This window comes from Curcuma longa, chromosome 20 (genome assembly GCF_044706935.1).
Source record: "Curcuma longa cultivar G26 ecotype Majalengka, Jawa Barat chromosome 20, ITB_CL_G26_1.1, whole genome shotgun sequence".
Lineage (NCBI taxonomy): Eukaryota > Viridiplantae > Streptophyta > Magnoliopsida > Zingiberales > Zingiberaceae > Curcuma > Curcuma longa.
In genome coordinates this window covers 2,605,014-2,721,717 of record NC_133880.1, presented here as the reverse complement: position 1 = coordinate 2,721,717, position 116,704 = coordinate 2,605,014, and the positions used below count along the sequence as shown (strand labels likewise).

Sequence of the window (116,704 nt, the reverse complement as noted above, 5' to 3'; positions counted from 1 at the left end):
TTAATTGCTAAGTTATTGATTAATTAAGTAATTAATCAATTACTTAATCGATCAATTAATTATTATTGTTACGTGGCTGAAATTGAAATTGTACAAATTAAAAGTAATATTAATCAATTAATACTTTTCACCTTTTTTCATAAAAAGTGGAATCCATCATATTCATCGTCACAATAATTATCTCGGCTTCGTCAAAACTCTTGTCCTCTTCTAAAATTTACTCCGTTATAACCAACTCAACTAGTTTCATATTCATTGTCACAATAATACAAAAAACACTACTAGCAAAGCTCCTTAAAAAGTTTCAAAGTTTTTAAATTTAATTAGACTCAAAACTCGGAGTGTTACTATTTTAAATCTTAATCATTTTATTTTGAGAGGTGATTACCAATAAATTGTAAGGCACTCTATAATATCATAAGAAAGTCTAATCTTCGATCTGACCTTAAATTATTTATCCGATGGGATAAGATTATCAGAAACGGTGTTCAATATATCCGAGAAAATGTTCAACAACTAATGATATCAAATCGATGATCAAGAATGAATTCAGAAATTAAAAGTGTGCTAGATTGATCTCGAATTGGTTGAGTTTATCATAGGAGAGGTCTAAGTTCACTTCATGCGAGCATATTACCATCTCGTGTTTTCCTATATTTCACTAAATTTTAAATTATTATTGAATGATTTTTTGATTGTTTATGAAATTATTAAATTTATTTACCGATAATAACATCTCATTTGAAAATTTACTTATAAGGGCTCTGATAAAAACGAGTGTAGCATATTAAAATTACTATTTACTAACTAAAGGTATTTTAACATTGTTTGAAACTGATATCCTTATTTTATTCTAAATTATAAATTTAATTGCAGTGACTTTGGTTAAACTAATATCGGTTTAAACTATTCAAATATTAATTAAAAAAACTTTCAAAAGTAATATAATTTAATCAAAATCGATCAAATATTACAAACTTTATTTATTTTTTATATATCAAGATTACTATAATTTGTGCCATTTTAACCCAAAAATAGACGAAACAATTTTTAAAAAATTATTATAATACGTAATTATTGATCAAAATCATTTGAAGCAACTTCACTCTTCATGCAAAGTATTATAGTTAGAATACTTTTAGTTAAAATTAGTAATGGTAAATAAAGATATTTTAAATTTGTGGTACCCTTTTAATTATTTTAAAATGGAGCCCTTTAGACACCTTTTTTCATTTCCGCCCACAATATATTTTTTTATTTTATAAATTATTAATTCTACCATGATTACTGTGATATATTGCTACTTTATGAATATGCATATCACTTGACTTCGTATTAAATTATTAAGAAAAATAATTAAAACTGTACCAAAATAGAATCAGAAGATTAAAGTTAATAATTTAATAAATTCTATAAATAAATAAATAAATAAATTTAAACAGCAGCAGATATCAAAGCTGTGTGCAGTCCACGTCTCTCGGCCGCCTGCTGCATGCCCTGCCCTCTCATGCTAAACCCTAATGAGTTGCTCCAGATTTCGAAGCCATTCAAACTGCTCTGCTTGGATTGACAAACAGGTCAGCCACGTTCCTTGTGGGCCTTCTTCTTCTTTTTCTACCTGCTGGGACTAGAAACCCTAAATTGAATGTCTGACACAGAATCATTTCGAGCTATAAATCTGAAAGCGCCAAAATGGTGTCCCAAGCTTCCGGTCATATCGACGACGCAACGGAGTCGTGGAATTGAAGACGAAAAGACTCCACTACTGATCATGCTTCCCCATTGACCAAACTGCTCCACAAAGACCCACAAACAAATTCACTACCTTGACCGTACAGTGCTGCCACTCCCCAGTGGCACAGAGGAGGCGAGGAAGACGACGACTGCACACCGGGAAGGAATTGCGTGGAAAAAGGTTGGCCTCGCTGCTGTTCGTGCGGGCGTAGTCAGCTCTTTTCATGGCGCCATTAATGGCGTTCTATTCTGGGCACTACTGCGTACCTTCACCATGTGACCTGAGCTGGACAGAGTGGACCACGGAGCGAGAGGTCGAGCCAATCCTCGCTTCTCCTGTACTCTGTTACTTAATGCCATGAATCCGTTCATTACAGATCGAGTTACCTTCACAGTAATCCCTCTGGCCTTCTCCGTCCTATACGTCGACCAGTAGGCGACCGGAGAGTAGGCCTGTTCGCCAAGAAGAAGGTGGGCGTCGGTGACGCCGGGGTGGCCGGGGAGGTTGGTTGCACCACCCTCTCGCGGCCGGTGGGCGGTGAAGTGCAACGACGCGGGCCTGCATTTGGTGGAGGACGAGTGGCTCGCCGCCTCGGCCGCCCTACTGCGTGTAGCTCACGGTGTTCGAGCTGAGCTCCGCCCACATCCGCCTGGTGCGCGCTTGGTCCGATGCCCACCGCTGCGCCGGCATCGTCGTCCTCGCCTCCCGCCCTCCTGCACGTCCCCGCACTCAATAACCGCGACTCCATCAATTCCCTCCTCGCTACGGAGTAAACACGGCGAAGCAGATGGAGAGAGGGGTTGCGGATGAGTCTACCGTCTCGATCGTACTTTATGCAGCCGCCCGTACGATGGATGCCCGATACCGGCCTTGGGCAAACAGCAATTAATTATGGGGACGCTGCTCCGCTTCGTGCCACGCCATGCGCGGCAGTCTATGCGTCTGCACCGATCCGTTTTTAAACACACATTTTTAATTGATTATTAATAAAAATATATATATGAAAAGCACACGTTTTAATTTTTATATAATCTTTCAAAATTAATACTATTTTATACGAAATTATTTTAAGTTTTAATTCGATGACGTTATGTTGTATAAAATAATTTAGATAAAATTTATAAATGAGGAGTTGTTGTTTTAATAACTTTTGAAAGAGGTGCACTTTTTGATGATAGGGATAAATAAAAAGCTTCCTTTGATTTTTCAATCTATTTTTATTATCACCACAATGAAATAAATATTAAAAGTATGTTTATCTCTTTTTTTATCATAAAATATTGTTATTCTAGCACTTTTGTATAAATAAAATCTATGCAAACATATTTTTGCAAATACTAATTAGACAGGGGCTCTTTGAGAAATATGTCATCCATTTTATCGGTGCGCGCGGGAGTGGCATTTTAGTGAAATGCGTAAACAAGCGGGGGCATGAGTGGGAATTCGTGGGTGGGTGTTAATTAATAATTAGTGGGAGCGGAGAGGTGACGTGGCACGATGGGGTAAGCAGCGGCGCCGGGATAAAAGAAACCCCCTACGAAGAGGAGGCGCCGCGGCCGAACCCCATCCACCACTCCCTCCCTCCTGCTCCTTCGTCCCCCCACCCGTGCGTCTCTTCTCCGCCGCCTCCCCTCTTTTCTCTGCTTTCTCGCCCTTTTTTACTCATTCGGGTGGCGGATTCCATCTAGATCGGCACCCTCGTCGTCGCGGTGGCGTCCGGAGAGGCCGGATCACGCGGACGCGGAGCGATGAGCGCGGCGGAGAACGCCATGCCGCTGGAGAAGCCGCTCGCCGAGCTCACCGAGGAGGACATCGCGCAGCTCACACGAGAGGATTGCCGCCGCTACCTCAAGGCCAAAGGTCCGTTCGCTTTAGCCTTTCTCTTGGACTGGATGCTTTGGATGTTTTTTTTTAAGGGTTGGTGGTGTGGGGGAATGGGTTTGGGAGCTGATTGTGAGCGCGGTTAGGGATGCGGCGGCCGTCGTGGAACAAATCGCAGGCGATCCAGCAGGTTATCTCGCTCAAGGCGCTTCTCGAGGGGCGCCCGGGCTGCAATGATTGTCCCGCCGGTGGCGAAATCGTCCGGAAGTATGTCCCTCCTCGTACCCCGCCGCTCCAGGCGTCGTCTCCCCAGGTGGAACTGCGTTCTCGTTTCTTTTGGGTAGACTTGAGGTAGGGGCTTCTTGTGATCCTTCGCTGTTACAGGATTCTCTCTCGCCTAGGGAAGTGGGAAGATTGCTGTCGCCGTCGAAGGAGCCTTCCCCGTACCGGAGAAGAGACCAGATCCCGGCGCTGCAACAATCTGCCGGATCTCCGACTTCTCGGACGTCTACCGCCGTAGTAGATCACGTGGATACGACCTTTCCGGAGAACAGATTCCTCTCTTCCAGGTTCGTCACCCTTCTCCGATAACCTTTACCTTGCGCTACGGTGCGCCGTGCAGCGGTCCCCAACGGGTCCTTTCGTCGCCCTAAAAAGCTACCCCTGTCCCATCCGACGGCTAAGATCGTCCGTCTCCGTACGAACCCACCTCCTAGTGGAGTAAAGGAGCTCGTCGGTGCGCGTACGTTCCACAGGTGGACCAGCGCTCGATCCGTGGACTAAGAATCCATCGTTCGGGGAGGGTAGCATTCCAACAGGGCGAGACTGAACGGCCTGATCCAATACTCTCATTAACGCTGACGCATTGGTTTCTACTGCTCCGTTGTCAGGACGACGGCGGAGCTACCGGCCGCGGGTCAGATGCCTATATTCTACGACGGGTTGGTCAATGTCTACGATGGCGTGGCCTGCGATCAGGTTAGTCGAAATTTGCCCTCCAGCCCCTTTCTGTCACCTATAACAAACGCTGCTTGTATGCTGACACAGCGGAGTCCCCCGGCCTCACAGGCGAAGGCCGTATTAGATCTGGCAGCCAGCACGTCCTGCTTCGACGCCTTCCCCTCGCCGGGTGTGGCTCCCCGGTTCCCTGGGCCTCTCTCCACGGCGGCGACTGGTATGGCGGTAACCAGCTTCTCCTGAGATTGTTTGGTTAATCCCATGTAAATTGATCTTAATCGGACGGCTGCGATCGTGCTCAGGCAGGGCGGGCCACCACGCGGCGGACGGTGCGGTGGACGCTAGAGCACCGCGGGAAACAGAGCCTGGTAAGAGAGCGGAGCCGTTTTAGCGGGTAAATTTGCGACTTTTTATTGTGTTCTGGTTCCCGTCGTCACTGATTGCGACGGAAATTTTGGGCCCCTTCCAGTGGTACCATTTATGTGAGACGCTGCCTTATGGTGGGGCCTCCCTTGCCGTAGTGGTTGGTTGTGTCCCGTCCAAAATTTAACGTCACTGTGGCGTATTAATTCGTTTAATGCAGAGATGGGAAGGGCAACCATGGTAGCAAATAATAATAATAATGATGATAAGGGAGGGTGTTTTTTTTTTTAATTTTCTTCTATTTATGTGAAATCAGATTTCATTGAATTTTGGTATCCATAATCTCTTTTTCTTACAATCCCAAATATATTCTTTTCGGCAAGTTCTCGTTTAAATTCGTGATCCTAATTCCGCATTGCATTTAAGGGTGTCAATTCATGTTATATGGCATTATTGTGTCATAAGTAAATTGTGCTATTTGGTTTAATATAAAACTATATAAAATAACATGAAATTAATTTAATTAGTTTATATGCATAAGAAGTTCTTTAATAATTTACTTTCATAAACGAGTCAATTTATGTCACATATTAAATCAGTGTTTTATCTCTGTTAATTGTGTGAATCAATTGTCTTTGATACTATGTTTTTTTTGGTGAAAGCAATAAATTTTTTAAGGAGTACATATGAAAGGCATAACTAAATCATCAATAATATTAATGAAGATTCTTTTGTTGTACTTGTTCTTATGATTAAAAAATATCCAGAGTTTAAAATGTTATGGTGTTCATCAAAGTAATATAATGTGCTTCCTATTTTAACATATATGGTTTCAGTTGAATATATTTTTTTGATCACTGGTCACCAAATAAATGCCTAGGACAAACTTTTTCAACTGCCATGTTCCCTTGCACATCTGTTGATCACAATGCGCATCTTCCTTACCTTAACAAGAAGGTTAGCTATATACCATCTTGTCAGATTAAGAAATGTTTGGTTGCATAAGTTCAGCATTTACTCATTACTTGTCTAACAATGCTTAACAGTTCCAAGTATTTATTAAACAATCACTCCTGTCTACCCTAAACTAGAAAACAATCATTTTTATATGGGGGCTCCATCACAACAGCTTTAATTCAACCTCTAAGGTTTGAGCTATGCATCTGTCTCTGCTTGTCTTTGTTAAAGAAATTACCAGTGCTTTGTGAAGCTGATATGTAAAACTCTTGCTCATCTGTCTCGTTCTGGTATGTTAAAGAAATTCATTTTCATCCTCTATTAGCCAGTTAATTTTATTTGCAAACTTCTATTCTTCTCCACTCCAAAATTTTTCCCATGAATGTTTGATAAGATGGTGAAAATTTGAAATTGGCTTATGCATATTCTTCAAAAATGCACTGGGTTATTGAAGGTGAAAGGAAACAGTTTAGGATGCTCCTTGTGTTATACTAGAAGTCTAGTCTTTTCACATAGTGCAGAAAAATGTGATCCTGATTGCGTGGGCTGATCATGGTTGTTGAGAATGTTCATTGTGAATTTTGATGATCATTTTTTTCTTCTTTTTAATAGCTCCATGTTGTCAACATGATTGTTACAACAGATTGTGTTATCGTCTTCCATTTCATTTTAATACAACAGATTGTGGAACCAGCAGAAAAGCCTCATTGAAGAGATACTTGGAGAAAAGAAAAGATAGGTATGAACTTCTTCCACTAGAGAGACAATTACACTTGGCAATAACACAATTTTCTGGGGCTAAGGAACAGTTTCCTCAAATTTCTTATTTTTGGAAGGTTTAAGGGCAAGAAAATTATTGGAGGGCCATCTTACTCATGTACAGAAAAAATTTACCTCGGTGAGAACTTTAGATGCCCAAATCCAATTGATTTTACCGACTTGAATATGACAAGCCTCCCGTCAACGGTACAACATCAACCACCTCAATCTCCAGCTAGCTGCCCAGAAAACCAAGTTCAAAAAGACAAATTTCTCATAGATCTCAATGTTGACGGTGAGTAAGAATTTGCATACTTATGTTTGTAAATTCATATGGAAAAACACTGGTTGACATTGGATTCAAAAACAATTCTTCATATTGCTCTTGCATGATATTCTACTCTCTATTGAAGAATCCTCTAACTATGAGTTTTGTTGGGCATTGAGCATGCCATGTGATTATCTCATATTAATTTTCTTTGTTATGGATTATCTTTTATGCTGAAATCGATTGAGAGACAAGAATACACTTCCAATGATTATGAGATGTTGATGATAGATATCTTACACTATTTTCCGGAAATGAAGAAAATTCATAGCCATACTAAATTTTGAGAGAATATACACGTACCAATTATATGGTTTGTTCATATCAGTAAATTTTAATGACTCAATATTTCCAGTTGATTTGGATTGATTATCTTATCTTGTTTGTATAAGTGAGTGACTTCATCCTATACTTGCGACATTTAGATTATCCATCCTCTTGTTATCTGTAATCATTGGTAAGAATTTGATGTCAAATTTCAAGCTCTTTGCTGGCTAGTCTGTGTGTCCATATTGTCAATTGAGTTATGCTGTATACAATGCATGATAATTCTTTTTCTAATGACAAAAAAGGAGCAGATATAGTAAAAATATGCAGTATCAGGGCTGAGCTTAGAATGCATACCAGAACAAAGAAAAAAAAAGTGGAAATGTCATGACAATGTTAAGTTCTTGTCCTTCTTCGTCGATAAGCCATTTGAATGCAGCATTAACTTGTTAATCTGATTCAAGTCCAAGATTGATATTGCGGAGTTTGCATTTTGCCAACTTTGGTCCTTAGCTGATAGAACTTTCATCAAGGTTGGGCACTAGAAGCCATTTGAATAGATAGATGCCTTTACACTAAGATCTTATGATTGTATACACGTGTGGGCTGCAGTGGATAGAACTTTCTTTGAAGGTTAACTGGAGAGAAGCCATTTGAATACCTGCCTTTTTTTAACTGAGGTATTGCATTAACATCTAACCTTTCATTCTAGCAAATTTAGCCTGTTAGTTTTTATCCCTTTTTTCCCTTTTTGTAACATATCGCCGGTGGATATAATATTATCTTTCCAATGATTTTTCTTTATGATTTCCTACTGCAAATCTGATAGTGATCATCACAATTTGCATCAGGTGATGAGGATTGCTGAACCTGCCTAGCATTTTGCTGAGCAACCAAGGCACCTGTAATTTTGCTATTCCGATTAGAGGAGAGGAAAACTACACGCTCCAAGTTGCAGAGGTCTCATTTGACATTTTTGTGGAACTAGTAGTATATGCTATAACCTATCGTGCTTTATTCCTGCTTTGGATTTCACTTATCCAATGGTCTTCTATTGATGTATCTGTGGGATCATGATTATTTCCGATGGATGCCGATATCAGAAACAAAAGTGGTCCACTGTAGTTGAGTGAAATAGAACAAGATGATGGATGCTGCTAACCCAAGACTTACTGTTACTGTTTAGTTACTTCCTACCTGCGCATGGCGGCAGCATGCTCTCATATGGAGTTACCATCGACCATCGCGACGACCAGGTCAACACAACTGGGCTTGTGTCTTGTGTGGTAAAATTTCATTTGAGCTAGTATTTCTTTGTATGAGATGCTCACGGAAGTAGTTTCTTTAGCATATTAACAGAATGAGTTACATGCTATCGTGTTCACAGCTGACATTATTTGAGCTCATATCTCTTTGTATGAAATTAAGGGTGCAAAATAGAATCGCTTGGAATAGTATAACAATATTAATATTCATATTCAATTTTGAAAAATGTGATATTAGAATTCAATTCGAAGTTTAAAAATATGAATGCTTTTAGTTTGAGTTCAGTTCAAAATGAAATTTGAACTTGAGTTTGGTCAAGTTGTTTGAACCTTGATTGGAGTGGAATTGAAATCAATTGATTGTGTAAGTCCATGAAACAAGGTCTAAGTGTCATCCTTGATGATGATGAGCAAGGATTGAAGAGGAGAGCAGAAACAACTGATGCATCGAGTTTAGTGACCGGGTCCAGGTGACCTCACTACCTCCTATTGAAGAGTTCAAAATCATCATATCCTTTATGCTGACCAACTACTTAATGTTTGGTAACATCTGGCTTGCTAACCAACTAAAAGACTACTTTAGTTGCTACTGCTATTTGTTTCCAAATATAGAGTTGCTATGTCATGTTATCGTACTGTGTGCAAAGAATGATAATGAAAGAGAGGTAGTTGAAACCATTTTACCAGCAACAAAGCTACCCTGGTTGGTCACAGAGCATTTCTTCTTAAAAAATCATGTCAATTTCTGAAAAGAAAAACATTTCCAAAACATAGCAGGGAAAAAGCAAAATAGCAACACAATTTGATAACCAATCAAAAACAAATCCAAAGTTGATAACCAATCAAGATCTATGATAGCAATTCTCCATGGCAATGAAACACAAGAACTGAAGCTGATCATAATAGAACATTATCCTGATAGGTTATAGATAACATGAGAAAATTAAGATCAATCTGGTTTCAGGGTACCAAAACACATCCGGAACACGATAAAGCTGAACAGAGACCCCCAATCTCAGCTGAAAATTCAAGGCACTTGAGTATAAAACCTCATGATATTTAAGCATGCTTACGATGTCATTTGGTAATAAAAAGAAAGAGATTAATAACGATCATGACATTTATGCTACAAACTTATACACTAGTCAAGTGTTAACAAAAGGAAAAAATTGGAAATTTCAAGAAACTACCACAATCATACAAAATTCAACATGATTAAGGGCCAGAAACTACAAATAATCTGAAAACCAAAGTATAAGCACAATTGGACCCATCTCTACAGCTGGGCATTATATCACTTTTCACTATACCTTGGAATAATTTGTAATATAACTTACAAAACAATTTGAATTGCACTTTATTTTCTTATGCATAGTTGTTGACTAGATTGTTGCAACAGTTTGATACAACTTTACTGATGCATGACATTTGATAATATTTTACAAAAACAACATGCTTTCTGGCTCAACCTTCCTAATTTCAAGTATAGTATGAAAAAAGGGGATCAGATACATGCTGCAGTACAAAAACAACATGAGAAAAGTATCATACTACAACAACCTTAGCTGTAGAAACCTCAGAAACATGTTAAATATTTCAACAAATAAAGAACGAAGATAAATATGGGATGGACTAAATGTTTTGATGAATAAAGAAAGAAAATGAATATTCACTGGACCATTGCGTAATTGAAGGAATGAGTTTGAGCATCCAAAAATGAATTGTTCACAAATAAACTGGTGTACATACCTTGAATTTGAAAGATAAGCTTATCAGTCGGCAACTATGACCTGAGACTATACAAGCAATCAGATTAGAACTTACAAGACAATATTGATGCATTATGGAATTCAAGTATCCAAGGTTCGAAAAAAAGGGAGGAAAATCCTCAGAGAACTGTGCACAAACAAACTCGTTTGAAACATGAGTTACACTATAAATAAGTCCATTCATCACGCTTTCGTGTATTTATTAAGCGCATGAATTCAATATATTGATGGTGCCAACCTACAAACAAGGCTTCATCATTAAAGACACAATAAGAAACAATAAAACACCCTCGTGGAAATGTGGAATTTTGCTATATTTGCTCCCAGGCCAAGTTGCTAGCATCATAATCTGAAAGGTAGTAGTGACAAGTAGAGGATGTGAAACTTCATTCTTTTCCATCAGCTGCGCGAAGGGAACCAAGCTGCACAGGTGCTTGTGTTCCCACAACCTTTGATGATCCATAAACAGACACGTCAAGACCCTTAGTTTTCTCCTTTTCAATCTGGTCCTTTATCCAAAAGTATGTAAACCTCAGGCCATCCTGTTGAAATGAAAGAAATGGTTATGCCATTGACTAAGAATTGCACATCATAAAAAGCGTCATGTACCTTGAGTTTCATGGTTGGAGCCCATCCAAGTTTCTCTTTGATCAGGGTGTTGTCAGAGTTGCGACCACGGACGCCCTCTGGACCAGGAATGTGATGGATCGGAAGGTTCTTGTTTTCAAAGCTGAGTACTATTTCAGCCATCTCGTTCATGCTCACCATTTCATCACTGCCAATGTTTAGTGGTTCACGGAAGTCTGATTTTGTCAATCTAAACCGACAAAAAGGAGGAGGTTAGATGTTCACAAATCTTATCGTGCATTGGAATTGTCCAGACCTGGACCTTGAATAAGGAGTTAAAACATGAAAGCTTTGGAGTTATTAGTGCAAAGACATGGCATTTGATATGTAGCTACCTTAAAACACCTTCAACACATTCATCAATAAAAGTGAAGGACCTAGTTTGCAGACCATCTCCCCACATCTCAAACTTATCAGTGGAAGTTAATGCCTTTCGGCAAAAAGCAGCAGGGGCTTTCTCTCTCCCACCTGTTTACAGATTTTTTTTATCAGTACAAAGATGATTCTGAGAGAGTTAGTTGAACGTATCAGAACACAGCCTACCTTTCCATGTTCCGAACGGGCCATAAATATTATGAAACCTCCCAATGCGACACTCAATGCCAAAGTCCTTGTTGTAGTGCTTGCACAACTCCTCTGTAGCAAGTTTTTCCAGACCATAGGCATCTTGAGGCTATAGTGATGAAAATTTAACCATTAGGAAGCGAGAACTAACATACTTAGTTATCTGCATGATACAATAGAAAAAGATAAACGTCAATGCATAATGTGTTTTCCGGAGCAAACCTCAGCTGGCCAAGCATCAGATTCCTTCAAGCTCACATTAGTCTCCAACTGTTTGAACTCTGGGTAGATGCAAGCGCTTGAGGCATAAAAGAACCTGCATTCATATTTTAGCACTAACAATCTCAGCTTGCTAAAAGTTTAAGAAAAAAAATTAAACAATAGTTTAAACTAACTTATGTACATTTAGCATGCCAAAGAAGCACAAGACAAAGAAGAGAGCCCAATCTCAATAAAATGAATTAAAAAGAGTTACTGAAGGATTCATCAATATAATTGCCATTTACCTGAAAGGCACTGACTAGCTTAAAGATTCAGCAACCACTGGGATACAGTGTCTAGGCAGATAAAAGGGGTTTATAAATGGCCAAATTGGTTATGTTTGCCAAGCTAGCAAGCGGCATACAGTTCAACAAACCCAAACTTCCCAAACTTGGTCGTTAACTAAGCCCAACACATACTTCTCAGCTTGGATTAGCTCAATAGCAAGATTCAGATGCTTCCTTCTTCGATTACAACAACAATAACACCACAAATATGAACATATCCATGATTACCAGCTCCTATGATCTGAATACACATCAATATTAAATACAACAGGTGGTATTTTCCAACTTTTATCTCACTATTTTTTCTTTGCCAAGTATTCTCTAGTGAAAAGCCAAATTATGATAACAGTTGTATCTTATGCTGCATAAAATTGGCAGTTCTATATATGTTGCATAACTCTGGGCTTTTATGTATCTAAACATTTAAAGTATATGATCTCCATAGCATAATCTAGTCTGACAATTCATAACATCATGACGTAAATGAATCAAACCGAGAAATCTGGAGTGAATACATTTAAATGTTATAGTTATTATCTTAAATATTCAAATAAGAGATTAGAGATAAAGGGATACGAGTACCTTTTCACACCATTAATCCTTGCAGCTTCAATCATGTTGAAACTGATCATAGTGTTATTGTACATAATGACTGAATGGTTGGACTGAATGAAGCCCATTCCTCCCATATCAGCAGCAAGATTGAATACATGGTCAGCACCACTAGTGACCTTCAAGCAATTATCCATGACCCTCAGGTCAACAAGATGGAACTCATGACAGAACATATCCTCAGTCATGTGCTCATTCTTCTTCCAATCAGAAGCAATGATGTAGTGACCTTCACTCTTCAAGCGCCTAGCAATATGTGATGCGATAAACCCTCCTGCTCCTGTGATAGAAATCCGCAACTTCTCTGAAGGCCAATATGGCTCCCTTTCCAAGTTTGCGTAAGTGTACTCGCCATAGTCGGTCGCCGCATTTCCGGTGCTACTCATTCTGAAACATATTTAAATTTGCAAATTTTTTTACCAAAAGTTGAAAGACTCATTTCATGACAATATAAGTACTTCTAAATAACTCTAAATACTGCACACCATATTGACAGTATCATAGGTTGCAAAATCAAACAAGATGATTCCAGACATTTCTGGAAGACCTAAAATTTCCATATGAAAAACCAGAAATGATGCGGTTACCAACATAACTTTCAAATGTAAGAAAAAAAAACAGTAATAAAACCCACACCGTCAAGTTCAAATAAACTAAACCACGCCCATATCTGACAGAGAAAAATGAATTTAAAAAAAAACACGCTGTTGGACTCGAGGGACTTCAGATGATAGCATAGTCGATCTGAAGCGGGATCTGAACACTACAGCAGCGACGACAGCCCGTGTTCGAGTTGGATCTGAATACAGCAGCAAGTGCGTGTATGCGAGTCGATTTGCTTGTTCATAGTAAGAAACCTAACAATCCAACAACAAACAGCAAAATAGCACACGCAACTAACAACGAACCCGGACAGAGATTTCTTTGAAAGACAACAAATCTATAGAAAGACGCGATTTGAGAATTGTTTTCGGTACCCAAAGAGGGATCCACCAAATGTCCAAAGACAAGAAATCCAAAAATATATATATAGTGGGTATTTAACGACAAAGAAGACGGCGAGAAATCCACAAGCAAAAAAACATGAAACAACGAACATGGATCATCGCCGTTTCGCTTTGATCTGGAAACAAGAAAGAGCATCAACAAACTCGAATCGCGTACCTCGTCGGACGGTGGGAAGGCGGCTGAGGAAGACGAAAGGGGGAAGAGAAGACCAGATCTGGGCGGCCACTCAAGGTCCACGCCGCCCGTTATATAGAGCAGAAGCTTGCGACTTCCTTCGCCTTCGAATTGGGCATCGGAAATTGAAATTTGGAATTTGGAAATTAATAATAATTTAGAAAAGAGTATTATTCCAACTCGTCATTTTCTTCTCCGGACAACGAAATTGGCATGCCAAAAATAAGATTGTCGATACCCGACGGGGCCCACATTCTTCGTCCAATGGAAAAGGATAGGGCCCTTGCGTTTAGGCAGGGCGACAGCACGTTTTTTTTCGATGTCGGTGGAAGTTGGCCAGAATCGAACGGCCAGGATGATGCCACGTTTTAGGTAGAAAATGATAAGTGGTGAGTCAAGGAGTGCACTGTGAATTCAACCAGAAACAAACAAAATGATTTAAATTTTAATTTTTATTCTGAGCATTAAAAATTTTTAAATATTAAATTATGAATATGATATTCTTTTAATAAATTTAAGATAGAAATATCCTTTTAATTAAAGTCGGCCTTTAATTTTTTTGATTTTAATTTTCTTTGACCTAAAATATTTAATAGTAATTTTATATTTTCAATTTTGGATCAAATTAGAGTGTGTCATATTATTAAATCGGATCGAGATTTAATAGATATTAGTTTTTTTCTACACATAAAACAAAATTAATAATTGAATCTTTGTTCAAAGAGAATAATAGATATTTTTTTTATTTTTTTCTAATTTATAGTACTTTTCATTTTGTAATAATTGGAAAAACAATTAACGACTCTTTTAGGATCCAGGATGATCTCTTTTTCTATAAAAGTGGAATTTGTGATCCCATCAATTTTATACAATCGATTCCATAACTATTTGTGAAGAGATAAATCAAAAAATTACAGTTGATCATGATATAAGAGGATTATTGCATAAGAAGATAAATCATGAAAAAATGATCCCACACATTGCATAAGAAGATAATTATTTTCATGAATAAAAATTGATTCCGAAATCTATTAAGACAAACACTGATATCAACCACCTCGATACGTTGGAGCCAATAATTAAAAGAACATGCATTTTGTACGGGTGTAATAATATAAGACAAATTAATATTAAATATTAAACTAGTTAAATATTTTAAATATTAAATGAAAATAAAATAAAAATATATGAATTATGAGAATATACTTTTACATTTATTATAGTCAAATGTCTCGTAACCGATAGACAATTTAAAGCGTTAAAATCTTGATATTATTTAAGTTTGAATAAAAAATTAAAGGGTGTCGGTTTCCTTCAAACGGCGCCTTTTAAAACTAAAATAATGCCCCCTTATGTTTTTTATAGTTATCGAGATGGATGGGAGCGACCCTTTATTAATTTTTTTAAAAAAATTATGCCTGCATAACGCCTTATGTTTTTTATAGTTATCGAGATGGATGGGAGCGACCCTTTATTAATTTTTTTAAAAAAATTATGATACATAATTAATAATTAAAAAAATATTAAAAGATCAGTTATATATTTAATAATTTAATTATTGTAAAAATATTTATATTTTTGTGTCTTCGCATAGTATAAAATTACTATTAATATAATAATAATAATCATTTTCAATCACAAGAATATTCTTTCCTTGATTCACAATATAGCTAAGTTAAAAGCCAATAAAGCAGCTGAGGAAAATAATTAATCATCTATTAAAACATTTGATTCTATAACACCAACTTCGAAAATAATTTTTTAAAAATTTATTAATTTCATAAAATACTTAACAATAGGTATTTAAAAACTCATCATTTTGGGGGGGGGGGAATTATAGAATATTATTGATAAAAATTAACTTAAAAATAACTAAATGGATGTTTGAATAGTTTTAGAACCCTAACCCTAATTTTGGAAAAAAAACAAAAATAATCTAGATTATAAAATATTTTAAAAGATAATAAAAAATATAAAAAATCTTCTAAGTCTACGAAAAGACTTTAAATTATGTTTTTAATATGAAATTAGGCAGTTATGTATTTCACCCGATAACTTATCGAATTGCAGATTTTTTAATATATTTTGATTTGATATATTATATGTCTCATGGTTTAACCCGAATAAAAAAATTATGATTTTTTAAAGTTTTTACCGATCTTGCTCTGATCCTATTGATCATGCTCCGATCCCATTGATCCTATTCTGATTCTATTATAAAAAAAATGATCTTGCACGATATAGGATCGATTTAGTATTTCGGATTATAGAATCATGTGATCCTATGATTCATGATTCCGATTTTGTAAACATGGGTTACAATATAATTAAAATTATTGTTTATTATCATATTAAAATATTATTTATTAACTTAATTAAAGTTATTAAAATTTATTAGAATCATTGTAATTTAATTAAAATTATTATAATAACTATTTTAATTTAATAATAAAAGAGCTTTGTTTTTTTTTTTCCAAAAACTCCTTGCAAATTATATTCAAATGCATTGATGTGGCAGAGACAATAAAAACCACATGGTAGGTCGGGACTTGATCAATGCATAGTCATGCCGGTTCGATCTGAGATTGAGTTCAAGTTAAACTGACGTACTTAAAGGTGAAGTCGTATAATTATGATTTGATCTTGTTAGAGGTCTTGGCTAGGTAAAAAACGCGAGTGAGAGGAGTGGTGAGGACATATTCTAAAGGCGGGTGTGAAATGATGTGCTGGAAGTGAATAGAGTGCATGGTAACTTCTCTTCTGCAAAATATGGAATCTGCTATCTTAGCGGCCTCACATGGTTGGCCTCACGACCATCTGTGAGGAGGTAAATCGAGAAACTGTAGTTGATTACGATGCATAATAAGGACTTCTCTGTTGATATAAAAGAGCGTTCTTATAAGTGGACACATCTAGGCAAAACGTTTTATACTAACTAGTATTTTAATTTAATTCTTCTTCGTCGTTTTTCTGTACTTGATTTGATTGTCAAAGAGGTTTTGTTAAGGACTGTTTTGACCTTCCTTGTAACACTGCTTAATGGTTGCATGGTCTCAACTCAGTACTGTGAGACAGATTCTGAAGTTTTTTATAAGTATGTTTCGTCGTATCCAACTCAGCTATGTTCCGATAGTAAAAAAGAACATCAGTCTATGAAGTAATAAAGGAGATTCTGAAGTCAATTCTAAGGGGAGGTCACTTCCATTGGTTTTGTAGAAGCCAAGTATACTCTTATTGATATATCTCTCCACCTTTGACAACAAATATTCTCTAGTTCTTGTTGTTCAACTTGAAGGTGGTCTAATCAAGGAGAGAGCCAAGTTTCTTTCTACTTTACGCCCAGGGGCCCAAGATTAAAAAGAAATTATTATTTAAATTTACTGTAGAAAAAATAAAAAATAGATGTAAAAGAGGATGGTAGCCCAGGGAATTTCGATTAGATCAGGATTAGTCCGGAAGCTATAAATTTTCTAACTCTGTCATTGGGTCTAATCACTTGCAGACTCAATCAATTATCGATCTAGTCAACTAAAACCACCTTATATACCGAGGTGACCAGACTTGTATCTGACCTACTGGCAATGACCTATTTTTAGTATTCAAGCCCTTCCTTTCACTCAACCGTATCAATAAATCATATAGATGACTGTGAACATTATAAATAAGTTATCTTCAATCGATGCATTCTTTTTATGGAAGAATGTTTTAATTTACAAGTGTAATTTATTATTATTATTATTAATTAAAAACTTAATTTGTCTTACTAACTTACCTATATTATTCAAAATAATCGTTAATGAAATTAAAAATACATCTATTTTATAATTTAATGCATGGTTTTTTATTAATATGGTTAAAGGACTAATGCATTTACTACATAGCTAGCGCACTTAGTGTCGTTCTTTTATTAAAGAATGCAATTTTAAAATTGATTTTGTATTATCGAGTTGTTTTGTCATTTAACAAGTGTCTTGATATTTATTACTGAAGTTGACTTTGTTTCATTTAATTATTTTTGTCATTCAAACTATCAATTTAGATAATAAAACATTGCTACTTGGTATTAGTTTTAATAGTATTATAAACCAAAAATTATTTTAAAATTGTCCTATTTAATTTATATTCTGTTTAGTTAATAGGTTCAAGTAGAACCAAGTTAAAATGAATTAAGAAGTTTTAGTTTGATTTCAAGTAAACTATTATGGTATTGGAAAAACAAAATAAAAAGTACTTTTTTATTGGAAACGTTAAAAGAGTGTTTTTTTATTTATTATAAAAAATATAATCTCATCCCATATCAATACATTTTATTTTTTAAAATATCTTTATTTTTGATATTGTTGTAATAACTACGAGTTCATAATTATTATAACATGGATATGATCAATTCTCATTAATACTAATATATTATGTTATAGATAGTTTATGGTTATCATCTCTGATTAATACTGATCAATATTACATTATACACTTCGATTTTGATCATTACTAATACCTTGTTTAGTTAATAAGTTCAAGTAGAACCAAGTTAAAATGAATTAAGAAGTTTTAGTTTGATTTCAAGTAAACTATTATGGTACAGTTCGTTGGAAAAATAAAATAAAAAGTACTTTTTTATTGGAAATGTTGAAAGAATATTTTTTTATTTATTATAAAAAATCTCATCCCATATCAATACGTTTTAATTTTTAAAATATCTTTATTTTTGATATTATTATAACAACTAAGAGTTCATAACTATTATAATATGAATACTTCAACTCTGATAAATACTAATATATTATGTTATAATAATTATAGTTTATAGTTATCATCTCTGATTAACACTGATCAATATTATATTATACACTTCGATTTTGATCATTACTAATATTTTGTGTTGTAATAATTTTATAGTTCAAAGTTATTATCTTTTGTCAATACAGATCAATATTATATTATAATAACATTTCGACTTTGATCGACGAAGTCGAAATAATGTCCTCCTCCATCGTGGTCAACTACAGCTTCTCGATTTACCTCTTCACATATAGTCATGGGGCAGACCGTCAGAGCGATCCTTGTTGTACAAGGGCCCTGGACAAAATTATAATTTTTGGGCCCTGACATAATAGCATATTTAATTTTTGTACAATGTCATATTGAAATTTTAACAACAGTTTAAAAATAAATAATTGTAAAAGGGCAAAAAGGATATTTAAGATTTCTTACTACAAGGGTTTCCTCGCAAAGCTTCAAACTGTCTTTTTAAAATCAAACAGGCAAGTGATAGTTGCCCCAAAGATTATCGATTTTTCAATTGAATAGGGTTCATCTTCAACCCAACTAGATATTTAACTATCAGATGGCCAAATTAATTGTACTTCTACTTTCTATTTAATTCATCAATCTGGTTTAATTTTCGAAATACTATTTCCAGCACCCAACGTTCCTACTCCACAGTGCATTTATAACATGAATTGCAATTGTCATTTCTCCTTGCATTTTGGTCTTACAAATTACAATATGGCAATGGTACTCCATCACTAACACTATCTCCCTCATATATGAGAGCATTGAAACATTTTTTATGATTTTGACATAAATTTTGAGATACATTTTTTTATTTTGATTGTCCAAGCTTTCGAATTATATATAATTATATATATACTGTGAGAACAAAAAAGTGTTTTTGGTACCCAAAGAAAATAACATATATGGGTGGTAAAGAAGGATAAAAAGAAAATGTTTAATTTAATAAACATATCATCAGTATCAAGCAATATCTGTCCTAACTATTTAGAGTTAACTACATAGATCTTGTCCCTCCGTTGAGCTTTGTAAATTGCTAATTCAAAATTTTCCAGTTTATTAACTTTTATGGTATCTAACTACTCTAGAATATCCTTTTTAGTAATCTCACATCTATCTTAGCATTCTCATCTCAAATCTCAACTATTTTTTTTTTCAGATTTTCTCAGTTTATTATCTTTTATATTATATCTAACTATTCTAAAATATCCTTTCTAATAATCTCACATCTGTCTTAGCAATCTCATCTCAAATCTGAACTACATCAGTATGTCTTTTTTTTTCACACATTGCTACCTAATAGACCAACACTCTGGTACATCAAGCATAGTGGATAAATATAGGTTCAGCAAAAGAATTTAGAAAGTTTTGAATAATGTAGTGAAAATATTCCAACTATTCTACAACTAGTAGCGATTGAGTGATCATGAACTATCAATAAAAAAAAAGAACAGGAATGCAAACCAACATAAATATATAGATCGAAGTTACAATTTGAGATAATTTAACCGTCACAATCTACTGTGGGTTGCTCTTCTTGCAAGAATGTCAACTCACTAATGCATGCATCAATCATAATCACACATATCTGTATGTTATAAATTCAAAATAAGTTAGTGAACATACGGATCGTTGACTAGCAGTTGCTCTGCTTGTCTCACGACATTCAGTACCAGTGGCTTTTTCTTCCTATCACATGAGAGGAAACACATAATAAATTCACTTAATCCTTAAAAAACAGGGATGTAAAGTTGTAACCAAATAATTTAACTTCTTATACTGATAGGCTCCGACTCCCAGATTTACCCTCACGGGACTTGGATCTTTATTGTATGCAACTGTCACCTATCAATTCATTACCGATTTTTTAACACCAAAGTATCTCAGTGATCTATTATTGAAAAATATCTGAAAACACGAAAGAAAAATAATAATAAAACTCTAATGAAAAAGTAAAGAAAAAAAAAGAAGAAGAGGGGAAGAGCCAACGCCTCCTGAGAACTCCTAGACAGTCGACACAGTAAAAGAATTAAAAAAAGAGAAGAAGAGGGTAACCATGCCACACTAATCAGTGGAGAAGAGCTAGCGACAAGCACAAGGCAGCCAGAGATTGCCTCCTCGCTAGCGGCGGTGCAGATGTACGATCGCTGACGACGGTGCAGATGTGCAGAAGGAGGGCGCGATCAATCGATGCTTTGGCGTCAACCCTAAACCCAACCTAGTTAACCAAAAAATTAGGCCCTACTAATTTATGGGCCCTGGGCGATCGCCCTGGTTGCCCTGGCCCAGGGCTAGCTCTCTTGACCATGTGAGGTCGCTGGGTGACATATTTTACCTTTTTGTAAAAGTATTTAAATTTTGATTAACACTAATATCTTGTGTTATAATAATTATAGTTCAAAGCTATTATCTCTGATAATAGTGATTAATAATATGTTATAGTAGTATTTCAATTCTGATAACACAAATAATTCTGTGTTATAGTAATAATAGTTTATAGTTGGTATAACATAAAAATTTCAACTCTAATCAATATTAAAAAATTATATTATAAAAATTATAATTGATAGGTTCTACATTATAAATATATACTTGATTTATGATTTATATTAATAATATTGATCAACACAAGTCAACATCATGTTATAACATTTACGAATCATAATTGATATAACACAAATAGTTTATTTATAATCAATACTAGTCGATAATATAGTGTAGTAATTACGAGATCATAACTATTATCATTATATTTTTATAGTAGTTATAAAATTGTAACTACTATAATTACTTAATAGCTAACATCTTATAGTTATAATTGCTTAATAGCTAAGATCTTGTACCTAATACAATAACATCAAAAATAAAAAAAAATTGGAAAGTAAAAATGTGCTGAGATGAAATGAAATATCATTTTAATAATAAATGAAAAAGAGTACTCATTTTAATAAAAAATATCTTTTTTATAATTTGACCATACAAAAAATACTTAGTTGAATATTATTATAATAGTTTTTAATTAATTAAAATTATTTTAATATATAATAAAATTATTATTAGTAGTTGATATTCATTTATGATATATTTTTTTCTAGTAGAATAAAAATTTAAGATATTGACTATTGAATTAGGAATTGCCCTTTACTTTAGAATTTATTTAATGGAGGAATGAAGAGGACTATCCATTTTCAAAATTAATATAAAGATTTAAATATCTGAATTAAAAAAATTTAATATAACAATGGTTATAAAAGATTAAAAAAATTCATACCATCCTAAAATTTCAAATATAATCATTTAGTACAATATAAGAATTAATATAATTATAAAATTAGTTTATATTGTTTAATTTTATTTTCAAAATTACTAAAATTATTAACGATCTAGACTTTTTTTTATCTTTAGACTTTATTTATTTATTAATAATCCCTGTGTGACTAAATTAATTTTAAAGGTACAAGACTTTTTTATTCACCTTTAGACTTTAAATTGGAAATATACTTAAGACGAATCCAATTTTTCATTTTAAAGCAAATATTAACTTAGCATTAATTTTCCTTTTCAAGTTATTTGAATCTAATTTTACATTTAAAACAAATTGACAAATACAAGATATACATTAATTTTCCCATTTCTAGACTTCTAATTTTAAATAATAATAATAATAATAATAATAATACGTCTCCAATCACTGGTGCTTTTGTTAGAGCTAGATCGGACGGCCAGGAGAGGCTCTGCTTTACCGGGTTTACGGATCGGAAGGCGCGATCCGATAAAATTCGGGAATTTGAAATGTGTTTCGAGCGGCAAAACCACACGTGGCTTCGCTGTGGACTAATCTCGCCCTTTTTGAGCGCTCCTCTCACTCCCTTTTCCGCACTGCTCGTCGCGATCGGGACTTGGGGGAAGGCAGCGGGTCGTCGTCGCCGTCTCCAGGCCGCGCCGCCGCCGCGTTCCGTCAAATCCACTCTCGATCTTGACTCTATTCCTCTCGGGGCGGCGGGGCGACCGGGCGTGGGCGGCGGCTGCACCGGCAAGTGCTCGAGAGTTTAGGTAGGGTTCTCACTTCGCCTTTCTGGATCTATTACATTGTTTTTTTTTTTTAACTTCATATGCACTGAAATTGGACTGTTTTTGGGTCTTCCGTGCGTTACATTTCCGGATCTAGGCTTTGGCTATTCTTGAATCGATCGTTTTTCATTTTATTTTTTGAACGAATCTCGAATGATGGGTCTTTGTTGGCTTCGATACTTTGGCCTAGGATCTGTTCGTTCATGTTTTACCATTTTTCTTTTTCTCCAAGAACAATTTCCTTCCTAAATACATGAGCCATCACATATGAGGCATTAGTCGGTGGGTAAAAAGGTTGTCTTACCAGATACATTGTTCCCGTGGTTCATTTTTCCCTTGTCAACTGTTTCTGTGAAATGCATTTACATGAATGCAGAAATATTTTGACATGCATGTTCTCTTTATCGTTGCTCTTTTGGTTGGTTTTCAATGAATCAAGGGAAACAATGAAATAAAAAGCACAACTTTGCTACCATGCAAGATTATTCTGAGTCTGGTGCTTTTACTTCAAAAAATTATGAAAGTTGCAATTTGTATATACACTGATAATGGTATTTTTTCATATATATCCTTTAATAGTGTCTGTATTAGCTATCCATTTTTCAGGATCTGGAAGAACTTTTATAATTGAGAAATGAAGAAGGATTTTTCAGAAATGAAGAAGGAAAATTGCTCAAGTTTTTCTCTTGATGCTCCATGTGGAAGACTTACAAGAGCACGTGCTGCTGCTTGCCGTGCAAACAGTGGATTACCCCCTTTGCCATCATCTGTCGCAAATCCCGGGAGGAAGCAGAAATCTTCAAAGAGAAGGGCTCATGATATAAACAGTCATATTGCTCCATGTCCAGTAGGTCCACCGTGCAAAAAACGTGCGGTTTTAAAGGATGTCACCAACACCTCTTCACAGAATACCTCTAGAAAATGGATACCATCAGGCAAAGTGCAGGTTTAGTAATGATGCACCTTTGGTTATGTTCAATAATTCCGTCTCTTATCTATGCACTAAACTTGGCTACTAAAGTTTTAGAAAGAAAACACACAACTTTATTTTGTTGAATTCCTTTCCATTATTCTCATAGATGTGAGTTTTTGACAAGGAGCTATTATTTGACTGTTCCGTATTCCAGCCTTCTGTTCAAAGACAAAGAACAGTTCCTTCAAAAACCAAAAGGTCTGCTGATTCTAAGGCTTCAAATTTGCCCGTAGATGGAAATGAATCAATCAATGATAATGCGGAAAATCTGTTGAATGAAGAAACACAAAAGATGGAGATGTTGGTACCAAAAGAATCTTCTTTGTTTGAAAAAATGGATTCTTTGGAATCAGACAACAAAGGGATGCCAATGGTAGGCAATGCCTTTTCTGATGACAATGAGGAAAATAAGATGTTTGAAGAAGAACATAAGATGAAGATCTCTGAGACAAAAAATTATTCTTCTTTGGGAAATGTGGAAGATAGCGTTGTAGTGTTCAAAGATATGGATACTACTAAGGATAGAGAGAGCAGGTGTGCATCATGTTTGGCTAGAGCACATAACTTTGAAGGCAACCTTGAATTCACAAAACAGACAAAGAATGGTTGGCTCTCACTCTGGCTCTTTTTCCCCTTATAATGATAAATTTAATATTAATCAATATGCTACCTAGAATTGCTCCATGCAAGATGTATGATTGCGATATCAAACTTGATCAAATTACCATGTCACATTGTTGCTATTTGGATCATATATTGACTTTTGGATGTTATCCATCCTGTGATTTCTTATTTTGTTGGATCAGTGTTGATTTTTCAAACGCATGGTTATGTTAATGATGTACTATCTTTATTGTAATTTAGGAAAATTTAGCATCTTGGAGTTCATAGACATTGATACAGACCATGGAAATCCTCAAATGTGCTGCACTTATGCCTCAGAGATATATACAACCCAATGTGTAACAGAGGTATTTTTTTTATGAGCTTCTTGTTGTAATATCTGGGTCCTTTTGAGTGTTGCTTTTCATTGAAAAATATATGCTTTGTGCAACCATCATGGCCTTGTTGAATTTTTTGTGATCATAACATTCCAAGTTTAATATTTGTCAGCTTGTTCGGAGACCAGTTGCTAACTACATGGAATCATTACAACGGGATATCTCTCAGAGTATGCGAGCCATTCTAATAGATTGGCTCGTGGAGGTTTGTCAGTTCTTATCCTTTTCATCATCTTCATACTTACCTGATCAATTTTGGTCAGAAGTTTTATTGATTTGATTTATTTTGGTTTGGTTGCTAGTTGAGTTTGACCTTACCTAGTGGAATAAAACTTGATTGTTGTTGTTAGTTGAGTTTGAGAGAGAAAAAAAATCAAGGACAACATCCATGGAATGATACTCTTGTGTTTTTTTTGGAGGGGGTGGGGGGTGGGGGGTGGGGGAGGGCAAGTGCCACTCCCACCCTCTTTGGTTTTGCTAGTGCATATTATGCTACTCATTTCCAGTTTTGGTTATTATGTTCAAATTTTTATATAACGTGTGCCTGTTCAAATAAACTAGTCAACTTTTAAAATTTTCAGTTTATTGATAGGAAAAAAAATGATAGTCTTGGAAACATTTATAAAATATTTGAGCTGCAGTTTGACTCGAGATAGTAAATTCATTGATAAGTCTAAACAAAAGCCTAAATGAAGTGCTTTATCTGATTTTAAATAAACCTAATTGTTTACTTAGTGAAATTTAAGCTTTATAAAATTAACCTACTTTGCTTTAATCGGCTTACTCTATTATTCTCTCCTTTCTTTAGCATGTTTCAAAAAATCATACAAATTACAACAACCTTTTGGTTCAAGTTGCCCAGATATTATCTGCTGAGGCTTGTAGCATTCATTGACTGCACCTTATCAACCTTTCTTCCTATAGCATTATTGTGTATGAAAGCTACCATATTCAGCATCAGAAACTGATCGGGTTCACAAGGCTACATTCATCATGTGTAGTATATCATGAAGATTACTTTTAATGATCAATTGTAAAAAATATGTTAAATGTTGGTTCTATGTGATTGGATTTTTGCATCATCCTTTAAAAGACCAACATTATTGCCCTCGTGTTTCTCTAAGATATATTGATGTAGTTGCAACTGTGTAATCACTTCTCTTTGAATAAAGACGTTGTTGCTCTCTTGAAGATTCTGCATATTGTCTTCTTCAGGTTTCTGAGGAATATAAGCTTGTCCCGGATACACTTTATCTTACTGTACATATAATTGACGAGTTTCTTTCACATAACTACATTGAAAGACAAAAGTTGCAGCTCCTTGGTATCACATGCATGCTAATCGCCTCGTAAGCTTTCTTTTCAACTTGTATGCTACCCTTTTTGTGCCTTGAGTATATTGTCTATAATCCTTGTACCATTAGATTACATTTTATCCTTTCTCCATTCCAGTGTGCGTGTGTATATATATTTGGTTGGAATGATTACCCTCTTCTCTTATGAATTATCTTGGAGTAATCATTTTTATATATGATTAAGAACAATGGATTTGAAATACTATTCTCATATTATTACCGCTGCTCGTGATACTTCTAAGGCATTCCTTTGACCACTTGAACAATTATTTATTCTTAGTCTGTATGGAAGGAATATATATTTTAAGCATACAGGATGTGTGGATTGAGAGAGCTCAAGGTATTAAATGAGTTAGGTAGGCTATGTGGTTTGGGAGGATTGTGTGAGTTGTACTAATTGTTGTGGGTTGGTGTGCATGAGGTGGGTAGGGGTAGTTAAGTTCACATCAGATAGCTCAAGTGAGTTGTATGGTTAGACAACTTGAGTGGTCCAAGCAAATTAGATGGTCCAAAAGAGCCATGAGGATTTTGTTGGTTGAGTGCATCTATCTAGCAAGGATTATTTAATGGGCTAACCAAGTGAATTATGTGGATTAGGCAGATTGAGGTTTAGGTAGATGCGCTCATAAGGTGAATTGGTGAATCGAGCATATGAAGTGGATTGAGAGAAATATCTTTAATTTTTTTTTATATTGTGGAGATTACTCCTTATCTTTTAATTATAACATTCTTAACAAAACTTAAGAATGAAAACGAACTACCTATTCCATTTTATGAATCATATTTATGAGTGCAATATCTTAATCTATTGCCATCCTATTCCAATTCCTACTATGGAGTAAGGAAAGATGTTAATAGGAAGGGGAAAAAAAAGTTAACCCTTGTTTATGTTTTCATAGAGGAATAGAAAGCATGGTTTCTTTTATTTTCATTTTCACGTTTTCTTTGGAGTGAAAGGTAGACAGAAGAATTCTGTTTTTTTTTTGAAATTGATTTATCAAAAACAAAAACAAAAAAAAAAATACAAAACAAATAAAGAACATTACTTTGCAACTTTTTCTTAGTCAATTAGCCACATTCTTCCCCAAAAGTGCCAATCCGGCAGTATCAATTTTGGTCAAAATTAAGAAATACGTTCCTTGACTATTCAATGCTTTGTTTATTTGAAGTGCTCCTGGACTACACTGAACTGACAAATGTAGACTAAGTAAGATCATGTTGGTAAGACAGTTACGTTCTCATATCTCCATTGTAAACCCTTGATGCTTCCATCTCTCAGAGTCGCCATAACAATAGATTGGCATCAATATGTCAATGCTGATTTCTTGAAAGCAAATTCAGATTCTTTTTTATCAGCTTCTTGTTCAAATGTACCTGTTTATATTATGGTCGAACAATTACAAGACAGATTATGCATGCTTATTTCTAATAACTAGTTCTGTATATAGAAAATATGAAGAAATATGCGCTCCACGTGTGGAAGAATTCTGTTTTATAACTGATAACACCTACACCAAGGCAGAGGTACTTTATTAGCTTAGAACATATAAATCTGTTCATGATTTATATAAATCTGTACAGTTAATCATTTGTAACGTTTATGTACCACTAGGTTTTGGAAATGGAGAGACAAGTGCTCAGCCATTTGAGTTTTAAGCTCTCATTACCTACAACCAAAACCTTCCTCAGGTAAAATAGAAACCTCTTATCTGATAGCACCTTTCAGTTTGATTCAAATCCACACCTACCTAAAAACATTTCCAATCATTTTCAGGAGATTTTTGCGTGCCGCAAATGCGTCGCATGAGGTATTCTATATCTAACCCATTTGATCACAAGAAAACATGCTTGTTATTTCTTTCATAATGACTCTTTATGATCTGCATTTTTCAGAATCAAACGTTGACCTTTGGGTACTTGGCCAATTATTTGGCAGAGTTGACCCTGGTGGAGTATAGTTTCTTGAAGTTTCTCCCTTCCATCATAGCTGCATCCGCTGTGTTCCTTGCTAGATGGACATTGGAGTCGAATCACACGAACCATCCATGGGTAGATATAAAGAATCACCTCGTCTCATTCCCAATCATCCGAGTGTATCATTCGAACCTGATCAATCTGTTTTTGACTTCAAATACAGAACTCCACTCTAGAACATTACACCTGCTACAAGGCCACCGCTCTGAAAGAGGCAGTCTTGGCGTTGCGCGAGTTGCAGACGAACAGCAAGAACTCCCCACTCAACGCTATACGCGAAAAGTATAGCCAACCGAAGGTAAGAACTTGTCCAAACAATGCACAGATTCTTCTACCTCCCAAACCGATATACAGAAATTGCAGCATTTTGTTTCGCAGTATGAGAGCGTAGCCATCCTGACGTCTCGATCGATCGAAGAGTCCCTCTTCTCGTAAGGAAGCTGTGTTCATCTCCGACATATGGATTGACTTGACTTCATTGAAAGGGTAATTAAGCTAACAGTGCATGCTTTGCCCCTTTAACTATGGCTGCTGCTGATTCGGTGGCTTTTTGTTTTTCCACTCCCTGTAAAACACTTGTTTCCTCTTGTTGTTCTCTTGTTGTGGGTTCACAAAGTTGATGTCTGTAACAAATCACGATAACTATTCATGATTATCTTCTACGTAGGGTATGTCTTATACCTGTGTGACTGCTGTATGAGATGTAAATAAAAGGATTTGGTCGTGAAAGATCCTTGTTTTACTTTTTCTTCTCTTTCATATTTTTTGTATGGAAAAAGTATCAAGGAAATAAATCTTCTTAATAAATTTAAAGTCTATAAATCATGGGCATAAGAACTAGCACACAAGTAGAAGGTCCATACCAAATCTCAACACGATTAAACAGCCACAACTAGAAGACACACAAATATGCTAACATTCTAATAGTACTCCACCATCACAAGTTTGGCAAGGGTCTTTTTTCCCCTGGAAAAAAGTTGTATTCTACAGCTTTATTGACAACCACAATTTGACCCTACTTTGCCTCTCAGAGACAGCAGCTTGAACAATGAGATAGTGTGAGGGATAAATAATATACCAAACCACCAGAGGAATCTAAAGGCTTCACAGATCAACAACTCTTCCATGTGTACCTTAAATCAGCAGATCATGGCGCGTTTGATACCCACAGAGCAGAAGAGCCATCTAGCATTGGGAAGTCGTGCTCTGGATGGCGGCATGCATCTGATCACAGAACCAATAAAATGAAGTAAAGATTGGAGTTACGAATCGACCGCCAGAATACACCAAGAAATATGCTATGTTGGTTGCTTAATGATAGAAGATGGGAGGACAGGTTTATTTTAAAAGAACACTGATATTTGAATCCCTATGGATGCACTCTTCACTCTAACTGAATGCATAAGCTTAATGTGGAGAGGTAAAACTAACAAATTTGAATTCTTCGAGTAAGCATTCAAGAATCCTTTCAAGAAGAAATGGAACCTAGATATCATTCCCATATGTTAAGCATCTTCTATACCAACGGTAATCTTCATCTCTCAAGAAGGAAATATGTGTTAAAGTCAATAAGTCCTTAACCTTAAATCGTCAATTACATAATAGCTTCTTTGGTTTTAGTCCTCCATGCAAAGATATATGTTGAAGAACTATGTAGGTCACTTGTAAAAATAAAACAAGGTGTCAAATTATGCAAGTGACTAAATAAAATGGTGACAATCAATTTTAATCTTTTCATCTAGCAGGAAGAAAGATTTTTAACAGGTATCAATTATAAAGAGTCATTTTCTTATTGACAAAAAACAAATGGATAAAGTCACACCTTAGCCCTTGAAGATCCTTTTCGAAGTCATAAGCTAGAGTTTGATACTGAAGGAAGAAGTCTAAAGTAGCTCATGACTTAAGATAGGTTGAAGAAAGAAACCCAACACGAGATGACCGCATGACTGCCAACTGAAACGGACAACAACAAGTAGCACTCATAGAAGGTATAAGTAAAAGAAGATTGTAATTTCAGCATCATATAAATACAGCATATGCTTACCCTATCTTACTCAAAATTTCTCCATAAAGCAACCATGTAAGCATAGAAATTTAAGTTTCTAAGTTGGCCTGACAAGTATTTCCTTCATTCCATGGAAATAAAAGCAAAGGAATAGAGTTAATAAATTATTATATAAGGTAGAAAAGCAAAATCCAATTATATTAAAATCACTAACTGCTATTGCCAACAGCTTAAGTAGGGTTGCACACTTGTTCCTAAAAAGTTAATGAAGTTGAAGGATATAGCCCTTAAACGTGCATCTTAAAATTTCGCAATATATTTAGAAAATAGAACCAACCTCCAACAGATTAGCAAATGATTTTTCTCAAGCAACTCCATAAATAAACATGTTTCCTGTATGTTAAACTTGAAGTAATCAATATTTACCTTAAAAATATAGTTTCCAATAGACAGGTTAAAAAACACAATTTGTCAACTAGCTCAATGAGAGAGATTAAATACCTTGACAAAGTACAAGACATAAATTTGAGGAAATAGGCACAAGGTCTTGAATCTTTTCACTTGTAAATATCGCTCCCACAGCTAGATGAATTTTAGACAAAAAATGTCACTTGAGTAATACATGAGAATTGTCAAAGACCTATAAAATCATTTCAACTAATTAAAGGCTTTGTTCATTCTACAGAAAAAGAAAGTTGATTTTCAGGGACCTGAAAGGACAGTAGATTTTTGCTTGCTCCCATCTTTATCAGTCTCATCATCAGCAATTTCAGCATCTACAATTGAGATCAAATGTATGGAATACTCTCCGTCTGATAGCCAAGCATATTGTATTTCTGCAGAGAACATAAATTGGAAAAAAATCAAACAAAATATACTAAACAGAGATGTATGGAACAAACTAGAACATACCTGAAGAAATATCAGGAAGAACAGCCAAAAAGTGCACTTCCATGACATTGTTTAGTTGGTATGCATGCGCATACTTGAAAGGCATAGATGACTGAGCATTCAGATCCAGTGCCATTCCACCACTTTCATTAAAATTCAAAAAGTGTAAACCACCAGCTGAATCCAAGATCAAATATTTCTTCTCCGACAGAACATGGATGCGAACTGCTTTTAATGATGAGAGAGTTGATTTACTGCCTTTACAACTTTGCAATTCAGCAGGTTTGATGAACACAAAAAATGAGTAGGGATCACTTGAGTCTTGCGTCACTCTGACAGTCTTAAGCTTATCTGCAAGCAAAGATGCCTATGGATAAGTTCTCAACTCAAATATCAACAATAAAATTTTTTAAAACATTGGTCATAGTTTTCACCATCAAAGATATATGCATTAAACAATAAAATGGTTAAACACCAATGACTTTGAAATGTGAATTAAAGTCAAACATATAACTCTGATTAAACTTGATGGGTTGCAGATTTCATATTAACAAACTTGCACAACTGACACTCATACCCTCTATCCTAATTGCTCTGCACATCAATCTTCTACCACAATTAATTTATTAGTTCTGTACTCCTATCCTCTACCCTAATAGGTTCTCAGTTATGATATCAGGATGATATTGACAGCCAAAATTTCTTTTTATCAAATATCTTAGAAAAGCTTCAGTTTTGTGTTACTCAATGTTCACAAAATTTCCAAATAGGAACTAGCGTGGTGAACGTTTTCAAGTATATACTCCACCAGAAAAGGAAAGGAATATTAATGGACTTCAAACTAAGAGGATGACGTCTAATGAACTCAGTTCTCTAAATGAAAGGATATTATTATGTTAAAATAAAAGTAGAGGTATCCAAGGGTCTTATCTCAGTATAATTCCATTATAGGCTGTTAACTATCTACTCAGCAACAAAGAGAAGGAAATATTGAAAGCTAAGAGACAGTTTATTATCATTATAGTTTTCAAACTAGCTCGATTTTCAGCAAAATTTATCATTTATGTGAACTTATAATTGACCAGAATCACCTGTAACAGACAAACTAATTACCTATGCTTCAAGCTCTAAAAAAAAGGCAGTTATGTTCCATAAACTTCAAGTTCTATTGAATCTGTCTACACCTTACACCTCTATTCTATGCAATTAAATTTGGTCTTCCTCGACACCTTACACCTCAACTCCAAGTTAAATTTTAAATTTGTCTACCTGTAGGATCTCTTTATTGTCTTTGAACATATTCATATCATCTTAGCTTTTATTCGGTCATTCTACATCTGTTGAAACAATGCAAAATGCTCCTAAATGGTAGACAATATCTTTTACTTTAGTATTTACGATAACCACCCCATAAAATTCATCTTCACATTCTCTCATCTATTATATTAACTTTTAGTATGTATCATTTTCAGATAGCTCAACTCTTTGATTAAGAAGTATGACTTGTCATGCTACAATCAAATAAACATTTTTCTGATGCCTTAGAGCTCCAAAAGTTGCTTTCCATTTAGCCACAACCTTTTATACTATAAATAGTCTCCATCAATGTCTCCATAGTGTTGAATAATCCATCCAACTACCCAAGGTGTCTAAAGCTTGATCACAAGAATTTCATACCCACTCATACAATGTATTCCCTCACTTCTTTTCCTATCATCAAAACTATTAAACACGTTGAATCTTAATTCCACTTAACTTTAAACCTTTAATTTATAAAGTTTCTCTCCACAACAATCTTCTTAGTTCTTAATTTTGTTGAATGACTTACTAAACCATATTATATTAACCTATCCAAACTTCAATAGAAATATCACACCTCTGATCATTCAATCATTCTTGAGGGGCACCTCATATGCACTCAAATGTTATATTGGCAATCATATTACAACCTAGATGAAACACCTTTTCCCTTTTATTGATTTACGTAATATGACCTATCGATTCAGAAATATAAATGTAATCATCAAAATCCAGAACTGTAAAACCCAGAAGAACGAACCAGACGCATGCCTTAGCTCAAATATCAATATCGGTGAGGAAGAAGAATGCAGTGTCACAGAGTCAGAGAGTAGACTCTTAACAACGAAAAAAGAGTAAATATTTGGAAGTTTATGGGGAGTAGCACATCTACCAGTATTTTCTTCGACTTCAGGAACCAATGAGCTCTTGATAAAATTCTTGGGAATCATCAATCCATTTGGCAAATTTTTCTTGCAGAGATCTCCAGTTGATGCAGTTGCCTTCTTGATGGTTGAAACGCGAGATTTCGATAGCTTGCCCTTGATCAGCGACCGCAGGGGAAATACCCGGACGCCATCCACCTCTCCCAGGAGCATAAATCCCATCGAAATCGTGATTGAGTAGATCGGAAGCGAGAGCTCTACCACTGCGCACTTCATGAGATGGACGGTGGCCTCCTCCCCCGCAGCCATCTTCGCGGCGAAAACCCAGATCTGATTAGCAGCGACCGAGTGGATAACAAACACGTTAACCGATCCAGCGAGCCGTACCGAGTGCCCGTGGCGGAGGCCGAGGGCGACAGAGAACCGGCCGCGGTCGTTTCTGAAGTCAAGGCGAGCGGGGCTGAAGGCGGCGGCGGCGGAGCCTCTGCGGGAGAGGAGGATCCAAACGCGGAGCTGGATGCTGGAGCCAGCGGCGAGGGGTGCAGCGGTGAGGAATAAGACGCGCGAGGAGGGAAGTAGGCGGACGAAGCAAGCGGCGGTGGAGGGCGGGGGAACAGCGGTGTGGTTGGGGGCGGGCAAACGCGTCGGGGAGAGGGAAGGATAGAGGAGCGCGGAGAAGTCGTCGAGCACGAGGGCGAGGGAGCGAGAGGAGTGCTCGTAGAGCAGGTAGGAGACGGCGGCGGCTGGTGAGGAGGTCGGGAGGGGGAGATCAAGCTTGGAGGCGTGGAGACGCATAACACCGCCTCGGAAGCGGCAGCGCGGTAGCACCGCCGTCGGGTTCTACCTAGCGCCGGAAGCCATGGCCCCGGCGGGCGGAGTCGGCGGCGATTCTGCCCTGGCAGCAAACCACGAACAAAGATACGATCCCTGCAAAATCGGCTTCCATGGATCGAGATAATGTGAAATATTAGGATTAGATCCCTGAATTGTTGTACTTCCTACATTGGCCCTTATTGTTTCCTCTTCTACCTTATTTCATGATAGTACAATTATTTAAAATTCTTGGTGATAAATGAGAAATTGACATGGACTTTGATTGGCCCAATTTGGACTAAATGGGCCTAATTGCCGGCCCGTAAAATATGAAGGAGAGGAAGAGGGATGGAATTGGATGAAGATAAAGCGCCGCCGCCGCAGCACCACCGTTCCTTTTCGGCTACTCCTCCCGGTGCTTGTCCATGGCCGTGCTCATTCGATGGGGGGCCTATTCTCTCTCCTCTCTTGTTTGCTTTCCTTCTACCAAAGCTAGCGCTCGCCTAAATCTGCCACGAGGATCCTTTTCCAGATTCGCCGGCGGTCGCCCCTTCGCGACTTCGCCGATCCATCAAGTTTCTCCTCTGGTAATGCTTTCCTTTTGATAAAATTATCCTCATACTTTCTGTTCGCTTATCGAGTATCTGGGTTTAGGCGATCCTGCGATCTCCAAAGTTATGTTGAAGGGGATGGATTTTGGAGAACTCGAAGTAAGCTTACTCTCACTTTGTTTTTGATGTTCATCATCATATGCTTTGCTGTGTGTAATATATGATTGTTTTTTTCACAAGGTTTCCAATTGTAGCTTTGACTTTTGAGATTATTATTTCGCATCAATTTGGTTAAAAAAACATACTTTTTTGAGCAGAACTGGGTTCAGTCTCAAGGGTTTAGGTCCGGGCAGGCATTGATGTTGTGGAAGTGCCTCTATGGAAACAACAGTTGGGTACAGAGCTGCGATGAATTGACAGGTCTTGTGCTAGACTTTTTCCGGCTTAGTTGTTCTCTGTTTCTAAAGTTATTTTCAAGATGATTTTGGTGGTGTTTGATTGCAAATAGGTGATGCATGATGCAAAAGCTAAACTGAGCTCTTATTCTCCCAATATTATAGAACACAATATAAACAGAATTGAATCAAGTCTTTAATAGCAATTGATGGAACAAGATAACATGAATTAACAAGCATTGGATATAATAAAAAGGTAGATATGAAAAAGAACAAACTTTTAGCACCCATTGTAGAGCTTCTCTCTCATACGCTCCATGAAGAGCTTCACACTTGCATGTTGTGTTTACTTCACACTCACATCCTGCTCAGACCCAACGTCTAACGCAGGCTAGTTGAATTATGCCATGTTGTCTTTTTCCAGAGGGAATCACTGACCATTTTTACTTATCTATCCTTCCTTAAAGGCTCTGAGTATCCCCTTGTAATAGTGCTCTTTATATGATAAAATCCTCAAATTCCATATTGATGTGGTAAGTCTTGTTTGGCCTGAGGTGGTGCGGTCGGTCAATAGATCGCCCAACCTGGCCGGCTTCGGGCCCCACGGTCAAGGTAGCCTAGCCCTGTCAAGCATGACCCCAAAAGTCAATAGATTAGCCGACGTGGCAGGTTCCAGGGCCCACGGTCAAATTATTGATACCCTCAGTCAAGGTGACAGGCTAGACCATCTTCCGGGAGCACGCCCAGCCGGTTCAGGCTGATCCGGCTGATATTCCGTGGCCCGGCCATCCCTATACGGAATGAGGTTCACCCGGCCATCCTCATCTATGGTGTCTCCTGGGTATCAGTTACACTGCCAGATCATCTCCCGGGAGATATCTTGCTAAACCCCCGTCTTATATCCCGGCCATCATCTCATATCACACAGACCACTCTCCTAACCTGGGGAATGATCATTCTCAAGCACCTCTTGCCTCCCAGGCTCACTTCCCGGGATATGCCTCGTGTAATTTGCTCGCTGTATCCATACTGCTTAGTTGTCCGGCCATCCCTCCGTGGCGCATGGCTTGCCCGGCTAATATTAAGCATGATCAGTCCCAAGCTTAACTTACTGCTCGAGTGCATTTCCCGGGACTCCCACCACTCAACCAACCTCGACTGGGTTTGCATGCTCATTGTAGTACGGCTTGGCACGTTGCCCGGCTACTCACCCACGGTGCATGGTTAGCCCGGGCAACACGCACCACAACTGGTCCCTTGTAAGCCCGATCGTTGCTAGTCTCGGGTATCTCCCCATTTCGACAGCAATCCTGGCTCAGGCCTGGTTAAGCTCAAGCCCGGTTAACCTTACTGACAAAGGAGCAGGCGAACTGGTGTGCAGGGAGAAGGTCACACTCATGTCTCCACGATCCTCCTCTCCGTGGCTGCCAGTTCCCCATTTTCGGCAAAACGACAAGAGTAAAGTACATTACCACGCTGGAAGATGATTGCAGACATGTCGCCTCTGTTCCTTTGATACCATCCTTCTGGCACGGTGGTCAGACAGCATCAGGTACTGTCCCCCCGGATACCACCAAAGCCTGCGTCGTGGGCAGATGGAAGGTTCCCTTCACAGGTATATCAGTTCTCACGCAGGTATGGCCAAGGTATCGAATCTCTTGCATACTCACTACTGTTCTCTTCATTTCACTACTACTACTTTCTCTGCCGGAAACCTAACTTGAGTGTCGGAGTGGCCTGCCGGGATCTCCTGGCGCCAGCTAATCCGTTCGTTCTTCAGTAATCTTGCAGGTCCCTTTCTTCTTCAGGCCCGCACAGGTTGAGGTGGCATATCCTTGACCGGAGGGTTGACTGTCGTCGGTTTTTGGCCGGAACACATATGATGATCAGTACAAGTTCCTTTTCTGTCCCATTGACAAGTGCTCTTCTTGGATGGTTGGATTGAAGCATGATATACTTGGATGTATCGAATCGATCATATTGAATTGAACCTGAGTGAGTCAAGTGCCGCCTTATTTCGATCCAGTTACCTCTCGTTATCAATCTACTTCCTCCCAGTTATTGTGCAAGTTGATCTTTTACAACTCAGTTTGCTTCCCAATTGTGTCACTTTACAAAGGGCTCCATAAAATAACACAATGGCTGTTTGATCTCTCCATGGTCGTCTCATTTTGGTAGCAAATCAAGGTCGAGTTCAACTTCAGGTCCCATCAATAACTTAGTTGTTTTTGAACACCCTGCTGTTTTCGTTCTTTTGTTAAGAATTTTTTATTTCACCATCTCGAAAAAACATGCATTATGTCAATTGCATCAGGTCTTCACATTGACATTTAATTTAGAACTCTACTTGCTGGTGTTGTATCCTTAATTATTGTTCTGTCATGTAGATCTTACTTTATAGTTTTGCAGGGTTAAATAAAGAATTTAGAAAAATGCTGACTGCAAATGTTTCTCTTACGGCATTGTCGCTGAAAGAAGTTCTAACAGCATCGGACGGAACTCGAAAGGTATGTTTGTCTTCATCTATTAATTCTGATGAGTAGTCTATGGACAGTTCAAGCTTTATGCTTTTGCTTTTAGAGCATTCAAAATTAATTTTGGATTTCACAGGAGCTTGCAGATTTTGTTCACGTTGGAAGAGGGATCAGTGATCGAAACAGTTGTCATCCCCTGCAAACAAGGGAGAACTACTGTATGTGTTTCTAGTCAAATTGGCTGTGCCATGAATTGTCAGTTCTGCTACACTGGGAGGCACGCCTATTTTCTGATTCATTTTTTTTTGTTTAATATCGTCTCTGGTTTGCTCATGCTGATGATATATTTTGTTTGGACACCTTGGTATGGACACAATTGGTATAATAGCTAAATCTAACTTGTATCTGAAATATCTCAGGATGGGCTTAAAGAGGCATTTGTCAACTGCAGAAATTGTTGAACAAGTTGTGTTTGCACGCAGGTTATTCACAAGCGAATTTGGATCCATCACAAATGTGGTATTCATGGTATGCACACAATCTTATCGACTAGAATATTTTGTAAAGTGATTATTAAAATCAGGCAGTAGAATTATTTATGTATCACTATGCATCTGCATCTCTTGTTGAAAGGTTAATCCGGAATGAACCATTATAACAAATATAGATGATATCCCAATGGCTTGAACAATTGGATAAAGAATGTAGAATAAAATAAATGAAGAAGCTAACCCGTTAAAATCGAGACACTATATAAGTTGAATTAGCACAGTCTTTTCTTATAGCTAGGAGTCAACTTGTACTATGGTGTTCGAAAAAGTTAATACTAAACAGTTAGCATTGCTTATCACATCATTTGGCCGAGATTTGGTGTTTTCACTCATTTGATGCGGCTTCTCCTGAAAACTTGATCATTTTATTTAGGGCATGGGCGAGCCATTGCACAACATAGACAATGTCATCAAAGCAGCTGCCATAATGGTTCATGACCAAGGCCTTCATTTTAGTCCAAGAAAAGTCACTGTTTCGACCAGTGGACTTGTTCCTCAGTTAAAACGGTTTCTCCGTGAATCGCCATGTGCATTGGCAGTTAGTCTAAATGCTACTACCGACGAGGTAACTCATAATGCTACTCTGAGTTGTAATCTTATTGAGGTGGGTTGTTCCGTATGCGTATCGACTATCAATCTAAGAATGTATGTGCAGGTGAGAAATTGGATTATGCCGATCAACAGGAAGCACAATCTGAGCCTCCTCCTCAACACATTAAAAGAAGAACTCTCATCTAAACACAAGTACAAAGTATTATTTGAATATGTGATGCTTGCTGGAGTGAATGACAGGTTTGAGTTGCTTCTATTCTTCTCTTTATCACAGGCATCAATCAACTTTCATCACCATTTTCATGATTCTAGTGTTCTAACGTTGGCAGCATAGAGGATTCCAAGAGGCTTATCGAACTTGTTCGAGGCATTCCTTGCAAGATCAATCTCATCTCCTTTAACCCTCATCGCGGAACTCTGTTCAAGCCGACTGCAAAGGATAAGATGATTGAGTTCCGCAACGTCCTCGCAGAAGCTGGCATTCCCGTGTTCTTGCGACTCAGCAGGGGGGACGATAAGATGGCAGCTTGCGGGCAGCTAGGAAAGCCTGGAGATGTGCAGGTGCCGTTGCTTCGTGTTCCTGAGAGATTTCAAATGGCTGTGTAACATACTTCAAGATGGAATTTGTCATCCTAACGGCTTCACACGATCGGTCTTACGATCATCTGTGAGGAAGTTGTGTAACATACAAGAATTGCTTTAGTAGGTTTAATCATTGTTTTGTTTTCATGGGATCTCATTTCATCATGCTTCAGGAACTAACCAAGAAATTAGAAAAATTCATGTTACTTCTCATTCTTCAATTTGTAATCTCAATCTTTTGATGTCTTTTTTATTTTTTTTTCTCTTTAATTTTATTATATTTTAGCCAAAATAAGAAATGTTTCTTGGAATGAAAATTTTGGAGAGGCCAAAACGGCAGGATAAATTAATTAATTTTAATTTTTAAAATTCAAAATTATTTTTTTAAGCAAAAAACCCCCCGACAAATGTTAAAATGGTGCTTTAACCCCTTGTTCGATCCATTAGGGGATAACGATAAGCTGAGCTCCAATTCGAAGCGAAGGCCATGGGGGCACCGGCCGCAACCCTTGCTTCGGTCCGCCTCTTCTCCTCCTTCCTGCCATCGACACCCTCCGCCCTCTTCCTGCCCGGCCCCCCCTTCGTCCGCTATGGCCGCGCCGCTAGGCTCACGGTCGTCGGCTACATGGAGAGGAAGCCCAACTCCATCTCCGGCTTCGCCAGCAAGTTGATCGGGTCGCTCCCAGTAGTGGGCCTCTTCGCCCGTATTCTGAGCGACGAGGGCGGCGTCGGCGAGGATCTGATCGACTTCGCCGAGTTCCGGCGACGAGTCGGGAAGAAATGCAGCATCACGGATTCCAGAGCCTTTTATGAGTTCCAAGACCGCCGTGGAAGAGTTCGTATCTAATCCTTCATAGATAAGCTCGTTTTTTTTTTTTTTTGCCCTTTCTTATTCTAATTGTTTCTTTTTTTACATAGGCAGGGGATCCGCTTTACGTTCTTATGTGTTGCTGGTTGGCTGCAATTGGTGCCGGACTCTTGAAGTCGGAAGAGATATTGGAAGGGGTAGCAAGGCTTCGCATTTCGAACGATATTGAATTTGCGGAAGAGACTTTCTTTGCTAAAATGACTGCTGCGAAGGAGGTCATTTTTCTAGCTTCACCCTCCTTCAGTTTGATATCTTCACTCTTGTCACTTTACTTTCAGCAAATGTGGGAACACCTCAGTAAATCTTATCAATTGATTTGAAATGTTAATGTAGACGCTTGCAAATATTTCTACTCTTATGCTTCTGTATGTTTTCGGCTGGAAGCAACTATCAATTCATATCTTTTCTTAGAATTGCTAGTTGAAGAACTTGCTGGATAGTTTCTAGCTGTGTATGGTTGGGTGGTTTGGAGAGGATAGTTCAACAGCTGTCCTTGTATTCACATAGCTGCAATGGGAAATTATCCTTTGTGAGTATTTTGAAAGGAAAACTCCTAAACGATGAGAACTAGGTAGATTTTTTGGTTTAATGCCAGGAAAAACAAATTATGGAATGTAGAAATTATTTAACTGGAGTGTAGTAAGAAAATCTATGAGCTTCAGCATAGCTAGGTATTATCCGTTCTAAACATTAGTTGATTAACAATCAAAGTTAACTCATTGTATGACATTGATTCTTGTTCTTGTTCTTGTTATTAGATATGAATATTTTAATTTTATTGCAGAATTAAGTGTCTTCTCACATAGCTCATGCAGTATTATACTTTGTCATCTCTGCTTATCCTTTAATAACACTTGCCTATTTATTTATTTGGATGGAAATATTTCTCTGATAATAATATTTATTTGGTTTCTTTTGTAACCATGCTTATGGTCCATCTTTCTTGCCTAGTTCTATACCGAGCAATAATCTTGGTCTTGAACTTCAGATTCTGTCAGCAGGTCTGATAAACCATATCGAACTGTGGATTTATTATAAAAAAAAAGTTTCCTGCACATCATTGGCTTATTGTCACACCAAGTCCCTTTTGCAGCTTTTAATTTCTTGTTGGATGTTTGCTGCTTGATAGCATTCTCACAAGTAGAGACTAAAAACACACTGTTAGAAAAATTTTTGAACAGCAGACTTCATGCAAATTCTGTAATATGTTTTGCCAATTCTATGTGCATAGGGAATGCTGCTCTTGAAGTGATGTCTTGCTTTGTTATATCAATTCTTCAGTGAGAATTCTTTCTCATATATACTATGCATGATGCCTGAAATTGGTTTCTACTTTGTCCAGAGGCGAGCCAAAATGAAGAGTGCCGTTCTTGAAACTCCAATGGAGATTAGAGTTGAAAAAGCTTTGGATGCAATTTATGTCTGCTGCTTTGGCAATGATACAATAGAAGAGGAGGATGAAAGATTACTCTGCAATATGCTAAATTCCATTTTCCCTTCTATTGGAAAACCAGAAATAGATAAAATAGTTAGTTCCATGGTAAAGGAAATAGCTACAGGTGTGAGAACTAATTATCCAGAGCCAAAATCTTTATCCAAAGAGGCCATAGAAAGGCAAAAGAAGGACCTTGAATTTCTGCAACAGAATAGAGAAAACTCCAGTTAACCTAGCTGTTGTATCCAAATTTCTTCAATTATTAATATAAATTTAGTTTGCATATACCAATCTGCCAGAGATTTTTTTTCATTGAAAACAAAGGTATACATTTCTAATTTGTGCAGAGTCCTGCTTTATATGTTATATCAATTTTGTGCAGAATTCAAATGTTTGCCTACTGCTGAGGTAATATGGTATTGATTACTCCAGCATAACTATGAACTTTTACTAGTAGCTTGATGTTTGAGTGGAGAATGTGCGAACTTTTAATATGAGCTTCAAGTTTGAGTTGGAGTATGTATTTCAGTTCTTATTGTATTGAAATGGTTATATAGTTTCTTCCAGTAAGATTGGATCTTCAATTTGCGATTTGTTACAAACTATTTGTACATGTCCAGAGAGTCTGATATATGTTCATTTACAAAGTTTTTCTTTCCTTTCCTATCGATCATACATTGCGGTGATTAATAAACATACACTATTGCTGCATATTTCAGAACTTTGGTTTTGACTTGCCATAATGCCACAACCTTGCTTACATTTGCAAATGCCTTGTTTTTATACCTTTGTTTCTGTAAGTTTTAAGTGTCTGGTTGGTATTATATTTATTAATTTAAATAATTATTTTATTAAAATAATTATTTTATTAAAAATATATAAATTTATTTTAAATTTTTAAAAAATTATAAATAAATTATATATATATTTTTGATATATTATCAATTTATTAGGATCATTAATATTATTAAATAATTTAATTTATTTAAATTAAAAGTAATATAATAAATATTAAATTGATTATGTTTTATTTTTTTAAATAAATAAGTTGATTATATTTTATATTCTATATCCTTTATCAAACACATACAATTTTTTTTAATGAACATAAAACAGGCCAGAAGAATAAGTTAGGTGAACAAGAAATACACAAGTAACCTGTTGAATCTGCTCAGCCGGTGAGCTAAACAATTGCTATATTAAAAGCCTAATAAATTAAAAGAATTTGATAAATTGATTGTTTCCCCATTATTCAAATTTAAATGTCTGATCCTTGATCATGGGGCCGGTCACAAATAATTGTAGGGTCGATCGTGTAAGGCTGTTAAGTAGGGATGACAATTAGACCCGGACCCGATGGGGAATCTGTTCCCCGATCTCATTTTGATCGAGGAATTTTTGAATCCGAGAAAGCGGGGATGATGATGGGGAATCCCAATCTCGGAAAGCGGGGATGGGTCAGGGATGGTATTTCAAAAATTCCCCGTCCCCATCCCCGAACCCAACTTTGATAATTTCATTCAGATTCATTAATAATTATATCCTTATATCAAATGAAAAAATAAGTCATATTGATAATTACTTGTTTGAATACTATAGTTTCATTATTTCTAAAACAAATAATTTTTTTTAATTAATAAAAAAGTAATAAATTTTAAAAAATACTTTTTAAATATGTCATGACGGGGATGAGGATGGGTATGGGTATGAGGATATCTATGGAAATACCCGCGGGGAAAACCACCTCCGAAATCTGTGGGGATCTCCGAAACCCGCTGGATACCCGAAACCCGACGGGGACGGGGATGGTATTTAAATTATGATACCCGACGGGGATGGGGACGGGGATGGTATATGAGTTTGGGTTTCGGGGACGGGATGGAGAAGATTTCCCCGTCAATTCTCGAATCCGTTGTCATCCCTACTGTTAAGATAACGAATTTGATTATAAATAATTGTGGGGTCGATCATGTGAGGCTGTTAAGATGACGAATTTTACAAAGGATTAAAGTCCTCTGGACGTATTTGTTACAATTGTCGTACGACAGTAAAAAACAAAAAAACTTATTGCTACGAGCGGAAAAAGGTTAAACGCTCTTAATCACAACCAAAGAGCCAACGTATCGTTTCCATCACGCAATTAAGCGTCTAATCCAATCCTCACACCAATTCGTACGGAATATTAATTGCGGGAAATTAATTGCGCTGTCTGACCCAACTATATATTATTTTTCAATTCGATCCAAATTTAATCGAAAAATTTTAAATTCAAATTTAAACAACCTGCTCAATTTTTTTATTATTTTCTTTATTAATTCATCATTTTTTAAAATTTAATTAAAATTAAAATATTTTTTAATTTTTTTCAATCCTAATTGGATATTATTTTCGAATGGACAGGTTTGACAACCATACTGCATTTGTTGCCCGGCCAGCCATGCGCACGTGCACTTGCCCGACCATCTCTTCGTGCCACGCTGCCGCCACGTGCTCGTCTTCCCCCTCCTCCCGACGTCGCCGGAGACAACTACCTCACCGGCGACCACCGCCTCTACCGCTTTTCATTTTTTATTTTTCGAAGTGTTTGAATCCGCGACGAAGCCGATGGGTTCGATGTATCTGATAGACATTCATTCCTCTGTTTCCTTCCGCGGTCTCGACGAGGTTTTCTAACTTGTACCGAGCCGCGATTGCTTTCGCCGATCGGGTTCGCCGCCGCGGAGATCTCGATGGACTGCCCGTTTGGTTACTGTTTTGACCTTCCTTTGGAGGAATTTGGGCGTGGGCATTTTGGTCATTCCGATGATCCTGTGGGGGTTTCTACTTAAGGAGAGTGGAGTCGCTGGGGACGCAGAAGAGGCAAAAGCCTTCCTCCTCTCCCTCTGGTCAAAATTGGGTCGTCCTGTTCCGATCCAGATCGATCGACCCGCGGCGGCCGCCGGAGATGATGGCGCGAGCGGCGGTGGGGGTCCGCGGTCCGTGTCCCGGGATGGCGGCGGAGGGAATGGCCGGTCGGATGCGGCGGACGCAATCGTCGCCGCAGCTGCGGTGCTCACTGGCAGTCGTGCGCGCGACGGCCTCGCCGCCGGCGTCGTCGAAGAGAGGCGGGTCGGTCGGGGTGCTGTTTCCCTTCGGCGGGATCATATCCAACGGGATCCGGTCGTTTATGTTCGAGGCGGAGGAGGAGGAGGAGGAGGAGGAGGAGGAAGAGTCGGCGGGCGCCGGCGAGCTGAGGTTGGTGGAGGAGGTCGAGGCCGATGCGGGAACGGAGATCCGCCAGCGCGCGAATTGGGTGTCTCGGATCTTGGAACTCCGGCGAAGGTGGAGGGATCGACAACGGCCGCAGCAGCAGCAGCAGAGCGACGCGAATGGAGAAGAAGACGAAGTCGAAGAGGAGGCGGCGGGGGAGGAGGATGGGTATTGCGGCGTGAGCTACGACGACTCGTCGCCGGAGGCGGCGAGCGGGAATCAAGGCGAGTGGGATCGGGAATCGTTCGCGAAGTTGCTGCAGCCGGCGGCGTGGTCGGACACGGTGCTCTTCTCCCAACTCGCGTTCCTCTGCAACAAGGCGTACAAGATCACGGACATCAAGGTGAAGCTCTCCCTTCAATCTCGGCCCTCCATTTCAATTCCGACGGCTACAGCTATTCCACAACTGCCTAACAATTTGGAATTTTTTTTCGCAAATTTAAATATTTATTTATTTTAAAAATTAATATTTGTTGGAGCCCGTGTAAAGGCCCAATTAAGTGATTGATGGGCCGTATTGGGCCGGGTGTCGTCGTAGGTGGAGGAGTTGCGCGCTTGGTACGGACTCGAGTTCGTGACCTCGTCCTTGGAGAAGAAGCGGTCGGCCGCCATCAGGGCCAAGCTCGAGGAGGTCGATTCCACGCGGCCCCTGCTGTCTCCCTCGGTGGCTCAATCCAGTTCGCCCCCCGCCGCCTCCGCCTCCGCCTCCTCCCTCGCCTACGAGGTCGCGGCCTCCGCCGCCTCCTACGTCCACTCCGGCGCCAAGGTAAACGTTCCTATCGCCGGCGGAAGCGTGGTCATTGAAAGCGGTGATGCGGGGACTACGAATATCCGCAGCTGCAAGAACCCCGAGGTGGCCGCGTGCGTGGCAGCGTCGACGATGACGGCCGTGGTGGCGGCGGAGGCGGCGGCGAGGCAGGAAGCGGCGAAGGATCTCCGCTCCCTCCATTCCTCCCCCTGCGAGTGGTTCGTGTGCGACGAAGCGCGCACGCGCACCCGCTGCTTTGTGATCCAGGTGCGTTAACGCAACACTCTACTAAAAAACAGGGAATCCTTTCGTCTTCCACAACGAATTGGCTCTCATTCCGCAGGGATCCGACTCGCTGGCTTCTTGGCAAGCAAATCTATTCTTCGAGCCCACCAAATTCGAGGTAAACTGAATTTCAGAGAGCCTCTTTCATTCCTAATCCGTCGCAAGCTCATCGAAATCGACGTTTTTCACGAACAGAGGATGGATGTTCTTGTTCACCGGGGGATCTACGAAGCGGCTAAGGGCATATACGAGCAATTCCTTCCGGAGATCGCAGAGCACCTCCGTCGAAACGGCGACGGCGCCAGGTTTCGTTTCACTGGCCATTCCTTGGGCGGCAGCCTCTGCATCCTCGTCGCCCTCATGCTGCTGGCTCGAGGAAACGTGGAGCGCCGCCATCTCCACCCGGTCGTCACCTTCGGGACGCCGTCCGTGTTCTGCGGCGGCGAGAGGGTCCTGCAGGCGTTGGGCTTGGACGACGGCTTCGTCCTCTCCGTCATGATGCACCTCGACATCGTCCCCAGGGCCTTCTCCTGCGACTACCCCGACCAGGTCGCTCAGCTCCTCAAGCGGCTCAACGGCACCTTTCGATCCCATCCTTGCCTTAACAACCAGGCATTCTTCCTGCTACACTCTTTACTCCCATTAATCGGACTGGTTCTTGTTTCGTGATCGCTATTTGGTGCCGCAGAAAGTTCTGTATTCTCCTCTTGGCCGGACGTACATCCTCCAGCCGGACGACCAGTCCTCTCCCCACCACCCTCTTCTGCCGCAAGAGTCCGCCCTCTACGTGTTCGACGGGAAGCACACCGGAGAAGAAGGTCCATCGAAAGCCGTCGCTACCTCCGCCAGCGCGCTGCGAGCCTTCATCAACTCTCCCCATCCATTGGAGACGCTGAGCGACCCCCGGGCCTACGGCTCCGAGGGCACCATCCTGCGCGACCACGACTCGAGCAATTACGCGAGGGCGATCGCCGGCCTGATTCGGCGGCACAACAAGCACCTCCGTAGGAGTACAAGGAAGCAGCGGCAGGAGCCGTGGTGGCCGCTCCTCGCCTCCGCCGCTGCCAGCTCCTGTGCAAGCCATCAAAATCCCATCTTGCAGAAGCCCGCGCTGCTGGTGTCCAACGATGTGGCAACTACCAGAGGGTTTTGAGCAGGCTCACAATCTGCTCGACATTGATTCTCGATATACAAATGGACGAATAGATCAGTCGTTGCAATAGAGGATTGATGGTTCACTCTTTCTATAGCCCTTTGTTATTTACTACGTAACTAAGTGGAAATGTTGATACACTAATCACATATCCCTTACTGTGATGTTCCAGAAAGAGAACAAGATCTTCGATGACTTCGCGAAGAGGAATTGCTGCTCTTACCAACGTGGAATCTCGAAAAAGGATCTATTGTAAGCAACATTTTGGATTGCAAAAGATTGTTTCTTTGATTTAAACCTGATCACAGATCATACAACAACAATTTTATCGTGGTGCCAACCTCTAAGGATATTTACAATAATGATAATTTGAATTCTCTATTTGCATGCAAAAAAGATCAAGATATCTCTACTCCACATTTCCATGATATTCAGTTCATTTCTCCAAGGAATTAAGTAATCTTACAGATAAACAAACATAAGTAATCTCAAAGATAAACAAACCTTTGTCAAGAAAGACTTAAAATTTAGGAAGACTGATGCATCCATTAGCTCCTTCAGGATCAATCTTGCCAGGATGAAACCAACACATCTATAGCAGAAAAGATAAATTAAAATTGCAGGCAAGAAATCCATGGTTTTTAGTCAAACAGTTCTTCACATCTGTTTGCCTCATATTTGTCACTATGCCTCATATGAAATGCAATCAACAATTTCCTTCTGTCATTAACAGAATATCATCTAATTTAATGATGTTGAAACTAAATGAAGAGAAGTTCTATATGCAGTATATATAAACTTTTGTATGAAACACCTCAACAGTGAACGCTGTATACCAAACCATATCATGCAGTTTAAATAAACTTCAAAGAATGGCTTCAAAGAATAATCATATTGTGCTCGGTCACTTCAAAACCATTCTACAAGGAAGTGAGACTTGATATGAGACAAGCCAAGGTGCACCATGTTTGACCAATGAATTAAGTAGCCAAGCTCAAGTTTGCAGCATATGCAGAAGTCTAGTATGATTAAATTAACAAGCAGATGTAACTGAGAAATTCAGTGTAAGAGCTAGAAGAGTAAATGAATATTATAAGAATGAACATGCAGGATCAGCTAGGAACAGCAATAACCATGTGGTAGCGATAGCCAGTTTAGTTTGGAACAGAAATTATAAGATCTGAGAATGCCCTAAATAGCTTCAACTAAGTTTGAAAGATTGTAAGTAAGCATGCATTATAGGTGAGTTAAGCATTTAGGTTCATTAAGGTCTATGCTATCTTTTTTCTGCAAGTTCATGTTAGTGTATTTCGGCAGTAACCAGAGTGTGAATTTGGAATTTCTCTCGTGTGCTAATTAAACAATGAGGTAGTAAGTATATCCTGAGAAGAGAAAAAAAAATGCACCTGTATGCAAGTACAGAGAAGCTAGTAAGTAGCCTTGATCAGCTAACTTTGCTAAAGGTGAGGCATTAGTGGTAGTGGGAAAGACAATAGTTCAAATTGTCTCAAAATCACCAAATAACTTTAAATTTTTAGAGTTGAAAGCTTGAACAGGAAAAAAGCTACTAGGCAAGAGATTTACTCATTTTCTAATCCGGCAAGATTTTAACAAGATGTACCAAAGATGAAAACAGATTGTCTAGCTTAAGAAAATTTAGCTTAATTTACTAAAGCTAGCTTAAACACACAAGGAACAGATGGGAAAGTATAGCCAAATTAAGCAAAACATTTTTCAAATACCAAAAGATATGCAACTAGTAATGTCTGACTTACTTTAACATGCTTGTCAACAGGACTGATATGTACATTCTCCAGCCTTAGTTCCGCATGAGCTAGTCCACAATTATGCAAGTAGTTGACCTACTAATAATCCATGATAAAGATGTTATGGTCGTAAGAGACGGATCCGGGTTTGCCCGCTAGGGGCGCCCGAACCGAATCAACAGCTCTCGAGCGTACAGGCCGAACCCCGGAGGCCGGGCGCGACTCCCCTATGATTTACACCTGGGGCCCCCAATAAAAACTCGGTCCGAGTCCTCGGAGCAGATCCTTTAATACGAACTCGATCCGAGTCCTCGAGGTGGGCCCGTCGGTATGAAATCCGGGGGATATGTCCGAGCCGATTCCTCGCGAACAGACCATCTGAAGTGGCCGAGCCGCTTCAAGAGTCAAGACGGGAGAGGGCCGAATCACACCGTTCGAGCCGAATCAAGTCACGCCGACTCCTCTACGTCTCCCCCTCTCTCCATCCCATCGGCCACTCCTCCACTCTTACGGTAGTCTAGTCTCTGACACCCCTTTTACTAAGTATGGCAACACGCCGCCAGACGTGCACCTTCGTCCTCGAGAGTACAGTGGCCATTCATACCCCACTCCTTCATTCGTACGGACCTCACCTAGGATGTGACCCTCACCTTACTCTCTCCGTGGTACGGCACTCATCCTCAGTATATAAGGTGAGCCCCCTCGGTGGGCCGAGGTATGCAATCTCAGACTTTTCATCTTCTTCTTTGTTCTCGTTGCACTCTATTCCTCCTCGTAAGCTGACTTAAGCATCGGAGTGGTCGCGCCGAGTACCCCGGTCTTCCTTCTCACGGTTGCTGTGTTTACAGGATCAAGTAACTCCTCAGCTGCTTTGTCATCCATCTCCGTTCCGGTGTGGTGCTGAGAAGAGGCCGCGCATCCAGAAGCTGATCTTGACAGGAACAAAGAAAAACACAAATATAGACATTAGTGCAATTTGCTCACGGGCAATCAGAAGATCTCTCATTAGAATTCCAGTGACACGATGTTACTGGCTAACAGCAGGTCCACCTGTTGTACCATCCCCAACCCTCCTAAGACACTCTTCATCCAGTGCCACAGTTAGCTTCCAATGTAGGAAAGCCAATCCGCAAGTCGAAGCCAATGTCTCAGAGAATAACTACCATGATACTGCAGAAAGAGCCTAGCATGTTAAAAATACTCAGTTAAGGGCTCAAACTATCAACAAACCAGTTCGATGTTTACTTTGTTGTCCCTAAATATGATTTAACACTATGAGATGCTAGAACTTACTCCATCCATAGGAGTGGTACATGAAAATGTCAGAGACTTTCAGTGGGTGTATTACTTACTAATCAAATACTGGAACAAAATCACTCCATTGGTTAGCAAATGAAGCTCAGTCCAACTAACCTCCAATGAACACTGACCTCTGCGCTTCGCTTGTGCAGTAGTGAGCTGACCCATGAAAATCCAAATTTTCGATTTCGTGCCCATTAGGTAAGTTAGGCCAGAAAGGGGCGAATCATACTCACCTATTGGGATCGCAGACAGTCGCCTCAAAGATCAACTCGTCGGACTATGCAATCGAGACACTAATGGACAGAATCAGAGCCTTCGATTTCAAGAATAAAAGAGTCAACATTTTGCTTGAAGAACAAGCCATAACGCACCCGTCCATGAAGACCGACACTAACTTGAGCCGAAATTGCAAAATCAGATATCCTGAACTTAACGACGGGTCCGATCTCCTCATCCTCCGCCACGGCCGCCTTCCCTGCGCATGAGGGAGCGGCGGATTTGATCTTCCGTACAGAACGCTTGGCGTGCCTTCTCCGGGTAGCGTTGAATCCAGAAGAGAGTCTAGGGCAAGGGAAGGCAGAGGCGCAACAAGGAGTGCAAACGAGTCTAATCAAATACTATAAAAATATTAATATTTAAATTCGAGTTTGAAATATATATTAGATATTTGAATTCAATTCAAATTTCGAAATATTAATAATTTTAGTTTGAATTTGATTCGAAATATATTCGAGTTCGATTCAAATTATTCGAATCTTAATTCGAGTATAATCAAATTTAATTCAAAATATCTTAAATTATTCGAGTTTGATTCAAATTATTTAAACCTTAATTCGAACAAAATCAAATTTTAATTCGAAATGCAATTCGATAATAATATTATAAATTTGAATTTGGCAAAAATTATCGAATATATTCGAATATTCGATAATTCCAAATACGAATCAACTATTATTCAAACTGGCTCGAAAAGCTCGCGAACTTGCTCGATTTGTTTACACCCCTAGGCACAACCGGTGGAAGGTTGATTCGAAGCGCGTCGCGTGCAGAGAGGAAGGAGACCCCGCATAGCACCATGCCGGGTTGGTCGAGTGTAAAAATATTAATATTTAAATTCGAGCTTGAAATATATATTAGATATTCGAATTCAATTCAAAGTTCGAAATATTAATAATTTTAGTTTGAATTTGATTCGAAATATGATTCGAGTTCGATTCAAATTATTCGAATCTTAATTCGAGTATAATCAAATTTAATTCAAAATATCTTAAATTATTCGAGTTCGATTCAAATTATTCAAACCTTAATTCGAACAAAATCAAATTTTAATTCGAAATGCAATTCGAGTGGCTCGCGAATAATATTATAAATTTGAATTTGACTCAAAAAATTATCGAATATGTTCGAGTTCGGCTCGAATTCGATAATTCCAAATACGACCAAATACGAATCAACTATTCGATTTGTTTACACCCCTAGGCACAACCGGTGGAAGGTTGATTCGAAGCGCGTCGCGTGCAGAGAGGAAGGAGACCCCGCATAGCACCATGCCGGGTTAGTCGAGTGTTGAAATCAAACGAACATATATATATATATATATATATATATATATATGATCTCTCATTAGAATTCCGGTGACACGATGTTACTGACTAACAGCAGGTCATCCCCAACCCTCCTAAGACACTCCTCATCCAGTGACACAGTTAGCTTCCAATGTAGGAAAGCCAATCCGCAAGTCAAAGCCAATGTCTCAGTCTCTCAGAGAATAACTACCATGATACTGCAGAAAGAGCCTAGCATGTTAAAAATACCCAGTTAAGGGCTCAAACTATCAACTAACCAGTTCGATGTTTACTTTGTCGTCCCTAAATATGATTTAACACTATGAGATGCTAGAACTTACTCCATCCATAGAAGTGGTACATGAAAATGTCAGAGACTTTCAGTGGGTGTATTACTTACTAATCAAATACTGGAACAAAATCACTCCATTGGTTAGCAAACGCTTGTGCAGTAGTGAGCTGACCCATCAAAATCCAAATTTTCGATTTCGTGCCCATTAGGTAAGTTAGGCCAGAAAGGGGCGAATCATACTCACCTATTGGGATCGCAGACAGTCGCCTCAAAGATCAACTCGTCGGACTATGCAATCGAGACACTAATGGACAGAATCAGAGCCTTCGATTTCAAGAATAAAAGAGTCAAAATTTTGCTTGAAGAACAAGCCATAGCGCACCCGTCCATGGAGACCGACACTAACTTAAGCCGAAATTGCAAAATCAGACATCCTGAACTTAACGACGGGTCCGATCTCCTCATCCTCCGCCACGGCCGCCTTCCCTGCGCATGAGGGAGCGGCGGATTTGATCTTCCGTACAGAACGCTTGGCGTGCCTTCTCCGGGTAGCGTTGAATCCAGAAGAGAGTCTAGGGCAAGGGAAGGCAGAGGCGCAACAAGGAGTGCAAACGAATCTAATCAAATAATATAAAAATATTAATATTTAAATTCGAGCTTGAAATATATATTAGATATTCGAATTCAATTCAAAGTTTGAAATATTAATAATTTTAGTTTGAATTTGATTCGAAATATGATTCGAGTTCGATTCAAATTATTCGAATCTTAATTCGAGTATAATCAAATTTAATTCAAAATACCTTAAATTATTCGAGTTCGATTCAAATTATTCAAACCTTAATTCGAACAAAATCAAATTTTAATTCGAAATGCAATTCGAGCGGCTCGCGAATAATATTATAAATTTGAATTTGGCTCGAAAAATTATCGAATATGTTCGAGTTCGGCTCAAATTCGATAATTCCAAATACGAATCAACTATTATTCGAACTGGCTCGAAAAGCTCGCGAACTTGCTCGATTTGTTTACACCCCTAGGCACAACCGGTGGAAGGTTGATTCGAAGCGCGTCGCGTGCAGAGAGGAAGGAGACCCCGCATAGCACCATGCCGGGTTGGTCGAGTGTTGAAATCAAACGAACATATATATATATATATATATTGCGAACTTCAAACTCTAATAATTCACAATTAGAATAATAGTAACAAGAACTCGAACTATCACCGCGGATTTACAATGTCACAACCTTCTAGTCAATGATGTGATAAAATCCTAACCTCTTCTCAATGGATTCTCAATGTAATGTCCTACAATACTTCTCACAAGTATTTATAGAGAAGGGAAGGACTAAGTATGTGGAGATCATGGGTTATAATTAGTGGGATCATGGGATAACTCATGATCCCCCATGTACCCACCCATATGGCCCACGTGGGCATGCATCCACATCGAGAGCCCCCCCCCCCCCCCCCCCCCCCCCCCCCCCCCAACAAATATCTATGGCCGAACCGACCGTTTAGAAATGAGCCCCTTTGATTCGGTTCAGTTCGGTTTTGATCCAGCATGAACCCAAAATGAAATAAAGCCAGATTCATGATTGAATTAGACCCGCATCGGGCCAGATTACAGCCAATCAACTTGCTCTTTTAAAATTTCACTCTCCTAAATCTTAAATTCTAAAAATATATCTCAAATAATAATAATTAAATAATTAAAATTTAAATTTGAAATGAGATAAATATTTTTAAAATTAGTTTTTAAATAAATAAATATATATATATATATATATTATACTTTAAATTTATCCGTAAAATAAAAACAAATATCATTACTACTCCCTTTCTTCGTTAAACAATATAAAAATATAAATAGAGAGGCCACAAATCCACTCACTTATCATCCTCCACGTGTCGACATAAAGTTACCGACGTGGAAAACAGGTGTCCAAATCTGTCTGCTCCGATCAAATCTAGGCATCTAGCTTAGATTACGCCGCCGATCCACTTTATCCGTCAACGAATCTAAAGGAGCATTGGATGTCGACGTGGTCCAATCAAGGGACAGATTGCCATATCCCCAAGTTATTTAATGGATTTCCAATATCCATTAGGAGTTTGCCTAATTTCTCCTTTTCATCAAATACTTTCGGAAGGCGAGATCGAACACTCTGGTTCTCGCTCAGACTTTCTTCCCTCACACGCTCTCCTCCTCTCCTCTCCTCTCCTCATGGCCGCGATCTGCTTTTCCAGCCACTTCAAGGCTTCCTCTCTTCCTCAGCCGCCCTCGTTTGATCTCCGGCTTCAAACTGGAGCTTTCAAGGTTGGATTTTGGCTCTGGTTTGTAAGTTAGGGTTCTTCCCTACGAGCTCATTGTTAGGTTTCTTTGAGAGAGGAATGATGATGCTCCTCTTTATCTTTCATTTGTGAGTTAGGGTTCTTCCTTAGGTTTCAATTGATTGGTTGGTTGCAGGCAAGAAGAAGGTCATATGTGTGTGCATCGTTGCTATCGGAGGAGAACAACGGGGAGTATCACTCGCAGCGGCCTCCGACTCCGCTGCTGGACACTGTCAACTATCCGATCCACATGAAGAATCTTTCTGCCAAGGTTCAATATGATAGATAACACTAAGGATGAAGCACCAATCATGTGTTTCTGATTCGATCCCATTGTTCTTTCGAATGCAATGCAGGAGCTCAAACAGCTCGCGGATGAGCTCCGCTCCGATGTCATCTTCCATGTCTCGAAGACGGGAGGTCATCTCGGTTCGAGCCTCGGAGTCGTCGAGCTCACAGTTGCTCTGCACTTCGTGTTCGATGCTCCCCGAGACAAGATCCTCTGGGATGTGGGGCACCAGGTTGTTCTAAAATCCCTGTATCGACTTTCTTCCTCATAACTCCATGAGCATTGATCACATACATCACGATCCTATTTGCAGTCGTACCCACACAAGATACTGACAGGAAGGCGAGACAAGATGCCTACGTTGAGGCAGACAAATGGGCTATCTGGGTTCACGAAACGCTCAGAGAGCGATTATGATAGCTTCGGAACCGGTCACAGTTCCACCAGCATATCAGCGGGGCTCGGTATGCTTGAATTCTGCTCGGTATTCTGTAGGCCAATTAAGGCCTCTTGCTCATGTTTGTTTGATTTCCAGGGATGGCTGTCGGGAGGGATCTGAAGGGTAAGAAGAATCATGTCGTGGCGGTGATCGGAGATGGGGCCATGACCGCCGGACAAGCATATGAAGCTTTGAACAATGCCGGTTACCTCGACTCCAACATGATTGTCATTCTCAACGACAATAAGCAGGTCTCTTTGCCCACGGCCAGTCTCGACGGGCCAATTCCGCCTGTCGGAGCTTTAAGCAGCGCGCTCAGCCGACTGCAATCCAGCAGACCGCTGCGAGAACTGAGAGAGGTTGCCAAGGTTAGAACGAAGAAGAAGATATATATAGTAGTACTGTCATGTATTGTGTTGTTCTAATGGTCGGAATGATTCAGGGAGTTACAAAGCAGATTGGTGGATCGATGCATGAACTTGCAGCAAAAGTCGATGAATACGCGCGAGGAATGATCAGCGGTTCTCGGTCGACTTTGTTCGAAGAACTCGGTCTCTACTACATCGGCCCGGTGGACGGCCACAATGTGGATGATCTTGTTACCATACTCCAGGAGGTTAAGGACACCAAGACTACGGGTCCAGTTCTCATACACGTCGTAACTGAAAAGGGACGAGGATATCCCTACGCAGAGAGAGCTGCCGATAAGTATCATGGTGAATTTTCATTCAAAACCAACCAAACATGGTAGCTCCTTTTTTCTGGTGTTGGTATGACAATACGATATGTGATCGTTTCTTCTTCTTTAGGTGTTGGCAAATTTGATCCGGCCACCGGGAAACAATTCAAGTCGAGCTCTCAGACTCAGTCCTTTACCAATTATTTTGCCGACGCATTGATAGCTGAGGCAGAGGCGGACAGAAACATAGTTGCAATTCATGCTGCCATGGGAGGTGGAACCGGGCTTAACTATTTCCTTCGTCGGTTTCCGACTAGATGCTTCGATGTCGGGATAGCTGAGCAACACGCAGTTACATTTGCGGCTGGTCTTGCTTGCGAAGGTCTTAAGCCGTTCTGCACGATCTACTCATCCTTCTTACAACGAGCCTACGATCAGGCAGGCCTCTTGAGACATGTTGTGGTTTAGAACACTTGTGAGATGATGAGATGAACAATTCTGAGTGTTTTTTGGCAGGTGGTTCATGATGTGGATTTGCAGAAACTCCCGGTGAGATTTGCAATGGACAGAGCAGGGCTTGTGGGAGCAGATGGACCGACTCATTGCGGTGCCTTTGATGTCACCTACATGGCTTGTCTACCCAATATGGTTGTCATGGCTCCTTCCGATGAGGCAGAACTGTTTCACATGGTTGCCACAGCCGCAGCCATTGATGACCGGCCGTCCTGCTTGCGATACCCTAGAGGAAATGGAGTCGGAGTTCCGCTACCTGCACGAAACAAAGGCGTTCCGCTTGAGGTATAAGGAGATCATCATACATTTGAATTCTTGATATGAACTCTCTCGTGAGCGAAAAGAATACCTAGCAAGTGCTTGACGAATGTAATGTTGTTTACGATTGATAGATCGGAAAAGGCAGAATTCTGATTGAGGGTGAGAGGGTGGCTCTTCTGGGATACGGAACGGCAGTTCAAAGCTGCCTAGCCGCGGCTTCCATTGTAGAAGAACATGGCCTAATGGTTACGGTCGCTGATGCGCGGTTCTGCAAGCCGCTCGATCATGCTTTGATTCGGAATCTGGCCAAGTCTCATGAAGTGCTGCTCACAGTTGAAGAAGGATCGATCGGAGGGTTTGGTTCTCATGTGGCTCACTTCATGGCACTCAATGGCCTTCTTGATGATGGCACAACCAAGGTAAGATACATATTGGGTTACTATGCAAGTCTTAAGTATGAATTTTGATCATGTTTTTCGGCTTGCCTTGAACAGTGGAGGCCGCTGGTTCTTCCCGACCGATATATCGACCACGGAGCACCGATGGATCAGCTTGCCGAGGCTGGCTTGACACCTTCTCATATCGCCGCAACAGTATTCAATATACTTGGACAAACAAGGGAGGCACTTGAGATCATGTCATGAGGATATATAGATGAATGAATGACAAACACTTAATATTCAAAATGTTTAAATTCTAATAATTCCTTCTTTAGAAATGCTACACCCTTCATGTTTATTATGATCAAAAGAAGACTCTAGTTCAAAATTGTATAGCAATTTTAAACAAAATTATAACATTTAAGTAATTTAACAAACAAATTTGATCTAGTATTAAAGTAATCGTAATCAATAATAATAAAAACAAAGGGGGCTCTTTTATTTCTTTTTCCCTCCAAAATCTTTCCTCCATGTTGAGATCACTTTACCTTCTTTGTTAAATAATCACTGAAACAATGACGAGGAGATGCCTCCTCAGCAGATATCTACAAGTATTAATGCACAGAAGTAAATCACTGCTTTGCTTTAGCATTATCGGTGGAACAAATTCCCAGCCTGTGATCTGCTCTGAAACAGGAAGAGTTGGACAAAATAAACAAAGGTTAAAATCAAGCAAGTTAAAGTAACTTCTACTCAAGAATTCAAAGTCAAAACATGTAGAACAATCATTATTACTAAGGAGAAAGCAGTATGTGCATCTCATGGTCTCTACTCAGTCGGACCAAGACAAAGAAAATCAAGTCCCAACAAATTGTGAGATCCAAAGCAATATGTTTAGTTTACTTTTCCATTTAAACTTAGTCTATTTTAGTCAAGTCACAGAGATTTGGTTCACTTGCATGTAAAATAGGAAAGCAGGGGAAAGGTGATGAAAAGAATCACAAAATTGCAAATGAATCATAGGGTTATTGTCGAGTCAGTTCAGCATTTTATTGTGAGTCAAGTTACAGAGCTTATGCCTGCACCCTATCTCGAGAGTGACGGCTGAGGCACAAGATCTTAGCCCTCCCACTCTCTTCCTCTTCCTATTCCATGCTGCATCAAGTGGTACAAGAGCACCACAAACTACCTCTATGGCATCTTCTATCTAGTTCATAGATCGAATATAACTATTTTGATCCAAGAAAGATTTCTGTTGGTTTATCAACACTGTCATGATTGTTGCTACATGTCAATAGGCTTTCATTATTTGGGTTAATACAAATATCCATCAAGCATGAGCATCAGCTATTGCTCCTTCCAACAGGATAAAGTAGGAAAACAGTCCAATTAAGTTGCAATTAGGACCTTTATTTTAAACATCTACAAAACACTGTGGAACATTTCTTCCCACAGATTTTTTTGGGAGCAACACTTCTCAGCTGAGTAGCTTCTCCTTCAAATTTCACTTGCCTTTGTATCTTATAGATAATTATGTTCTTCATGTATTTCACAAGAGGTTGTTGAGTTTGCAAGCTCAATACTTAATAAAAAAGAGGTACATCTTCCTTTTATACCATATCTTCAAGCATTATATGTGAACCAAGGTGTGAAGTAAATGAAGAAACATCTTTTTCTAACTGTTGAACTTACAGAATAAGCACATTTAGTAGCTTGATATTTTGCTTAATCCTAGAGTTTAATGCTAACCCTATCCACCATAGTGGCACATCAGTATTTGTAAGAACACTAATGCTAATAGATTAGCAACTTAAGATAAATATGAGCATTTGTAAGCTAAAACCCACCTGGTAATATCTCCACTTCGAAAGCTATGAAACTCAGTAATATGCTGGTTTGTTAGTTAGCAAAAGAATCATCTGGACTTGCACAAATATCAAGTAACAAGAGAATCATTAGAATTTCCCAAACCATGTTTCCACATCATGCCAAAGATCGACTCTGCCTCTGATCTCCTTCCTGTGTTAGCATATGCCTTGTACAAAATAAGAAATGTTTTCCTTGTTCGGTTAAATCTAAAATTCTCCATCTCATCCAAAACTCCATGCATCTCACCCAAGCGGTTCTGCTGTCCATACATCACCATCTTGCAGTGGTACAATGACCGGCAAAGCCGCCACCCAGCAGACTCTGCCTTTTTAAGGAACTCAGCTAGCCGGTCTACTGCATTATTTTTGAAGTAACCGGTAAGGATCGACCGCATCACTCCTCTAGTACTCACTATAGTTTGTTGTTGGAATGCCTCAGATATGAATCTTTCCATAACCTCAATCAAGCCTTCCTGTGCATACATCCTGATCAAAAGCACATTGAGCCAAGCCCTATATCCATCCTCTGGTATTAACTTCATCAAAGCTTCCACCTTTTTGATTCGATTAGGTTGAGAACTCTTAGCATAGGCACATATCATTGTTCGGAGCACAGATACGTGCTGACTATTAGCAATCTCCTTTACTTGATCATAAATCTGCTCCATCTTCTCGAAATTCCTTGAGTGGGCATAACCCCTCAACATCAGAAAAAGGGTGGTAACATCAGGCTTGATTGGCCCTTCCAACATAGATTGGTATATTTTCTCCATTTTGTCCCACCTCCATGCCGTAACATACGCAGCAATGACCGTATTATAGGTATTGATGGTGTAGGGAAGTTCTGAGTCCTCAATCGCTTTGAGGACTTTCTCCAAATGATCCATAAGCATGGAACGAGAAAACAATGAAAGGAGAATGTTGTAGGTGACAATCGTGGGCTTGCACTTGGTATCCTTCTTCATGTCTTCAAACACGAACATAGCTCTTATCGTCTGGCCATTGTACATGCAGGAGGATAAGAGGCCATTGTAGATGCAGGTCTCATTGATGCCAGCAGCTATGGCGTCGCAGAAGAGCTTGGTTGCGAGTGTAACATTATGAGCGCGTCCGGCCAGGGAGATCGCCTTGGAGTACTCCTCAGCTAGCACCGGGATCTCACAAGCCAGCTTCTTTCTCCAGTCGAAGACCTACAATCGTTCAACCATTGTCGATACTCTGCAAAATTCATAAGGTAGCGAGAGGGGGAAAAGGGAAACCTGGAGGGCGAGGAGGGGGTGCCATTTGAGGGCCGATAGGAGCTCTAAGGAGGCGAAGCCAGCAGGGGGGCGCCGCAGAAGGTCAGGAAAACATCCGGAGCCCAAGGATGCCTCGAGACCCTGGCCATCGGGGAGGGCGAGGAGCTCCTCCGCGAGCGTGTGCACGGAAGATCGGAGAGACTCCTTGTCCTCTTTGGAGACCTCGGAAGGGCTCTCGGAGAGGAGGAGGATGCGCTCGCGGAGGTCGGAAATGTCTTCGGAGCAAAACCAGCGGGGTCCGGCGGGGGCGGCATGAGGGCGGCGCGCGAGCGTAGAGCTTCGGAAACGGGGAATCGTAGATCGGAGGGAGGAGAAGCGGCGGCGGGGTGGGAGGAGGGAGACGAGTTGCTTCAGTCTCGCCATTTAGGTTGCGTGGTCGCGTGGGTTGGAGACGAAGTATCTTGCGCGATCACAAATACCGCGCTTGGATTGGCTTTAATAGGCCCGCTCAGATTATATGGGCTTTTGGGCCTATGTAATGTGATGGACACTTTCAATTTTTTTTTATAACATTGGATTAAAATAAATAAAATTTTATTTTATACTTGAATTTACCATAATAATATGAAAAATATGTAAATTTTTTTTAAAAAAATAAGAGTGGGACGGAAAATAATGAGTATGAATTTTTAGGATATTTTGATGATTTTAAAATTCTAAATAGTATTTAACTAAATAGACAACAAAGCATTGAGTTACTTGCCAACAACTCAATTAGAGCACACAGACGTCAGTTGGAGTTAATCATCACTTGCCTCTGGGACATAATTAAGTTAGCTTATAATAAAATAAAATTACAAAAGTGAACAAGAATTTAAATCTCGACGAAATCAAAATAATGACCAATAATTTTTGATTTACCTCCTTACAGACAGTCATAAAATCAACCTTGTGAGACTACTGGAATAACGATTCAACCATTTTTATAAAAAAATTAATCGTCACTTAATAGAAAAGAAAAAAATTATAAAAAATTAATATACATTTCAATAAAAAAAATAAAATTCATCATTCCAAATAAATTAAAAAACTATAATTCCTAGATAAATCGAAAAATTATAATTAACTATATATATATATATATATACGTGTAACAAAAATTAATAATAATATATAGTGTATTTGAAATAATCCCATTTAACGCCTACAATTTAACTTTATTTTTGAAAAGGACACAAACTTTTAAACTAAGCTCAAACGTTTTAGGATTTCCAAACTTTCAGAGGGCACAACGAATCTAAAGAACTTGAAGGAGCATTTTGGAAATTCAAAATCGCCCATTATTCAACAGTTTTAGAAGAAAATACTTAAACGGATGCAATCCAGCAATAATAGGAAAGAAAGAACACATTTTAACGAAGCATGTATATATGTCAGTCTGGAATAAATTTGATGGAGATGCTGTTGACGCAGTGTCGCTCATCCGTAGGAGTCCCAAATCCTTCGCCTTTAAAAACATGACCCAAGTGCCCGCCACAAACCGCGCAAGTGATTTCAGTTCTCCGTCCATCTGGATCGGGCTGCAAGTGAATCAAAGTCACCATTAGTCGGGGACGTAAGAATTGGTTACAGTATCTTAATCCTCTGATAGTGTAAACAAACAAGATTTGATGAAGGGGAGGAAGGATTAGTTACCGAGCGATTTATGGCTCCGGGTAGACCCTCATAAAAGGCTGGCCAGCCGCAACCAGAATCGAACTTAGTCGTGGATTTGTAGAGTGGCGTTTGACAACCGGCACAATTGTAAGCACCATCAGCATACAACTTGTTGTACTCCCCTGTACCGCGATTCCTGAATTTTCGAAAGGCATCAGTTTTTCATACCTCGAAGAATCACATTCGTCATCTATTAAGATGTTGGAAGTATAAAACGTGAAGCTTACACTCAACCTCCATCAGTATGGAAGAACACTACTTGCAATCTGAAGAAACAAGAAAATTACAGAAGGTTGTGATTCAAAATCAAACGGTAGATGGTCATGTTTTTCCATAGAAAATAGCCGGGATCAAGGATTCAAACTCAGCTACGATCAAGAAAATATGACCCTTTTTATCGGTCAGATTCGGCCATGATTTGATCCCAGCTGTCGATGGTGACTCTTTCTTAACTAGCCATCGACCGGAAAGATTTTAAGTCCCACTTAAATTCCATAGTCGAAAAGGGGTCCTCCAAGGATTTTCTCTGAGGACCACTCTGTAAGATTTGCATTCTAAAATATGCTATTCAAATACAAGTCTCTCAAAGCTATTCAAGCAGAAGGCTTATATCAAGAAAATAACCAAGTTACCAAATTTGAAGATCTCTTTATTTAACACAAAGTATTACTTAGACCTAGCAACATCCGAGAACACGGCTCAATAATTTGACCTAAGATATTATCAACATAAACAAAATCTAAAATGATATGACACTATAGAAATATATACAGCTGATGTGGATCCCAACCCATGAAAAAGAAAAAGAAACTCAATTGAGCAAACAATTGAATTATCATCACAAATCCATGTTTGTTGCTTTGCGAATTTCATCTCTCCATCAACATTTTGTAAGGCAAAGACAATTCAAGTTATGAACTTGGATTAAGAATTAAGTGGGCACCATAAATACCTTCAATACTATCAACTTCTTACCATTTTACAATAAGACCTACCAGATCATGATTTCTGCAATACGTTGTTAGGGGTTAAGTGAGTTTAACTCATATGGAAATCTAATTGGCACTTCATGATTTAGGATTAGATGATCACAGTAGCACATTGGAAGCATGACATGTGGCTATCATGTTTGGAAGACCAAATTCCCTAACAAGCGGAAAAACATTGTGGAGCAAGAACAATTTAATTGATCAAGTTAAATGATGTTTAAGTTTGATCTCCTAGAACACAATGATCCGTTTAATCAAGATTTTCCATAGAAATACTACCTACTAGGGTTTCTGTTAGCCTCTCCCCTGTTTCTTCTAATGAAAAGCTTGCAGTTGACAAACGATTAAACCCTAAATCACAGAAAAACCCAAACTTGCCGAGATGGGCGACCCGACCTAGAATCACAGAAAAAACACCGGTCAAACCGGCAAGGAAAAGCGGCGAGACTTACTCAGTTCCCTTGAGGCGAAGGATCCGGAACTGCTCCGGCGAGAGGATCGCTCTCCACTCCTCCTCGGTCTTCTGCACGGATCCCGTGGAGGCCATCACCGCACTGTTCCTCCCAACTCGGCGGAAGAATAGGGATTTGCCGAAGGGGACGCATTTGATGGCATTTTAAAGGACTTAGACGAAGAAATGAACCTGGACGGAAATCCGGATACGGGATCAATGTTTGGCGAAAATTATCCAGATTAATTTGAGCAAAAATAAAATAAAATAAATAAAAGGTGCTTTTTTCCATTAATCATTAAAAAAGTATTCTATTTTATATTATATTTTAAAAAATATATTAATTCTAGTGCTATTATTGTATTTAAAAAAATTAATCAAATGCTATTGAAATATTTTATGCCTTATAATTATTACAACGTCAGTAATTTTGATTAAATTAACTTTGATCAAATTGTTCCAACTTAATTAAAATTATTATCTATAAAAATACTTTTTACTAATCTAGTTAAAATTATTTAATCCTTGGTTGTTTTAATTTTCTTTGCAAATGATATCTCAAGTTTTGCTGGTGACAATTATAAATTTCATGTTTATATTTGGAATATCCTAACTTGAACATTTCAGAATTCTAATTTAGCTGTCCAAAAATTTATTTCTGAAAGAAAATATTGTCATATATTTACATAATTACATGATATTATTATCTTTCATGGTAGAAAATTGATTTATAAATCAAATTATGCTATAAAAAATAATAAACTTATAGCTAATTATCTTTAGCATCTTTTATATCATTTTCACAAATAAAAAATATATATTTATATTTTAGACATTAAGTTTAACCTTTTAAGTTTCATATCTCCATAAATGTATATTTTGGCCTTAAATTCTACTGCAAATTTATTTGACATATTTTGAGAGGAAAACTGAATTATAACCAACGATAATGGATCCAACGACCTTTAGTATAAATTAACAAATAAATTATAAAGGTACAAGAATAATTTGAATGCAATTTGTCATGATTAAGTAGAGTTTTTGATACAAAAGTTAAAACTTTACATCAGAAACCTACCAGGAATTCCACATATGAACATAAATAAGACCCAAAGTTCTATCAACCTTGAAGATAAACTTTAGAAAACCTTGACATTTGAAAGAGAGGGTAGTGACCTAAAATGTTAAACCAACCTATTTGTTCAGAGAAGAAACATGAAACTCTCTCTACCATTTTGACACAACCATGATAGGCCTCAAAGGGGTGTACATTGCAATCTCTATAGTTGTTTTTGGTGCAAGATGACCAGGATTTACTACCGACTTTGGTTAAGCTTGCGCTTCTAATGGAGATGAAAAGAATGAGAGCCTCCGCTTTCGAAAACGAGGATGGGGCTGCTTGGTGTTCTTCTTTGGATCAGCTGCCCACGGCAAGAAGACACCAGTTCCGTTGTGTAGAGGTGACTTCCTACAGGAGCTCATGACAACTTCTCCGGGTTGTGCTAACATGACAATGGGGGCTTGAGGAGTCAATCCCCAACCAGCTGGAATCATGGCTTGAGGCCCATAGGCAAGAACTCCACCCGTCTGGGGGGTCGGGCTCTCCGGTCGCCACAACATCATGGCTTGGTTGGCCTGCAATGCAGTAGGGGGATTGGCATTGTGAGTGCCGGTTCTAACTTTCACAAATGTGATGGTCATCCTCTTGTTTGGTGATGAACACACAACATGCCTCGCCATGTCAGCACTATGCCCACGCATCACTAGGAGTGTCCTGCAGAGATTTTATGAACAATTATATCACAGGCATAGTAGAATTGGGAAGTGGGTTTGCATACCCTTCATTGACTGGAAGTGTTAAGGATCCCTTATAGTTTCCTTCGTGATCGCTCACAAGAGACCAGCCAAATGCCATTGTAGTTTCAGAGAGGAGGAGCGTCGAAATAGGGTTTTCCAGATGGGGAGGCTTGAAGTAAGGCTGTGAAAAATCATCCTTCACAAGGGAAAGAAAAAAGGTTGGGGAACGAGAAGGAACACCAAGGAATTTGGGTTTCAAGACCATGGAGATGTAAGCACATGTGACACCCTGATGCTATGAGAAAGGAGTTACCTCATCAAAGAAGTTGATAATGCAGCTGTTGGGCTTCTTATTGTCGGGGATTATGCCCCACAGGACCAAATTATCAATTATGTTCTGCAGTGCAGGGGGGATTGGCTCAATGCTACCTGCATCAATCATGTTTCCTCCAATTAGTGGCTTGTCATTCAATTATAAGCAATATGATTAGCTTGTTGAATGAGCATTTGCACAAGTGGGTATACACCGGCGAGACATGGGTTCATGGCTTAAGGTGTCATCCTAAGGGCATCTCCAATGGTTAGAGCTCTAAATGAGCTTTTTTGTAATTCCCAATATGCCACATCAAATGCATAAAAACCTATTACTCTCTCCCCAATCAAAAAACTTCCTTACAAACCTCAAACCTCATTGTTAATTACTGGCCCCACTCACATGGTTAATTTTGAGAGAAAAAGGTAACTTTGAACTTTTCACTATTGCTTTTAAATTAAAAACCTCAAACCTCATGCTCACAATGGTTAGAGCTCTTTTATTCAGCTTTTTGGTTTCATAAACCTCTCCAAAAACCTTGCATTGGAGATGCCCTAATACTTGGCATGTTTAAAGTGTGTTGATAAAAGGGTTGAAAGAGTTTTAATTCTATAATTGTTTTCACTTAGCTTTTTCTTCTCCCTATAAGCCTTGTAGCAATTGAAAAGTCAATCAAATTAGAATTATAGAGAAGACAATTATAAAATTACATGCATCTAGACAAAAGATTTTGCTTTATTGATACCAAAATGAGTGTCGTGTGTATATGATGAGAGGATGAGAGTATAGGCTCATCGTAGTGAGATCAACCTCATAATTTTTCATGATGATTTAAATAATGCTCTGAGATATCTAGTATTGTAATTGGTTTATCCACATATTCATAAATATATCTTGGTTAATAACTAAGAAAAGGACTTCGACTGACACAATTGAAAATGGACACAAGATAGGATACATCTCAACTTTTGGTTTATCTCCTCCCTTCTCTCTTTTTATAGTATCATCTCCTTCTACGATGACAGATGAAATCAAAGGATAAACAATTAAAAAAAAACCCTATCTCCATTGAAATTGTGGCAACAAAAATGACAGTGGCATTTGCAATCAATAAATGTATTTTGATTATGCCTACCAATAAAGATGGATAGTTTATACCATTGATAGATTGCATAAATTTGGATAGCACACATGCAATGAACTATAGAATCAGAATACTGTTGGAATGTTAAATTAACCATGCATAAAAAATTGCGAGATCTAAAAATAGAGGGCACTTTACTTGCTGCTTCTTCAGAGGTTGGTTGGAACAATGGAATGCCAAATTGAATGATCTCCCTCTTGTTTCCTTTCATTTGTTTGTTGAAGAAAATAAATGTTTCTCCTGAAAAGATATGCACAAACTCAGTTATTCAACAGGTTTAGCTTCCAATCATCTACTCAAGCAAGCAACATTATCTTCACCACTGATAGATACCCTATACAGAATCACTTCAGACAAGGCTATAAATCATTTAGAAGAAGCAATGCAATCATTTTACCAGAGAGTTCTCCTCTTCTTCCTGCATGTCGAAGTCCATTGATGTACTGAACAAGGTTATGCAACTCTGAATCTGTGAAAATGCCCTCATACAGCTTGAGACCTTTCACAACATTAACCTGACAAAAGAAACACCAATAGCAATCAGCCAATTGGAGCAAATGGAAAGTTCACTAGTCATACATTACTAACATCCTACAACATCTTATACTGCATCTCTATAAGAAAGTGTGTCCAATGATTTGAAGATAGAACTTGCCGTGTGCCCTTTCACTGATTCCTTCGCCACAAAACCTTTGGAGAGCTTGATCCTCTCTGGGCATGCTGAGAAATCCACATTGCCAGCAGAAATGTTGATCCTCTCCAGCAAAGCTTGCTCCACTTGCGATCCTACCACGTGAGAATTTAATAAAACTAATGCGTCAATCAATGACAGATCAAAGGAACACAGAAATTTCAACATAAAGTATGATGTGGAGTTCCACAGTCGAGTCAAACCAAACGAGAGACGCCGTAGAAAACTAGGAATTAAATGGATAGATCAGTTGGCACAGGATTGAAGACAATGAATAAAGCAGTGACAAAACGTCCGATTGTCGTATATGCTTGTTGAACAATTGAACCAAGTCACCAAATTAAAACAGGGGCTATGATTGTTTTATCACAAGGAATCGCGAAGGAGATTAAGGATTCAAGGTAATTATGAACAATTAGTGTTCAGGCGGCGGCCAATTCCATCTTGGATTCCTTGAGAGGTGGAACACTGCCCTCTTTTGGGGAGACTCCTGAGGCCGCACCCTAATAATAAAAAAAAAGTGATAAATATTGCTGAGGTGGAGACAACGAGATGGGATACTCCGTCACACGAACCAAGACCACCACCGCAAGGGCTGCCGCTGCGCCGATCCCCCACCGCCGCTCGACACGGCGGGTGAGGCGACCGCGCTGGCTTGAGCCCCGCCCCGCATTAACCAGACTCGGGGACCATCGACCGATCCGCCCCATCCGAACGGCATTGGACGGATCGCGTCCCCTGCGAACTAGGGCCACGTGGCACAGAAGGAACCGTCTCAAGCGAGGGTTTTCCCTCGGGGATCTGGCATTTTGAACGCGCCGGCTGGTGCGCAGGGGAAGCGCAGCCAAGGACTCGTCAGTTCGACGCCGAAGTGGATAAGAAATGCTGAAAGGATCACGGCGACCGTCCGATCAAACTCAGCCTCGCCGAGGCGGCGTGATTCGAATTCCGGTGCGGTTAGAACTATTTTTTGGAGAGTAGAAATTGCGGAAACGAAGCTGCTAAAAGTTCCAGAAAAAATAATTAAAATAGCATCCCATAGTTGATTCGGAATGCAATATACCTCCGCTGGCGTCACCGTCTTCTCCTCCAGAAGATGCATTCGCCGTGGCCTCCGCTTCCTCCTCGATCCCCGCAACCTCAATGCTTTCACCGGTTGCCTCGTCGGAAGGTCCTTCCTCCGCCTGCGCTTCCTCTGTGAAGTCGACCTGAATGACCTCCGCCACCGCGGAAGTTTCCTCTTGCACGGCAGAAGGGACATAGCTCTCCTCCTCCAGCTGGGTCGTCAGGAGATGAAGCCTCTTCCTTGCGGCGGCGCGGTTGGATTCCAACAAGCGGATCTCGGTGGAGATCTCGTCGATTGGGAAGTGCTTCTGGTTGTGGAGCACCGGGATCCAGTTGAGGCGCCGGCGCTGCAGGGCGGCGAACACCGACTCATACTGCTCCCCACCCTCAGCAACCGCCAAGTGTCCGCAGAGCGCGTCGATGATCGCGTTCGCGGCCGCAAACTCGCTCAGGAACCACGCGATCATCTGGTCCCGCGCGTACACCTCCGGCACCGCCACCGGCTTCGCCATCGATCGCCGGCGAACCCCTAATTGATCGATCGATCTTCTTCCTCTTCCCAGCCACCCCAAAATCTTGGAGCGAGGGCAAGAGAACTCGAATGAGAAGTGTGGAAAAATCTCAGCAATTGCTCGAGGCCGGAGATGAAACGAGGTGCCTATAAATAGCCACGGGGAGGGCCACACTAGCACACGATCTCGGACACGTGACGCAACGTGGATGGTGGACGACCAAAAAAGCCTACAGACCACGCAAACACCGGATCCAAGACTTCCCTTCCCCCAAACAATAATATAAGCAGCCAACTGGCTCACCGGTCGGTGACCAGATCCAAGATCGAACGGCCACGACTCACGACGTTCCATGGAAGCTGACGCGTCGCTGAGGTCAGCGAGTGTTCGGTGAAATGCCGGTGATTTTATGATTAGGCAGTGATTTTATTTTAAATTTCGGATCCATCAACACTCTCCAAGTTTAAAACAAAACCATTAAAATATGTTACAAAATTGTTCTAGAAAGCTATTTTAAGGAAAGCAATTAATTTTAGTCGCAGGCATTATTAAGTTGTTTAAGCAAAGAAATTAGCAAATTCATTAATAATAATATTAAGGATATAGGGAAAAAATGAGTTAAATTAATTACACCAATATGTTTTTGGTAACACACAGTTCACTTTTTTAGGATTGGATTAGTGAAGTTTTTCAAAAGAATAATTATTGTAAGTTCTTGTTATAATGAACTATAGTTATGAGTTATAGTAAAATAATTTTTTTGTCTAAAAAAAACTATATATCAACCTTGAGATATTGGAGCTAGCTAATTAATTAAGAAGATAGAGTTACCTTGATTATTATGTTACGTGTGAAATTAATATTATTGAAAAGAAGATAAATTATATATTTAATTCTAATGCATTAATCAAAAAATTATGTGTTCATCCATTTTAAATTTTTAAACAGTAAATATAATTTTTTTAATTAAATTAAAATACACATTTTAACAAATTTAGTCAGTCCTAATATCAAAATTGTTCAACTGTGTATAATAATTCAATTATCCTTGAGTATTATTTAATATTGTTATCTTTTGTCTGATTAATTTTTGAATCAATTGAGCGTGTTGTAGTAGTTATGATGTCATAACTACTACAATGTGAATATAAGAATTCATTTGGGTTTTTAAATATTTTCCACTAATTTAACTCTAAAAATCTTGAGTTATTTGAGCACCTCTTAAATTAACATTATCTCCTCTCAAATCTATCAAATTCATCCTCGATCTAAATTTCCTTTCCTTTAATCATTTGAGTGCCTTCTTGACTTGGCTACTTATTTTTGAGTCGACTAGGCTAGCTCTTGAATTTGGATTGTCTATTGCTTAAGTTATTTGAGCACCTCCTTGAGCAATCTATCTACTCTCGAGTTCATTTTTACACGATTTGGACTAGCTACTTCCCCTCGAACTCCAAATCCATTTGACATTACTATACTAGCACACTTAATAGATCAACATCAAATACACAATTAACTTGTATTGCTAAATCATTAAACTATTTTCTCAAACCCTAAACTCGTATTTCCTTACTTTGTTCTCTAGATTACCACGAAATTTATAATTTAACAAGAATTTCTTAACCTACTCTTCCAGAGATTCGAAGAATGATGCCTCTTCAAACTCTTTAAACTGATTCTTTATTTCTGTAGATGGATGAACTTCTATGTATTGGTAATTTGCTTTTTGGTTTATGCTTCCCTAACAAATTCGAATGTTGTTTGTATAGGCTTTAATAATGTTATTATCGAAGTAATACCTACTCTTGTCAATCTTTTACTCCCCACGCACATGGATCTAAGATAGGGTTGTCTTGGACTCTGACTCAAGAAAAAAAAATTACATAAGTATTTTATAATCTATAATTTGACACTGAGGGAAATTAATGTGTGATAGATTATATTTATCACATAATTATTTTATAAATGAGTTTTGAAAGGTGTTTTTATTTGGGCAAAAGTGAAATGATGTCTTGTTTTTTTATTCAAATAATAAAAGACATGCATTCTCATTTATTTTTATCAAAATGATATCTCATTCCATTGTTAATCATTACATTGTAATAATTATAATTTTATAATTATTATAATATGATTGATCGATTCAAAATTATGTAAAAAATAATAATACTTAAAGGACAATTGAATAATTATACAATTAAATAGTAGAATGTAAATTTATATTGTAATAATTATAAAATTGTAAAACTATAATATACCAAATTGATTCGCATAACAAATAATAATACTAAAAGAATAGTTGAATAGGTATACACCATTATTGAATATTAAAATAAGATGTCTTTTAAAAAAAAATCTAATTAAGATGTCTTTTTAATAAAAAAAATATCAAAATTAGACGTCCATTAAAACGTGTTCTTGATTTTTATCCTTTTTATTATTTATTTTGTATTTTTTTTGTTCTTTTTTATAATGCAGCCGCTGTATGCACTTAAGTTAGAATTTTTCATTTCACACGATCCCCACGATTATTTATAAAAAAATAATTAAAAAATTATAATTGACTATTATAAAAAAAATATTATCTCAATTTCATTAAAATTAAATTCTTATCCACTTTAATAAATCTAATCTAAAGTAACAAACGTATTTACTGCAGCCGCAGCATGCGCGGCTCATATCAACTACGCAAGGATGATTAACTTTATTTATCATTTTGCATATTTTTTATATCGCTCTCCTTCACATTTTTCATCCAAGTAAACAGACAGCTTCTCTTCTCCACTCCACAAAATTTATCACTGTACAATATTTATTAAAAAAATTGAAAAATTCGACGTGTTCACTTGATCCGTCAGTTCTCCAGCAAAAAAGGAAGTCAAACCCTTCATATGCATCTATGTGCAAGTGCAACCATGTAGCAACAGTAGGCAACATGATGACAAGAAGCTACATACATAGCAAGTTTGGGATCCAACAGAACCACATTCAAACAAGAAATAAAACTGTTTTAACCCATAAGCAACGTATCAAGCTGTAGCCTCCACTGTTTATAAGATTCAGAACATATCATCTTTTAAAAATTCCCAGCCGTCGTCGGTGGCGACAGATGCCCTGTGAATGTCGCGGCCGGGGGGATTGCTTTGAAGGGGCTGTTTAGGCACCAGTTTGGCTTGCTCAGTGCTTGGAGGCGTCGCCATGATGTGGTAGTGAACCGAAAGGTTCTCTGTGCTACCTTCGAGCTCAAGTGGCAGGTCCAACGATGAGTGTTTGCTCCTGCTGTGTGATGAGCCTGAAGAAGCAGACAAGCTGGAAGAAATCCCTCGCAGAGATCGACCTAAAGGTAAACCACTATCGAGTCTTTCTTTCAGCAGCATAACATCTTCACAGATGATAGCAATTTCACCTCTGAAACAGAAGATCAATACTTTACTATCGAAAGTCAAAACTACATGGTCGTGTGACTAAGAAATATAAAACTACTCGAAACTCAAAGTCTGTGGGTTCTCAGTTAGAGGGACATGATGTATGAATTATGATGACATTGTTTTAGCACAATCTCCTTGCCCATTAGCCCCATATGGACTTAGATGTACAAGTGCAATGTTCCATTAGATTCATACATTAAGAGGTATCCCCCTTGGCTCAGCTCGAATTCGACAGTGTTAAAGCTCTGAGCCCAAAACTTTTGAGTCTCAATGGACGTGAGCTCTTAGTCTGAGACGCATGAAAATGTGGTGTTCTATTAAGTCTATATATTAAGAGGATGTCCCTTTAGGCTTTGCTGCAATGGCAAATGGTAACAAGGAAAAGCCCATGGAATCTGCCTAGTGAGACACATCCCCTGCCACCTAAATGGCAATTCGTTTTGGGATGGAATGAGGTATGCCCCAATTCCACATCAAACTTTGATAATAATTTGTAATGATACCAAAATGCTTGCATGTTTGAGTGCGTTTAAAAACAAAATGCGAGAAACCAAACTTACTGGAGTACATCGACCATGCAGCCACGATCCATCAAAAATTCCCTAAACTGTAGCAACAAAGTTGAAAAGAAATGAAGTGAAATTCAGCTTTGTTTATTTCCCAGAGCAGTATATATTCTTGCAATTTATTATTATGCTTGAAAAATAGATTACCTTGGAGTTCTTTTCCGCTTCTTCTTGCAGCTTTTTCGACTCTTCCACTATAGAAGCCATGATGACTTCCTGTTCGCTAAGAACCCTCTGAGCTGCAGCTTCCTTCTCAAGCTTCTCTTGTTCGGATGCTGTGATTTCCTCATTCAGAGCTGTTATGCGTGCTGTGAGGGTTTGATGAATCTGAAAAACAATTAGATTTCATACATTCAGTTTTAGCTCTATAAGAAAGGAATTGCATCCTGCAAGATATATAAATTTCATTCTAAATTCAAATATAGCTCATTATTTTATTACATGGAAACAGTTAAACAGAGTATATCTCAATTTAAAATGGTGGTTAAGTTGAACAAACAATAGAATGATTAATGTGTTCTATAATTATAGAATACTATAATTTCCTAAGCAGCATGGGTGTGCATCAGCGTAACTTTAATCAAAAAAAAACAAAGCATAGGTGTGCATTGGCATAACTGCAATTAATAAAAACAAAATAACTACAAAAAAAATAAAACATGTATCAGAGATTGCACTAAGAATCAGTTTACTAGGATGGAATGGAAAATATGATGGGAAGGAGGGTAAGGAACACAAAAGATGCACATGAATGATGGAGCTCTTCATATGTAATTTTATAACCCTTTCTCTCCCAATCCTAGCCTTTCCATATAGGGTAGTAAAAATCATATCAATAAGATATTTTTATTTTTTTAAAGAAGGATAATGTATGGACACTACATTTAGTTCCATATAGGGTAGAAAAATTCATATCAATAAGATAGCAAATATTAAAATATGAAGAATCCAGTAACAACAAAAGCAAGGGAGCACTATCGCTATTGTAAAACAAGATAACATGTACTAAAGGCCATCATTTGCTACAGTCAAAAAGCCTAATTAGTTCATTTAAACCAAACAAAATTAACTTAAGCTCTAAATTAACCTATGTACTACCTTATTACTTGTAAGTGTTAAAACACTTATTTTTCAAGTGACAAATATTTTAGATAAAAAAAGAACATACTATCTGCATATATAATCTGCATAAGTATTTTTTAAAACTTTGTTAGTAATATTTTTAAAAATACATTAACCTATGTATTATTGTTATATTTTCCTTTTCATATATATAATCAGTTGAGCATATTACTTGTAACTGTTAACACTTATTTTTCAAGTGACAAATATTTTAGATAACAAAAAATGTATTTTTTAAATATTTTAATACTATCTGCATATATAGTCTGCATAAGTTTTTTTTTTTCAAAACTTTGCTGGTAATATATTTAAAAATAGATTGATCTATGTATTAGTGTTATATTTTCCTTTTTCATATCTACAATCAATTGAGAAAATAATGAAGGGGGAAAATGCATAAGTTTCCATTGTAAACCAAAAGAAAAACATAATACCGATGTTGGCACAGAGATTTTAGTAAGAAAAAAAAGTATACAGCTTGTTTGAGCGTAGCAATTTAATTCTTTTGCAACTAGAAGCTATAAACAGTGGATCATCTTGCATGAGGAGTAATGAGCTTATGTTAAACAAGAAAAAGAGAAGATTGACAATTAAAATATTAGGAAAGACATTGTAAATATAAGATGCCATAGATATGTACAAGAACATTGAATCTTGGAATGACATAAGTTTCCATTAGAGGTGCCATAATACTGGAAAAGTTTAACCACCATAGAAAAGGGATGCACAACTAAATAGATTTAAGTGTTGGTCAAGGATTCAAGTAGCCTAACAAACAGATATACACTAAAAAGAAAAGTGACAGCAATTAACCTCCTCAATCACTGAAAGAGATTTATTCCTTTCATTTGACAAACTGAGTAGTCTGGATTGGAGTTCTTGGGCTTCAGTAGCTAATATAGCTTTCTCACCATAAATAACTCCACCAAGCTACAAAATAAAGCACAATTCTAAGTAGACAACCACTAGAAATAAATAACCTGAGCACAATATCAGATTTTGCCAACAACCTTGTCATTTTCTTCCTTTGCATGTACTACACTGATCTTAAGTTCCTCAGCCTTCGAAAGAATATCTTCGCCAGCAGTAGAGGCTGCCTCTTTAGCATGCTTGCTCCTCTCCTCAAGAAGCTCCACATCTCTCATCAAATTACCAGTTAATTCCACAGCAGATAACAGACTATCCTGTGACAACTTTCAGGTGTTAAGGCAATTTGAACAGGATGTATTATTTGGACAATACCTCTACTATTGCTAACCTAAGATAGAAAAGTAAAAGTTTACAAGAAATAATAGGAACATAAAAGCTGATAATTCAATGCAGAAAAACAGAATATGGTGGCTAAGCAACAAGATCAAAAGTTGAAAGAATGACTTCAAATAAGAGGCCCCATATTAGAGAAACAAAAAATGTAAACCCTTCTATTATGATGAGGACAATTAACTATCACTTGAATGAAACATTACCAATGGCTCATGGCATGCTAAACTGTTTCTTTACAAAAGGTTAATAATACCAAGGTAACAAACATTCTTCTGACTCCAATACATTAAAGAAAGTTAACTATAACTACCCAACTAGATCTTATCTAGTCTAGACACTAGAGTTCATACAACCTCTGGTAGAGAACATTTTCTCAATGGTCAGCAGAAACAGCGAGTAAACAGAAGAATATAAAGAAATAAGATTTTTACCTTTTTGCCTTTAGCATCAGAAATCATACCCGCAAGAAATTCAATGTTAACAAAATGACCTGACCGTGTAAGCAGAGTTGCTGGTAGATTGTCATTAGTAGGTAGCAACCCATTCTCAGAAGACATGAATTCAGTGGCATCCTTATCAGAAAACTTAGAGAGTGGCTCTTCAAATGCACTTGTGGCAGTAGCAAACTTACTGACTGCACGACCCTCAGAATCCTCTATTTCATAAGCTTTAATACCTGGACCTGAGGTAACGTAATCTAAAACAGCATCATATGTTACCAATTCAGAGAAGTTCAGAGCATTCGGAGGCTGAACTGGAAATCCAGATTGTTCCATGGAACCATCTGAAAAGTAGCTCCCACCACTCATAATTTGCTCCTTGGCTATGGAATTCAAATCGATATCCAATGATTCCAATTGCGGATGTTGATCAATAGAATCCAAATTAATATCCAATTTTTCCAATTGTAGATGTTGATCATATCTAAATGATGTAGTGATTGAAGAATCTTGATCACATAATGCTTGAGAATTCTCATGCATATCATCAGATGCAGTATGTGATTTTTCAATTGATGGTTGTACGACAGGTTGCCCTGAAGGACATTCATCTTCCTGTGCAAGATTGGAACTACCAAGGGGAGCAATATCTTCCTGGTTTATATCATTAAGAGCATCCACAAACTGTTCAAACAATGGATTTGAAGGAAGAACTCCGCCACGGTTTAGATCAAGTTCATTCTCTTTCACATTTCCTTCAGAGATGGAATTTATATTTACTTCCTCTAAAGCATTAATATCAGATGTTGGATACTCCAGTTCCCTCGAATAATTTGCAAGGCAAACCTGTGGATCTCTAGCACCTGTTTCCACAATGCATGATGTCCCAGTTTTAACAGAGCTTGAACCACAACTCGAAACTGTATTTTCCCAAACAACTGGATCTTTGTCTGACAGATGATTTGTAATTTCTTTCTCTTCTTGTTGTTCACAAAACATAGGCTGCTTATCCTTTTCAGCTGCAGAATCAAACAATAGTATAACTGACTACACGAAAACAGCAAAATAGTTTGGAAACTAGTATTATATCCAACAAAAGATTTTTTTTTCCTTCAACACAATTTTTGCAGGATGGACAATAAAATGGTAGAAAAGTAAAAAGACAGATAAAACTAGCATCATAACACAATTTAAATTATACTAGTAATTAGGTCTATACCTAGAAAAGAATCAGAACTAATAGCAGAAAATTTATAAATATCAACCAGAGAACAAAAGAAACACTACTTGAAGTTGAGGCATGAGCCACTTCATTTGCATCTGGTGGAGTGGATGACGCTTCATGAAAAGAGGCAATAGATGGTAGAATTTCTACAATAATAGATTCAGCTGCAGCATCAACATCACTAGGATGCTCAATAGCAACAGCTTTCAATATTCGCAAATCAACCTGCAGCATAATGTTATCCAACAATAAGACCACTAACTAGCATTTAATACCAGAGTTCAAAATATAAATTGCTTGAAGTTATTGAAGAATCAAGGCAATACATAAAATTAAAATACAATCATGTTCCCAAATAATCTAATCAATTCCAAAAGGAAACCCATTTCCAGCTTCAAATGTATTTGATCAGAAACTTAAAAGCACAAATTTAAAATAATAATTTTTAACAAGCATGACACTTTTGTTATGCATTCATTCAAGGGCAGGGGCACATGAAAAGTTGTGGGCTCAATTGACTCACAGAAACTTTGATTTCAATATATCGTACCACGGGCATTGTTTTTAGAACCTATACAAATATCTCAAAACATTCATTATATATTTTTGGACCAAAAGAAAATTTTCTCCCTCATCAAGTGTCTTCATAGTATATTAATTTAGCTGTTAACTTAATGATGAAATCAAAAAATTGAAGCATGATAAGATCAATAGGGCACAATATGTGCAAGCACATTGGGCTTAATGGAACACCTGAAACAACTGAAAATTTCAACCTACGAACAGTATCAATCACCCTTAACCAACCAAAGAACTTAAATTATTCAGTAAACTTACTGCTTAGATGGGAGAACTAAGTCATTTACTTCCAAGCTTCCACCAGTGGCCCAAAATGCTTAAACATGAATTAGTAGTAGCATTATTAGCCCAAAACTCAACACATGGGATTAAACTAGACAATCACACTCTCCATAACTTAAGGCTTGTCCTCATCAATACTCAAAGTCTAACTCATAGCTTCAAATCACCAATGATAATCCACATTTGAAACTTGATGGGGGCTGCACCATCACATCAACAACTCTTTTTAAAATTTCACCATGCCTAAAATTAGAAATGCTCCAACACCATTTGTTATGACTTCCTTAGATAAAAGTAGTGACCCATTAACTTGTTAGATTAACTACTGGATCAAAATACTTAAACCCAAGTTAATAATGGCACACCTATCTTATCTTATAAAACTTCTTTATTAGACCACAACTCACCATATGATACCAAACTAGGTGTTATAAGAGTCAAATTATGATAATCATCGATAAACTCAGATAACTTTTCTGGTGCTTTACGAATTTTTAGATTCTCTTCAATTAAAGCACTTTACACAGTTAAAATGCATTTAAGTTATCTCAAATTTTCAAACTTCAGCAGTGTGTCAATCTCGTCAATTCATAACTCTGATTGTGCAACATAAATAACAACTCCATCCAAGGGACGTATATGAAAGAAATCACAATGAGCAGAAATGCACAGTCGAAGAAAGTGCTCCAAAAATCTGCAGCTTTTTTTTCTCTTCTTTCACCGTATGATGGATGATTCAACAAATTTCATACAGTGGTACAAACAATAAAGAAATTACCTAAACTTTATATTCTCAAGAAAAATACAACCTATCTAAGTATGACAACAAAACATGCACATCGCACAGGGCTAGAGAACGCAAAGAGACAGGAAACCTTTGTCTGACCTGTGGAAAAATCTCTTGCAAAGCTGCAAAAACCTCCTTGAAACCCATGAATCGCTCAATCGCAAATTGCCCTGTCAAAATAAAAAACCTAGTGAATCAATAGATCGTAACACAAATCAAAGAACAAAGAGATCATAAAAAAAAAAATTTCAAATCCTCAGAGGAGGGCAAGCATCGGCACAATAACCAACCGATCAACAGGTAAGGGTCAACCAGAAACCCAATCTATGGAGAAGGAAAGATTGAAGGAGGAAGTGAGAAGAGCGAACCGGATAGATCGGTATGGTCGTCGGCGATGGCGATGGCGATGGCGATGGTCGATGGGCGACGGAATCCCTTCGAGACGAACGGAGAAGAAATGAACCGGCGCGACGGAGGGATTGATGATCACATGGACTCTTAAGCACTAAGAAAAAGAGGAAATCTAGGCCAACCATTCAACCCAATCTCGTACCTGTGTCATCACTGGAGAAAACAGTCATATCTGAGATGGGACCCACGAGAGAACCCAAATATGGATTTATGGACGAGAATAAATACGTGAAGTTTCGCGTCCCCTAAAATCTGACCCAATCTACGATCGCGTCTCAGTATCCTGCGGGTATAAATGTTGCCAGTTCATATTCGAGGTTTTATTAAATTTATAATAATTATTGTTATTATTATTATTATTTCTAGAATCGATCCGATTCGATAGTTCGCCGCACTGGCAGCCGGCCGCCGTCCGTCGCCGTGTCAACCTCCGATTCGTCCGCCGCGCCCGATCCAGTGAGCCAACTCCCACGGTCGTGGTGCTCACCTTGCGTCCCACGTACGTCTCTCATGGCGTCACGACGCTGACCTCTGCTTCGCCTTCCGCCATCCATGGCTCCATCTACATATCCAAAGCTAAACCCCCCTCCCGTTAATCTAATCTCCATCCGGAAGAGGAAGAGGCGGCTGCAGCACGATGGCGTCCCGGCGCTCGATTTCCTTGCTCCTCCTGTTTGTTCTGGCCATGGCGCTTCATCGCCAGCAGCAGGTCAATCTCTCTGCTCTTGTTGCCTTTCCTTATGGTTAGCTCGTATGATTTAGTTGCGATTTGGGCGATGGAGGATTGATTTCATCTAATCGCCATCCCGATCGCAACCGACCGCTGCCGATTCGTGCTTCCTGGTCTCCGTCGATCAAAGGGATTTCTGGATCAGATGTGGAAGACAGAAGTGGCAGCTTCTTTGTGCTTGGTTTTGGTTCCTTGAGACAATCTTGTTTTTCTCATTTTTTATCGTTTGAAAAAAAAAACCAAATTTTTTTTCATAGTTCCAGTATAAAACTTCAAACTTTGGTTCCCCAACTCAATTTATTTGACTGGACACTTGCTATCGTCGACGGTGATCGATGACCCTGCTGAGCTTCTGCTTTAAGAAATCGAATCAGAAATTAGATTCTCACTTTCCTGAATGAGTATGCTTTTACAGGTGACGGCAGCTAAATCGATGCCTCAGCTCAGGTCAGAGTCAAAGATCATTCAGGTGCCCAATCTCACTATTCGATAATAGTTCTAAATAGAATTCTGTTAACAGAGGATGATTCTTCTTTTTTTTCTCTCTCTCTCTTACAAGTATCAGATATTGATATTCCTTGTTTGACACAGGATTCAATCATTGAAAAAATTAATGCTAACCCTGAAGCTGGATGGAAAGCTTCCATTAATCCTCGTCTTGAAAACTATACAGTAAGTTCTCAAGCCCAATTTTATTCAGTCAGATCCGTTTTGAATGCAAATTCATAAATCTGTAGTTGCTTACTTTTCATGGTTCCTTTTGTATAGGTTGAACAATTCAAGCATATTCTCGGGGTTAAGCCTATGCCTTCCAATGAGGTGATGGTTCTTCCTACAAAGATCTATCCAAAATCTTTAAACCTTCCCAAGGAATTTGATGCAAGAAAAGCTTGGCCCCAGTGTAGCACAATTGGAAAAATACTTGGTCAGCTGTCTTTTTTTTTTTTGTTATTGTTGTTGATTATAAGATTTTATTTATTGTTTTAAAAAAGTTGCATACTTTTGTTATGAGAAACTAACTGTTATAAGCTGTTGCAACTATATCGATGGATTACTGATCAACTAACAGACCAGGTAAGTTGGCTCATTTAGTCCCTCTATTGTTTGACTTAAGACAAATTAAAATATGTGAATTTCTTCACGGACAGGGCCACTGTGGTTCATGCTGGGCTTTTGGTGCCGTAGAATCACTTTCTGATCGTTTCTGCATTCACTTCGGCATTGTAATAGACCTACTCCTTTTCTTTTCTTTTTTTTTTGAAAAAACACACAGAGACAACCTTTTGATGCAGTAGAAGCTGATATAAATAAGGCATGCTTTTAATTTGCAGAATATATCTCTTTCGGTTAATGACCTTTTGTCATGCTGTGGGTTCTTATGTGGATATGGCTGTGATGGAGGGTATCCTCTAAGTGCATGGAAATACTTTGTGCGCAAAGGCGTGGTCACTGATAAGGTAACCACCTTTTTCTTACAACTCTTAGAAATTTCTTTAGTAACTATGTTCCTCTTTGTCTGGTATGATTTTTCCTATGCACCCCTTGTTTTGAAGTTTTCACAATCAAATTGAACACAATTGTCATATTCCTAAATGCTCGATGATGTGCTGAATACTTAAAACTATGTATGATTTTTCCTACGTTTCCTCTTTGTCTTGTCTAGCATTATGGTGTTCTGGTCTTGCCTCTATGGTTTTTCCTATGCATCCATTACGTTTCTTAATTTTTGAAATTTTAGACAATCAAAACGAACACAACTGCTATAGTCTTAAATGCTTAATGATGTGCCAAATGCTTAAAACTAAGCCTGAAGAGAGCTTTCAAGTGTGAGCTTAGTAGATGAGTATGAGAAGTGACAAATCTCTCACGGTTGTTATTTTCACAAGACTTAATCTTACGAGACGAGATAAATGGTTTGAATTAAAATATAATATTTCTGATATAAAGTAGAGAAATGAAAAATGAAAATGTGCAAATTCTATGAATTTCAAGTGAGAATAAACATTAATGGGAGCTTAAATAACAGGACTTCCATTTGCTAATGTCTCTACATCATGTGTATATTAAGGACTTCAAATGTGGGTCTGATGAGAATAGTTTTGTGGATGAACAAGTTGAATATGCTTTTATTTAATTAGTCGACAAGATAAATGAATTTGCCTAGTTGAAGACAGCAATATCTTTACCCTTATGCTTACAACTTTCTTATAGCATCAAAGGCTTTTCCACCCTAGTTTTCTGCAAAATTGGAGTAGGAACTGTTTTATCATATAACTCCTTTTCTCTGACGACCTTAATTATGCTTGATGTTGCAGTGTGACCCCTATTTTGATGACATTGGATGTGCCCATCCGGGTTGTGAACCTCTATATCCAACTCCCAAATGTAAAAGAAAGTGTAAAGTCAATTACCTCCTCTGGCAGGAAAATAAGCATTTTGGCATCGATGCATACAGAGTAAACTCGAATCCAGAGGATATCATGGCCGAGATCTACACAAATGGTCCCGTGGAAGTTGATTTCACAGTTTATGAGGTATGTCATTCTCATAGCCTCTCCTTTCTGGCTTGGTGCCACTTGATCATCTCTATAATGTTTCGATAACCTTACAATCTTCACGGTGCTTAGGATTTTGCTCACTACAAGTCAGGAGTTTACAAGCACCTCACAGGTTACCCGATGGGTGGTCATGCCGTAAAGTTGATCGGATGGGGAACCAGCGAGGAGGGTGAAGACTACTGGGTCTGATCATAAACCATGCACTTCCTGAAACTCCACTGTTTTATTAAACACATTTCTGATTTGAGCTGTTTTTTCTTTCCTCAACGTGCAGCTTATTGCAAATTCATGGAACACAGAATGGGGTGATGTATGTGCAAAATTAGACAGATGAAACTACCACTCGGTTTCTATTCTTACTCTCGACTAGCTTATTCATTGCTTGGTTTGTGCAGGATGGTTTCTTCAAGATTTTAAGGGGGACGAACGAGTGCGGAATCGAGGATAATGTTGTCACAGGGATGCCTTCGACGAAGAACTTGGACATCAATTATGCTTCCAATGATTCAGAAGGTGATGCCAGTTCTTAATTCCTCACTTCCTCTTCTACCAAAATGGCAGTGTATGTACCATATATTATGGTGATGTTAAACCTTAAATCTAGCAGTAGGACACATTGTTGCTCGAATCTGCCCTTTATATTATTGGCATATTTATCAAATCACGTCCATTTTATTATTACTGATTGATTAAATAATCTCTTTGATGTGATATTGTAGGAGTAAAAATGACCATAACAATGTTTAATCTCATCGGATAGATTCAAATAACAAATTTTGAGTAGGAAACTAACCTTGTAATTGCTTGCAACTATTCTGATCCACCCAATCTCTATAAGAGGTAATATAATTTGTCTATAAAAAAACAATTTTTTTCTCTTCTTGTTGGATAAAAAAAATCTGCTATTGTATATGTCATTATAAATTAGAATAGTACTAACTGTTGAAATTTAAATCTTAAGTTGAGTGTCAAAATTGTTAATATTTCAAAACAAGCTAACCAATCTCAAATACTGAAATTATCTCAAAGTCTTAGACAAATGCTTTAGAATATAGATTTTTTGTGCACATGAAATGTGAATAAGCCTATGGTACATATTCATCCTTTATAAATTCATATACAATTAGTATTAGGTTACGTGTTCAAATACCTAGTTTTCCCCCCTTAACATATCAAGCTAACTTATAAACTCTACACGTGGTAGAAACCTGTTTTGGAATCAAAATAAACTTGAATCCTTTGATAAAAATGAATATTTCTTCTACAATTTAAATTTATGGAACTTTCATTATATTTATTGCAGAATCAATTTTATTAAGAGTGAGCAAAATCTCGATTAAAATAAATAATCGATCGAATTTAAAATTTTAATTTGGTTAATTCAAAATTTTGATTTTTTAAAAAAAAATCTCAGTTATTTTAATTTATTCAGTTCAATCTTGATTTAAAATTTGATTAAACCGAATCAATTGATTGCTATATTGTGAGCAGTTGACTATTTTAGTAGAATTGAACACCAACTACGTAACTCGATTAATACATAAGACAATGATTATGTGTTAGTAATCGATTGGGACTCAACCATCTAATACCAATTGATTGAGAATGCAATATCAAAATAACATATTTAATAATCAATTGGTGGACTCGATCAAGGATTAAAATTTCGAACTGTATTGTTCGATACCGATGAAAAATTTCATTCCGTCAGTAGACCGACATTGGCACAAGCGTTTTGATCGAAATACTGTCCGGAGACGTCGTCCGAGTCCGACGACATCTCCGAAGGCATCGCACAACGCCTCCAAAGGCGTCGTGCAGGCCGTGCACGCTACGCGCGCCCTCGACCTCGTATGGTCGATCGCAGTCGGGTTTTTTTTTCATAATTTAGATTTTAATAATCAACTCCGCTATAGTTGACGATAATTTAAATAAATTTAATTACAACATCATAAAATTATCATATTATTTTTATAAAAAATATTTTATTTTTATTTTTAAATATTTAAATTACATTTTTTATTTAAATTAATATATTTTATATTTAAAAATTATTGGAACTTTACCGATATGGTACGATATCGTACCGAAATTGTAACGTTCCGATTTGAAATCGAAATGCCCGATATTTTATACCTTGGACTCAACTATCTAATAATAATCGATTAATTCGATAGCTAACCAAATTAATCCATGTTTTATCAATTTAATTTATTTGATTTTAATAATAAAATTGATTTATCTAAAAAATTACAATTAAGTTAATTTTGATTTTTAACTGAGAATGATCACTCCCCTAATCTCGATATGTCAAATTGTAGAAAGATCATCAGACGAACTGCAGCCCACCACAATGAAAACTAGAATGGGTGGGAGTTATCTAGCAATATCCACTTTGAGTTCAAGTAGCCCTGTGAAATATAGCACATGCCCAGACCAAGTAGACCCGGAAGCAATCAAATCTTCTTTCTCTTTTGTAAAAAATAGAATCTGTCGCTCCAGCGGTCTCACACGATCGATCTCACGATCATTTATAAAAAGGTAAATTAAGAAACTGCAATTGACCACGACGAAAAAGAATATTACTCAACTTCGTTGAAATTCCAACTCTTATCTTCTTCTGCAAAAATCTCTTCTCAAAGAAAGCGCTGATGCAGTCGACGATGTAGGCAAAGGTGTTCATTGATGATCGATGTTTTCTTTTTCTTTGTCGATTCTGAAACTAAGGTAAAGTCAAACTACAGAGGTCTCGAAATGTATCTATCTTTTAGGGAGTCAGCTTTGTTGTTTGCAAAAAAACGTTGATTGCTTCAGGAAAACTAATTCGATAGTTGTGATGATTTCGCTTATCGTGTCGAGAGGGCGTGAAGTGTCCTTTTGCGCAATATATATAATGCCATTCTATTCTGCAAGGTGGATCCGTCACCTTAACGGCCCCACACGGTCGGTCCCACGACCATCTGTGAGGAGGTAAATCGAGAAAGTACAGTTGGTTACGACGCAGGAGGGTATTGTCTGGCTTCGCCAGGATTCAAACCCTTGTCCTCTTCTGCAAATCTGCTGTATCGTAACCAACTCACCTTTGCCCACTTCAACTACCGGAGCTAACGATTGTACAAAGCCAAAGGGATTGATTACACATTTCATAAATATTCTTTATTTATGAACCTTAATAATTTTATTTATTTAATTTAATAAAATATTTAAATTTATATATTTATTTAATTATATATATGTATATATATTAAATGCATATAAATAAATTTTTATAATCGGACATCAAGGAATTTATAAAATTAGAGCATGGCAAAGAACTTAAATCTGTATTTCATATTTTAATTCTTTTGAATCTTTGGTTAGTATTTACTATATTTTAGAAAATAATATGCAATTTTTCCTCCTTTCTAAAGTTACTTCGATCATGTCGTATTTTGAGATCGCGTTCGATTTTAAGACCAAGGGCAGTAGATCTAGTTGAATTAGTATATATATTGCAACGTCGAATAGTTGGATCATGCCCAATTTTATAAAATAAAATAAATAGAAAATAATTAATTTACAATGATTTTATAAAAAAAATCAATAATAATAATTTTACATTAGATCTATATACTGATCCAATTCAACCGATCTGCCTTCCCTCTTGGCTCCAAAGATTGAACTAAGTCAACTAGCTCAAACAGTCAACTCTACCAATTTGAATGCCCCCATCTAACCCATGACCCCGGTTTACTCTAACCAGCCAACTTCTCAAGCATAGAAAATTATAAATTTTATACAAATTGATATTTGAGCTCAATCTTTGTGTTTCTTCAGATGTAAATTCATTAGAAAAAAAAATAAGAGAACAAAATAGCTAGCAATTCCTATGACCTAAACAAACCGTTAACAAGAAGTTGAAACAAAATGCCCAAATGTCTTCTAAATAAATAAAAAAAGCTCGTCCATATTCAGTCATACATAGTGATCATAGCTGTTTTCTGCAAATTTAGAAGTGTTTGCGAACAAGGAAGCTAAAAGGATGGTAAGGTGTTCTAAGGATAGAGTTTCATTCTTGATATGCAAATGAACCATAAACAAAACTGTTCTTCCAATTGTAAAGCTAAATAAATGCAGGTCAAGTTGTTTCACCTAGATCAATTTAGGGATGGCTGCTGTCGCCCATCAGGAATTGCCAATAGTACGATGCGCTTGGAAGGGCGCAAGAACGGCATGTCGCACCTGTAGTAGCCTTTCCTTTCAAGTTGGATTATCTCACCTCGCTTCAGGTTACGCATGTTAGCATCTCCGAAGGCCAGGGTTTCATGCTTTGTGCAGGGATTTAAATTGTCGAGAAAGTCTTCCCCTTCTTCAAGCTGTAGACAACCACATTGTTTTTCAGTTTTTCAAATTGATGATGCGATCATATAATGCAGACATTTGAGTAATAAAAAGTTTCCCTTCAATATGAGCAATAACAATGCAAAGATGGCAGACTATTTTAAAAGAAAATACAAACTAAATTTATGTTAAAAAATCTATTATGCTTTCGATATATTGCCATTAGCAATTTAGTGTAGCTACTAGCTATGAGTCCATTCTGTTTGATCGCATTTTTAAAGATGGCATGCATATCAAAGCAAAAGATTTATCAAGATCAGCATTTATAATGGCAGAGACACGAGCTTGCTGCTTCTATGCTAAAACTGGAGTGGCATATGACTGATTACAAGGACTTTTATCATAAAACCAATTAGTTTAGCAACCTGAGAGGAACAGTAAATCTCAGTTATGGTGTTCGAAGAGAGTGCCACAGAACAATGATACTTACTCGAGCATGATAATGACTACCTGGGATAAAACATGCATTGTGACACCAAACAGAATTTCAATGGGTGGAACATGACAACATTCTTTAGCAAGAGGTCTTATACATGAATAGTCCATTCATAAAAGTAATGGAAGACTTCACAGATGCAGTGTAATGCTGCCTACGAAATAAAATAATTGAGCATGCTCATCCTATTTATATTACCATACAAATGAACTAGTATCATAGAACGTCAATTTCTAAATTGAAGGGTTTACCTTTTTCTTTTTTATCAAATAGTCGAATTCAAGAAGAGAAAGGTGAACCAGTTCCTCAGTATCAGGAAGCCAAGTTAGCTTCAACTTTGTTGTTTTCACTGAGCCTTCAGGGTGGAGAACACCAACCAAATGGGTTATATTTCCATCTTCCTTCTTGATCTCTTTTACAATTGCATTTCCCCAATCCATTAATGTGACCTCCTCACCCTCTGTGATTGATGATGCATCAACGTAGTCTAACCATATTCTGTTTGTATAGGTTGTAGCCTTCTGGCCAGCAGGCTCATATTTCTTATGTCTAGGTATAATCCTAACAAAAGGTTTCTCTGGTCCATTTTCAAGGATCAATATTACCCGCTTCTCTTCAATGACAGCAGTGTGTCTTGGGCAAACAGGATCAATTATCTTCTTATTGATGGTCCACAACTTGTCCCATTCCATCAAGTTGAGATTCTTAGAGGCACCCTGCATTGACATGAAAACTATAAGCATACACTATTAACATGAAATATGTCATAATGTTACCTGTTGAAGAATGAACTGTATGAGCGCCTCGATCTTTAGGCCTCTACGCACAATCCCCTGGACAGTTGGGAAGCGTGGATCATCCCACCCATCTACTTTGCCATTTTGGACAAACCAAAGAAGCTTTCTCTTGCTAAGAAGTGTATAAACCATGTTCAATCGGCTAAATTCATATATTTGGACATCTCGCAGACCCATGTCCTGAAGAATGCGGTGATACTGTGCATTGCGATCATGATACTCACTTGCTCGAAGAGCATGAGTAATACCCTCGACAGAATCAACAAATGGACAAGCAAAGTCATAAGTTGGATACACCTTATATTTAGATCCAATACGGTGGTGAGGAACCAGATTGCAGCGATAATAAACAGGATCTCGAAGGGATTTGTTAGGGTCTTGCATATCCAGCCTACCCCTTACACAGCATTGTAAACCTCTCTCCGAACCTGCAATCATCTCCTTCCACATTGCCATATTCTCCTCTACGGTGTTGTTCCTGCACCTTGACTCAATCCCATCCATCCTCTCCTTTTGCATTTGTTCCCTGGGTGTATCATCCACATAAGCTTTTCCCTCAAGGATCAGCTTCTCAGCCATTTTCATCAAATCATCAAAGTAATCTGATGTGTAAGTAACCTTTTCATACTTGATATCCAATGTTTCAATATCCTTCAAAAGATTATCCACAAATTCACTGCTTTCTTTCGATGGATTAGTGTCATCAAAGCGAATTAGTAGCCGACCTTGATACCTCTCGGCAAAATATTTGTTCAGCAAAGCAGCCTTTGAATGTCCAATATGAAGATACCCACTAGGCTCAGGAGCAAACCGCAAGCATACTTCTCCTACTTTAGCACCAGGAAGATCTATTTCAAAGCCAGCTGTATTTTCCTTCTGCAGAACCCCTGCACTAGAGTCTTTTGAATTGCCACTACCTACAATTGCCTTAACTGCAGGAACCTTCCCTAATCCCCTCTTGCCAACATATGCAGCAGTGACTTCATCTAGAGCATCTCCATATTCAGTCAATATTGAATTAAACCAGCGAACCAAATTCTGGTGCTTTTTTGATTTTCTAAGGCTTTCCCACCTTTGACCAGTGCCTACAGACAGTTCATTGTACCGCAATGTAGTTAAGAATGAACATCAGTGACACGATGCTTATAGTTGAAAATTGTACATTGACAAATAGAACAGGTTCCAGGAATTAATATACCTGCAAGCCCAGACCATATTGCAATGTCAGCAATGGACACATTAACACCAACCAGCAAGGTCCTCAAAATAAGATGTCCATCAACATGTGCACAGGCATTCTCAAATTCCGAACCAGACAGAAAGATTGAGGAAAACTCAAGCCATTTATCAATCTGTCAGAAATGGTAGACAAATCACAATATATCTCTATGATTCAAGAAATGAGCAACCAATAAACATCGACAGGGTTAGGATAGCATACCTGCTCAGCTTCCAATCTGTCCTGGCCATAAAAGCTAGGAAGAGTTGCAATACTACCAATGTGCCGGAGCAGAGTGTTAGTACCTTGTAAAACCTCCCTGAATTACCACAAAAGCATCAAGGCTTGGGTACAAAAGAGGCTTCAGAGGGAGGAAACATATATTAATTTAGGTCAATACCACTTAATCAATCTTAAATTGGACCTTGACTCCGTGAGAAGCCATGTAAAGAATTAACAAGGTGACTTTAGTGATAGTTATCCAGCAGGCAAAACATTTACCAGGCTAAGGGTCAGTTAGGGCTAGTAAAGAAAAGGAGTGGATAACATTCATAGGTGATCAGAGGCTGCAGAAAAAACATTAAAAACTCGCCAAGAAAAATAACTTAATCTCTCTGTGATTGTCAAGAGAATGCTACTATATATAAACACATGTGCACTGGCCGGTCAACTAATTAAGGTTTAACAGAACCGAAATAAAGCGATTGTTCATCGGCCAGGATAGCAATATTTATTTGTAGACAAATGAGATCCTTCTTCCAAACAAAGAGGGAAATATCACAATTAGCCACATTTGACCGTCTAGAATTATGCAATTTGCAGCCGAAGTAGAGCCTCCACACATTAGAGACCATACAAAAGAGTGAGGGAGTAAGCTCTTTACCCAGAAGCAAGGCGAAGGACAGGATCGGAGCCGGAAGGGAGGGAAGGATCAGTTGAGAGCGCGATTCCAGCGATCTTAGCAGCAGCGATCACCGACAGCGGCGGGTTGTCAGCAGGGAAAGAGACGGTCAGCTCCATAGCGCGGCAAGCCCTGCGCACTGGGAATCTTCTTCCACAAGCTGAGCAGGCAACAGAACAAACTAGGGTTGGTAGCGGGATACTAACGCGAAGCACCAACAAGCATAGCTTTTACAGAGTAAATCACAACGATATCCATCGTCCTCAGATATGATTCCGAGGAACCTCTTTTAGATCTAAAATTACGCGTATATCCTCGTCGGCGATACAACCCTAGCAGCGGCAAGTGTAGGGTGAAGGGGCATTACCAGATCGAAATTCCGAAGCGGTTCAACCGGATACTGGAGAAAGCGTTCAGAGCAGCGGCGGAGAAGTCCGATGTCGACGATGCGTACCGGAACAGGAAGATCAGGGTGGGCGATAGGGACGAAGGCGAAAGAAGGAGTAGACCCCGGGGAGGAAGGCGATGAGGCGGCGCGAAGAAGGCGCCTCGGGCACGGGTTTAGCGAGTGTGATCAGGAGGAGGGCAAATACGTCTTTCCGAAGCCTCTGCCCTTTTACAACGCAATCCGACCAAAATGTTTTTTTTTAAATTCCTTATTATCAAAAAAGACCACCAATTTTAAAAATATATCAAAATAACACTCTACTTATAAATTATGTCTCAAAAATGGAAAGAACGTCGTTCTTATTAAAATTCATGGAAACGATATTTTTTTATTTATTATTAAACAAAATTATTTTTTAAAATTATCTTTATTTTTAACAGTACTATAGCAACTAAAGATCATAATTATTAGATAATTATAATATATACGATCTCATAACTGCTATACAATTGTAGTAGCTATGATTCTATAACTATTACAACTACATAATTATAATAGTTATGTTCTTACTACTATAATATAATATTATTTAATATTGATCCAAAATAAATTATTTATGTTGTAGTAGTTATGATTTATAATTACTATAATATAATATTTAGTAGTGTTGATAGAGTTGTGAGATCGTTAGGATGCGTTAAAGGAGAGTGAATAGTATGTGTACTTTTGTCGTTCTTTTTCCTTTCTATCAAAGTGTTAGTTGTAACATCAGTGTTAGTCTACTATATGTATCTTCTTTTTGAAACTTTTCTAAAGGCAGAAAAATATTTTACACATTTGTATAACAATCACAAGTATTATAAGATGAAGCACATATATAAAGTAATACAAACAGTGTTTTGCCAAATCGATCTGGAAGCTCTGAGTGTCACGACACTACTTCCAGTGCTTCCTCAATCATAGAATTTTAAGAGAACTTTCGAACACAACACAGAAGATGAGGATTAAGAAAGAATTATTGATATGAGTCTTTTGAATCAAGCTTCTTTTATAAGTTTTTTTTGGGTCAACCTATAAACTCCGATGAGTCATCTAATCCTTAGTCAAACTTGATTCAAAGATCGAGTCCTTCACAATCTGGATTGAGCCTCATGATCTTGTCATTATCAGATTTTTAGGCAACTAGAACTTTTCTCGTCAATTGAACCAAGCTGAGTGCTAAACTGAGCTTGGACCCAAACCTGGTCAATTGAACCCACCTGGTCGACCATACTAATTTTCTGCCGACCAAATCGGCCTTCCAATCGATCAATCAGTTGTCCAGTCGACCAGATTGATTTGAGTCCGATTCAACATGGATCAAATATGGAGTACTTCAACTGTTCGTTGCCTTTGTCTAATCTCCGTCTTACTTCTAACTTTGGATTCCTGTAAGATAAGCATATAAACATAAACAACAAAGCAAACCCTAGTCTACCTGACATACTACTTACCTTTTGTTTAGAGTTCACTCTTCCAAAACTGTTTAGTATCCCAAGGTTCACTTCTCTAAAATTTCTCTTTGCTTTGAGTTGACTCCTTTGAGTATTCTCACTATTTAGGGTTCACTCCCCTATGAGTTTCTCTTTACCAAGCCTCTGGTTACTTTGACTTACTTGATCTTGTCATTTGTCAGACTTTTGATCATTCTTGACATACTTAGACTTTTTCTTTGTCAGACATTCGATCAATCTTAATCTGCCTCAATTTTACTCTTGCTAGTCATTCAATCACCTTTTAACACCTTTTAACTTGACTAGATTTTTTTCTTTACTAGTCATTCAATCAATTTTAACTTGACTAGACTTCTTACCAACCCACCATGCATCTGTTCAATCTTAACCTGCAGGGACTTCTCACGTACTCACTTTCAAACATCTGATCAACCTTAACCTATTTGGATCAACCCGTCAATCTTAACTAGACACTAATATATTATCAAATATTAAAATCCTAGAAACTGATTACACCAACAAGATGGAGTATTCATATTATAATAACTATGAGTTGTAATTCTTATAACACAGTATTATTAGTGTTCATCAGAATTAAAGTGTTCCTATAACATAATATGATCAAAGATGAAATGTTCAAATTATATATTTTTTGATGACCTAGGTATTCGATTACTAAATCCTAAGATGATTGGATGGGCTCTACGGAAGTTCCTTACATGCCATCATGATTAATTGGGAAGTGTGCGGTTGTCTTGCCAAGAGCAACACCAACATCCTAGGTTTGTCATTCCAATAGAGGGAAATTCTTATAGTGCACTGTAGTTGAGAATCGAATCATGAGTTCTCGGGTGGCCGCCAGAGTACATGACCACTATACTAAAGCCCGAGACAAAATATTCATATTATAGTTTTGAACTATACTCATTGATTGTTATAACATAATATTATTAGTATTGATCAGAATTAAAATGTTCATATTGTAAAAAGCTATACTTTAGTAGTTGCTATAATAATATCAAAAATAAAGATAATTTTGAAAATAAAAATATACTAATTTGAGATTTTTTTTTTACTAAATTCTAATCTAAAATATTCTTATATACTTCATTTTCAATCAAAATTGCTTCACCTTCAAGTCGCTTTGGTCAGAGTTGCTTTGACTAAAGCAACTTCACCTTTTCGCTGTTTTGATCTAGTTTTAGTTTAAAATACTCCAAGACAACTCTAACTTGGAATTATTTTAACCCACATTTAATCAAATAGAATCATCTTAGAATTAATTACTTCGTGTAAAAATAGCATACTAGGTGAAAATTTTCACTTTGAAACTATTTTAACTTAGTTTTAATCAAAACTAGTCGAGCCAACTCTAGTTTAGAACTATTTTAACTCAATTTAATATATATATATATATATATATATATATATATATATATATATATATATATATATATATATATATATAATTTTGATATCCTGCGTGTCTGTTTATGCACGTGTGGTGCGGAATAGAAGATTCTGAATGTTTGGAATAGGAACAATGATTTTTTATTTATTTATTTATGTTTTTCTATTTAAATTTTTTTTAGAATTTATGAGTTGAGTTATAGTATTAAGTAAAAAAAAATTTTAAATAGAAAAAAATTATTGTTCATGTGGTGTGCAAGATAAAAAGTATAAGATAACAATCTAATACATCCTGTGAGTAACTAATTTTTTTTTAAAATTTTTTTATACTTAATATTAACTCAACCTTTAAACCCTAAAAGAAATTTATAAAAAAAAATTCACAGTTCTTTATTAGTTATTGATTTTTTTTTATTGACATCGGATATTCAGTCCTTTTGATTTGATTCTATAAATTGAAAAACATGGACTGTCTAAGAGTCCAATATTCTTAAATTAACCACCCATTAAAGAAAATTCAGACTGCCACTGCACCGTAACCTCGGACCTCTTTACTAATCACTGATGATCACCACTACTACTGTTGCAGACATCTCTCATTTATCACGAGAAAAGCTCATTTAGTCAAATCTAATTCTAATCAATACTTCAAATATTTTCCAATATTCTCTATTTTCACCCTTTTTGAATGTCAAAAAAGGATAGATTTGATAAGAAGGATTCAATAGCTTTATTTAAGTACTCAAGTGCTAGAGGTTGGATCAATAATTATGGTTAAACTAGAACAAGATTTTTTTTTCCTTTTCACAAGATTCCAATCCAAATCAAACATTTCTTTTTTCTTCTTCTTCTTCTTCTAATAAAGAAAACAAACAAACAAAAAACATACTCCTACTGAAACAAACTAAAATCACAGTAAATAAAAAAAAAATTAAAAGCCTCATGCCTGTTCTCTGTTCATCCTCCCAAATTATTCATCAGGCACTTAACTATGTGCACAAATTCACATGCCCTATCAATTATCAATCACCTTTTTTTTCCCCATTATCTTTGTTTCTTGATTCTTCAAATTTATGTTCAGTGGTGTTGACTCGAAGTCAAGCATCTAATGGTGCCATTTAGATACTCTGACCACTTGAGGTCCTCTGGCTCACCTTCAATGTGGATTTCAGCTCCTTTGTTCGGCAGCAGCAGCAACTGGTCTGGCCATGGAAGCATGCCGCCGCTCATCTCCATTAGAGGACTGTTGAAGCTCTGCAACTCCATTCCACTGCTCATGCTATTCACACTGCTCCCGCTGCTATTGCTTGGGTTCATGATTCCACCTCCTCCTCCTCCTTCTAAACACTGCAATGCCTGAAAGCAGCAAGCTTCATCTCGAGGCAAATTCACAACCGGCGAAGCGATCAAATTGTTGTTGTTGTTGTAGTTCATCAGCTCGAACCAGAGCGGCTGCGGTCCGAGGGGATGATGGCTGAGGCCTTGTTCTGTGGCGAAAGAGGAGTTCGAATTATCGACTGGAGTTGCGGCAGTGACTTTGTGATCTTCTTTCAGTGGTTTGTGGGTGTCAGGGTCGATCCCCTTCTGCTTCATCTTCTTCTTGATGTTGGAGTTCCAGTAGTTCTTGATCTCGTTGTCCGTCCTCCCGGGCAATCTCGACGCAATTTGAGACCATCTGAAACACACGCACTTCAAATTATCGAGAATTCTTCTCCTAAAGAATACAAAAAGAAAGTGAACAGAGTTCGTTCGTCCAACCTGTTGCCCAGCAGGCCATGGAGCTCGACGATGAGCCTGTCCTCTTCCTCCGAGAACATGCCTCTCTTGAGGTCAGGCCTCAGGTAATTTATCCACCTCAGCCTGCAGCTCTTCCCGCACCTCTGCAGACCTGAAAAATCTCGAGTTTTAGCCGGAATTCATCGCCGGAACGGAACCGAAAGGGGATGCGGCTGGCCGGCTACTACCTGCCAGCTTGGGGACAGAGCTCCAACAGCCATGGCCAAACTTGGTGATGTGGTCGAGGAGCTTCTCGTCTTCCTCGGGAGACCACAAGCCCCTCCTCAGCTTCTGCTTGTGGCAGCAAGAGTGCCTCCCCATGAAGAGCTGATCGACGACAATTCAGCAATGTGGTCGGCAATTTAGAAGGAAATTCAATGAGAGAAGCCACAAAGCTCTCTCATGGAGCTAAAGCTGGAGAGAGAGAGAGAGAGAGAGAGAGAGAGGAAGGAGATAGAATTGTGGGAGGGGGGCCTTTTTAACTTGGGGCTGAGTGCTACATTAAGGTGATAGAGTTAATGTTGAGGTGGCCCAATGGTGGGGCAAGTGTCTGCCATTGGAGAGGAGAGAGAGAGTTTTGAGACATAGTTGAGTTGATTATGATGGAGCAAACTTGTAAAAAAAGATAAGGGTTCAAATTTCGATGAAGTCGAGTAAATACTTTCCTCCGTCGTGACCAACAGCAATTTCTCGATTTACCTCATCACAGATGATCGTGAGACCGATCGTGTGGAGTCACTGAGTGATTACATCTTTTTGAAAAAATGATAAATCCCAGTGTCTCATGAAATCCTGGAGGTGGTCGTGGTCCTACGGAAGTTTCCCACCGACCACCAGGGTAAATCGGGAAGCGCATACGGCGGCCAATCCAGATGCCTAACATTCTTTGATTGCGTTCTCCATTTGAAAGAAAATTCTTGCAAATACACCGTAGCTGGGAGACCCGCCGAGGACTCCATCTTTTTGGTAGAAGAGAGGGGAGAGAGAGGAGAGAGGACTCGAAAGTAAACAATTGATTAATAATCGAATTGATTTAATTAAAATAATAATTATTTTTTGAATAAAGTAATTTTAATTTAACTTATTAATTTGATTTAATTGATCTTTTATTCTCTAGAAAGAAGGGGCAATGTGAATTGGAAAACAAGCAATGGATTTTTATTTCTTGTTTTGTGACAAGAAAGTAAGTCCATGGAGTAGGAATGTGTTGCAAAAGTTGATGTTCTTTTCTAGGGCAAGTGCCCATCCATACATGTGATTGTCAATCAAAATGATATATCATTTATCTTTGCACTAATCACTAGTCATTTATATATTTGTGGCTTTTTATCTAAAAGTAAATTAAAGTGATTGCAAAAGAGGAAAGAGAGATTCTTCAACACTTCCTTTCCACCTATTGAAATGGAGAAAAAATAAAAAAGATTGCTACTTTTTTATGAACTTTAGGACTGTTTACCATTTTTCCTTCTAGAAAATGAAGAGGGGATGGATGAAGAAATCTTTTAGAAAAGATGAATATCAATGAAGATCGTTTAGATGAATCATGACTTGATGTACTTATGTGATATATTTAATTTACACTGATTAATTTTATTTTAGAATGGACGGTCCGACCTTACATTCCGTCCGCTAAGTAAATCTAAGAAAAAAAATAACTTTTGACTTGATGTCTAAACATTATTAGCTGTTTAAATATCGTATGTATGTGTTATGTTTGTGTGAATTTTAAACTCTAATTGTTTGAGAAAAAATATCTTACTTTTTACCATCGGATTGTGTCCTAGAGTTAATATGTTGTATCATTTGACATAAGGTAGTTGTGTATCATTAAGGAAATATCCAAGTTATTTATTTGAGTTGAGCATAATTTCTTGCTCATTGACCACTTCATTTTTTCTTCAGTAAAAGATGGAATCTCACTATCCCAGTGGCCCCACACGCTCGATCCCACGATCATTTATAAAAAGATAAATCGTGAAGGTGCAACTGATTACAACGAATGAGGGCATTGTCTCGGCTTCGTCGAGATTCGATCCTTACCCACTTCAATAAGTCTGCTCCATTATAACCAACTCAATTATGTCCCGAGAGTACTCATTGACCACCTCAATCGCCCTAGGTTTTTAGCCCTTGATTAGAGATTTTTCTCAAGGCTAATTAATTACTCCATATTGAACAAATTATAATTTATGTCATTTGTCATCAATGATTAATTCTTTATTTTGGTGCCATGAATGTGCCCATGTGAACCAAATTAAACAAATTAAGTTTGTCAAGGATGTAATACATCATAAATAAATAAATAAATATATATATTAAAAAATTATAATTTAAGTTAAATATTATTGACTTAAGTATAAAATAATGGTCTCTAAATTTAGATTTTAAAAGGATAAATATTTATTTACCCATAAATTTTTTGTCCTTTTCAATGATTTTTATTTTCCCCTGTGCTACTCCTATCAGAAATAAATGGTCCACCACAAAATTAAATTAAAAACAGTTAGTTGAACATTAAGTCATCAAAAAATAAAAAAATCTAATAAATTCACGTATATTTTTCAAAAAAAAAAAAAGAGCAAAAATTGAATTAAAATTCAATAGGATGGTCCTCACAACTGATGTGCAAGAGCCAAGCCAACCCCAACTAGTTGATGCCGATGATTCCAAAGCAAAAATAGGCTTCCAAGAATCACACAAATTAAAGAGGCTCAATCCATGTGGACCACTTCTCACAATTCAACAATGTTTCGAACCCGGTAGGGTGACCCACCATCCTCTTCGAGTGAGATTGCCTATCGACTCTCGACTATTCGTTCAGCTCGAGCCATTTCGGTCGATTTTGTGCATCTACTCATAGAAAACAAGACAATGATAGGCATCGATAGATTATGGAGACTGAGTCCATTTGGAACACTTGTTCAGTCGATGGATCGATGGTCTACATATCAAACACAAGATAATATTACTATGATTTTGACTAATTCCAACAAACAAACAAACAAAAGTGTGTGATGCAGTTAGCAATGAAAATATCTGAGTTACATATTCGATCATTGTGCGAAAGACAGACAGTATGATGGTGATGATGATGATGATGATAGAAAGAAAATTCAGTAGTATAAGTAGCTAAATATATGCTCCTGAGACGAACACGACTAGATGATAACAATAAGGTGCAAAAGGGGCCTTTGAACTTTCTCGTGTGCTCGAAAGAATAAAGATCTGAACCGAGAATAATCTGCATAGACGTCTGCTTTCAATTAGACAACAACTAACTGTATGAGAATTTTAATCATATGTATTTTGCTATCGCGGACTTGATGATGATGATGACGATGATGATGCATACAAGAAAAAGTTGATGTGATCACCAACGGTGGATCATGTCTCTTGCTCGCTCGGGTACAGCTGGAAGATAGCGAGGTCGCGGCAATGTGGCAAGCCAGCCAGCCTCATCTGGTCCTCTTGTGAGCATTAGAGAATGCCGTGAGCCCCAGGCCTTATCCCTTCTTGTCCTCAAGGGAGGGAGGGCAATCCACAAGGACAGTGAACCAGGTCAGGAGGTGGTCCACATTCCACACTACAAGACTGACTATTGAATGGTGACAAATGGAGAGTTCCATTCATTCCCAATGGAGGTTTTCTTGAGATTGTGAGATTGAGAAATGCAACAGTCGTCGACCCCTAAACTTTAGGGGATCCAGCTCATCTGTTGGGATCCTTAAATGCCTTTCGAGACTGCTCGATCGATCGATAGAGCAGCGTCGTAAATGCCGATCATACAGTGTGGTCCAACTCTAAAACCTCTTCCCTGCCAATCAAGAGTGCAGCTTGCAAATTTTAGCAAACCTGTTTCTATCTATCTTCAGAAGATGTATAACTAACCAAAGCATTGAAATCTAAGGGCTCCACTGGTCCAAGGTTGCATCTTCTTCGACTGTCCCGAAGCTGGAACGAACTTAAGGATCACACGAGACGACAACACTGATACTGTAAACACTAGTCCAAAGACAGTGCTACTTTAGTTGGTTGGTTCCTTAAGTGGTGAAGTGCTATGGCTTTCCATTCTAGTAAATAAAATTAAAGGCAATAAGTCATGAGGATCCTAGTAGGATTGACAAGGCCACTTTACCCCACAACACCACCCAAGTAATCAAGTTTCCTCTTTAGTTTAGATGAAAGTGGCACTTCACATCAAAAACCAACCATCATTCATAAAGTGTTTCGATTCTTTTTCGTATATAACTTGATATATATACGAGCCATTTCTCCACCCAAATGAAAATGATATATGTTGGTGAAGAAAAAGTTTTGATTCCAATGAAGTCAATGAAGAAAAATCAAACTAGGTTATGACTAACAATGTACATGGGAGTTCTACAAGAACACTGTGTCTCTAGGCTACTGTATGCATGTAGTAACACAGAAGTAATTGAGGGACCAGCAAACAGTCACAAAGATGCTTAATCATCACTGCTTAGTGCTGAATCTATCAGCATTATGGTGGTGCTCGTAGGCCCTTAAAATGCCAGTGTAACCACTTGTCACAACCAAGACAACCCAAAAGTTTTTCAACAAAAGAAAAAGTTTCTCGACAAAGAAGAGAATCCAAAAGCTTTTTTAAGCCAAAAGTTATATGTGACACGAACAACACTTACGGCACAAGTAGAAGCAGTTGAAATCAGTTGAAGTAGAAAAAAGTCACAAGTCCAAGAGTGAGCGAGCTAAATGGTACAACATCGTCCCCACTCTCCTTAACTAGAAAGTGATCTTTCAGAAGATGAAACCTCATGAATAACAACTGAACAAAATAATGACAGGAATTGCAGGGAATAAAGAGTACCTTTCATCTCGTACATTGGACAGGGTTATTCTGGAATTGGGACGAGAATTGTTCGTATAACTCAGTAGTAGTAGTGCTTGCTGATAGCTAATGGAAATTTAGGACCACTGAAGAATATGCCACCATCGATCCTGAAGGTGAAGTGTCAGCTTATTTTGTTGGGATTGCATGAACCAAATAGAGAAGGTTGATTGATAGAGATAGAAACATAGAACCAAAGTAAGTCTCCTTCTGACACAGAATTCAATGAACCTAGATCCCATTGCATATTATTGTACCATCAAAGTTCTTCACTATCTATCCAATTTAAGGAAACAGTACAGAGAAAAATCAGCAAGAAAAGAAGATTCCTTAATGCAGATCACAGTGGAATCATGATGATGTTTCAGTTACTCTCAGTATATTCATGTTCCTTAAACATGGAAGCTGGCCTTAACAAGCTCTCGATTAACCTCTGAATCTCAGCTTAAATTAGGAATCAATGCTAAGAAAATGCTTTGTTCCACCAGTGAAAGCAATAAAGTTCTGTACCTCAAATACAACCAATGCTATTATCTTTCCATTTAGGAAAAATTCCAGTGTCTAGCATTGTTTGTTATCAAAGACAACAAAGAAGAGGTTATTCATGCAGGTAGCCAACACGGTATGAAGATAACATCATCTAAGCATTTGTTTAAAATCTATAAGAAATGTAGAGAGTAAAGATAGATCAGCAAATAAATTAGTTTGTTCCTTTTGAGAAAGTAATCATATTTGTGAACTACAAAAGTATCAGGTGCAAGAATTTCTAACAAAAAAAAGAATTGTTCTTCATTCATAAATACCATAAAGATTCGGAACAATTCTAATCAAGATCATGTCATTGACGTATAGCGATTGAATCAAAACAAAACATGAACAAAAATCTCTAACTTGATCAAAGGCATTGTCATCATTTGTTGTTGCAGGAACAATCTGAAAATTGGGGAGACAAGAACCTTTTTCGGCAGGTTGATCTTCTGAAGGAGCAAGGCAACGACAATCGTAATCTTCTTTTCGGTGGGATGAGGAGAAGTTTCGTTACCATAATCCTTCGGGGACCCAATACTATATATATATCTTAGGCCCGTTTAAGTTATCAACCCATCATAGATAACAAAAATTGGATAATAGGCTTCTACACACAAAATTTATATATCCTTTAATTCAGCCTATAATTAAAACATCAATTAGATCACTTTATTGGACTTATCCGTAATGGCAATTCTGTGTGTTACAACTTTAACATATAAGCCCACCAAATGGAGAAAATAAATTTTAACAATCCTCCACTTGGACTACATGTGATTCCGCACATAACACGGTCAAATATCTTTGGTTGAGCTCAATAATGCCACTGAATGGTAGACATACCCCCTTTAGAATAATCTGGCCATTAATCTCAGCAATATAGGGTTAAAGCAATCATTGTTAACATATCTAGAATAAGGCCAACCAATAACCACAATATTAATGCCACTACTGACATAGATCTGATTACAAGCATCATATGCTAAATAGCCAAAGTAAATCATGATTACCTTTTATGACCCAAAACGATCCAATATCATAAACACAACATATGTTAAATAGCCAAAGTAAACTATAATTACCTCTTTATGACCCAAAAGGGTCCAATATCATATTTATAAGCACCATATATGCTAAACAACCAAAGTAAACCATGATTACCTCTTTATGACCCAAAAGAGTTTAATATCATATTTATAAATACCATATGCTAAACAACTAAAGTAAATCATAATATCTTTATTTCAAAGTTGTCAAAACAAAATACATATATGTAACTTTAAACCTTAGTACATACAAAAAACTAAAATCCATGTGTCAATAAACTTAAAGCATAAAGTACCAAATATAGACTCCCACTATACAAGTACTTCATCCAAAAAAAGAAACTTCTATACTATTCACATGCTTATGAAACACCTTGGGTGGCAATCCCTTGGTAAGTCTAATGCTATCTTCCTTACATGCTTCCACAATCCTTAATGAATTTTATATTTTCTGTCTCGAAAAACGATTTATTTGAGAGGTCATAAAACTTGAAGGCCTTGACCTTTCAAGCTAACCTACAAAATGATTGCTGACAGTTCTTGAGTATAATTTTCTTTCATTAAGTCTATAAGGTCTAGCTTTAGCTCAACATTCCTAGACGTGTAAATGTCTAATGCTAGATCTTTTACCCATCTACAATTCATAAGAGGTCTTTATCACTGTCTTACTAGGTACTCTGTTCAGTAAGTAAACTACAGTCTTAATAATTTCATCATATAAAGACTTTGGTAATAAAGAAAAACTCATCATGCAAGTTATCATATTTTTTAGGGTTAGGTTTCGTTGCTCAACTACATTATTCTGATAGAGATTCTAGCCATGGTATATTGAGGAATGATCTCGTATTCAGCAAGCTATTCGCAAAAGACTCAGGATGTTGTTCTCCAGATCTGCCACCATGGTCAAATTTCATGGCCTTAATCTTCTTGCCTAGTTGATGTTCAACTTCAGGTTTGAAGAATTTGAACATATCCAGGGATTGCGATTTCTCATGAATAAGGTATAAATAATTGTATCATAAATAGTCATCTATGAAATTAATAAAATATGTTTGATCATTCTAAGAAGCTTGAAGGAATGATCCATATATATCTATATGTATTAGTTCAAAGATTTCATTACACTGATTTGCATCTTTATTCTTTTTGTTAATTGTTTGCCCTTTAACATAATCTCTGCAGATATCAAAATCTGACATATCAAGGAATTCAATTTTTTTTTAATGATATTAACTTTTTAGATGTTATTTGGATATATATCCTAAACGCCTGTGCCACAACATGAAGTCTTATTTCTCAAATTTCGCTTTGCGCCTATGTTACTTATATCCATTATTTCGTTGTCATTGGAAGTTATGATGTTTAGTCAGTGTAATTTATCAATTAAGGAATCAGTACCAATCAAGATCGAATTTTGGAAGATATTAAAATTTTCATTTCCAAATGAACAATAATAATTAGATCTGTCCAAACATGAAATAGAAATCAAATTCCATCTTAAAGACGATAATATAAAAAGTATTTTTAAAATCCAAATATATATTAGTTTCTAAATAAAGCCTAAAGACACCAATTGCTACCATTTTTCCTTTTGAGTATTATAACTAAACTTAAAAGGAGTGAACTGTGTAGGAAGAGATATCAAAGACTAAGCGTACAAGGATGCTCTTAGACATCTCTAACTTTAGTGTCTTAAGTCTTGTTACTAGATTGGACACCTCCATACCTCCATAATGTACTCTCTTATATTACCCTTCCTCCATACCGCATTGAGACAAGCTTCATAAGAATAGTAGTTGTCTCAACCTATTCACTTGAGGTGAATTGGTCCGTTAGCTGTTTGAGGAAAAACTTGGCATCCTCCTCCTAGATAATTAAGCCCCTAATGGATTCCGGAATGGGCAACTTCATGATCATTAGATTCATGTTGTTGGATCGACCCCACTTTTCAAACGTAACCTTCTAATCAATAGTGTTTTTATTGGTTAGAGGTGCAGGACGATCTTGCTTGAACGCATGGTCCAAATTTATGCAGCCTAACACAACCATTAGGTGTTCTTTCCATTTCATGAAATTAGTGTCGGTAAGCACTGACATGTTGTTGATGTTGGCAGATATAGTGTTATAGAAGAAAAGAAGGAAGAATAAAGCTCATGTTACCAACTAAACATGCATATAGTTACGCAAGTAAATGCAAACAATCATAAATAAATATGTATGTATGTGGGCTCATAACAAGATATCAAGTATAACATTGCATTTAATTTTTGGACTAAAATACAATTTGTCAATGGTACTCTCAATATATAGCTCAAGATAATTTTAATCGGCCACACAATGTCTTTTTTTGGACCAACATATTATGCGTATGATTTATAAGAATTTTACTTTATATAAGCTACTTTGACATATATCTAGCCTAAAAATAATTTTCCTTTAGGTAAATTATTTCTAACATAGATTTACATCTATTACACAAGACACACTAAATTTATCTAACAATCCTCACTTTGGTGATTATATCAATTCAACTCAGCAACATTTGTATAAACAGATATATGAAAAAACCCATTACACAAACTACACATTAGTAGTCAACTGATCCTCGACAGCAGTCGAGTAATAAGTAAACGGTCGATTGCACATTAAACAACAGTTGATTGCTCAACATACTGAGTTCAGTCGAGTGCCTCGGTCAACTGATAAACCTACTATGCCCGATTTGTGCACAATAGTTGAGTGTTGTAGTCAACTATTAAATTTTCTGTGCCCAAATAGTCAAGTGCGTCAATCAACTAAAAAACCTATTATGTCTGACATAGTTGAGTGTTGTACGACTACTAAATATTTTGTACCCAAATAGCTGAATGCGTCAATCAACTAAAAAACCTACTCGACCCTGTGCACAATAGTCGAGTGTCGTAGTTAATGGCTAAATTTACTATGCCCGAATCGTACATCATAGTCGAGTGCATCAATCGATTGCGTATAACGTTGTGCAATTTCATGGAAAAACGATGGCAGTTACCCAAAATCGTCGTTGTTCTTCGCATAATATTGAAATCTAAGGTTTCTTGAAATAGAAATTCAACAAATATGCATTGTTTAACATGTTAGATTGAAATCCAATGCAAAACACATGCACATTAACAAAAATCATTGAAAATTTCTAATCCTACGCTATAAACATCAACAATAAACCTTACGACTCGGATACTAATTGCAATAATTTCTAACAAAAAAATGAATTGTTTTTCCTTCATAAATACCATAAAGATTTGGAAGAATTCTAATAAGGATCATGTCATTGATGTATAGCGATTGAATCAAAACAAAAAACGATGAACGACGGCGGTAAAATCTCTTACTTGAATCCAAAGACATTGACATTGTTTGTTGTTACAGGAACAATCTGAAGATTGAGAAGACAAGAACCTTTTTCCGACAGGTTATCTTCCAAAGGGGTAAAGTGACGACAGTCGTAATCTTTTTTCCGATGGGATAAGAAGAAATTTTGTTACCATAACCCTTCGGGGACCCGATCCTATATATGTGCCTTAGGCCTATTTAAGTTATCAGCCCATCATAGATAACAGAAACCGAGTAACATGCTTCTACACACAAAATCCATATCCTTTAATTCAGCCCACGATTAAAACATCAATTAGATCACTTTTTAGGCCACCAAATGGAGAAAATAAATTTCAACATCAGACATTCAAACAAGGCTAAGTCCTAGGCATTTGTTATTTTGTGTGATATGTTGAGTAAAATCTATTAGCCATTCAATTAATGTCCATAACAAAGCAATAAACAATGGATGCGGTATTGACAGTTTGTTTACTTCTGAGAAGATATTTAAAAACAGTCAATCTTATTTACCATCCAAACTCAATGTAACCAGTAACATAAGAAACTTAGTCGAGAGATGAGGCAAAAAATTTTAAGACCTTATTTAATATGGCTAAAAGAGTTGAAGTCGCATTTAAAATTGGCAAGCAAAACAAGGGAAGTTGCATCAAGACTATAGAAGTATCCAAACAAGAAGTTTGATGAAACCAAATAGGGAAATAACCTGATTTCTCAAACATTAACATTTGGCCACTATGCAAGGACAAAATAAGTGTCGTTATCCCTAAGTGAATAAGCTTAAACAATTTGGAAAAAAATCAAGAATATAAATAAATGCTACTAGAAGAATAATTTGTGCTGAAAGGCCAACTGAGAAAGGAAAACAAACTGCTTGTGTCATGATACTATAATCAAGAAAAAGAACAGGCATGCATAGATCGGGAAGTTTCAGTATCCTACTTCCCATCTCCTAGATACTCCATTATGAAAATATCTGAACACAAACATCTAAAACAGAAGGAGAAGAATTATTTTGGCCTTAGCCTCCCAAGTTTGCTTCTCGACATCGTCCCAGCTGCTATCACTTCGATATAGGGACAATTGACGGCAGAGAAACCACTGAGAGAGATCTTTTGTTAGTATAAGCATAAACAGCCTCGCATTGGTCAATTAAATTAGGCCTTGATCCCTGCACATGTGAGGCAGACATAGGTGCCAAGACGTCCAACATCAACAAGAAAGATCAACCTTGTTTGGGCATTCTTTCGCAATTGCTAAAACCTTAATAAACCTCTAAGAATCGACATGACAGACCTGAAATAAAAAAAAAAATTTAAGAGGACATGTCGCACAATCTAAAAGACTACTTAACACAATGTCTAAGTAGCAATAACATAATCCAGAATCCAAGTTTCAATTACCAAAATCACCAACATTGTATATGACACTGGTTCTTGCTTCACTGACCTTGGAAAAGCTCAAAATATGAGCCACTCTACATCGTAAGGATCCATGCTGATCATTAGCACATAAAAATGGAACACTGATCCAACTACATAAGTGAAATCACACTATCAAATTGGGAAAAGGTGGAATTTTTATCCGTCAATCACCAAAAGGCTAGTTCTTAGTACTCGTTTAAGAGCGACAAAACGGTAAACATGGAGCCACAATGAAATGCCAGTGAAATCGCCAAACCAGAGACGAGCGAAGGAGGCAAGGGCGACATCTCCCTTGAAGCAGCAACGTCGGGTGAGAGAGAGAGAGAGAGAGAGAGAGAGAGAGAGAGAGGAGTTTCGCGAAGAATGCAACACCGTTGCGTACTGGGCTCAATTTACTGGACCAACTGTAGCTATTGGGCCAACTAATTGGGCCTCTGGATAGGATTGATTTCTCATGTGCCAATCACGTGCGAAAGGGATTACTTACATGATATTCTTAATAATAATTTAAAAAATAAATAAATAATGGATAAGGAAATTTTGGAAAATCTTCTTAAATATAAGACATATGAATCGAACGTAATTCTATTTTAATATTTCATAAATTAAAATTCGATTTAATTAATATATTACAACGATTCCCATATCAATATTTATTACTAATTATTAAAATATCTTAATTGGATCTCACAATATTTCCTACCATACAAGTAATCAAGCCCCTTTCTCATCTCTATAAATAATACAAAATTAAAAATAAATGAACATGAACATGCATGATTTATTTATTTATTTTCGTTCATTGATTCAAATCTAAATAAATATGCTAAGAACAAATATTTTTTAGAAGGAATTTATTATTATCATTATATTAATTGATAAAGGGATTTTTTTATGCATGCATCCAGAGCAATGGATATCACATGACAAATAAAAAATTTTAATTTGACTAAATTTGGCGGCAAAAGAAGTTCACAAATAATCAATTTGAATAGGATGGATCGATAATATTCTCTTCTTCTTCTCCTCAAGCCTAAAGATGAGCTCATGATCGCTCGTAAAAGCTTAGTTTATCGGACATCACGAGTAGATCTTTTTATTATTGGTGGGATCAAACCGGTCTAAATGAATTAACTAAATGGTTCAATGATTCATTTCAACAATAAAAGTAGAAATTCATCATTCTAACCGTCCACAATCGATTTCACGATCATCTACAAAAAGTAAATTAAAAACATTGGACCTAGGGAAATGGTTCAATGGTTCATGCCCCTTAAAGACATGGGAGGAGAGGATGCCCAAATTGACAGTATAAAAAGAGGGAGGAGAAGGGAGGGGAGGGGAGGGGAGGAGAAGCAGAGTGCTCTGTTCTGCCATGGCGAGGTGCAAGGTGAGGCTGGTGAGGATCGCCAACGACGCCATCCGCCGGGCGACGCTCAAGAAGCGGCTCAAGGGCCTGATGAAGAAGGTGCGGGAGCTGACGGTGCTCTGCGACGTCGAGGCGGCGGCGGTGGTGTACGATCCGCAGCACCCCCTGCGCCCGGCGGTGTGGCCGTCCCGGCGCGACGCCGAGCTCACGTTCCGACGCTTCAGGGACATGCCGGAGATCCAGCGCCGCCGGAAGGTGTCCAGCCACGAGACGTTCCTCCTCGAGCGCGTCGCCAAGCTGCGCGACCAGCTCCGCCGCCTGATGCGGGCCGACCGCGAGCTCGAGATGTCGGTGCTCCTACTCGAGGGCCTCCTCGGTCGGAGCCTCCTCGACGTCAGTATCGAGGACGCCTCCGCGCTCTCGCAGATGGTCGACAACAAGCTCCGGGAGATCGCCTCGAGGCGGGAGGAGGTCGTCCGGCAACTTTCCATGGCCCCTTCGCCTCCTCCTCCTCCTCCTCCTACTCCTCAGGCGGTTCCTACACTTTTCCCTCTACCTCTACAGCAGAGCATCAACTGGCCGCCACTGCCTCACCCTTCGCCTCCTCCTTCGGCGGTTACTGCACTCATGGCTCCCCCTCTAAACCAGAGCATGAACTGCTCGTCGTTCTCAGCCACGACCACGTTCCCATCAATTCAAGCTCCAGCGCCGACGGACAGTCACAGTCACGCCGCCGCCGCTGGCAACTTCCAGACTATGGATGAGTACTCCGGCGCCACAATGAACTCATTCCCGTGGGGTGACTCCTTGTTCTTTTGATCCAAATTCTGGCCGCCATGATTCCTAGAAGCTCGGGATTAATCAATAAGAACTACCAATCGATCATCTAATCGATTGGAGTACTTAATCCGCTCTTCATGTTTCATCTTTGTTTTTTGGGGTCAAGTTCAAAGTCTTAAAGAGTCAAAAGTGTTATGAATTTTCTGAAACTCATTTGAATTTTAGATAATAAAATTAAATCGTCATTATATATATAATTTTTTTACTTAAATCTTTTAATTTATTTAACCTAAATATTATATTTTACTAAATCTTAAATATTATATTAAATCTTTATATATATAATTTTTTTACTAAATTTTTAATTTATTTAACTTAAATATTATATCTACTAAATCTTAAATAATATCTTAAAAAATAAAAAAAAATTATATAAGATGTTCACGAGATCTATAAAAAAGATGTATTAATTTTAAATAGGATAGATTGAAATATAATTTTGATTAAAATTATTATATAAAATCTTAATTTTTTAATTTCTTCATAGGAAATTCATAACTCCAGCGGTTTCACACAATCAATTCCATAACTATTTATAAGGAGATAAATCGAGAAGTTACAATTGACCACTGAGTAAAGACGTAAAATATAATTTTTTAACACTTCAACAAAAAGTGAAATCTATCACTCTAATGCACTCACATGATCAATTCCACGACTATCTATAAGGAAATAAATTAAGAAGTTGTAATTAACCACTACAGAGAAGGATATTATCTCGGTTTCATCAAAAATCAATCCTTATCCATTTCAACAAATCTACTTCGTCCACTAATCAACTCAATCATATTCCGAGACATAATTTTTAATATTCCTCATAGAATCCGTTACTTCAGCGACTTTATAAAATCAGTTTCATCATCATTTATGAAGAGATAAATTAAAAATTATAATTAGAGAGTATTTTTTAACTTTGTAAGATGGGAGAATAAAAGATGGTTAATTTTGTTTCGATATGATACCATTTATTTGACGGCCAGGATCAGATCTTTTTCTCTCTCACACACGCTGTCGTTGGATGTTATAATCACTGCGGGAGTGCGGAGGCAGGAGGCGGCGAGCCCTGCGCGCGAGGGAAGAGCTCTTCAACATGGCGATGCTGCTTCTCCGAAGAAGAAAGGTGGAAAATCCTCAATTCTCTGCTCTATTTTACTCCTTCCATCTCCTTTGATACTCTTTCCGGAGTATTTTGTCACTCGATGATGACTGTGAAACCCACCCTCCAAAATCAATTTTTTTTGGCTATCGCCGGTTCTAGGGCTGGTCGTGATTTTCTTATCACGAAGATAAAAGGTGGAAAATCGCCAATCCTGTATTTTGTTATTTTTAGCGCCTTCATGATCATTTCTGAAGCATTTTTTTAGCTTTCGATGTTTGTGAAACCCTCCAAGATCAGTTTTTTTGGCTATCGTTTGTTAGTAATCCTCTTAAGAACCCTAGAGGCGATTATTATCTTTCTTGTCTTTGGAGTCTTTCTCTTTTGATAATCCACGAGATAATAATTTGGCGTTGGCGTCACTGGTTAGCCTATAAGAGACCGCTAATAATAGTTTACTTAAGGAATGGCAAGTTACCAATCTTGAAAAGATAGCAAAATCGATTACCTGGAGATTGACATCCTCAAAAGGATTCTTAGTTGAATCGTTATATAGAATTTTTAAAGGACAGTAGGATCACTCAAGAAAGAGATAAGGTCATCCGGAAATGTTCAAAGCAGGAACTTTTGTGTTGAATATTATCTGCCCACCATCTGTCCAGAAGTCATTACTGATCAGAAAAAGACAGCAATAGCCCCTTAATGTGCTTTCTGTAACATGGCTGCGGAGCCTGAAGAATTCCTCTTTTACACTATCAGATGCATAAACAAGATGGTTGGGACTAACATGGTTTGATGACGATGTACATGGCATTAGGCAAAGTCGGGAGTAAGAAATAATGAAGGGACGGAAATTAAAGGCTTCTTTGTTATCAATTCTTATCACAATCAAACAGTGTTAACAAGGAATAGACAAACTGACTCATAAAATGCTATACAAATGGGCTATTTGGTACCTCAATAATCACAAAAATTTCAAAGCTGAGATGAGTATCTAAAATTACTCAATCTCTTTATGTATCATCTGATCAGATTATCCCCCAAAACTAGATAATTATTTCACTTATTTTATGTTCCTTATTGCCTATTTAGAATCCTTCCCTTCACCATTCATGTATTCATTTCATTATTGTGTTGAAAATGGATACTTTGGCTTCCACTAGATTGCGAAAAAAATGAGGAGCCAACCTTTACATCAGGCAATCACTCTCTTTCTCTTCTTCGGTATCTTCTTTGGGAAATCTCATTTTCCCTCTGTGCTAATGTTCAAGATGGCCGCTTTATAACATTGCAATTGGGGAGTTTCATTATCATTAATTTTGTTTTATTTGAATCCTTGGGATAAATTCTTGTCATTGATGATTCCTTGTACTATTTTCTCTTCCCTTTTGTCTGATTCACCTTAAAACTTGCAACATTGACCAATCACATTGATAGATTATTTGGCTCACTCAAATTAGTTACAACTGTTGTCTTTCTTTGGCATTTTCACCAAGTGTTGTAGTTGTGTAATTCTTCATGTTTTCTGAATAGTTGTCGCATAGGAGTACAAATTCTTATGGGGGAAAAAAAATTCAAAAAGGTGTCCCTCTTTATTGGAATCGTCAAAAAGATGCTTCTTTTTCATTTATCATCAAAACAACGTCCCATCCGCCACCCATTTTTGTTCCTGAAAATTCTCTTGTTTTCAATGCTATTGTAGTAGTTATGGTTCATAGCTACTACAACATGGACACTTCAACTCTGATCAATACTAGTAATACTATATTGTAACAGCTATGAACTATAGTTATTACAACATAGACACTTTATCTTGGTCAACATTAGTCAATATTATGTTGTAGTAGTTATGAACCATAGCTGCTGCAACTGTGTAGTAGATATGATCTGTAGTTGCTACAACTATGTTTAAGTTAATTTTTTGCTATGTTGTAGCAGTTATGGCATGTAGTTGCTACAATAGTGCCGAAAACAAGAGTCTTTTCGGAAACAAAAATGGGGTGAGATTGGATGAAGTGCTACTTTGACGATAAATGAAAAAGGGATGCCCTTTTGACAATTTCAATAAAAAGGGACACCCTTTTGATTTTTGCTCAATTCTTATTAGTAATTGTATTATTTTCGATAACTCTTTCCCCTCTTTTTTAATTTCAGTTTTCAACTAGTGGATGTCTTGATTGCAATACCCAATTTAGTTTCATGTGTATTTATTGGTTAATGAGGGGATTTAATTATCATTATCTTGAATTTAAACATTTTGAGCTAGAGTTGGATGGAGACTTTGGCAATTATTGTATGAAAGCATGCATATACATTATCTTGGTGAGGTGGTTCAGCCTATCAAGTTAATGAATCGGTTCTTTCATTTCAACTGGTTGTGACATTTAGATTTGCTTTTTTCTTGGTATCCCTGTCTAATTATTTGAGTCCATGTTCTTTCTAGTTGCTAATTTGATAGAGAAATAATCAGTATGAATAGCAAATGGGCATCATGTTCCCTTTCGTCTTATAAGTTGGCTATGATGTTGACATGATAGTTTTATGCTAACCTTTCTGTGGATTTTACTCTGTTGAAGGCCATTTTTCAAGCTTCCAGCCGTCTACATGTTTTAGTTGGATTTGCATCATATGGTTCCCAAAGAACTATCAACGTGGGACAACCAACATCACTATCTCACCCTGAGGTATTAAGCTAAGAATGTGCTGATTTTTTTCTTAGTTTTTCACTTTGGTGACCTCCATATCTCTTATATTTACTCGTAGTTACATGCCACTTTTAAGATTTTACTCTTTATTCTTGCGAATGTGATTTTTTTCATCATATTGTTGTTCTTGAGTTGAAAAGCTGTATTGAATTCCAATGTATATCAATGTTTCATTGCTATCCTTTTCTCTGCTAACTTTAGTTACACGAAATGAGCAGAATTTTATAAGAAATAATAAAATATTTAGGTATTGAACTTTTCATGCCCACTTTTTTGGAAAAAAGTTGTTATCTAACATTTAAAATTTAATTAACATTTTTTCTTAATGTTCTGTTTTTATTGAAGAAAAATCCACTTTTAAAACCTTTATTCATCTTTAGCATATTTATAACTATTTACTCTGTCTTCTCTTTTGGAATATGCTGTTCCTAATGTACCCAAGAGTAATATGGCCATTTCAGAAAGCAATTTTTTTGTTGTCAATTTTTCTATGTAGTCTATTATGCCTATAGACACTTATGAAAATATGCAGAATGGTTAAATAAAGGAGAACTTCCCACTTCTGTGTTTGGCGTGGATTTGTGATGGATCCAAAGGTTCTTATAAGTTATAACCTTATCGGGGAGTAAATCCTCATCCTATGCAACCATGCCCAGATCAACTAAGCCAGCCTAGTGGAGATATACACATTGTTTTTATGCTACATTGACAATTTCAAAATAATTTATTTAAAGTATGTAGGTTCAACTATCATTTGTTCTTTAGTAATGAGAATGATTCTTTTCTTAGCAGTTATAAATTGGCCTGTAACTCCTTTCTCTTTACAAGTTACTAGGTGAAGATGAAATCACACCAGGGATTGCAACCAATGAGTATATTTCAAGAAGGAAAAAACTTGTGGAGTTGCTTCCAGAAAAGAGCTTGGCTATAATTGCCTCTGCTCCTGTGAAAATGATGACGGATGTGGTGCCATATCCATTTAGACAAGATGCTGATTACCTTTATATTACAGGCTGCTTGCAACCTGGTGGCATCGCAGTGTTAGGTGAAGAATGTGGCCTATGTATGTTTATGCCTGATCCAGATCCACATGTAAGATTTAATATATCTTTCATCATTTATTCCCATCTTTGGTAGCTCCTTTAGTGCTTTTAACAGAGGTATCTTTTATTGTGCTGTCTAGTCATCAACTTTTTGCTGGATAGTGTTGCCAATTGCTCAGGCTCGGAGCTTGTTTATACTGTAGCTAAGGTTTTCTTTATTGTATTTGATACATTATTCACAATGAAAACTCTAAATATGTCTTGATAATTCGATGTTGTACTGTCCAATATATAGCTAAATAGGGTGTAGAGAATTATGTTATGGAGCTAACAACAGTTTGTTACCTTTAGATTGCAATAGACAAGTTGTAATATTACCTTCTTTTGCTGAATTACTATTTTCAATGTGTTCCCAATGTTTGTCATTTTTTTCCTTTTGAATTTGTCCATTTCAAAGCTATGAAATCGATCCACGTGTTTCCTTGTAATAGTTCAGTTGCAATCTTGTCATCTGGATCTGTGTCTGAATGACAGTTTCCTTGTACATCGTATTAGAGATTCCATCTATATTCTGCAGATACAATTATCTGACCTCATTTTCTGGTTTCCTTTTTTGCTTGGTGAAAAATGCATTCAATATTCAACAGGATGCTGTTTGGCAAGGTCCTGTTTCTGGAGTGGAAGCAGCCTTTGAATTTTTTAAGGCTGATAAAGCATTTCCATTGAGTCAGATGCACAAGGTCTGTTCTGCATTGTGTATATATATGTATTTGTATGATAGCATCTAGTAGAATCTAGAAATGTATAACACAGAAATTCACATTTTGCTTTACTCTGTTTGAAGCATGTGGGAAATAATGCTGTTTTCTTTGACAGCATCTTCAAGTAAATTTTGTACTTTACCATCCATTAAAGTAGTAATGGAGAGCAAATAGTAGTGCATTGTATGATCCATTCCATATCATAGGAGATTGGCAAATTCCAATAATAATTCCTATTGGTATCCACGTCAATTGTATTGGAGTTTTTTTTCTTGCCATGGAGGCTCTGCCAGAAAAGAGGTTAATGCAGTATGATGCTTGTGTGTGCTGATAAAACTTCTCTATTTTCCTCTTTTCTTCATCTTTTCTCTTTTAGCTTATCTAGTAAGTTGAGAAAATGAGCTGATAAGGCTATGCATATCCTTGCCTCAAAACCAACTTCTTCAATATATACATTTACTTAACTGTTAATTACGACAGGGAATCTTTATAAACTTCTTGCTTCTTGGATGCAGATCCTCCCTCAAATGATAGGACGTGCATCAAGATTGTTCCACAATGTAAAGACAGCATCCCCATCTTATATGCACTTGGAGCCCTTCCATAGGGCAACTTTAGAAAACAAAGTTAAAGATCTTTCAATCTATACTCATGAAATACGATGGATAAAGTCTTCATCCGAGCTCAAGTTGATGAGGGCATCAGCCTCGATTGCATGCCAGGTATCCTTTTTTACTTGTAGAGATTGATCTTTCAGCAACTTAATTGAGATAAGAGGACAATAACTCCTTTTTTTCTTTATGCGATTTTTTTTTAACAGTAAGTTCAGCAAGTTAATCCATTTGTTCTTTTAGTCTATATATTCTGCAACATAGAATCAGTGTGTTTTTATTTCTGTGTGATAGTGGTGACAAGTAATCAATTAGCTTGTGCAGTGTGGAGATGTGCTAGTTTCAGGCCATTGCTAAAGATACAATTTATTTTAGTTTAGAATAACAACCCATCCAAGATCTATATGATCCACTATATCACAATATATTTTTCACCATGTGACTATCTTAGAAACCAAAGAATTGCTGTGAATACACGATTGGTTTAAGTCCACTCTGATAATAATTATCATGATCCACTTAGATGAGGTGGTTATTAACTTCTTAGGTTTAACTGTTAGCACAAAATTCTTAAACCCAAGTTAATACTAGCTATTCATGTAAACTTATGTCTCTTTATTATCCCCACAAATCACCATATAAACTAAATTGAGGTCACAAAATTCAAGCAAGACATGTATCATTTTTTAAATAGTTATAAAGTTCATGTATAGAAAGGGTTAATTTGCAGCAAAAACTTGAAAACAGTAATGGACCAAGGAATTTTTATTAGGAGGTGAACTTTTTTTACTATTTATTTTTTTGTTAAACATAAAGTTCATGTACAGAAAGGGTTAATTTGCAGCAAAAGCTCAAAAACAGTAATGGACTTGGAACTTTCTTTACTATTTATTTTTTTGTTAAACATAAAGTTAGCTTTCTTTGTGATTTACTTGATTTGGTCCTAAAAGAATGTTATACACAAAGTTTAAAATATAGAGCCGTGCCGAGATTTTGGTGATGGACTGGAACGATATAGTTTCGGTACTATATTGTACTATACCACTATAGTTTCGATATTTTTAAAATATAAAATATATTAACTAAAATAAAAAATTTAATCTAAATATTTAAAAATAAAAATATTTTTTAAAAAAATAATAGGATAATTTTATGAGGCTTTAATTAAGTCTATTTAAATTATTCTCAACTATAGCTAGGAGTTGATTATTACAACCTAAGTTAAAAAAAAAACCCATTGCCGCAACCGCGACTGGGCACGCGAAGTGAGTCTTTCTATTGCATAATGCTTAAAAAAATTATAATATTAAAAAATTAGGCTTTTAGGTGTCTTTCATTTTTTAGGAGAAAAAAAATATAATTATACTAGAATCAATTATCAGAGTTGGAAACAGTGCAGGTTAAAGTTCATGAAATATAAATTAATGGATTAAAACATGTATGCTGAATATAGTGCAAATATGAATTCTTTTAGAACATGTTGACTTCAGTGCCTATTTTACAGATTTGATCTTATGCTTGATGTGCTTTGTGTTATTGTGCAATTTTATAATTTATTTAGGAATGAATTGAACATAATGTTTCAAAGCTTATCTCATCTGATAAGCAAGATTGATGTCTTACTGTGTTACAAATTCTATTTCCAGAATGGATTAATCCAAACTCTGGTCCACTCTAAATTTAATACTATATTCTCTTTTCTGCGAAATGTTTGAGAGAAAAATGTATGATTGCATGATTTTAAGATGTTTGTTTTAAATCCTTTGTCATGACTACTCTGATTTATAAATCCTTTGTCACAGTATTTTTCATTTTTCTCTAGTCATTATTGCAAACTATGTTGCTTTCAAGAGTATTTCCAGAAGAGAGCAAGTTGTCAGCCAAAGTTGAATATGAGTGCAAGATAAGAGGCGCCCAAAGAATGGCGTAAGCTTTCTTTTTACGAAAATTTCTTGAGATCCATTTATGATTTGCATAAGTGTTAGTGATTATTCATGGAAACCCTTTTGAGAAACTAAGCTTAGTGCTGGTATATCTTGTAGTTATATTATTGCTTCAATTTGAATTCCTATAATATCTAGAAAGTGTCTGGTTCTTCTGACTGACAGTTCCTTGTCATGTTATTGCAAACTTTCCAATGGTTTCTTTGCTGCTTGTCATGATATCCATTTTAGGAAGATGCAGCAAACAGGGATCTATTGTTTCAAAAGTATGCTCTGTGAATTCTTGTATCTATGAACTAAAGTACATTAATCATTCAATCCTAAATAAAGAATGGCAGTTCAATTGAGTGTATGTGAGTCTATCTTTAAGAAGTGAAAGACACCTTTTTCACTCATTTCTATACGTAAGCAACCTGCACCTTATGCCCAATTAGGATTTTCTAATTTTCAGTCTCTTGAGCACATGTAAGATCCAAATACTCCAGATGTTTAAGGCTGTTTATTTAGGGTGAAAGACAGTAAGACACCATTGTTTCTCATTTATGTACCTAAAGAACTGTAGCTTGCACTAGTTTATGATTTTACTATTTCCATTGGTTTTCAGATAGTTGATGTTTTAGGAAGATACCTCCTATTCTGGGTGTATTTAGAT

At 37.6% G+C, this 116,704-nt stretch overlaps 17 protein-coding genes and 1 long non-coding RNA gene across 21 annotated transcripts in view; 9 read left to right on the top strand and 9 right to left on the bottom strand.

The window, feature by feature from the left end:
- The first annotated feature begins 3,301 nt into the window (after nucleotides 1-3,301).
- LOC141813745 (protein TIFY 4B-like) lies at nucleotides 3,302-8,614 on the top strand. The gene is made up of 9 exons (XM_074701727.1): nucleotides 3,302-3,595; nucleotides 3,703-3,869; nucleotides 3,941-4,125; nucleotides 4,447-4,534; nucleotides 4,604-4,730; nucleotides 4,816-4,881; nucleotides 6,515-6,572; nucleotides 6,670-6,887; nucleotides 8,039-8,614. Exons 1-9 carry the CDS (start codon nucleotides 3,484-3,486, stop codon nucleotides 8,053-8,055), a joined length of 1,038 nt encoding a protein of 345 aa, XP_074557828.1. The 5' UTR covers nucleotides 3,302-3,483; the 3' UTR covers nucleotides 8,056-8,614.
- Nucleotides 8,615-10,265: 1,651 nt separating this feature from the next.
- On the bottom strand, nucleotides 10,266-13,877 carry LOC141813240 (GDP-mannose 3,5-epimerase 2). Its single transcript, XM_074701170.1, has 7 exons — nucleotides 13,737-13,877; nucleotides 12,543-12,959; nucleotides 11,635-11,728; nucleotides 11,392-11,521; nucleotides 11,184-11,316; nucleotides 10,831-11,038; nucleotides 10,266-10,763 (listed from the first exon to the last, which is right to left on the bottom strand). The coding sequence occupies exons 2-7, from the start codon at nucleotides 12,956-12,958 to the stop codon at nucleotides 10,608-10,610; spliced, it is 1,137 nt and encodes a 378-aa protein (XP_074557271.1). The 5' UTR covers nucleotide 12,959; nucleotides 13,737-13,877; the 3' UTR covers nucleotides 10,266-10,607.
- Nucleotides 13,878-23,271: 9,394 nt separating this feature from the next.
- Nucleotides 23,272-28,429, top strand: LOC141813715 (cyclin-A2-1-like). Its single transcript, XM_074701694.1, has 11 exons — nucleotides 23,272-23,562; nucleotides 23,744-24,194; nucleotides 24,454-24,560; nucleotides 24,703-24,795; nucleotides 25,806-25,939; nucleotides 27,394-27,469; nucleotides 27,558-27,634; nucleotides 27,720-27,753; nucleotides 27,839-27,994; nucleotides 28,083-28,217; nucleotides 28,298-28,429. The coding sequence occupies exons 1-11, from the start codon at nucleotides 23,272-23,274 to the stop codon at nucleotides 28,352-28,354; spliced, it is 1,611 nt and encodes a 536-aa protein (XP_074557795.1). The 3' UTR covers nucleotides 28,355-28,429.
- Nucleotides 28,430-28,788: 359 nt separating this feature from the next.
- Nucleotides 28,789-33,876, bottom strand: LOC141813319 (uncharacterized). Of its 3 annotated transcripts, none has more exons than XM_074701262.1 (7): nucleotides 33,386-33,874; nucleotides 33,007-33,307; nucleotides 30,837-31,166; nucleotides 30,635-30,760; nucleotides 30,426-30,506; nucleotides 29,742-29,872; nucleotides 28,789-29,143 (listed from the first exon to the last, which is right to left on the bottom strand). In XM_074701262.1, the coding sequence occupies exons 1-6, from the start codon at nucleotides 33,791-33,793 to the stop codon at nucleotides 29,820-29,822; spliced, it is 1,299 nt and encodes a 432-aa protein (XP_074557363.1). In that variant the 5' UTR covers nucleotides 33,794-33,874; the 3' UTR covers nucleotides 28,789-29,143; nucleotides 29,742-29,819. The 3 variants fall into 3 exon arrangements, with proteins under 3 accessions (XP_074557363.1, XP_074557360.1, XP_074557361.1); XM_074701260.1 differs by lacking the exon at nucleotides 28,789-29,143 and adding exons at nucleotides 29,964-30,045; nucleotides 30,262-30,317 and having other exon boundaries at nucleotides 29,745-29,872; nucleotides 33,007-33,876; XM_074701259.1 differs by having other exon boundaries at nucleotides 33,007-33,875.
- A 293-nt stretch (nucleotides 33,877-34,169) lies between these two features.
- On the top strand, nucleotides 34,170-39,092 carry LOC141813321 (uncharacterized). The gene is given in 10 exon segments (XM_074701264.1): nucleotides 34,170-34,208; nucleotides 34,210-34,398; nucleotides 34,453-34,521; nucleotides 34,680-34,782; nucleotides 37,167-37,264; nucleotides 37,378-37,508; nucleotides 37,651-37,759; nucleotides 38,156-38,347; nucleotides 38,438-38,574; nucleotides 38,664-39,092. Coding segments are annotated over 10 exon segments (1,344 nt in total). The 3' UTR covers nucleotides 38,941-39,092.
- Nucleotides 39,093-39,376: 284 nt separating this feature from the next.
- LOC141813320 (photosystem I assembly factor PSA3, chloroplastic) lies at nucleotides 39,377-41,789 on the top strand. The gene is made up of 3 exons (XM_074701263.1): nucleotides 39,377-39,751; nucleotides 39,835-39,999; nucleotides 41,127-41,789. Exons 1-3 carry the CDS (start codon nucleotides 39,404-39,406, stop codon nucleotides 41,448-41,450), a joined length of 837 nt encoding a protein of 278 aa, XP_074557364.1. The 5' UTR covers nucleotides 39,377-39,403; the 3' UTR covers nucleotides 41,451-41,789.
- Nucleotides 41,790-44,086: 2,297 nt separating this feature from the next.
- Nucleotides 44,087-46,674, top strand: LOC141813962 (phospholipase A1 PLIP1, chloroplastic-like). The gene is made up of 5 exons (XM_074701965.1): nucleotides 44,087-44,811; nucleotides 45,007-45,483; nucleotides 45,560-45,619; nucleotides 45,697-46,113; nucleotides 46,190-46,674. The coding sequence occupies exons 1-5, from the start codon at nucleotides 44,164-44,166 to the stop codon at nucleotides 46,652-46,654; spliced, it is 2,067 nt and encodes a 688-aa protein (XP_074558066.1). The 5' UTR covers nucleotides 44,087-44,163; the 3' UTR covers nucleotides 46,655-46,674.
- A 360-nt stretch (nucleotides 46,675-47,034) lies between these two features.
- Nucleotides 47,035-50,293, bottom strand: LOC141813964 (uncharacterized). The gene is made up of 4 exons (XR_012600417.1): nucleotides 49,834-50,293; nucleotides 49,405-49,590; nucleotides 48,430-48,488; nucleotides 47,035-47,246 (listed from the first exon to the last, which is right to left on the bottom strand). It is a non-coding gene; the product is annotated as an uncharacterized LOC141813964 (long non-coding RNA).
- A 3,422-nt stretch (nucleotides 50,294-53,715) lies between these two features.
- Nucleotides 53,716-56,798, top strand: LOC141813124 (1-deoxy-D-xylulose-5-phosphate synthase 1, chloroplastic). The gene is made up of 10 exons (XM_074701030.1): nucleotides 53,716-53,900; nucleotides 54,051-54,185; nucleotides 54,271-54,435; nucleotides 54,517-54,667; nucleotides 54,739-55,010; nucleotides 55,085-55,358; nucleotides 55,452-55,759; nucleotides 55,838-56,119; nucleotides 56,227-56,514; nucleotides 56,590-56,798. The coding sequence occupies exons 1-10, from the start codon at nucleotides 53,808-53,810 to the stop codon at nucleotides 56,737-56,739; spliced, it is 2,118 nt and encodes a 705-aa protein (XP_074557131.1). The 5' UTR covers nucleotides 53,716-53,807; the 3' UTR covers nucleotides 56,740-56,798.
- A 9-nt stretch (nucleotides 56,799-56,807) lies between these two features.
- Nucleotides 56,808-60,004, bottom strand: LOC141813125 (pentatricopeptide repeat-containing protein At2g30780-like). Of its 2 annotated transcripts, none has more exons than XM_074701031.1 (3): nucleotides 59,603-60,004; nucleotides 58,323-59,533; nucleotides 56,808-57,162 (listed from the first exon to the last, which is right to left on the bottom strand). In XM_074701031.1, the coding sequence occupies exons 1-2, from the start codon at nucleotides 60,002-60,004 to the stop codon at nucleotides 58,412-58,414; spliced, it is 1,524 nt and encodes a 507-aa protein (XP_074557132.1). In that variant the 3' UTR covers nucleotides 56,808-57,162; nucleotides 58,323-58,411. The 2 variants fall into 2 exon arrangements, with proteins under 2 accessions (XP_074557132.1, XP_074557133.1); XM_074701032.1 differs by having other exon boundaries at nucleotides 56,808-57,157.
- Nucleotides 60,005-60,879: 875 nt separating this feature from the next.
- Nucleotides 60,880-62,885, bottom strand: LOC141813746 (peptide methionine sulfoxide reductase B5-like). The gene is made up of 3 exons (XM_074701729.1): nucleotides 62,739-62,885; nucleotides 61,277-61,433; nucleotides 60,880-61,161 (listed from the first exon to the last, which is right to left on the bottom strand). Exons 1-3 carry the CDS (start codon nucleotides 62,831-62,833, stop codon nucleotides 61,015-61,017), a joined length of 399 nt encoding a protein of 132 aa, XP_074557830.1. The 5' UTR covers nucleotides 62,834-62,885; the 3' UTR covers nucleotides 60,880-61,014.
- An 879-nt stretch (nucleotides 62,886-63,764) lies between these two features.
- On the bottom strand, nucleotides 63,765-68,259 carry LOC141813843 (RNA demethylase ALKBH10B-like). The gene is made up of 7 exons (XM_074701833.1): nucleotides 67,746-68,259; nucleotides 66,647-66,777; nucleotides 66,389-66,506; nucleotides 66,130-66,231; nucleotides 64,848-64,963; nucleotides 64,576-64,730; nucleotides 63,765-64,511 (listed from the first exon to the last, which is right to left on the bottom strand). Exons 1-7 carry the CDS (start codon nucleotides 68,257-68,259, stop codon nucleotides 64,067-64,069), a joined length of 1,581 nt encoding a protein of 526 aa, XP_074557934.1. The 3' UTR covers nucleotides 63,765-64,066.
- Nucleotides 68,260-71,117: 2,858 nt separating this feature from the next.
- On the bottom strand, nucleotides 71,118-78,408 carry LOC141813126 (uncharacterized). The gene is made up of 9 exons (XM_074701033.1): nucleotides 78,320-78,408; nucleotides 78,051-78,121; nucleotides 76,366-76,528; nucleotides 75,070-76,097; nucleotides 74,386-74,559; nucleotides 74,189-74,305; nucleotides 72,401-72,580; nucleotides 72,248-72,294; nucleotides 71,118-71,667 (listed from the first exon to the last, which is right to left on the bottom strand). Exons 2-9 carry the CDS (start codon nucleotides 78,096-78,098, stop codon nucleotides 71,319-71,321), a joined length of 2,106 nt encoding a protein of 701 aa, XP_074557134.1. The 5' UTR covers nucleotides 78,099-78,121; nucleotides 78,320-78,408; the 3' UTR covers nucleotides 71,118-71,318.
- A 429-nt stretch (nucleotides 78,409-78,837) lies between these two features.
- Nucleotides 78,838-82,311, top strand: LOC141813131 (cathepsin B-like protease 3). Its single transcript, XM_074701040.1, has 11 exons — nucleotides 78,838-79,071; nucleotides 79,508-79,561; nucleotides 79,684-79,764; nucleotides 79,861-80,017; nucleotides 80,162-80,166; nucleotides 80,241-80,315; nucleotides 80,424-80,549; nucleotides 81,408-81,626; nucleotides 81,720-81,833; nucleotides 81,925-81,960; nucleotides 82,046-82,311. The coding sequence occupies exons 1-11, from the start codon at nucleotides 79,000-79,002 to the stop codon at nucleotides 82,178-82,180; spliced, it is 1,074 nt and encodes a 357-aa protein (XP_074557141.1). The 5' UTR covers nucleotides 78,838-78,999; the 3' UTR covers nucleotides 82,181-82,311.
- Nucleotides 82,312-85,546: 3,235 nt separating this feature from the next.
- LOC141813107 (glutamate--tRNA ligase, cytoplasmic) lies at nucleotides 85,547-89,902 on the bottom strand. Its single transcript, XM_074701010.1, has 7 exons — nucleotides 89,751-89,902; nucleotides 89,366-89,543; nucleotides 88,705-88,801; nucleotides 88,462-88,615; nucleotides 87,243-88,348; nucleotides 86,718-87,182; nucleotides 85,547-86,005 (listed from the first exon to the last, which is right to left on the bottom strand). The coding sequence occupies exons 2-7, from the start codon at nucleotides 89,500-89,502 to the stop codon at nucleotides 85,787-85,789; spliced, it is 2,178 nt and encodes a 725-aa protein (XP_074557111.1). The 5' UTR covers nucleotides 89,503-89,543; nucleotides 89,751-89,902; the 3' UTR covers nucleotides 85,547-85,786.
- A 3,667-nt stretch (nucleotides 89,903-93,569) lies between these two features.
- Nucleotides 93,570-94,878, bottom strand: LOC141813108 (transcription factor MYB61-like). Its single transcript, XM_074701011.1, has 3 exons — nucleotides 94,639-94,878; nucleotides 94,433-94,562; nucleotides 93,570-94,349 (listed from the first exon to the last, which is right to left on the bottom strand). Exons 1-3 carry the CDS (start codon nucleotides 94,769-94,771, stop codon nucleotides 93,752-93,754), a joined length of 861 nt encoding a protein of 286 aa, XP_074557112.1. The 5' UTR covers nucleotides 94,772-94,878; the 3' UTR covers nucleotides 93,570-93,751.
- A 12,181-nt stretch (nucleotides 94,879-107,059) lies between these two features.
- On the top strand, nucleotides 107,060-107,872 carry LOC141813103 (agamous-like MADS-box protein AGL80). The gene has a single exon (XM_074701002.1). It carries the CDS (start codon nucleotides 107,060-107,062, stop codon nucleotides 107,870-107,872), a length of 813 nt encoding a protein of 270 aa, XP_074557103.1.
- A 1,062-nt stretch (nucleotides 107,873-108,934) lies between these two features.
- Nucleotides 108,935-116,704, top strand: part of LOC141813553 (intermediate cleaving peptidase 55, mitochondrial) — a 12,812-nt gene continuing 5,042 nt past the window's right edge. Inside the window, exons 1-6 of the mRNA XM_074701514.1 lie at nucleotides 108,935-109,013; nucleotides 111,566-111,673; nucleotides 112,523-112,786; nucleotides 113,385-113,477; nucleotides 114,014-114,220; nucleotides 115,932-116,035. Coding sequence (XP_074557615.1) covers nucleotides 108,984-109,013; nucleotides 111,566-111,673; nucleotides 112,523-112,786; nucleotides 113,385-113,477; nucleotides 114,014-114,220; nucleotides 115,932-116,035 — 806 coding nt within the window. The 5' untranslated portion in view covers nucleotides 108,935-108,983. The remainder of the gene's footprint in view (nucleotides 109,014-111,565; nucleotides 111,674-112,522; nucleotides 112,787-113,384; nucleotides 113,478-114,013; nucleotides 114,221-115,931; nucleotides 116,036-116,704) is intronic.

Excerpts from the sequence above, each read along its gene's own strand:
- LOC141813124 (XM_074701030.1), top strand. The coding sequence starts at position 53,808 with ATGGCCGCGATCTGCTTTTCCAGCCACTTCAAGGCTTCCTCTCTTCCT. Across the intron at positions 53,901-54,050 it reads TTCAAACTGGAGCTTTCAAG|GCAAGAAGAAGGTCATATGT; the intron begins GTTGGATTTTGG and ends GGTTGGTTGCAG. Across the intron at positions 54,436-54,516 it reads TCTGGGATGTGGGGCACCAG|TCGTACCCACACAAGATACT; the intron begins GTTGTTCTAAAA and ends TCCTATTTGCAG.
- LOC141813240 (XM_074701170.1), bottom strand. The coding sequence starts at position 12,958 with ATGAGTAGCACCGGAAATGCGGCGACCGACTATGGCGAGTACACTTAC. Across the intron at positions 11,039-11,183 it reads TGTGTTGAAGGTGTTTTAAG|ATTGACAAAATCAGACTTCC; the intron begins GTAGCTACATAT and ends TTGTCGGTTTAG. Across the intron at positions 10,764-10,830 it reads CTCCAACCATGAAACTCAAG|GATGGCCTGAGGTTTACATA; the intron begins GTACATGACGCT and ends TCATTTCAACAG.
- LOC141813103 (XM_074701002.1), top strand. The coding sequence starts at position 107,060 with ATGGCGAGGTGCAAGGTGAGGCTGGTGAGGATCGCCAACGACGCCATC.
- LOC141813125 (XM_074701031.1), bottom strand. The coding sequence starts at position 60,004 with ATGGCGAGACTGAAGCAACTCGTCTCCCTCCTCCCACCCCGCCGCCGC. Across the intron at positions 59,534-59,602 it reads ACCCCCTCCTCGCCCTCCAG|GTCTTCGACTGGAGAAAGAA; the intron begins GTTTCCCTTTTC and ends GAACGATTGTAG.
- LOC141813319 (XM_074701259.1), bottom strand. The coding sequence starts at position 33,793 with ATGCGTCTCCACGCCTCCAAGCTTGATCTCCCCCTCCCGACCTCCTCA. Across the intron at positions 30,761-30,836 it reads TCTTCCTGATATTTCTTCAG|AAATACAATATGCTTGGCTA; the intron begins GTATGTTCTAGT and ends TGTTCTCTGCAG. Across the intron at positions 30,507-30,634 it reads AAAATCTACTGTCCTTTCAG|CTGTGGGAGCGATATTTACA; the intron begins GTCCCTGAAAAT and ends AAATTCATCTAG.
- LOC141813108 (XM_074701011.1), bottom strand. The coding sequence starts at position 94,771 with ATGGGGAGGCACTCTTGCTGCCACAAGCAGAAGCTGAGGAGGGGCTTG. Across the intron at positions 94,563-94,638 it reads CTCTGTCCCCAAGCTGGCAG|GTCTGCAGAGGTGCGGGAAG; the intron begins GTAGTAGCCGGC and ends GAGATTTTTCAG. Across the intron at positions 94,350-94,432 it reads CATGGCCTGCTGGGCAACAG|ATGGTCTCAAATTGCGTCGA; the intron begins GTTGGACGAACG and ends CGTGTGTTTCAG.
- LOC141813320 (XM_074701263.1), top strand. The coding sequence starts at position 39,404 with ATGGGGGCACCGGCCGCAACCCTTGCTTCGGTCCGCCTCTTCTCCTCC. Across the intron at positions 39,752-39,834 it reads TCCAAGACCGCCGTGGAAGA|GCAGGGGATCCGCTTTACGT; the intron begins GTTCGTATCTAA and ends TTTTTTACATAG. Across the intron at positions 40,000-41,126 it reads AAATGACTGCTGCGAAGGAG|AGGCGAGCCAAAATGAAGAG; the intron begins GTCATTTTTCTA and ends TACTTTGTCCAG.
- LOC141813962 (XM_074701965.1), top strand. The coding sequence starts at position 44,164 with ATGATGGCGCGAGCGGCGGTGGGGGTCCGCGGTCCGTGTCCCGGGATG. Across the intron at positions 45,484-45,559 it reads CCCGCTGCTTTGTGATCCAG|GGATCCGACTCGCTGGCTTC; the intron begins GTGCGTTAACGC and ends CTCATTCCGCAG. Across the intron at positions 46,114-46,189 it reads ATCCTTGCCTTAACAACCAG|AAAGTTCTGTATTCTCCTCT; the intron begins GCATTCTTCCTG and ends TTGGTGCCGCAG.
- LOC141813745 (XM_074701727.1), top strand. The coding sequence starts at position 3,484 with ATGAGCGCGGCGGAGAACGCCATGCCGCTGGAGAAGCCGCTCGCCGAG. Across the intron at positions 4,731-4,815 it reads TCTCTCCACGGCGGCGACTG|GCAGGGCGGGCCACCACGCG; the intron begins GTATGGCGGTAA and ends GATCGTGCTCAG. Across the intron at positions 4,882-6,514 it reads ACCGCGGGAAACAGAGCCTG|ATTGTGGAACCAGCAGAAAA; the intron begins GTAAGAGAGCGG and ends TTAATACAACAG.
- LOC141813843 (XM_074701833.1), bottom strand. The coding sequence starts at position 68,259 with ATGGCGAAGCCGGTGGCGGTGCCGGAGGTGTACGCGCGGGACCAGATG. Across the intron at positions 64,731-64,847 it reads TTATCAACTTCTTTGATGAG|GATGATTTTTCACAGCCTTA; the intron begins GTAACTCCTTTC and ends TCCCTTGTGAAG. Across the intron at positions 64,512-64,575 it reads ACACTTCCAGTCAATGAAGG|GACACTCCTAGTGATGCGTG; the intron begins GTATGCAAACCC and ends AAATCTCTGCAG.
- LOC141813746 (XM_074701729.1), bottom strand. The coding sequence starts at position 62,833 with ATGGCCTCCACGGGATCCGTGCAGAAGACCGAGGAGGAGTGGAGAGCG. Across the intron at positions 61,434-62,738 it reads CTTCGCCTCAAGGGAACTGA|GAATCGCGGTACAGGGGAGT; the intron begins GTAAGTCTCGCC and ends TCGAAAATTCAG. Across the intron at positions 61,162-61,276 it reads CCGGAGCCATAAATCGCTCG|CCCGATCCAGATGGACGGAG; the intron begins GTAACTAATCCT and ends ATTCACTTGCAG.
- LOC141813715 (XM_074701694.1), top strand. The coding sequence starts at position 23,272 with ATGAAGAAGGAAAATTGCTCAAGTTTTTCTCTTGATGCTCCATGTGGA. Across the intron at positions 27,470-27,557 it reads ACACCTACACCAAGGCAGAG|GTTTTGGAAATGGAGAGACA; the intron begins GTACTTTATTAG and ends ATGTACCACTAG. Across the intron at positions 27,754-27,838 it reads CCGCAAATGCGTCGCATGAG|AATCAAACGTTGACCTTTGG; the intron begins GTATTCTATATC and ends TGCATTTTTCAG.
- LOC141813126 (XM_074701033.1), bottom strand. The coding sequence starts at position 78,098 with ATGGGTTTCAAGGAGGTTTTTGCAGCTTTGCAAGAGATTTTTCCACAG. Across the intron at positions 72,581-74,188 it reads CTCTTTCAGTGATTGAGGAG|ATTCATCAAACCCTCACAGC; the intron begins GTTAATTGCTGT and ends ATTGTTTTTCAG. Across the intron at positions 72,295-72,400 it reads AAGCGGAAAAGAACTCCAAG|TTTAGGGAATTTTTGATGGA; the intron begins GTAATCTATTTT and ends TTGTTGCTACAG.
- LOC141813107 (XM_074701010.1), bottom strand. The coding sequence starts at position 89,502 with ATGGAGCTGACCGTCTCTTTCCCTGCTGACAACCCGCCGCTGTCGGTG. Across the intron at positions 88,616-88,704 it reads ACAGATTGGAAGCTGAGCAG|ATTGATAAATGGCTTGAGTT; the intron begins GTATGCTATCCT and ends CATTTCTGACAG. Across the intron at positions 86,006-86,717 it reads ATTTGATAAAAAAGAAAAAG|CTTGAAGAAGGGGAAGACTT; the intron begins GTAAACCCTTCA and ends GGTTGTCTACAG.
- LOC141813131 (XM_074701040.1), top strand. The coding sequence starts at position 79,000 with ATGGCGTCCCGGCGCTCGATTTCCTTGCTCCTCCTGTTTGTTCTGGCC. Across the intron at positions 79,765-79,860 it reads CTCGTCTTGAAAACTATACA|GTTGAACAATTCAAGCATAT; the intron begins GTAAGTTCTCAA and ends CCTTTTGTATAG. Across the intron at positions 81,627-81,719 it reads TTGATTTCACAGTTTATGAG|GATTTTGCTCACTACAAGTC; the intron begins GTATGTCATTCT and ends CACGGTGCTTAG.